This window comes from Thermobia domestica, chromosome 2, assembly GCF_964235325.1.
Source record: "Thermobia domestica chromosome 2, izTheDome1.hap1.1, whole genome shotgun sequence".
In the NCBI taxonomy this organism is placed as follows: domain Eukaryota; kingdom Metazoa; phylum Arthropoda; class Insecta; order Zygentoma; family Lepismatidae; genus Thermobia; species Thermobia domestica.
In genome coordinates this window covers 101,508,614-101,652,792 of record NC_137455.1, presented here as the reverse complement: position 1 = coordinate 101,652,792, position 144,179 = coordinate 101,508,614, and positions in this window count along the sequence as shown.

Here is a 144,179-nt window from a genome sequence, read left to right as displayed (position 1 = left end):
TCTTCAGCATATAAGAAGCTTAACTGTTCACGATATATTACTGCCTCGAACATAAATTATTCAATACATAAAACTTATACAGTATTATCAGAAAGAATTCACAGGGTTTATCATGTTTCATTTCTTTTTCAATGTTAACTTTCTTTAATGTTACCTTAGAAAATGATATAATTCTTCCCTTCAATTCATAATTTGATTTAAGGTAATACGAAAACTCTGTTAGTGAAAAATATGCGTTGAAGATAGGGGTGGACTGGGTCCTAAAAAGGATAGTGGTACAGATATTGGGTAGGCGTCATACTAATTTGTCGGAGGGGGGTATTATGTCATTTATAGATGTCTGTTGACTTAGAATCTGATATTATGTCTTAACCACGTCTACAACTTAAGGCATATTTTTTAATGATACTTCAAACAGAAGTGTTGTTTTAATTAGTTTGATGTTTGATGAAGAAGACAGCCAATAGCCACGCCTGTTGGTATTGGTCTGTTAGGGCAAACTTCGTACTACGTGAATAGCAGTAGAACGGCAGTGTGCAATGAATTGAGTAAATGGTGACAGTAGTATAAAATGGGCGAGCATTCTGATTTACAAAGAGACCAAATTGTTGATACTCACGCAAGCGGTACTAGCGTATGTCCCGACGGACAGTCTCCAAGGAGATTATGGCCTACAAAACTCACGACGAAACCACACCTGCGAAGAGGAGCAGTATTTGGAAGAAAATTCTTAGTAACAGATCCCGCGGAGCGTTAAAGCAGATTATCTGTCAGAACCATTGTGCGACTGCGGTCCAAGTGAAGGAGGAATTCAAGCTGCACCTCTCATACAGCCTTTCCGTCGCAAGTTACAAGACATGGACATACGTTGTCAGGTTGCACTGGCAAAACCGCTGATAAGGGAAAATAACATTTTAGCACGATGTCAATGGCGCCACGAACATGGAACATGGACTGGTGAAGAATGGAAACGTGTAATATGGTCTGATAAGTCATTGTGGACCTTATTTCAACCATGGGTCTTCTTTATGTTGAACACCCAAAAAAGCGTGTGATTCGCAACGTCTCCACCCAGCTATGAAACGCCATATTAATCTGGTAAGTTGCACCTTTTTCAGATATTTTCAGTGTTCAGTCATTTAGAAGTCAAAACAATATATTTTTACATAAATCGAGCTATTTTCAGCTACTTTAAGCACTGGTTATTGACAATCCGAAAATTAGTGACTTTCTCACGAGAATTTGAAAGCGTTTTATATCGGACCATTGGCGGCCCAAGATCGGTCTCCAACCATAAATTCATCTTACTATCAGGACAAAGGCATAGGGTTATTTACGCGGAGCAGTTTTTTGTGAAACGAAGATTGAGCGGTATAGATAGACTAGAATGTTTTATGTGATCAAAGTATATGAAGAATGGAAGTTGGCTTTATGCTCCAAGATTTTCTATTACTTACACCGGACTTTGACTTCACTCCTACACACTTTCCTACTTACTAGCAAGTATAAGTTAACTATTGTCTTGATGACTATATATATGCAATATATACTTGAGTTTCCATAAACAAAAATGATACCACTTATAACACTTCTTCATATGTTTTTGAAATGAAATTTTGCATTTTTGTTTACAGTTTCTTCTTTCAGCCAGGTACTTGTACCCTATGACCGCATCTAACCTAAAGTATGCAGAAAGATTTCAAATAAAATTTTAAAGAACAGCATAAGAGTGCTAGAAATTCTATGTGCCAGCTACCTTTTTTACTGATGTGGAAGAGCAACACAAACAAACAAACAAACAACTGTCATATACATGATAGTGTCAGAGTACTAGAAGCAATGCACATGGAAGTTGAATAGTCTTTTCCCTTTATTTTTGTTTTTCTGCGCATGAAAGTTTCTTCACCCATAAGCCTAATGACCAGCTGGCATTCACACTGGTTGTTTTACTGACTTCCAACCTGTATAAAGGTTTTCCTTCTTTCCCAGTGCAATACTTATGATATACCAACATGAAGAACTACTACACAGTATATTGAACCTTTTTTGCACCCTTGTACATGTATTTTTAAAAATACTCGTATTGTCAAAACAGTGAAATGACTCCGTCTTATTCCTCCCACACTGTGTGCTATATCACTTTTGTTGGCTATTAGTAAGCCGTGACAAGTTCACACCCACTAATTAAGTATCTGTTGAGCTTAAAAGAAAATTGCATGTTGTGCTAAACATAAAGGTAATTTTGCAACTCAAAGCAAACGGAAGAAGCTCTTGTGTGATATGCAAATAGAGGAGGGTTAATACTCTTCATTGTCAACATAAAGCAAATTTTCATGGTGTTACTCTTCTCTTTTCATTTTGTTGTTTTACTATAGATATGTTAATATTATGCAGTGTGTTATCCGACTCTTAACGCCCAAATAGCTCTTCTAGAGGTTGAATACCTTTCACGTTTCAACAAAAGTTTGACAGCTTTCGCTATCAAATTGTATACATTCAGCTATTTTGTACATGTGAATACGGAATTAGTTGTCTAACAACAAAAGTGTGAGTCGGAACTTTTGACTGGTCGCAAGCGGTACCTTTTCAATAGTTTCAATCTTGTGAAAATAAAAACTTGGCACTCTCTGCTCCATTTGATTTCTCAATGCTTTTGGTGTAACTAATTATATTTTACTATAATAAATTTCAAAATCTCTTTCTTTTCCACCGAAACTTGATGTGTGACCTATCAGTTAGAAACATGTTTGAGAGCATTAACCTGCTCGTTTGAAACATGTCATACTGTAACACTTGAAATACTTAGTATATTTATGAGTATATCTTAATAATTAGAAAAAAATATATTATTTAATTTCCAATTCGATTAATTCCATATGAAGAAACTTAATATGCACGTAAAGGTAACGTATGCTAATCTAAGATTTCTTCGTCCTGTAACCAAATTTATAAATAACCACATGCACAATATGGATACAATTTTGTTAACATCAAAGTGACGAAATAATTTTACCAATCTATTTTAAATTCCCGCGCTCTTCCAAGTGAATATAGTTATTTTATTTATTTGACTGCGGAGGCTGATCGAAAAGTTGCGTACATCAAAGTAAAGATATATCAAAGTAATATATATATAATATATATTTTCCGTAAGTTCTTTCTATCATATTTGAGACTACTTTGTAGAGCACCTGTATGCTGATAATATTAACCTCCGTTTCAGTGTTCCCTTTTAGGAATACACGACAAAACGTACTAGCGACAAAACGTACCACCGACAAAACGTACCACTTGCCCTGAGGGCTGCTGTGAAGGATTTTCTAAAAAAAACACTAAATAATGACAAGCGACAAAACGTACCACTTGCCTGGAGGGCTACTTGCGAAGAGTCTTCCAATAAGCCATCAAATAATGTCAGGCGACAAAACGTACCACTTGATAGGACGGTATATAAGTATATATATATATATATATATATATATATATATATATATATATATATATATATATATATATATATATATATATATATATATATATCGGCCAAAATAAGGTTAAAAGATGAACAGATTGGTGGTGAGAAAAGTACCGATGCAAGACCAAGACTAAGACTAAGACCATACCTGCAAGATTTTCGCCAGACCAAGACCAATAAGAATCTTGCATATGCAATATTTGAATATTTGCTGATTTCCAGGCTTTGGACCAGAGACGGATAGGCATTATTAAAGGGGCGCGGGCGCTTTCTCCCACAAGGGTTACCAGCATCTCAATGTCACAAATCAATTGCACAGTTTTCTTTAACAATTGATAATTAAAACCTGATATTCTTTCATCAGTATATTATTCTGAATTGTTCAAAATATTATATGAAGTTCAAGGAGAACGTATACTATATTACAAAATTAGAAGATATTTTAGTGTACTAGTTTTCGATGCTACTGTATCTATCACTTTTGCATTCGAAATATATCTCACAGTCATTCAGGAGAACAATGACACAGAATCAATGCAATTTTTTGTCAGATCACATATGACATGATTGAGTATATGAGCGTAACACCACACGTGTAACTGAGTTTCTTAGTAGTTAAGCGGTTAGCGTATGCGCTTTTGTCGTGGGAGACCTGGGTTCGATTCCCGGCGGGAGCTCATGTGCTTCGAATTTCCCGTAAATCAGTATGTCCCGTTTCATATAGCCTCGCTGCTAAAAGGGCCGTTAAACTCGAAATCAACTGAATCACACGAGTAACTGATCATAGGTGAATTGAAAAAATCCGAATATTGTCCTTGCATGTTACTTGAGCCATCGGTTGAATTTCCAATACACTTCTTAATATCAAGGTTCAACTTCTGCAGAATTTCCAGCAGTAAACCGCAGAGACACTGGCCTGTGGTAGATATGCATTTTACAATGACAACAATACTTTGTTTAACAACCATTTTAACAACATACCGTAAAACAACAGAGCACTGGCCTGAAACCACTATATCTTAAGTAGTGTCTAATAGAACAGAAAATATTGAAGCTTGAGAGACTTTTTTCGAAATATCTTCTCTGATAAGTGTGCTGATAGCATTCAAAACATAATTCACCGCGTTTAGTAAAAGTTATGCGACCACTATCCTGCTTACTTCCTCGTATATGACTCTTCTCGGTGACCTTATCTAAATTACTTTTAAGCGGAAGATCAAATTTGCTTAAGAAAGTAATAATGCCCAAAAAGTTTCCATGATCTGTAGCTGTGTCTTTCAGTTTATATGCTGCTACATTTCCTCTGTAAATGAGCCCTCTTTTACCAATGAGTTTCTACACTTTGACAACTCGATACATTACCTGTCTGTTCTTCTCAACCATATACTGCCGTTGTTTTACCTGTTCATGAGGAACTAGTTTCTTAACATTGTGTTCTCTTTTGTTAGATATGTAAGCACCCACATTGGTCTAATGTATTTTGGAAGACTCGTGTTCTCTTACTCGCTGAAAAACGTGTTTAATGTTACGTTTGTCACGTACCCAACCTTTAAGAGAAGTTTGTTCGATCTGGAGAATAATCTGTGAACACGCTGAAAAAAAAAAGCTTGAAGGGTACGTTTTGTCGCGGATTAAATATCCGAAATGTTTTAATTAGTCCAAGACAGGTTGCAATTTATATAAGTGGTACGTTTTGTCGTGGAATAAATATCAGAAATGCTTTAATTAATCCATGATAGGTTGTCATTTATGACAGGTCGTCAAAAGTGGTACGTTTTGTCGCGAAAATTCAAGTGGTACGTTTTGTCGCTGGTACGTTTTGTCGGGACACCCCCTTTTAGATCCTCCAGACCATGGAGATTGTTCTTTCGGGCACCTAGAAAGGAAACAAAATGTGATCGACAAATCCGGTGAACGCAAAAGCGACTTTTTTTTTTTTAATGATGCGATAATCGAAATACTGAAGCAAAAACTACATAGAGTGATTGGATATGTTAGATGTGACACCCATCTTTGCTGGAACCAATAAACAAGTTCAGCGACTTCAGGAAGAGAAATAAACTATGTAGTGGTGTGTTGGTATTCTACACTGTTCATTGTAGTTTTAAAAAAATGATAGAGCAGAAAACACTCCAGGAAATTTTAAAAATATGTGCAGCGTTTCTCCAGTGTGAAGGTGCCATACAACAAAAGTAAATTCCAATTCAATTTAACTCGAATTTGTCTTACAAGGAAAATATACTTATTGGAACGAAAATCTAAACAATTTATTGCAGTGAATGTGTCAAATCTAAATCGTAATGCCACGTGGAAATTCTCGCCTGCCCCACATTTTCTCTTACGCAATAACAAAGGCCGCCTCTGAATGCATATATTCGTATATTTGTTTAATCTATAATTCTTTTGAAGCTAATAATATGTTGTTTTATTCGTCGCGGAGCAGACTTTAATTCAACTCAGAGTTGTGATCTGCTGTTCAGTATTCAAAGCAATCTTTTTTTTTTTTTTTTTTTACTTACTTACTTACTTTCTGAACTATTAAACTTCACAAGAATCTTGCAGAAGATCGATTGGACGGGACCGCATGTTGAATACTTGTAACCATTGGGTTAAACATGAGACAGAAACAGTCAGAAATAGTCTCACACACGCCTATATCCATATGCATATATAGCAGTGTTGGGCAAAATCAATTGAAATCAATTGAAAGTAATTGCTCTGAAAATCAATTGCAATTGATTTCAATTGCAATTGATTTCAATTTGTAATTGACAATTAATTTCAATTGCAATTGAATTCAATCATAAAATTTGCAATTAATTTTTAGTCAATTGTTAATTGTTAATTGGTCACCAGGCAATTGAAACTTTTAATTGTTAATTGTCAATCGCAAAGAGTGCAATTGAAACATTTAATTGTTAATTGCAATTGACAATTGAAACTTGTAATTGTTAATTCTAATTGTTAATTGCAATTGAAATCAGCAATTAAAACTGAAAATAAGAAGATATGTGTATATTGTGTTGTCCACTCGTTACTGTTTTACATATTTCAAAAAAGGTACTTATAAGAAATGCTGGATAACTACCATCCCTTCGTCCCCCCTGGGAAGAAAGCCGTGAAACTAAGCATTTTTTTAATATATTATGTTTATGATTCTATCACCCTCGAAAGAACTCTATATGCCCGTCATGTATACAATAGGGATGGGCACAAGCGAGTTCGAGCGAGTTTTCTTTAAAACTCGACTCGACTCGAAGCAGACATCTTTGAGCTCGACTCGAGAACTCTGCTCGAAAAATTTCCCCCAACTCGACTCAATTCGGATCGAGTTTCCAGTCGAGTCTAGCCAAAACGAGCCAATTCGAGCTACATCCTTTGTGTAGTTACAAGTACTACTCTCTTCAAGTATCCTACATAGACAATATAATTATCCATGATACTACTACTACTACTATAACTAATTATTATTATAACACGGTGTATAAACATGGAATATAGGCGGTTTGTATCTGAATATAAAAATTAGTTGACTGTCGATCTCGTCGTCAAGAAATCTTCAGGAGGCAAGGACATCGGTCACGAGGTTCTAGGTTTGAGTTGAGGAGTAGGAAGTACTCGGGCTCGAGCCAAAAATTGTTAAAAGTTATAGGACTTCAGCCAAACATGTTCAAAACTGCTCGACTCGGATTTAGGGTTGTTAACGACTCAAGCGGCTCTCTCACAGCTCATTAACTTATGGAGCCGAACACAGAAGTGAGCCGAGCCAACAGCTCATCCAACCGAGCCGGAAGTGGGTCAAAATGGCTTCCAAGATGGGACGAAAATGACCAAGAGTTCCGCCACTATCGAATTTCGAGGTAGTTAATTTCACATCGCGTACCCTTTTGTGTGCCTGTTTCGACGTTTTGTGCGTCACTGGAAGAGGGTCAAAATGGGCTTCGAAGGTAGGACGAAAATGACACACTGCTCCGCCACTACCGAATTTCGAGATCCTTCCTTTCGCATCGACTAGTGAATTTTCGTGTCGTTTAGTGCCCCTATTTCCCCGTTTTGTGCGTCACCGGAAGTGGGTCAAAATGGGCTTCCAAGATGAGACGAAAATGACCAAGAGTTCCGCCACTGGGGGCGCGTTGGCTCAGTGGTAGAGCGTTTACCTCCGGTGCTTGGGATCCCTGGTTTGATCCCAGCTCGCGCCGTGTGGACTTTGTGGTGGACAAACACCGTGCTCGTGGGTTTTCTCGCGGTTCTCCCGTTTCCTCCCACTTTCTTCATTCCACCATTTCACTCATCTCTCATCATCACCGTATCCTTTAGCCTAACCGGCATAACCATGGGACGTAAAACTTAAAGATTTAGTTTCATTTTCAGTTCCGCCACTATCGAATTTCGAGGTCGTTAATTGCACATCGCGTACCTTTTTGTGCACCTATTTCGACGTTTTGTGCTTCACTGGAAGAGGGTCAAAATGGGCCTTGAAGGTGGGACGAAAATGACCCACTGCTCCGCCACTACCGAATTTCGAGGTCCTTCTTTTCGCATCGACTAGTGAATGTTTCGTGCCGTTTCGTGCCCTTGTTTCCACGTTTTGTGCGTCACCAGAAGTGTGTCAAAATGGGCCTCCAAAGTGTGACGAAAATGACCCACTGTTCCACCACTATCGAATTTCTAGGTCGTTTCTCTCGCATCGTTTAGTGACTATTTAAAAAAAAAAATCTGTGCCTACTTCCTCGTCTTGTGAGCCACCGGAAGTGAGTTAAATAGACCTTCAAAGTGGGAGTTAAATGACTCACTGCTGCACCACTACCGAATTTCGAGGACCTTCTTTCGCATTGACTAATGCCTGTTTTGTGCCGTTTTGTGCCCCATTTCCACGTTTTGTGCGTTACCAGATGTGTGTCAAGATTAGCCTCCAAGGCGTGACGAAAATGACCTACAGTTCCGACACCATCGAATTTCTAGATCGTTTCTTTCGCATCGCTTAGTACTAAAAAAAAAAATAATAATAATAATAATAAAATAAAAAAAATCTGCATCTATTTCTCGTCTTCTGCATCATCCGAGGTGAGTTAAACGGGCCTTTAAAGTGGGAGTTAAATGGCTCACTGTTCCGCCACTATCGAATTTCGGGGTCGTTTCTTTCTCATCGTTTAGTGCCTGTTTTGTACGTTTTGTGCGTCACCGGAAGTGGGTCAAAATGGACCTATGAATATAACGAAACAAGTTAATGCTGTTCCGCTACCAACGAATTTGGAGGACGATTCCTTCACATCGTTTAGTGTGTATTTTGTACCGTTCTGTTCGCCTACTTCCACGTTTTGAGCATCACCAGAAATGCGTCAAAATGGTCCATCAAGGTGTGAGGAAAAAGAACCATTGTTCCGTCACTATTGAATTTGGAAGTCGTTTCTTTCGCATCGAACAGCGCCGGTTTTGTACCGTTTTGTGCTCCTATTTCCACTTTAGTGCGACAAGAAAAATGGGTCAAAATGGCCTACAAGTATAGCGGAATAACTTAATGCTGTTCCGTCACCATCGAATGTCGATGTCGTTTCCTTCACATTTTTTATGCATGATTTATGTATGTTGCTTTGTGCATCAGTGGAACTGGGTAAAAATGGTCCTTGAATGTGGGATGAATATGTCTTTTTCTGCCATATTTGTAGGTTCTCTTTGACCCACTTTCGGTGGCGTACAAAACCTGAAAATATGCGAAAAAACGGTACAAAACATGCACTAAACAATGCGAAAAAAAGCGACTGAAGGATACTGGTGGGATAGTGGGTCATTTTTCTTCCCACATTGAATGCCCATTTTGACCCACTACCATTGATTCACAAAACGTGGAAATAGGCTTAGAAAACGGTAGCAAGGAAATAATTATCAATGATAATTATAATAATTACCTATATAATTGAATTAATTGTAATTTGGTCCATGACAAACACTTTACCATTTCGCACTAGCTGTTATGCCCATTTTTCGCACTGATAAGATAAAATATCAATGTAAACAAACTGAACAACGGGAGAACAATTAAGAAACATTTCTAAAATTGGATATATTTTGTGTGAATATATATCCAACAACGTACATGTGTTTTCATTGGGAAGGCCGATGGGGACTGGATTTGAACGTAAACATTATCGGGGGTGTCACTATACATCTGAGCAACCCCGATAAATATGTATTCGACACAAATATTGCTCATTTTCTACTACTTTTACATGTCCCGGTGAGCGCCCCCTCAGACCCCCTTGGTTCAAATTGTGAAAAAAATCTCCTCTGGCCCCCAGCCGATACCGCGAAAACTATGAATGTGACACTAACATCTGCTATTTTCTACTACTTTTTACATATCCCGGTAAAAGCCCCTATGATCCTCTGGTTCCAATTTTCAAAAAACAACGCATTTGGCTTGCAGCCGATGGTGGCTGCATTTAGAAGTCAGCCTGTTGAAGTATCACCATTCATCTCAGCGACAGCGAAAACTATGGATTTGACACTAATATCGGTCGTTTTCCATTATTTTTACATGTCTCGCAATTCTCCACCCCCGGGTACTCCCGGCCAGCATACAATGGTGGCTAAATTTGAAAATCATCGCTAATGAAAGTATCACCATTGATCTCAGCGACCGCGAAAACTACGGATTTGACACTAATATCAGTCATTAAGGATTATTTTTACATGTCCCTAGATCCCTTTTATAATGCCTCCGTTCCTTAGCTAATGGGAGCTAAATGTGAAAGTAAACGCGGTCTTGAATTTCAGCATTGAGCTCAGCGACCCCGAAAACTATGAATTTGACATTAATATCGGTCATTTTCGATTATTTTTACATGTCTCGGAATTCCCCCCTCTTGGTGACCTAAGGCCCGCATACAACGGTGGAAGAATTTGAAAGTCATCGCTAATGGTAGTGTCACCATTGATCTCAGCGACCGTGAAAACTATGGATTTGACATTAATATCGGTCATTTTGGATAGGGATGCGCTCGAGTCGAGTCGAGTCGAGATTTAAGTCTGTTTCGACTCGTCTCGAGAAAATGTTGTCTCGACTCGTGTCTCGACTCGAAAATATGGTGCTGTCTCGACTCGTGTCTCGCCTCGACAGTCTCTGTCTCGACTCGACTCGAATTCGAGTCGAGACGTCTCGAAATTCGAGTCGAGACAAAATATACGAGTTAAAATATACACACACATCAGCCAGACCGTTATGACTACCTACTTAATTGTTTGTATGTCCACCTTTTGGCACGAATAACAATGGCAACGCGTCTTGGCATGGTCGCAATGTTCCTCGGTGGGTCGCTGGAGAGAGTTGGCACCACATATGCACACACAGGTCATCTAATTTCCGTAAATTCCGGGGAGGGGGTGATGCACCCTCACGTTACGTTCAATCACATCCCAGATGTGATCGATTGGGTTCAGATCCGGAGAGTTTGGGGACCAGCACATCACTTGGAACTCGCTCCTGTGTTCCTCGAACCACTCCATCACACTCCTGGCCTTGTGACATGGTGCATTATTTTGTCGAAAAATTCCACTACCGATGGAAAACATGGCCGTCATGAAGGGAGTGTACGTAGTCTGCAAGCAGCGTGCGACACATCGGCCGTCATGGTGCTTTGCTCGACCTCCACTGGACACATGGATGCTCACCTGAATGTTCCCTAGATAATAATTAAGCCGCAGCCAGTTTGTCTCCGTCCCGCAGTACAGATGTCAAGGAGCTGTTCCCTTTGAACACGACGGATTCGCACCCTCACATCGTCATGATGAAGAAGATATCGGGATCATCAGACAATGCAATGCTCTGCCATTGTGCCAAGGTCTAGTGGTGATGGTCACGTGTTCATTTCAGTTATAGTTGCCGATGTCATGGTGTTAACATTCGCCATCGTTAGGAGTGTTCGGTGCACTGTGTGTTCAGACTAGTGTTGTGAAGGCCTGTGATAAAAACGGAAATTTTGGGTAAAAAACAGTTTTTTTTTACTGTTTTCCCAAGCTAAGGAAAAAACGGAAAATTTGGGTATGATCAGAATCATCATTCTTGTTAATCACATAATCATTTTAGTTAATATGTTAAATCAAACATATTTCATAGAGATATCTTCATTGTTCTATGTAAAATTCCGGAAATTTTGTAACCATTAGAAAAAATCATTTGTTCGGAAATATTGGCAAAAACAGGAAAATGTAGTTTAAAAACTATTTGTTGGCCTGATGCTAGTGATCTTACTTGCTGTAACATGTCTGCAACATATACAGTGGGAAGTGGAAAATCCGAACTAATTGGGACCACAGGTATTCGGATTTTCAAATTGTTCGGATTTTTGAAAATGGCCAAGAAAATATCTTTTAGGCTTACATATACTGTACGGTATGTTCTTCTATCGATACAGTGGTTTTTCAGTACATACAGTAATTACAATACCGCACGTAAGGCTACTTACATTTAATGTTTCTGAAGAACTTGCTTGTACTCTAAGTCACACTTTAAACTTATAGGCCTAAGAAAAAATAAAAATAAAAATACGTGACAAACAATTACATATAAATGAACTTTTGTAAAAACACTGACTTCACAACGTCGATGGACACGCTATTGTTTGTTTATCGCTAGCGTTAAGACAAAATGTAAAAACCTTCTAGGGACCGCGTTCGGATTTTTGACGTTAGGATTATCGACGTTCTAGTGTATAAAATGTTTTCGCTAACGGAAAAATACTTAGACAACAGGTTTTAATTCTACTTTACACACATATACCGCACAAGTGAGTAAATTTGAGCAGCGAGAAATATATTAAATGAAACTTCCGTTAGTTATTACAGACTAGCAAAATATCCGTTCTTCGCACGGGAAGAATACGTTTCATTTTTGGACACAAAGGGCACCAAAACTGTCACCAATGAACTTGTGGAGCCCCAAAACTATGAATTTGACATTCATATCGATAATTTTCAATTATCTTTACATGTCACCATCCTCCTTAGAGTACTAATGGGGCTGAATTTGTGGATTTAAACGGCATCTTCTGTTCATTTCAGCGAGTATGGATTCGAGGCCATTTTCGATCATGTATATATATATATATATACAGAGGCGGATCCAAGGGGGCTATGGCCTCCCCCTTCACACTCAAGTATACACTGCATAAAATGGGCTTCAATCCTGCTTTACACTGGATAAAACTGCAAACTATGGTTTAGCCCCTCCCTTGATCATATCCTGGATCCGCCACTATATATATTTATATACTGTATATAATGCTCAAAAAAATTAGGGGTTCAGCTGAAATATCACATAAGACCTTAAGATAGTGTATGAATAAGCTTGTGTTTGACTCATATTATCATACAAGAAGGAATGCTTTAAGATATACTAGAAAAATGGGGCACATACTGGTGTTGGGGCACGGAAAACCTTGTTCACATGGCTCATGACACAAGTGGGTTATGTGTGCACCTCTCGAACTGCTCACAAACAGGCAAGGCAACAACACTGATTGTTCCTTAATATGTCATATGATCACTTCGAATAGCCAACAGGGCCTCGCACCTGCGTGGCATGGATTCAATCAGATTATCGATGAGTTCTTGGGGGATGTTGTGCCACTCATCCAGAAGAGCGACTTCCAGCTCTGGAATAGTTGTTGGATTTACTGGCCTAGTAGCAATTCGTCTGCCAAGCATTATCCAGACATGCTCAATTGGAACGAGATCCGGAGAGCATGTTGGCCACTTCATCCGAGCGATACCCTCAGCATCCAGCATCTCATCCACTAACCGAGCTATGTGAGGACGAGTATTGTCATCCATAAAAAGAAACGAATCACCAATGGCACCAGCATAAGGAAGAACAAGAGTTTTCGTGATCTCATCCCTATATCTGAGAGCCGTCAAAGAGCCATTTCGGATGATGTGGAGCTCAGTACGCCCACCAATGCTGATTCCTGCCTACACCATCAGTACACCACCATGATACTGGGATGTTTCTCGCACAAACATGGGATTGTGTCGTGTTCCACACTCTCTCCAGATGAGAACACGTCGATTATCAGGCTCTACACTGAATCGAAACTCGTCAGAGAACAAAACATTGCCCCATTCATTGCGTCCCCACCCACGATGTTCCTCCGCCTACGATCTTCGATCAACACGGTGTCATGCAGTTAATGGGACACACACCATAGGCCTACGTGCGTAGAGACCACCTTCTCGAAGGCGATTGCGGACCGTTTGAGTAGATACTGTGCGTCCTGTTGTTGTTCGGAAGGCTCGCGGCAGCAGAGTTGTATTCTGACGCCAGTTTCGACGGGCTGTTAACAAGAGATAACGATCGTCTCTGGCTTTGGTTGCTAGTGGACGGCCCTGTCCTTGTCTTCTTTGAACACTTCCAGTTGTTTGAAATCGATTCCACAATCGGGAAATCACACTCTGTGCCACTCCTATGGCATGTGCCACCTCCCGCCATGACTGACGAGCTTCCAACCTTATTGAGGGCCGCGGTGGCTCAGTGGTAGGGCGTTCACCTCTGGCGCTTGGGGTCCCGGGTTCGATCCCAGCCCCTGCCAAGTGAACTTTGTGGTGTACAAACACCGTGTGCGTGGGTTTTATCGGGATTTTCCCGTTTCCTCCCACTTTCTTCATTCCACCCTCTCATCATCACCGTCTCCTTTAGGCTAACTGGCATAACCGTGGGACGCAAAACTTAAAGATTTTTCCCGGCCCGCATACAATTATAGCTTAATTTGCAAATCATCGCAAATGGAAGTGTCACCATCGATATTAGTGACCGCGAAAACTATGGATTTGACACTAATATCGGTCATTTTGGATTACTTTTACATGTCTCGGTATCTGACCCCCCCCCCCTCCGGTAACCACCGGCCCGAATAGGGTGAATTTGTAAGTTAATGTGATCAGAGTTTCACCATTGATTTCAGCGACCGCGAAAACTGAATTCGACAGTAATATCGGCCATTTTCTACCACTTTTACATGTCCCTGTAAGCGCACCCTGAGACCCCCTGGTTCGAATTTAAAAAAAAGAAAGATTCTTGATCTGGGGCCTGGGCCAGGGTACCCCTGACTAAAATTTGGTAACTCTCGGTCCACTCGTCTGGTCCCCAGGCTGCATACAGACAGACAAACACAAACAAACTATTTATTTTATTTATATTAGACTAGATAGATTCTTGCAAATTATGCCAGATTTTCATATTGTCTTTCCGAACTAATTTTAAAGACCCGCTCCTACTTATCTTTATACATATACACAGTATATCTATATTCATATCTATCTATATCTATATAACAAACGCAGGAATTACACCCTAAATAACGCTCCTGGAGGACCCCTTTCTCAAAAAAATTGCTGGGGAAACACTTGTAGAAACTTCAGTTTTCGTGCCAGACGATTACCGAGACCTGGTGAAAAAAAAAAAAAAACTCCTTTAGCGATCGAATTAAAAAAATAGTTCTCCTCAGGTTAGTATTCACTGAGAATATTGTTATAAAATTTAAATTTTATGGGTAAATCAGTAGACTTTGAATACATCCACATCGTATCCACTGAGTTGCGAAATTGTGTACCTCCAGATATGGGCGGTCGAAGAAAATTTTCTAGGGGGCATCTTCAATGTTTGCTATATTAGTCTTGCATTTAATGTGCATGGTTTGTTATATTACGTATACGTGAGCCAGGGAGGTTCATTCTTATCAAACACGGAGATTATGAAGGAGCAGATCTACTGTACAAAATATAATAAAAACATCTCTTTCGGATTTCTATCATCCCGCAATCCAACCTCGAAACGGAAACATAAGAGATAGGCTTTTTGTTTTTAAACAAGATAACGTGCCTAGCAAATGCTTTACATTGTGAAGATTGTATTAGTGTAAATTAAATGAATATAATTTTACAACTTAATATACATATCACTAAATGTTGAGCTCCCCGTTGCTATATGGTTAGCGTATGCGCCTTTCTCGAACGAGGTTTGATTCATGGTAGGAGCTCATGTGTTTCAAATCCGACGTTAAACTGTACGTTCACGTCTTGTAGAGCTTTGCTCCTGAAAACGACGCTAAACTATAATCTAATTTAATATTACTAAATATTTAAAAAAATAATGACTTACCAAGGTGACGTCAATTTGGCAGTCATCAAATCCATTTTATACTTTCACTTAATCCAGTGGATACTAATTTAACAATTACAAGACACACGCGCATATAAATACTCAGAAACAAGTACATACACACGTACACATACACAAATACGAACCCTTCAAATCTATTTACATGTGGTGGACTGCGCTGCATCAAGCATTGTTATCTTCATCATCATCTTCTCATGTATCTGCATTATTTGATTCATCCACAGATTTGTTATTTGTACGCATCATTCATTTTTGCATTTTCGGGAGGGTTCAGGGTTCTTTCTTCATTTCTGTATTGGAAAGAGAATCAGAGGAGGAAGGGGGAATTTATACTTTAAGAATGGATAATATTTTGAGAAATATATACAAAACATGCCGCTTCCGACGCAGCACTGAAGCATTTCTTTTAGCGGTCATACCCCGTCCCCTCTCAAGTTGTAAAGTGAGAAGGGACTGAAACATCCCAGACACTCAGGGTTCAGTTGACAATAACATCTTGCACAGAGTCACGTTTTGCTTATTTTTGAACATTTCTGTGAATTCAACAATACAACAGCGGAAATACTAACTGGTTTTATTACTCCAACCATCGCTTTAACTAAGGGATAATTCCCAACGGTCAGTGAGCCATCTAAATTTTCGTTCTTTTTCTGTTCTCCAGAGGAAAGAATGAGATTTTGCCAAGATGCTAAAGTCAAGATGTTATATGCTAAATGGGAGTGAATTATGCTAGATCTAGCACCAAGATGCTAGATATGGCTTCACTGGCGGGCTTCGATATCTACAGAACTTTCTGCCAAAGCATAAAAAAAAAATAGTACAATAGTTTCGATAACATATGTGTGGTTCTTCGGTAGGCTACACATCTGGTAAGAAGCTCATCCCAAAGAGTAGTTTGAACAAAAGATTCGTAGCCGGCTTGTATAGATAATTGAATTCAAATATTCAAGTATCCATTTACTGAATGCCCATATCGTGTATGATGCATTTGCATGCATTATTTAATAAGTAAATAAAGTACACACACAATTAATTATGTCAGTGATAAACGGTGTTTATTGAAAAAAACCCTCTCCAAACAATGAAGATTAATCTTAGACTGGAGAAATGGTTATCCTTCGTTTTCATTATCATTTGGCCATGAAACAAACGTCTGACAGATATACAACCCCTATATACAACTATGTGATGTTAGGATATATAACTCGTAGGGTATGATGCTTTACTTTTTCAGAAATTTCAGTACTTCTAGTGAAATGAAATCTTTAGTTTTACGTCCCACGGTTATGGCGGTTAGGCTAAAGGAGACGGTGATGATGAGAAATGAATGAAATGGTGGAATGAAGAAAGTGGAAGGAAACGGGAGAACCCCGAGAAAACCCATGAACATAGTGTTTGTCCACCACAAAGTCCACATCTGGGATCGAACCAGGGACCCCATGCACAGGAAGTGAACGCCCTACCACTGAGTCACCGCGCCCCCACAGTACTTCTTGTGTACCCCTATAAATGTAATAAACAACTAATGGCCATGTTTTTTTTAATATAAAAATATTTAATTAGAACTGGACAATTTACATAAAATTTGGAATCGACAAATGAAAACGGCACGTTTCTAGCACTTGTGGGTTCGAGATCTCATTGTTGAAAGGATTGGAGACAAACATATAAACTTTTCTGTGAGGAGAAACATATAAGCGTAAACCTAGTATTTTAATATATAGATAATAATTGGAATAGTTTTATTTTCGAGTGCTATTTTTTAATATTCGCAATATTGAAATTTTTGAACTTAAATTTTTCGCGTGTTTGAAAAAAAAAAGAGAGATATCATTACTAGTAAAATTAACCTAATACAAACATATTTATTTTTTTCAATTTTTCCGGAAAATCGAAAAAAACGTTTTTTTTTTAAAAAAAAAACAGGTTCAAAATTTCCGGAAATTTGACAACACTAGTTCAGACACACTTGTACTTTGCCCAGCATTAAACTCTGATCTTAGTTCTGACGCAGTTCGCCGCCTGTTCTGTTTTACCAGTCTGCCCAGCCTACGACGTTCGACATCTGTAATGAGGTGGGGCACACAACCCCCCGACATTTGGACGTCTTTTCCCCTTGGTTTCGCCACTTGCTGAAGACAATCACCATAGCACTCCTTGAACACCTGACAAGTCCTGCAGTTTCCGAAATTCTCGTGCCGAGTGTTTCTGATCGAGCACTTTCTTCAAAATAATATTAAAAATTATAGAAAAATTTTCGAGACATTCGAGTCGAGTCGAGATTTTTACCAGCTGTCTCGACTCGACTCGAGTCTCGACTCGAAAATTCGAGTCGAGAAATGCGTTTGTCTCGACTCGTCTCGAATTTTACAAAGTGTGTCTCGACTCGAATCTCGACTCGAATTCGAGTCGAGTCTAGTCGAGATTCGAGACATGTCTCGACTCGAGCGCATCCCTAATTTTGGATTACTTTTACGTTTCGGTATCCCTCCCCCCTTCCCGTTGACCCCCGGCCGACAGCCGAATAGGGCGAATTTGGAAGTTAATGCGATTAGAGTTTCACCATTGATCTCAGCGACCGCTAAAACTATGAAATCGACACTAATATCGGTCATTTTCTACCACTTTTACATGTCTCGGTAAACGCCCCCCTGATACCCTCTGGTTCGAATTTTGTCAAAAACGCTTTTCCTTGGTGTGGGACCTGGACCAAGGTACCCGTGACCAAAATTTGGTTACTCTCGGTCAACTTGTCTGGTCCCTAGGCCGTTCCCGGAAAACGTCCCCCTGAGACCCCCTTAGTTCGAAATTTGAAAATAAAACTCTCCGTCTTGATCTGGGGCCTAGACCAAGCTACCCGTGTCCAAATTTTGAAAAGATTCGGTCCACTCATCTGGTCCACAGGCCACACAAAGATAGACAGACAAACGCAAACAAACTCTTTATTTTATTTATATTAGAAAGGTCAGATCCGCCGTTATTGTAATAGAGCGGTGCTTGAGCGATTGATCGTAGAAATTCAAACTCTGATGAGTGATAATTTCATAGGCTTGTTTTATTACAAGTTTAAACTCTTTAGTCAGTAGAGAAGAGGGCGTGAATCATGGGTCAGAGTTGATGACAATAGGTTTTGGTGGGTCTGTGGGTCACAGTGAGTGAAAGTGGTTCATGGTGGGTCGTGGGTCAGAATGGGTCACAGTGGGTCATGGGTCACGGTGGGTGGTGAGTCAATTAATCGTGGATAAAGTTTTCATTGTCCCACGCCCTGTCTGAACTACAGTGTTGAAAATTAATCAGTGAAAATCAATTGCAATTGATCAATCAATTGAAAGTAATTGCTGTGGAAATCAATTGCAATTGAATTAATTGCCAATTGATTTCAATTGCAATTGAATGACTGAATTCAATTGCAATTACTTTCCACTGCAATTACTTTCAATCAATTGATTAATTGCAATTGATTCTCCATTATTAATGGCCAACTGCAATTAACAATTAACCATTACTTACTTCAATTGTCAATTGCAATTAACAATTAAATTTACAGATTAATTGTTAATTGTTAATTCAATTGAAATTTGCCCAACACTGATATATAGTGAATATAAGTGGACAAATGTGTTGTGATATTTTTGCTATACCTCTTATGAAATTCCGAGTTTAAGAAGGCTAAAACGTATTATTCAAATGGGATCTGGAATCATTGTACTCCTGCCAGAGTTTGGACACAAAACCATGCATACTAAAAGCAATGTGGCTAAAGATGGGTTGCCACGTTAGAAGAACTTGTAGCTGTCATTAAAAAAAAAAAAAAAAAATCTTGAAACCCTACCATATTTCACCATGTACACATAGTCTTGAAAGGGTCATAAAACATGTTTTTCCATCTTGCAAGGAGTCGAACAGTGTGCAACTTTCTGGGACGTTTTGCTTGCTACCTGCTATCGCCCTCCCGCTGACATAAAGAAAAAACAGTTTCGCCGCTTCTGAAACAACGGATTCTTTTGGACAGGGAGGGAAAGTGCACCAAAATACACGTTTTTAATGAGGAGGTTCACTGTTTGTCCACTAGAGTGTAGTGCTGGATGGGTGGTGATACCTTTCTTGCTTACAAGAAGATGTAAAATCTAAACAGTAGATAGAAAGATCGGGTAGCAAGATCTTTTTTTTTATGACAGCTACAAGATTCACGTAAAATGGAAACGTACCATAAGAGTAAGTGAAGACGGTGCTAAAGCTTGTCATTTCCAACTGCTTGCTGAGTGACGTCACAGTTTCCTGCTCCGCTTTTCAGAAAACCACGTGGAGAGGGGGATGGCACTGGTAGGGTAACCTGACGCTGATAAAAGACAGTAGTGACAGGAAAACAAGAACATTAATAGCATAGTCAATGGTCTTGCGGATACAGTAAACGTGGATCTATGACTACTGTAAATATACACTGCTAGCCCTTGTTTATTCCATTCCCTTACCTCATTCCTTCCCTACTTTCCTCATTGTGTTCTTCTTTGCTTTCTTTCGGACTCTAAAAGAGTATTCCTATGTCTTACATTGACCAGTAGGAAACGGCTTGTTTATATTGAAGGGGGGGGGGGGATCTGTCCTCCTCCCGAGTTTCAGATACATGTATATTTAATCAATAGTATACAGGGTGTTACAAATATGTGTCACTATATTTTGCGAACAAATTCCTCACTTCAAAATAAGAAGAAAAGTTCATACGGACCTGTGCTCAAAAATGGATAGTTTCGGAGTTATAGGGGTGCCAAAAACGTGAAACAAGTGAACTTCGTAAGTTCATAGCTCCACTACTATGGGGCAATTTTTAGAGAGGTAGATGAAGAGTGATCAAGCACTCTCAAACAGCCTCTCTAAAAATGATTGTGCAAGTACCAGAGGTTCTGAAAGATGAATATTTGGATAGTACACATACTAGTTTCTCAGTGATGGCTTGACCCGACTACGATCGGTCCTATAGTAGTGGAACTATGGACATTTAAAGTACATTTTTTTCACGTTTTTGGCACCGTATCACTACGAAACTAGAAACTATGCACTTCCTACCACAGTCCATATGATCTTTTATTCTTATTTTGAAGTGAGAAATCTATTCTGTAACACCCTGTAGAAATATACTTATGAAAAACCTAAAACTACTTACAGCAGGAGAGAATCTTACCCTTCCCCCTCCTCTTTATCCCCCAGCGAAATTTGAAATGACCCTACTGGTTAAATTGTATAAATTTGGTGGCTGATAGCACTTGCATCCTTGATTACAGAAACATTACTCAAATGCTAAATACGTAATTTCAAAAGAAAAAAAATCTTAATAGAATTGCGTTGTATAAAGGGAGCAAGTGAACTGCAAAATCATGCATGCTAATCAATTTGCAGCTCAGTAGAGTTATTTTTGACACATACAAAATGAAAGTACTCTTTTAATGATACAGTCATGACAGACTGATCTTCAGGAATGCCATTTAGGTAGAATGAGAAGAAAGAAGGAAGGAAAGTGCATGCGTTAAAAAAGAAGATGGAGAGGAGGAACTTGGAACGTGATGGCACAAAGATGCATCTCAGCCCTCTTCGTGCTTTACAAGAAGCTTCTGAAATACCGCCAGTTAAGACAAATGATTTACAGCCAGGATTAAAGGTCTTACATTCTATCATCCGCTGCATTGCTTTGAATTAAATTGCTTTAATATCTTCGTTTTTTTAGTATTTCTGTTGTTATATGATTAATACTACTGTACTAAGTATGCTGATGAAATGATTCTTACATGTTTGTGAGGAAAGAAAGAAGCAAAAAACAAAAAGGCGATAACAATGAAAGCACGATGACGAGAAGACATTTCTAGTGAAATAGATTTTTATGTTTGTCTTAAAAGTACTCTAGTTCGTTGACTTGGTTTCATAAGAAGGAAAGGTCAGTTCTTCTTCTTTATATGTTATACTCTTATTCTTTTTCTGTCGTGAATCGTGGCTTCACATCAACAATGTATATTCGTGCCTCGGTCCTCCTACACGACAACTTTAATCGACATCTTAGGTCATCTTGATGAGGGCAAACCTTCATCTGTCAATGTCTGTATATTTCAATGTGCGAAAACTGCTAAAGCATTTGGTACGCAGGGAGTTGAAATATTCAGTAATTTAAGTCTTTCCACAGTATGATTACTACCAATCTTTTTATGCCATTTTTTATTTTATTATTATTTATGTGTACATGCAGAAGAAAACATCTTTGGAGCAGTAGTGCTTTGTGTATAGGTTGTTGATCTGTGCCTGTATGTAAGTAAGTGCATGTGAAAATGTTTTCCAAGTCACTAGGATATTACTTTTTTGTTTGTTTGTTTTTGTTTGTGTTTCCCTTGAAACAATAATCAATTCCTTATATTTGTCAAAGACTCTTTGTCATGTTCTTTAATTGAAGTGCCCTTAACAGCTGCATAATTTTCGTTGCTGCAAAACTTAAAATTAATTGCTTATTTTCCTTCAAGTAATGCACTGAGGACCTACCACTATTTTATCTTACGCTCCGTGAATGAGAGTGTTTATGTCTTCTGCCTATTTGTCTTCCTTCCTTGCTTGCAATCTGTCATGTAAATAAGGTTAGTGACAAACAGGGCAATGTTCAACCTTGCTGAAGGTAATGTTTAAGAGGAAGGGGGGCAGACTTTCTGTACACGGCTAATGACTTTTGTGGGGTGTGTTTAGTTGCTTAGCAGGCTAACGACTTTTGTTAAGGGGTATGTGACCTGTTATGAATGTAAAAGAACTATGAACGGTAAGGTTCTTAACATTAAAAGTCACTGACTCGGAATTTTAAAAGGCTTGGCCTCATACTTCACTGTAATTGGGTACTTCGTAAGGGGCTTGTTTATCTCTTAGCTATGTAATTGTCAGATTCTGATTTCGAATCTCCGTGACGGCATCATGTTTTGGGAATTTTCTTTTTCGTATATTCCTTACTTTCTCCAACTAATCATAGACTACTAAGCTGAAGCTTCGAAATCTTTATAAAAATTATTAGGACGAAAAATTAACATATAAATTATTGTTATTGTTATTATTATTATTATTATTATTATTATTATTATTATTATTATTATTATTATTATTATTATTATTATTATTATTATTATTATTATTATTATTATTAAAAGTTTCCTACTGGGACATGGGGACTCATTCGTAGAATATTCACCTCTGGTGGGATGGATCTCTGCTTTCATAGGCACGTGAGTTTGTGGTGAATATAATCTTGCCTGTGGTTTTTCCCAAGGTTCTCCGTTTTCTCCCATATTCTCATTACACCTATTCTTTTATAATCGTGGTGGGCACGGTAACTCAGAGGTAAAGCGCTTACCCCTGGTGCGTCAGGTTCCTGGATCGATACCAGGCCAAGTAAGCTTGTAGTGGACAACATTGTGCTCATGGGCTTTCTCGGAATACTCCCACTTTCTCATTCCACAATTCTTCTATTACCATTCACTTGCTTTAACCGTCGTCTCCCTTAAGCTAACGGGCATAATCGTGGGACGTTAAACTTAAAAATGTCATTTAATTTCTATAAATGTTCGCTTTCATTAACCTCCCATTTCCTTAACCCTAAAGAATATTATCGTGTGGGACATTAAATTAAATAAGTTCCCTTTCTTGTTGAAAAAGAGGGAGAAGCGTATTTTTGAACTTTAGACAGTATAAATAAAGCTTTAGATAAATATAATATTCTTTCTCATTTAATTAACAAATAATACTTTCGGGAAACCGATATGTTCACCATATATAAACCAGTAAAGCGATACATAGATTGAACGTATGTAGGTTGTACATAACACAAAGTCCACGTAATTTTTAATTTAAAATTTTACTTTTATTCAAAAACTAGCATCAGTTACCCGCTTCGCTGGGTTAAATTAAGAAAAAATAGTAATGTGTTCCGTTAATCACTAAATTTTTACCATTACTAAAGCGCTCTCTGATATCGATCATTTTCCAAGATTTTTTTTATATTTCTTTCCATTCCCCTCCCATGTTCCGTGGCTGAATTTAGGCTTAAACGGCATCGGAAGTGTCACTGTTCATCATAGCGACTCTGAAAACCATAGATTCAGCACTAATATCGGTCATTTTCTATGATTTTCTATATCTCCTCCCTCCCCTCCCACATACTGCGGGGCACGGCATCGGAAATGTCACTGTTCATCTCAGCGACACCGAAAACTGTAGATTCGACACTGATATTGGCAATTTCGATCATTCCCCTCCTCTGCTCCAATTTGTGGGGCTGAATTTTGATTTACTCGAAACCTATAAATTCGACACTAACATTGGTCATTTTTGATCATTTTATGTATCTCTCCTCTCCCGCAAGCTACTGGGCTGAATTTGGATTTACACGACATCGGAAGTGTCACTGTTCATTTCAGCGACCCCGAAAACTATTGATTCGACACTAATAGCCTATCGGTCATTTTCGATCATTTATAAATGTCTCTCCCCTCCTCCTTCACTAAGTTGCACCGTCAAAGTGATATAACAAAAAACATCTCAGCTACGAACCTTATCTATTTTGAAAATTTGATCGAGATCGGTCGAGTGGTTCAAGAGTGTTGAAGTCACAGATAGTTACATTTATTTTCATTAATATATATATATATATATATATATATATATATATATATATATATATATATATATATATATATATATATATATATATATATATATATATATATATATATATTCCTGTCCTCTACGTTGCATCGTCAAAGTAAAATGATAAAAATCCTCCCAGGCCAGAACCTCATCTATGTTGAAAATTTGATCGGGATCGGTCGGGTGGTTCAAGACGTATTAAGTCACAAACATCACCTTCAATTTTATACTATAGACCAGCGTTTCCCAACCTTTTTCAACTAGCGGCACACTACGGGTGTTACTTGGATTCTCGCGGTACACTTATAGATATTATTATTTGTAAATATATAACACAGTGGTATTTTTCTATGATTATTGATCTTCTCACAGAGAAGTAAACTGGGTTTTCCCCGTGATAAATCATTATGCTTATTTTTCATTCTAATTTAAAAATAAAAAAAAACAATTGCAATGAATATTGAACTCAGGTTTTTAAAAATACGCTTTCTTTTTAAAAAGATCACTAAATAACGAACGAACGGTAAGGGTTCGGCTCTTGGGTCTAGCCTAGAAGGAGCTGAGCTATTGGAACGAAACTTGCAGGATTAATAGCCCATTGGACAACAACCAAACGGCGAAAAAAAGAAATTTTCAATTTGCAAATACAAAGGGGGGACGGGGGGCAAAACCCTAAAAAATTGTCCAAAAGGCACAAAACTCACAAATATTATTCAAAGTAACGTACTGAAGACAAAAATAATTTTTAAAAAATTTATACTGCTATTTGAAGGGAGCAGTGGGGGCATATTCCTCCATAAAATCCTATGGTTCGGCTCTTGGGTCTAGCCTAGAAGGAGCTGAGCTATTGGAACGAAACTTGCAGGATTAATAGCCCATTGGACAACAACCAAACGGCGAAAAAAAGAAATTTTCAATTTGCAAATACAAAGGGGGGACGGGGGGCAAAACCCTAAAAAATTGTCCAAAAGGCACAAAACTCACAAATATTATTCAAAGTAACGTACTGAAGACAAAAATAATTTTTAAAAAATTTATACTGCTATTTGAAGGGAGCAGTGGGGGCATATTCCTCCATAAAATCCTATGGTTCGGCTCTTGGGTCTAGCCTAGAAGGAGCTGAGCTATTGGAACGAAACTTGCAGGATTAATAGCCCATTGGACAACAACCAAACCGCGAAAAAAAGAAATTTTCAATTTGCAAATACAAAGGGGGACGGGGGGCAAAACCCTAAAAAATTGTCCAAAAGGCACAAAACTCATAAATATTAATAAGAGTAACGTACTGAAGACAAAAATAATTTTTAAAAAAATTTCTACTGCTATTTGAAGGGAGCAGAGGAGGCATATTCCTCCATAAAATCCTATGGTTCGGCTCTTGGGTCTAGCCTAGAAGGAGCTGAGCTATTGGAACGAAACTTGCAGAATTAATAGCCCATTGGACAACAACCAAACGGCGAAAAAAAGAAATTTTCAATTTGCAAATACAAAGGGGGAACGGGGGCAAAACCCTAAAAAATTGTCCAAAAGGCACAAAACTCATAAATATTAATCAGAGTAACGTACTGAAGACAAAAATAATTTTTAAAAAATTTATACTGCTATTTGAAGGGAGCAGAGGGGGCATATTCCTCCATAAAATCCTATGGTTCGGCTCTTGGGTCTAGCCTAGAAGGAGCTGAGCTATTGGAACGAAACTTGCAGGATTAATAGCCCATTAGACAACAACCAAACCGCGAAAAAAAGAAATTTTCAATTTGCAAATACAAAGGGGTGACGGGGAACAAAACCCTAAAAAATTGTCCAAAAGGCACAAAACTCACAAATATAATAAGAGTAACGTACTGAAGACAAAAATAATTTTTAAAAAAATTTCTAATGCTATTTCAAGGGAGCAGAGGGACATATTCCTCCATAAAATCCTATGGTTCGGCTCTTGGGTCTACCCTAGAAGGAGCTGAGCTATTGGAACGAAACTTGCAGAATTAATAGCCCATTGGACAACAACCAAACGGCGAAAAAAAGAAATTTTCAATTTGCAAATACAAAGGGGGGACGGGGGGCAAAACCCTAAAAAATTGTCCAAAAGGCACAAAACTCATAAATATTAATAAGAGTAACGTACTGAAGACAAAAATAATTTTTAAAAAAATTTCTAGTGCTATTTGAAGGGAGCAGAGGGTGCATATTCCTCCATAAAATCCTATGGTTCGGCTCTTGGGTCTAGCCTAGAAGGAGCTGAGCTATTGGAACGAAACTTGCAGGATTAATAGCCCATTGGACAACAACAAAACCGCGAAAAAAAGAAATTTTCAATTTGCAAATACGAAGGGGGGACGGGGGGCAAAACCCTAAAAAAATTGTCCAAAAGGCACAAAACTCACAAATATTAATCAGAGTAACGTACTGAAGACAAAAATAATTTTTAAAAAATTTCTACTGATATTTGAAGGGAGCAGAGGGGGCATATTCCTCCATAAAATCCTATGGTTCGGCTCTTGGGTCTAGCCTAGAAGGAGCTGAGCTATTGGAACGAAACTTGCAGGATTAATAGCCCATTGGACAACAACAAAACCGCGAAAAAAAGAAATTTTCAATTTGCAAATACAAAGGGGGGACGGGAGGCAAAACACTAAAAATTTGCCCAAAAGGCACAAAACTCACAAATATTAATCAGAGTAACGTACTGAAGACAAAAATAATTTTTAAAAAATTTCTACTGCTATTTGAAGGGAGCAGAGGGGGCATATTCCTCCATAAAATCATATGGTTTGGCTCTTGGGTCTAGCCTAGAAGGAGCTGAGCTATTGGAACGAAACTTGCAGGATTAATAGCCCATTGCACAACAACCAAACCGCGAAAAAAAGAAATTTTCAATTTGCAAATGCAAAGGGGGGACGGGGGGAACACATTAAAATTTGTCCAAAAGGCACAAAACTCATAAATATTAATCAGACTAAAGTACTGAAGGAAAAATATTTTTTAAAAAAAATTCTACCCCTATTTCAAAAAAGCAGAGGGGGCATATTCCTCCATAAAATCCTATGGTTCGGCTCTTGGGTCTAGCCTAGAAGGAGCTGAGCTATTGGAACGAAACTTGCAGGATTAATAGCCAATTGCGCAACAAAAAGCTCCTAAATATTAATCAGAGTAACGTACTGAAGACAAAAATAGTTTTTAAAAAATTTTCTACCCCTATTTGAAGGGGGCAGAGGGGGCATATTCCTCCATAAAATCCTATGCTTCGGCTCTTGGGTCTAGCCTAGAAGGAGCTGAGCTATTGGAACGAAACTTGCAGGATTAATAGCCCATTGTGCAACAAACAAACCGCAAAAAAAGAAATTTTCAATTTGCAAACACAAAGGGGGGACGGGAGGCAAAACCAAAAAAAAAATTGTCCAAAAAACAAAAAGCTCCTAAATATTAATCAGAGTAACGTACTGAAGACAAAAATAGATTTTAAAAAATTTTCTACTGCTGTTTGAAGGGAGCAGAGGGGGCATATTCCTCCATAAAATCCTATGGTTCGGCTCTTGGGTCTAGCCTATAAGGAGCTGAGCTATTGGAACGAAACTTGCAGGATTAATAGCCCATTGGGCAGCAACCAAACCGCGAAAAAATAAATTTTCAATTTGCAAATACAAAAAGGGGGCGGGGGGCAAAACCCTAAAAAATTGTCCGAAAGGCACAAAACTCATAAATGTTAATCTGAGTAACGTACTGAAGGCAAAAATAATTTTAAAAAAATTTGTACTGCTATTTGAAGGGAGCAGAGGATGCATATTCCTCCATAAAATCCTATGGTTCGGCTCTTGGGTCTAGCCTAGAAGGAGCTGAGCCATTGGAACGAAACTTGCAGGATTAATAGCCCATTGGACAACAACCAAACCGCGAAAAAAAGAAATTTTCAATTTGCAAATACAAAGGGGGGACGGGGGGCAAAACAATAAAAAATTATCCAAAAGGCACAAAACTCATAAATGTTAATTAGAGTAATGTACCGAAGACAAAAATAATTTTAAAAAAAAATCTACTGCTATTTGAAGGGAGCAGAAGGGGCATATTCCTCCATAAAATCCTATGGTTCGGCTCTTGGGTCTAGCCTAGAAGCAGCTGAGCTATTGGAATGAAACTTGCAGGATTAATAGCCCATTGGACATCAACCAAACCGCAAAAAAAGAAATTTTCAATTTGCAAATACAAAGGGGGGACGGGGGCAAAACCCTAAAAAATTGTCCAAAAGGCACAAAACTCATAAATATTATTTAGAGTAACGTACTGAAGACCAAAATATTTTTTTTTAAATTCTACCCCTATTTAAAGGGAGCAAAAGGGGCATATTCCTCCATAAAATCCTATGGTTCGGCTCTTGGGTCTAGCCTAGAAGGATCTGAGCTATTGGAACGAAACTTGCAGGATTAATAGCCCATTGGACAACAACCAAACCGCGAAAAAAAGAAATTTTCAATTTGCAAATACAAAGGAGGGACGGGTAGCAAAACCCTAAAAAAATTGTCCGAAAGGCACAAAACTCACAAATATTAATCAGAGTAACGTACTGAAGACAAAAATAATTTTTAAAAAATTTCTACTGCTATTTGAAGGGAGCAGAGGATGCATATTCCTCCATAAAATCCTATGGTTCGGCTCTTGGGTCTAGCCTAGAAGGAGCTGAGCCATTGGAACGAAACTTGCAGGATTAATAGCCCATTGGACAACAACCAAACCGCGAAAAAAAGAAATTTTCAATTTGCAAATACAAAGGGGGGACGGGGGGCAAAACAATAAAAAATTATCCAAAAGGCACAAAACTCATAAATGTTAATTAGAGTAATGTACCGAAGACAAAAATAATTTTAAAAAAAAATCTACTGCTATTTGAAGGGAGCAGAGGGGGCATATTCCTCCATAAAATCCTATGGTTCGGCTCTTGGGTCTAGCCTAGAAGCAGCTGAGCTATTGGAATGAAACTTGCAGGATTATTAGCCCATTGGACATCAACCAAACCGCAAAAAAAGAAATTTTCAATTTGCAAATACAAAGGGGGGACGGGGGCAAAACCCTAAAAAATTGTCCAAAAGGCACAAAACTCATAAATATTATTTAGAGTAACGTACTGAAGACCAAAATATTTTTTTTTAAATTCTACCCCTATTTAAAGGGAGCAAAAGGGGCATATTCCTCCATAAAATCCTATGGTTCGGCTCTTGGGTCTAGCCTAGAAGGATCTGAGCTACTGGAACGAAACTTGCAGGATTAATAGCCCATTGGACAACAACCAAACCGCGAAAAAAAGAAATTTTCAATTTGCAAATACAAAGGAGGGACGGGTAGCAAAACCCTAAAAAAATTGTCCGAAAGGCACAAAACTCACAAATATTAATCAGAGTAACGTACTGAAGACAAAAATAATTTTTAAAAAATTTCTACTGCTATTTGAAGGGAGCAGAGGGGGCATATTCCTCCATAAAATCCTATGGTTCGGCTCTTGGGTCTAGCCTAAAAGGAGCTGAGCTATTGGAACGAAACTTGCAGGATTAATAGCCCATTCGACAACAACCAAACCGCGAAAAAAAAATTTTCAATTTGCAATTACAAAGGGGGGACGGGGGGCAAAAGCCTAAAAAATTGTCCAAAAGGCACAAAACTCACAAATATTAATCAGAGTAACGTACTGAAGACAAAAATAATTTTTAAAAAATTTCTACTGCTATTTGAAGGGAGCAGAGGGGGCATATTCCTCCATAAAATCCTATGGTTCGGCTCTTGGGTCTAGCCTAGAAGGAGCTGAGCTATTGGAACGAAACTTGCAGGATTAATAGCCCATTGGACAACAACCAAACCGCGAAAAAAAGAAATTTTCAATTTGCAAATACAAAGGGGAGACGGGGGGCAAAACCCTAAAGATTTGTCCAAAAGGCACAAAACTCACAAATATTAATCAGAGTAACGTACTGAAGACAAAAATAATTTTTAAAAAATTTCTACTGCTATTTGAAGGGAGCAGAGGGGGCATATTCCTCCATAAAATCATATGGTTTGGCTCTTGGGTCTAGCCTAGAAGGAGCTGAGCTATTGGAACGAAACTTGCAGGATTAATAGCCCATTGCACAGCAACCAAACCGCAAAAAAAAGAAATTTTCAATTTGCAAATGCAAAGGGGGGACTGGGGGCAACACATTTAAATTTGTCCAAAAGGCACAAAACTCATAAATATTAATTAGAGTAACGTACTGAAGACAAAAATAATTTTTTAAAAAAAATCTACTGCTATTTGAAGGGAGCAGAGGGGGCATATTCCTCCATAAAATCCTATGGTTCGGCTCTTGGGTCTAGCCTAGAAGGAGCTGAGCTATTGGAACGAAACTTGCAGGATTAATAGCCCATTGCGCAACAAAAAGCTCCTAAATATTAATCAGAGTAACGTACTGAAGACAAAAATAGTTTTTAAAAAATTTTCTACCCCTATTTGAAGGGGGCAGAGGGGGCATATAACTCCATAAAATCCTATGCTTCGGCTCTTGGGTCTAGCCTAGAAGGAGCTGAGCTATTGGAACGAAACTTGCAGGATTAATAGCCCATTGTGCAACAAACAAACCGCAAAAAAAGAAATTTTCAATTTGCAAACACAAAGGGGGGACGAGAGGCAAAACCAAAAAAAAAAAATTGTCCAAAAACCAAAAAGCTCCTAAATATTAATCAGAGTAACGTACTGAAGACAAAAATAGTTTTTAAAAAATTTTCTACTGCTATTTGAAGGGAGCAGAGGGGGCATATTCCTCCATAAAATCCTATGGTTCGGCTCTTGGGTCTAGCCTATAAGGAGCTGAGCTATTGGAACGAAACTTGCAGGATTAATAGCCCATTGGGCAGCAACCAAACCGCGAAAAAATAAATTTTAAATTTGCAAATACAAAAAGGGGACGGGGGGCAAAACCCTAAAAAATTGTCCAAGAGGCACAAAACTCATAAATGTTAATCTGAGTAACGTACTGAAGGCAAAAATAATTTTAAAAAAATTTGTACTGCTATTTGAAGGGAGCAGAGGATGCATATTCCTCCATAAAATCCTATGGTTCGGCTCTTGGGTCTAGCCTAGAAGGAGCTGAGCCATTGGAACGAAAGTTGCAGGATTAATATCCCATTGGACAACAACCAAACCGCGAAAAAAAGAAATTTTCAATTTGCAAATACAAAGGGGGGACGGGGGGCAAAACAATAAAAAATTGTCCAAAAGGCACAAAACTCATAAATATTAATTAGAGTAACGTACTGAAGACAAAAATAATTTTTTTTTAAATTCTACCCCTATTTAAAGGGAGCAAAGGGGGCATATTCCTCCATAAAATCCTATGGTTCGGCTCTTGGGTCTAGCCTAGAAGGAGCTGAGCTATTGGAACGAAACTTGCAGGATTAATAGCCCATTGGACAACAACCAAACCGCGAAAAAAAGAAATTTTCAATTTGCAAATACAAAGGAGGGACGGGTAGCAAAACCCTAAAAAAATTGTCCGAAAGGCACAAAACTCACAAATATTAATCAGAGTAACGTACTGAAGACAAAAATAATTTTTAAAAAATTTCTACTGCTATTTGAAGGGAGCAGAGGGGGCATATTCCTCCATAAAATCCTATGGTTCGGCTCTTGGGTCTAGCCTAGAAGGAGCTGAGCTATTGGAACGAAACTTGCAGGATTAATAGCCCATTGGACAACAACCAAACCGCGAAAAAAAGAAATTTTCAATTTGCAAATACAAAGGGGGACGGGGGGCAAAACCCTAAAAAATTGTCCAAAAGGCACAAAACTCATAAATATTAATAAGAGTAACGTACTGAAGACAAAAATAATTTTTAAAAAAATTTCTACTGCTATTTGAAGGGAGCAGAGGAGGCATATTCCTCCATAAAATCCTATGGTTCGGCTCTTGGGTCTAGCCTAGAAGGAGCTGAGCTATTGGAACGAAACTTGCAGAATTAATAGCCCATTGGACAACAACCAAACGGCGAAAAAAAGAAATTTTCAATTTGCAAATACAAAGGGGGAACGGGGGCAAAACCCTAAAAAATTGTCCAAAAGGCACAAAACTCATAAATATTAATCAGAGTAACGTACTGAAGACAAAAATAATTTTTAAAAAATTTATACTGCTATTTGAAGGGAGCAGAGGGGGCATATTCCTCCATAAAATCCTATGGTTCGGCTCTTGGGTCTAGCCTAGAAGGAGCTGAGCTATTGGAACGAAACTTGCAGGATTAATAGCCCATTAGACAACAACCAAACCGCGAAAAAAAGAAATTTTCAATTTGCAAATACAAAGGGGTGACGGGGAACAAAACCCTAAAAAATTGTCCAAAAGGCACAAAACTCACAAATATAATAAGAGTAACGTACTGAAGACAAAAATAATTTTTAAAAAAATTTCTAATGCTATTTCAAGGGAGCAGAGGGACATATTCCTCCATAAAATCCTATGGTTCGGCTCTTGGGTCTACCCTAGAAGGAGCTGAGCTATTGGAACGAAACTTGCAGAATTAATAGCCCATTGGACAACAACCAAACGGCGAAAAAAAGAAATTTTCAATTTGCAAATACAAAGGGGGGACGGGGGGCAAAACCCTAAAAAATTGTCCAAAAGGCACAAAACTCATAAATATTAATAAGAGTAACGTACTGAAGACAAAAATAATTTTTAAAAAAATTTCTAGTGCTATTTGAAGGGAGCAGAGGGTGCATATTCCTCCATAAAATCCTATGGTTCGGCTCTTGGGTCTAGCCTAGAAGGAGCTGAGCTATTGGAACGAAACTTGCAGGATTAATAGCCCATTGGACAACAACAAAACCGCGAAAAAAAGAAATTTTCAATTTGCAAATACGAAGGGGGGACGGGGGGCAAAACCCTAAAAAAATTGTCCAAAAGGCACAAAACTCACAAATATTAATCAGAGTAACGTACTGAAGACAAAAATAATTTTTAAAAAATTTCTACTGATATTTGAAGGGAGCAGAGGGGGCATATTCCTCCATAAAATCCTATGGTTCGGCTCTTGGGTCTAGCCTAGAAGGAGCTGAGCTATTGGAACGAAACTTGCAGGATTAATAGCCCATTGGACAACAACAAAACCGCGAAAAAAAGAAATTTTCAATTTGCAAATACAAAGGGGGGACGGGAGGCAAAACACTAAAAATTTGCCCAAAAGGCACAAAACTCACAAATATTAATCAGAGTAACGTACTGAAGACAAAAATAATTTTTAAAAAATTTCTACTGCTATTTGAAGGGAGCAGAGGGGGCATATTCCTCCATAAAATCATATGGTTTGGCTCTTGGGTCTAGCCTAGAAGGAGCTGAGCTATTGGAACGAAACTTGCAGGATTAATAGCCCATTGCACAACAACCAAACCGCGAAAAAAAGAAATTTTCAATTTGCAAATGCAAAGGGGGGACGGGGGGAACACATTAAAATTTGTCCAAAAGGCACAAAACTCATAAATATTAATCAGACTAAAGTACTGAAGGAAAAATATTTTTTAAAAAAAATTCTACCCCTATTTCAAAAAAGCAGAGGGGGCATATTCCTCCATAAAATCCTATGGTTCGGCTCTTGGGTCTAGCCTAGAAGGAGCTGAGCTATTGGAACGAAACTTGCAGGATTAATAGCCAATTGCGCAACAAAAAGCTCCTAAATATTAATCAGAGTAACGTACTGAAGACAAAAATAGTTTTTAAAAAATTTTCTACCCCTATTTGAAGGGGGCAGAGGGGGCATATTCCTCCATAAAATCCTATGCTTCGGCTCTTGGGTCTAGCCTAGAAGGAGCTGAGCTATTGGAACGAAACTTGCAGGATTAATAGCCCATTGTGCAACAAACAAACCGCAAAAAAAGAAATTTTCAATTTGCAAACACAAAGGGGGGACGGGAGGCAAAACCAAAAAAAAAATTGTCCAAAAAACAAAAAGCTCCTAAATATTAATCAGAGTAACGTACTGAAGACAAAAATAGATTTTAAAAAATTTTCTACTGCTGTTTGAAGGGAGCAGAGGGGGCATATTCCTCCATAAAATCCTATGGTTCGGCTCTTGGGTCTAGCCTATAAGGAGCTGAGCTATTGGAACGAAACTTGCAGGATTAATAGCCCATTGGGCAGCAACCAAACCGCGAAAAAATAAATTTTCAATTTGCAAATACAAAAAGGGGGCGGGGGGCAAAACCCTAAAAAATTGTCCGAAAGGCACAAAACTCATAAATGTTAATCTGAGTAACGTACTGAAGGCAAAAATAATTTTAAAAAAATTTGTACTGCTATTTGAAGGGAGCAGAGGATGCATATTCCTCCATAAAATCCTATGGTTCGGCTCTTGGGTCTAGCCTAGAAGGAGCTGAGCCATTGGAACGAAACTTGCAGGATTAATAGCCCATTGGACAACAACCAAACCGCGAAAAAAAGAAATTTTCAATTTGCAAATACAAAGGGGGGACGGGGGGCAAAACAATAAAAAATTATCCAAAAGGCACAAAACTCATAAATGTTAATTAGAGTAATGTACCGAAGACAAAAATAATTTTAAAAAAAAATCTACTGCTATTTGAAGGGAGCAGAAGGGGCATATTCCTCCATAAAATCCTATGGTTCGGCTCTTGGGTCTAGCCTAGAAGCAGCTGAGCTATTGGAATGAAACTTGCAGGATTAATAGCCCATTGGACATCAACCAAACCGCAAAAAAAGAAATTTTCAATTTGCAAATACAAAGGGGGGACGGGGGCAAAACCCTAAAAAATTGTCCAAAAGGCACAAAACTCATAAATATTATTTAGAGTAACGTACTGAAGACCAAAATATTTTTTTTTAAATTCTACCCCTATTTAAAGGGAGCAAAAGGGGCATATTCCTCCATAAAATCCTATGGTTCGGCTCTTGGGTCTAGCCTAGAAGGATCTGAGCTATTGGAACGAAACTTGCAGGATTAATAGCCCATTGGACAACAACCAAACCGCGAAAAAAAGAAATTTTCAATTTGCAAATACAAAGGAGGGACGGGTAGCAAAACCCTAAAAAAATTGTCCGAAAGGCACAAAACTCACAAATATTAATCAGAGTAACGTACTGAAGACAAAAATAATTTTTAAAAAATTTCTACTGCTATTTGAAGGGAGCAGAGGATGCATATTCCTCCATAAAATCCTATGGTTCGGCTCTTGGGTCTAGCCTAGAAGGAGCTGAGCCATTGGAACGAAACTTGCAGGATTAATAGCCCATTGGACAACAACCAAACCGCGAAAAAAAGAAATTTTCAATTTGCAAATACAAAGGGGGGACGGGGGGCAAAACAATAAAAAATTATCCAAAAGGCACAAAACTCATAAATGTTAATTAGAGTAATGTACCGAAGACAAAAATAATTTTAAAAAAAAATCTACTGCTATTTGAAGGGAGCAGAGGGGGCATATTCCTCCATAAAATCCTATGGTTCGGCTCTTGGGTCTAGCCTAGAAGCAGCTGAGCTATTGGAATGAAACTTGCAGGATTATTAGCCCATTGGACATCAACCAAACCGCAAAAAAAGAAATTTTCAATTTGCAAATACAAAGGGGGGACGGGGGCAAAACCCTAAAAAATTGTCCAAAAGGCACAAAACTCATAAATATTATTTAGAGTAACGTACTGAAGACCAAAATATTTTTTTTTAAATTCTACCCCTATTTAAAGGGAGCAAAAGGGGCATATTCCTCCATAAAATCCTATGGTTCGGCTCTTGGGTCTAGCCTAGAAGGATCTGAGCTACTGGAACGAAACTTGCAGGATTAATAGCCCATTGGACAACAACCAAACCGCGAAAAAAAGAAATTTTCAATTTGCAAATACAAAGGAGGGACGGGTAGCAAAACCCTAAAAAAATTGTCCGAAAGGCACAAAACTCACAAATATTAATCAGAGTAACGTACTGAAGACAAAAATAATTTTTAAAAAATTTCTACTGCTATTTGAAGGGAGCAGAGGGGGCATATTCCTCCATAAAATCCTATGGTTCGGCTCTTGGGTCTAGCCTAAAAGGAGCTGAGCTATTGGAACGAAACTTGCAGGATTAATAGCCCATTCGACAACAACCAAACCGCGAAAAAAAAATTTTCAATTTGCAATTACAAAGGGGGGACGGGGGGCAAAAGCCTAAAAAATTGTCCAAAAGGCACAAAACTCACAAATATTAATCAGAGTAACGTACTGAAGACAAAAATAATTTTTAAAAAATTTCTACTGCTATTTGAAGGGAGCAGAGGGGGCATATTCCTCCATAAAATCCTATGGTTCGGCTCTTGGGTCTAGCCTAGAAGGAGCTGAGCTATTGGAACGAAACTTGCAGGATTAATAGCCCATTGGACAACAACCAAACCGCGAAAAAAAGAAATTTTCAATTTGCAAATACAAAGGGGAGACGGGGGGCAAAACCCTAAAGATTTGTCCAAAAGGCACAAAACTCACAAATATTAATCAGAGTAACGTACTGAAGACAAAAATATTTTTTTTTTAAATTCTACCTTTATCTGAATGGAGCAAAGGGGGCATATTCCTCCATAAAATCCTATGGTTCGGCTCTTGGGTCTAGCCTAGAAGGAGCTGAGCTATTGGAACGAAACTTGCAGGATTAATGGCCCATTGGACAACAACCAAACCGCGAAAAAAAGAAATTTTCAATTTGCAAATACAAAGGAGGGACGGGGGGCAAAACCCTAAAAATTTCTCCAAAAGGCACAAAGCTCACAAATATTAATCAGAGTATCGTACTGAAGACAAAAATAATTTTTAAAAAATTTCTACTGCTATTTGAAGGGAGCAGAGGGGGCATATTCCTCCATAAAATCATATGGTTTGGCTCTTGGGTCTAGCCTAGAAGGAGGTGAGCTATTGGAACGAAACTTGCAGGATTAATAGCCCATTGCACAGCAACCAAACCGCGAAAAAAAGAAATTTTCAATTTGCAAATGCAAAGGGGGGACGGGGAGCAACACATTAAAATTTGTCCAAAAGGCACAAAACTCATAAATATTAATCAGACTAAAGTACTGAAGGAAAAATATTTTTTTTAAAAAAATTCTACCCCTATTTGAAGGGGGCAAAGGGGGCATATTCCTCCATAAAATCCTATGGTTCGGCTCTTGGGTCTAGCCTAGAAGGAGCTGAGCTATTGGAACGAAACTTGCAGGATTAATAGCCCATTGCGCAACAAAAAGCTCCTAAATATTAATCAGAGTAAAGTACTGAAGACAAAAATAGTTTTTAAAAAATTTTCTACCCCTATTTGAAGGGGGCAGAGGGGGCATATTCCTCCATAAAATCCTATGCTTCGGCTCTTGGGTCTAGCCTAGAAGGAGCTGAGCTATTGGAACGAAACTTGCAGGATTAATAGCCCATTGTGCAACAAACAAACCGCAAAAAAAGAAATTTTCAATTTGCAAACACAAAGAGGGGACGGGAGGCAAAACCAAAAAAAAATTGTCCAAAAAACAAAAAGCTCCTAAATATTAATCAGAGTAACGTACTGAAGACAAAAATAGTTTTTAAAAAATTTTCTACTGCTATTTGAAAGGAGCAGAGGGGGCATATTCCTCCATAAAATCCTATGGTTCGGCTCTTGGGTCTAGCCTATAAGGAGCCGAGCTATTGGATCGAAACTTGCAGGTTTAATAGCCCATTGGGCAGCAACCAAACCGCGAAAAAATAAATTTTCAATTTGCAAATACAAAAAGGGGACGGGGGGCAAAACCCTAAAAAATTGTCCATAAGGCACAAAACTCATAAATGTTAATCTGAGTAACGTACTGAAGGCAAAAATAATTTTAAAAAAATTTGTACTGCTATTTGAAGGGAGCAGAGGATGCATATTCCTCCATAAAATCCTATGGTTCGGCTCTTGGGTCTAGCCTAGAAGGAGCTTAGCCATTGGAACGAAACTTGCAGGATTAATAGCCCATTGGACAACAACCAAACCGCGAACAAAAAATTTTCAATTTGCAATTACAAAGGGGGGACGGGGGGCAAAACCCTAAAAAATTGTCCAAAAGGCACAATACTCATAAATATTAATCAGAGTAACGTACTGAAGACAAAAATAATTTTTAAAAAATTTCTACTGCTATTTGAAGGGAGCAGAGGGGGCATATTCCTCCATAAAATCCTATGGTTCGGCTCTTGGGTCTAGCCTAGAAGGAGCTGAGCTATTGGAACGAAACTTGCAGGATTAATAGCCCATTGGACAACAACCAAACCGCGAAAAAAAGAAATTTTCAATTTGCAAATACAAAGGGGTGACGGGGGGCAAAACCCTAAAGATTTGTCCAAAAGGCACAAAACTCACAAATATTAATCAGAGTAACGTACTGAAGACAAAAATAATTTTTAAAAAATTTCTACTGCTATTTGAAGGGAGCAGAGGGGGCATATTCCTCCATAAAATCATATGGTTTGGCTCTTGGGTCTAGCCTAGAAGGAGCTGAGCTATTGGAACGAAACTTGCAGGATTAATAGCCCATTGCACAGCAACCAAACCGCAAAAAAAAGAAATTTTCAATTTGCAAATGCAAAGGGGGGACTGGGGGCAACACATTAAAATTTGTTCAAAAGGCACAAAACTCATAAATATTAATTAGAGTAACGTACTGAAGACAAAAATAATTTTTAAAAAAAAATCTACTGCTATTTGAAGGGAGCAGAGGGGGCATATTCCTCCATAAAATCCTATGGTTCGGCTCTTGGGTCTAGCCTAGAAGGAGCTGAGCTATTGGAACGAAACTTGCAGGATTAATAGCCCATTGCGCAACAAAAAGCTCCTAAATATTAATCAGAGTAACGTACTGAAGACAAAAATAGTTTTTAAAAAATTTTCTACCCCTATTTGAAGGGGGCAGAGGGGGCATATAACTCCATAAAATCCTATGCTTCGGCTCTTGGGTCTAGCCTAGAAGGAGCTGAGCTATTGGAACGAAACTTGCAGGATTAATAGCCCATTGTGCAACAAACAAACCGCAAAAAAAGAAATTTTCAATTTGCAAACACAAAGGGGGGACGGGAGGCAAAACCAAAAAAAAATTGTCCAAAAACCAAAAAGCTCCTAAATATTAATCAGAGTAACGTACTGAAGACAAAAATAGTTTTTAAAAAATTTTCTACTGCTATTTGAAGGGAGCAGAGGGGGCATATTCCTCCATAAAATCCTATGGTTCGGCTCTTGGGTCTAGCCTATAAGGAGCTGAGCTATTGGAACGAAACTTGCAGGATTAATAGCCCATTGGGCAGCAACCAAACCGCGAAAAAATAAATTTTAAATTTGCAAATACAAAAAGGGGACGGGGGGCAAAACCCTAAAAAATTGTCCAAAAGGCACAAAACTCATAAATGTTAATCTGAGTAACGTACTGAAGGCAAAAATAATTTTAAAAAAATTTGTACTGCTATTTGAAGGGAGCAGAGGATGCATATTCCTCCATAAAATCCTATGGTTCGGCTCTTGGGTCTAGCCTAGAAGGAGCTGAGCCATTGGAACGAAAGTTGCAGGATTAATAGCCCATTGGACAACAACCAAACCGCGAAAAAAAGAAATTTTCAATTTGCAAATACAAAGGGGGGACGGGGGGCAAAACAATAAAAAATTGTCCAAAAGGCACAAAACTCATAAATATTAATTAGAGTAACGTACTGAAGACAAAAATAATTTTTTAAAAAAAATCTACTGCTATTTGAAGAGAGCAGAGGGGGCATATTCCTCCATAAAATCCTATGGTTCGGCTCTTGGGTCTAGCCTAGAAGCAGCTGAGCTATTGGAATGAAACTTGCAGGATTAATAGCCCATTGGACATCAACCAAACCGCAAAAAAAGAAATTTTCAATTTGCAAATACAAAGGGGGGACGGGGGGCAAAACCATAAAAAATTGTCCAAAAGGCACAAAACTCATAAATATTAATTAGAGTAACGTACTGAAGACAAAATATTTTTTTTTAAATTCTACCCCTATCTGAATGGAGCAAAGGGGGCATATTCCTCCATAAAATCCTATGGTTCGGCTCTTGGGTCTAGCCTAGAAGGAGCTGAGCTATTGGAACGAAACTTGCAGGATTAATGGCCCATTGGGCAACAACCAAACCGAGAAAAAAAAAATTTCAATTTGCAAATACAAAGGGGGGACGGGGGGCAAAACCCTAAAAATTTCTCCAAAAGGCACAAAACTCACAAATATTAATCAGAGTAACGTACTGAAGACAAAAATAATTTTTAAAAAATTTCTACTGCTATTTGAAGGGAGCAGAGGGGGCATATTCCTCCATAAAATCATATGGTTTGGCTCTTGGGTCTAGCCTAGAAGGAGCTGAGCTATTGTAACGAAACTTGCAGGATTAATAGCCCATTGCACAACAACCAAACCGCGAAAAAAAGAAATTTTCAATTTGCAAATGCAAAGGGGGGACGGGGGGCAACACATTAAAATTTGTCCAAAAGGCACAAAACTCATAAATATTAATCCGACTAAAGTACTGAAGGAAAAATATTTTTTAAAAAAATTCTACCCCTATTTGAAGGGGGCAAAGGGGGCATATTCCTCCATAAAATCCTATGGTTCGGCTCTTGGGTCTAGCCTAGAAGGAGCTGAGCTATTGGAACGAAACTTGCAGGATTAATAGCCCATTGCGCAACAAAAAGCTCCTAAATATTAATCAGAGTAACGTACTGAAGACAAAAATAGTTTTTAAAAAATTTTCTACCCCTATTTGAAGGGGGCAGAGGGGGCATATTCCTCCATAAAATCCTATGCTTCGGCTCTTGGGTCTAGCCTAGAAGGAGCTGAGCTATTGGAACGAAACTTGCAGGATTAATAGCCCATTGTGCAACAAACAAACCGCAAAAAAAGAAATTTTCAATTTGCAAACACAAAGAGGGGACGGGAGGCAAAACCAAAAAAAAATTGTCCAAAAAACAAAAAGCTCCTAAATATTAATCAGAGTAACGTACTGAAGACAAAAATAGTTTTTAAAAAATTTTCTACTGCTATTTGAAGGGAGCAGAGGGGGCATATTCCTCCATAAAATCCTATGGTTCGGCGTCTTGGGTCTAGCCTATAAGGAGCCGAGCTATTGGATCGAAACTTGCAGGATTAATAGCCCATTGGGCAGCAACCAAACCGCGAAAAAATAAATTTTCAATTTGCAAATACAAAAAGGGGACGGGGAGCAAAACCCTAAAAAATTGTCCATAAGGCACAAAACTCATAAATGTTAATCTGAGTAACGTACTGAAGGCAAAAATAATTTTAAAAAAATTTGTACTGCTATTTGAAGGGAGCAGAGGATGCATATTCCTCCATAAAATCCTATGGTTCGGCTCTTGGGTCTAGCCTAGAAGGAGCTGAGCCATTGGAACGAAAGTTGCAGGATTAATAGCCCATTGGACAACAACCAAACCGCGAAAAAAAGAAATTTTCAATTTGCAAATACAAAGGGGGGACGGGGGGCAAAACAATAAAAAATTGTCCAAAAGGCACAAAACTCATAAATATTAATTAGAGTAACGTACTGAAGACAAAAATAATTTTTTAAAAAAAATCTACTGCTATTTGAAGAGAGCAGAGGGGGCATATTCCTCCATAAAATCCTATGGTTTGGCTCTTGGGTCTAGCCTAGAAGGAGCTGAGCTATTGGAACGAAACTTGCAGGATTAATAGCCCATTGCACAGCAACCAAACCGCAAAAAAAAGAAATTTTCAATTTGCAAATGCAAAGGGGGGACTGGGGGCAACACATTAAAATTTGTTCAAAAGGCACAAAACTCATAAATATTAATTAGAGTAACGTACTGAAGACAAAAATAATTTTTTAAAAAAAATCTACTGCTATTTGAAGGGAGCAGAGGGGGCATATTCCTCCATAAAATCCTATGGTTCGGCTCTTGGGTCTAGCCTAGAAGGAGCTGAGCTATTGGAACGAAACTTGCAGGATTAATAGCCCATTGCGCAACAAAAAGCTCCTAAATATTAATCAGAGTAACGTACTGAAGACAAAAATAGTTTTTAAAAAATTTTCTACCCCTATTTGAAGGGGGCAGAGGGGGCATATAACTCCATAAAATCCTATGCTTCGGCTCTTGGGTCTAGCCTAGAAGGAGCTGAGCTATTGGAACGAAACTTGCAGGATTAATAGCCCATTGTGCAACAAACAAACCGCAAAAAAAGAAATTTTCAATTTGCAAACACAAAGAGGGGACGGGAGGCAAAACCAAAAAAAAATTGTCCAAAAAACAAAAAGCTCCTAAATATTAATCAGAGTAACGTACTGAAGACAAAAATAGTTTTTAAAAAATTTTCTACTGCTATTTGAAGGGAGCAGAGGGGGCATATTCCTCCATAAAATCCTATGGTTCGGCTCTTGGGTCTAGCCTATAAGGAGCTGAGCTATTGGAACGAAACTTGCAGGATTAATAGCCCATTGGGCAGCAACCAAACCGCGAAAAAATAAATTTTAAATTTGCAAATACAAAAAGGGGACGGGGGGCAAAACCCTAAAAAATTGTCCAAAAGGCACAAAACTCATAAATGTTAATCTGAGTAACGTACTGAAGGCAAAAATAATTTTAAAAAAATTTGTACTGCTATTTGAAGGGAGCAGAGGATGCATATTCCTCCATAAAATCCTATGGTTCGGCTCTTGGGTCTAGCCTAGAAGGAGCTGAGCCATTGGAACGAAAGTTGCAGGATTAATAGCCCATTGGACAACAACCAAACCGCGAAAAAAAGAAATTTTCAATTTGCAAATACAAAGGGGGGACGGGGGGCAAAACAATAAAAAATTGTCCAAAAGGCACAAAACTCATAAATATTAATTAGAGTAACGTACTGAAGACAAAAATAATTTTTTAAAAAAAATCTACTGCTATTTGAAGAGAGCAGAGGGGGCATATTCCTCCATAAAATCCTATGGTTCGGCTCTTGGGTCTAGCCTAGAAGCAGCTGAGCTATTGGAATGAAACTTGCAGGATTAATAGCCCATTGGACATCAACCAAACCGCAAAAAAAGAAATTTTCAATTTGCAAATACAAAGGGGGGACGGGGGGCAAAACCATAAAAAATTGTCCAAAAGGCACAAAACTCATAAATATTAATTAGAGTAACGTACTGAAGACAAAATATTTTTTTTTAAATTCTACCCCTATCTGAATGGAGCAAAGGGGGCATATTCCTCCATAAAATCCTATGGTTCGGCTCTTGGGTCTAGCCTAGAAGGAGCTGAGCTATTGGAACGAAACTTGCAGGATTAATGGCCCATTGGGCAACAACCAAACCGAGAAAAAAAAATTTCAATTTGCAAATACAAAGGGGGGACGGGGGGCAAAACCCTAAAAATTTCTCCAAAAGGCACAAAACTCACAAATATTAATCAGAGTAACGTACTGAAGACAAAAATAATTTTTAAAAAATTTCTACTGCTATTTGAAGGGAGCAGAGGGGGCATATTCCTCCATAAAATCATATGGTTTGGCTCTTGGGTCTAGCCTAGAAGGAGCTGAGCTATTGGAACGAAACTTGCAGGATTAATAGCCCATTGCACAACAACCAAACCGCGAAAAAAAGAAATTTTCAATTTGCAAATGCAAAGGGGGGACGGGGGGCAACACATTAAAATTTGTCCAAAAGGCACAAAACTCATAAATATTAATCCGACTAAAGTACTGAAGGAAAAATATTTTTTAAAAAAATTCTACCCCTATTTGAAGGGGGCAAAGGGGGCATATTCCTCCATAAAATCCTATGGTTCGGCTCTTGGGTCTAGCCTAGAAGGAGCTGAGCTATTGGAACGAAACTTGCAGGATTAATAGCCCATTGCGCAACAAAAAGCTCCTAAATATTAATCAGAGTAACGTACTGAAGACAAAAATAGTTTTTAAAAAATTTTCTACCCCTATTTGAAGGGGGCAGAGGGGGCATATTCCTCCATAAAATCCTATGCTTCGGCTCTTGGGTCTAGCCTAGAAGGAGCTGAGCTATTGGAACGAAACTTGCAGGATTAATAGCCCATTGTGCAACAAACAAACCGCAAAAAAAGAAATTTTCAATTTGCAAACACAAAGAGGGGACGGGAGGCAAAACCAAAAAAAAATTGTCCAAAAAACAAAAAGCTCCTAAATATTAATCAGAGTAACGTACTGAAGACAAAAATAGTTTTTAAAAAATTTTCTACTGCTATTTGAAGGGAGCAGAGGGGGCATATTCCTCCATAAAATCCTATGGTTCGGCTCTTGGGTCTAGCCTAGAAGGTGCTGGGCGTTTGGAACAAAACTGGCAGGATTAATAGCCCATTCGGGAGCAACCAAACCGCGAAAAAATTAAATTTTCCATTTGGAAATACAAAGGGGAAACTGGAGGAAAAACCCCATCAATTTATCCAAATGGATCAAAACTCAAAAATATTAATCACAGTTACGTATTGAAGACAGAAATAATTTTTAAAATTCTTCTACTGCTTTTTGGATGGAGCAGAGGGGGCATATTCCTCCCCAAAATCCTATTGTTTTTTTCTTAGATCTAGCCGAGAAGAATTTCAGCAATTGTTACGGAACTTGCAATATTCATAGCTCATGAAACAAACAATAAAACCGCAAAAAAATCAAATTTTTTATGTGCACATTATAAATGGGGACGGGGTACAAGACCCCAAAAATTAGTCAAAATGGAACAGGTCTTCAAAATTTTAATCCGAGTAATGCCCTGAGATCAGAAATAATTTTAAAAAATTTCTACTGCTATTTGGAGATAGCGGATGGGGCATATTCCTCCATGAAATCTTTGGTTTGGCTCTTGGGTCTACGCCAGAAGTAGTTGAGCGATTGGAACGAAACTTGCCGAATTCATAGCTGGTCAGACCGCAATAAAACCGCGAGGAAACAAATATTTTTATTAGCGCATACAAAGTAGGAACCGGGTAAAGACCGTAAAAAAATAGTCGAAATTTGACAAAACTTATAAATATTAATCCGAGTAACGTTCTGAGAACAGAAACAATGTTTGAAAATTTTCTGTTGGTGTTTGCAGGAAAGAGAGGCTTCATATTCTCCATAAAATCCTATGGTTCGACTTTTGAGTCTAGCCTAGAAGGAGTGGAGAGATTGGAGCGATACTTGTAGGATTAATAACTCCATTGCCCGTGAGCAGAGATATATAAACCAGATTAAAGAATTTCTGTTTGCACATTCGAAGGAGTGATGAGGTTGCCTTTATATAAATTTGTGAATGGGCTAAAATTTCCAATAATTAATGAGGTTCTGAGGACCAAAATATTTTTTTTCTATTTCTGTTTGTTTTGTGCAGATGTGGCATAATCGTTCATATAAATTTATTATTCGGCTCATGGGTTAGGCTAGAATGACTGTGATGACAATAAATACACTCAAAATATCAATGTCTTTGTGCTTACGATTGAAAAGAGAAGAATGACATTTTCTGTTAGGTGGCCCATAGACCCCCTACACTAGCGTATTTTTCAGCCGTTACCATAAAATTTCATACAGTAGGCTTGTTAGCATCTGGCAATACGTTTGTATGTGGGACCTGTCGTAAGGTTACGTACCGAATTATTATACGCTGGAAAAGTCTGGTTGCTTTTAATTTCGGGGGTTGATAGGGTCCCTAAAAACGGCTCAGATGAAAGAGTTTTCTAATGGCAGACACTGTTGAAGAACTTCGCAGGCAGAATGTGTGTTAATTCACAATTCGTAAACACAGTAACAAATCACAATCTTTGATGGAAAAAATAGCTAAACGACATAAAATTATTTCGGTCCATCTACCAGCCAATCTCACTTGGACGCAAAGTAAGAAATAAAATCTCGGACAATTTTCCGTTATATATATATATATATATATATATATATATATATATATATATATATATATATATATGTGTGTGTGTGTGTGAGTGTGTGTGGTGTGTGTGTGTGTGTGTGTGTGGTTCAATTCGACTACTATAGCTTTGAAATTAATTTGTAATTTGATTGTTTTCAGTTTCGTATCTCAAGAATAACATATATGTTTGTTTCATTTTTTTTACTTTACTTTATTTTCGCCTTAATTCTTTATAACTATGCTTCATACAGAGAAATATACCTTATCCATTAAATACAAGAACTGCGAACATAAAAACCATACAATTTGACGAAACCTTTACACTGAGAAAAATGAAAATTTAAAATAAAACAAATTTATTTTTTGAATCAGGAAACCTAAATCGTTCCGACCTAGATTCATTTAGATCATTGGTTCATAATTTGTGAACCAAATGTAGTAAAAATAAATAAATTTAAAGCAATGAATGGATTTGGCTCAAAACGTATTTAATGGGTTAACAGTTTAAATTTAATTTGTTAAAAATCTAAACCAACATTGGGTAGTTCTCAATTGATTTTAATATGCAATTGGATTTGTACCAACATGTGGTCAAATTTAAGCAAACCAGTCGTTCTAAATAGTTTAATTTTGTTCGAAATCTTTCAACCCAAACTTTGTCGAATTTGAGAATAGAGGGTTGTGAATAGCCAATGTTTGGATGAAATTTGACTACTATTTGTTCGAAATTAAATAAATTAAGGTATATGTTGTGAAGATATGTGTATTTGGACACATAATGAATCGTTTTATTTCGGACTTTGGGACATTTCATCTCAAAATTCAATGCAGTAAAAAGCATAATCGTTTATTTAAAGTTAAATCACTTTCCGTTTTTTTTCTAAGTTCATTAATTTTTCTTACAAGGTAGTTTTCTTGCTGTTTGTTAATTTCTTCGACACATGTAATTTCTTAATCAATAAAAACGACAGATTGTTCCCCTGTCCACATTCCTATCATCACCTCACCTTTGGTTAATGTATGAGCACGCACTTTTCATCGAAACTGAAGAAATAGTCAACGACCCAGGATATTAACCCGGAGAGGACATGGAACAAAAACCATTGAGAGACTTTTGGAAAAGGTAGTCCGGATCGTATGAGAGATGAGTCAACATGTAGGAGCACGAACCACAATTGCGACTTTACAAGAAGTTTACCTTGCTCTAACTTAGAGAGCACTTCGCCTTAGTTAGCGTTGTAGTTATAAGTTGCGATGGATAATCCGTTAAAGAGCAATTTTGACTTTGATTAGATTTACTGTATTCGCAACGTTAGTTTTCCTGCCCGGGTTTCGCCATCCCTTAACTCACAACTACTTGGACGACCAGCTGGCCAGAGAGAAGGATGGACAGACATCAATCCACTGGGAGAATCATCGAGAAGGAAACACTGAGATTCACTAGTAAGTGCAAGTAGATTAACCACTCCTAACACTTACTCCCTTCCACACCCTTTTCAACCCCATTGACATCACAATCTGTTTCTTTTGTATATGTTTGATTTTATTTATATACAACCCAGGTCAGATCCTGTACTTTACGCTCTATCAAGTTCTATGTTTACAAAAATCTTGGCGCAACTTGTCAGTTCTGACATTCCCAATTACACTATCCATTAGCTCGTTATCTGAGTTTTCAGACTGACAAGGGGCGACTGCACAATATTATTGTAAAGCTTCGTGATATTATGCCAAATATCACAACTACAGCAAATTCACGAAACACCTTCAATCATTTGTAACAACCCTATGTTTGATTATTTGCATTTTCTTATGTTCCCATGTAACATATACTTGCAAATATAGTTTGACATAAAAATTTAATATTTAGTGTAATAACTACAACAATTTTATGAAAGCGTCAAAAACTACCTTACTTCCCGCGGTCAGTTGCTGTTGTGCAAGAGTATAGATCTATTTGCTTGTAATCGATAGTACTAGTGTCGGCGATTGGGTATGAATACTAAAGAAGGGGGAACAAAACACTACTAACAGTAAGAGAACATATGATTAGATAATGGTGAGTAACTAATGATTAACACTAATTCGGAAAAGGTAAGCTAACTTACTCTTGTGGATGGGATTTTTTCGGAGAATTTTATGAAATACGACGCAGGCTATTCTATTCATATTTCATGAATAAATATATCATTAAGAATCCTATAATGTACCGTATATAATTTGTCCTAAAAAGTTCAACAAGAGGTGGATTATTCTTGGGGTGAGTTTATTTCATTTTTCGGACAATCTTTGAAAATTGCTTAAGTATTGTGTTCATATTTCATAAATAAATATTTCGTTATCTGTCTTATAAGATGGTGTAAGTAATATTTCCTAACGAAGTCTACAATTGACAGTGTACTCTATGAGTTTCATTCAGTTTTCCAATAATGTCTATTAACATCTCATAAATAAGCGTTCCAGTGATAACTACATCATGCCTTGAGTCAATTTGCTAAACTGAAGCGAAAGTGTATAGTGCAGTGATCCGAACCATTAGTGCGGTGCGATTTTTGTATTTTATAGATCTTGATGCAAGTTGATGAGGTAGCTGGGTGCGAACAAAATTGTTCCCAATTGAGCCCAACACATCATAAGGTCACCTACGAGCTTAACTGTACGTTCCTTACAAACTATGATTCTAATGTCACCTATTGTCGATACCGAGCTGTCAAACATGTGACACATTCAAAATACAATAACAATATCAGGTTGTCTAAAAATTATTGAGCTTTTCATGATCAATATTAAGAAGATAGTTATTGTAATTTGAAATTAACGCTATGAAATCATATATAATCTATTTTCTTTGATTACCTTCTATCATTTTCCAGCAACACCATAATCAACTTGGTATAGATCTTTTGTTGTATCTGGTTAAGCAATTGTGACACGTGGTTTTTACAGGCCTCTTTTGAAACTAAGTTAACACTACTTAAAACTATTCAATGAGTTTGGCAGAGACCGAAACAAATGATAATCTGACGGTGCCAAGTAAGGTGAATACATTAAAACTTCCCAGCAAGTTCTCGTAATAAGACGGGTCATTAAAGATGGTACACGGTCAGCGTGGTACACGGTATCCTTTCTGTTGACCAATTCCGGCTGTTTCTAATAAACTGCTAGGTACAATCGCGCTGATTTTCGACAATACAAGTCCCAGCCTATGTTCACGATGCCCTTGAAATCCCATCAAACTCACAGCATAGGCTTCGCCACGGACTGTATAGTTTTCACTCGAATTGGCAACGCCCATTTTCACACATTCTTATCTAAGGTTATCCGCTTCAGGAATAGCTTGATTCCGTAGAGGTTCGCTGAGTAAGGCAGATCATGAAGCTTCCAGTAGTCAAGCTTAATTTTGTAGCCAACTTACACCAAATGGTTTAACACTGTTTCATTATGGATGTTAGATAATTAGCGATGTCATGACTCCTTACATGCTGGTCTTGCTAGATTCTTGCCGGAATATCATCCATTTTTTCTGCGATTGGTCACTCACTTCGAGGAGCATATTTCTTCACTACCTTGCGCAATATTAATGCCTTTATCGAAATACAACTGTAGAATAGCGCAGTTTTGTGAAAATTCCACTCAAAGACGCAATTATTTTATCTGATCATAATAATTCTATTACATTTTGCAATAACTCAGTATTCATCCAGTAGGATCAACTATCAGAGATAACCCGCTACGACTCATATACCCTGAGTTTTGGAACACTAACGCTGTCTCGTGAGGCAAAGATTCATATTGCGGAAGAATATTTTGGGTTTGGTTTTAGTATCTAAACAGACCGTTTCCCTTAAAAAGTTATGAGCTCCCTTTGAATAGTAACTTGTTTGCTAACATCTACAACTAATAAATAATTACAGATTTTATTGTACTGACATTCACTTGGGTACGTCATCAAAGACTGACTGGCAAGAAAGCATGTTCTAAAGTAAGCATTTAACGTAATGATATTTTTACATTTTATTCCTTCTTATTTTTCACCTCAACCATAGATTAGTGGGCAACATGGAAATTTTAAAACTTTTCTCTGTTTTATACTTTGATAATGTCTCTTCGTCGCAACTGCATCTAAGTTTTTTTTTTTCTCAGATCGCGCCTTTCAGTTTCGGCACCTGAAAGTTTAACCGAAACAGAGCTGTCATCATTGCAATCTTCTTTGCTTTATTATTTTTTCATCATTCATTTGTTTTCTATTTGGACAAGGGTGGACAGAGACGAGGGATAGGAAAAATGAACGAAACCGCAACACTTAGAAACAGCAAAAGATAAATTTACACAAAATCAACAAAAGAAAAAAAAAGAGAGATTCTTTTTATATAAACTCCTAACTACCTAATATTAGTTCATCTTCTAATTTTCCTATTCTATTCTATTCTCGACTCAAGTTTAGCTTACTCTAGTCTTCAATTGTTTCATTCTCGTTCCTTTTATCATATTTAGCCTTTCTCGTATGTTTAACATCATCTTCATTGCTCTAGGTTTCACCTGTATGATAGGCTTTCCACCTAGTTTTTATGATCATCTTCCTCATTGAGTCAAGTTTCTCCTGTATGATTAGCTTTCCACCTATATAATATCCTTTCCACCTATTTTTGTATTATCATTATCTTCAATAGATTTAGATTTCACCTGTGATGGCCTTCCACCTGTATGATAGGCTTTCCACCTATATAACCTTACCACCTATTTTTTGTATTATCATCTTCATTGGATTTAGGTTTCACCTGTATTATAGGCTTTCCACCTATTTTATTTTGTTCTTTTTATTTTTTGACATTTTTTAAAATTTAGGTTTCCTCCTGTGTGATTTTTTTCTAAACAAATTTTTACTACATTCTTCTAATAGAGGATGATAATATTTGCACCACTGAACTCAGCATCATTATTGCACACTTACATTTAAATATTGCACGCTTAAATAGGCACTACACACTCCTGTGTGTGAAAATACAACTTTTCCGTAATAAAAGGAACATATCACTATCACCCCACTGCACACTACAACACCCATTCACTTTTCTGCGATCGCGCAAACTTTGATTTTATTATTGATCCTAAGCGGAGTTAGTCATTTCAGTTTTCCACAATTGACTTCTATAGTTCTGATCCTCAGTGCAACGGTTTGAGGTCCAGGACCCACTCGGAGCACTTAGTGCAGGCCCTGGTCAGTTGTGTCCTGCCGCCGTGAGCGCTGGGACCGGTGTTGACACCTACACGAACAAGGTTCGAGATGGACACTGTATGACATTTACCGAGTAATTGGCTTTTGTTGTGCATAGTATCTTTAGTGTATGTTATGTATATATGCTATTTTTGCTTTGTTTTGAAGTTCACGCTATTTCCCACCACCTATTTCCGTGCACACCCGCTCAACACATCCGGAGTTCCAATCCGGCTGGATGCCGGGGATGCGTCGAGCACTCATTCACACTATTCTTCCGGGGCACGCGGAAATCCAGCGTTTCTGGAGCAAAAACTCCAGTCCTGGAAGATACTCATTTGCACTCCGACACATTCATTTTCATTCCTTACTGTTGTTTTCTTTTACATTTTGTTTTTTCCTGTATCACATTTCCAAAACGTCTTTGTCTTATTCTTGTTGCCTTTTATATAATTGTTTTCTTAGATCGGAATATTCCTTTGCTATTCTTCTTAATATTTTGTAGTCCTCTTTCTTAGCTAAGATTTCCCCACTTTCTTTTGTTCTGATGACATCTCTTCCCTGTAATTGATCTTCCAAGAGGGGACACCCTAGAATATGGTGTTCTGGCGTGCCTAGTTCTTGACATTGGCATCTGGGATGTTCTTTCAAACCCATTCTGTACAAGTATTGTTCATATGGCCCGTGTCATGAGAGATAATGTATTAGTCCTAGATTGGGGTCAAAGTGCTGCCATTTGAGACGAATATCAATTTTTGGTATTATATTATACAACCTACGTGAGACATTGGTTTCTTGCCAATTTTTGTTCCAAATTTTTATTAGTTCGTTTTCTATATCTTCGACCGCTTTACTTTGAATACTTAGTAATTCTTGTACTTTCCCCATGTTTGATTTTTTTAATCAATAAATTGCAGCTCTTTTCCTGATAATTAAACGTATTAGTTTGACTCCTAACAAGACATTTAACGTAATAAGCGGTGTCGTACTGAATGCTCCACTTAATCTGATTAATAAATTCTTTTGAGGTTTATCGACATTTTGTTTTAAGGTATTATTTTCCAACAATCTGTGGGCCCACACGCTTGCAGCATATGCCATTGTTGCACTTAATAAAGTTTCTTGATATAATTTAATTATTTTCCTTGGTAGTTTGTACGTGGTATTTGCTATCGATATTAACTTGTTTGCAACTTTATGACCCCTATCTACTATATATCTTATATGTGGGCCAAAATTTAGTTTTTCGTCAATTTGTATACATAAGTATATGGATTCTGCTTCCCTTTTTTACCGTATTAGTTCCTAATTTGATTGTTGGATTCCTACGCAGTTGTGTACCGAACAACATATACTTTGTTTTCTTCGCAGATAACCTTAACTTACTTTTGTTACTCCAATTTTGTAAGATATTAATGACTAATTCTGCTTTAATTTCTAATTCTCTTCGTGAATTAGCTTAGATGATATCGTCAGCAAAAGCGACTACTCGGTCTATTTCTTCTTTACTATTTAGAATTTCCAAACCGGGCTGCAATTCTATGTCCCACAACAACGGTCCCAAGATCGATCCTTGGGGGCATCCTTTCTCTGTCTTAACTACAGTATTCCCTTTTTCACCCTTAATTAATATTTCTCTATCTGTAAAGTAATTCTTAATAATGTTTTATAAGTACTCCGGTACATTTATTTTGATGAGATTTTGAATTAATGAAGGAATCGAAAGATTGTCGAACGCGCCTTCGATATCCACAAATAATGCCAACGCGTATTTATTTACTGAAAAGCTTCTTCTAATTTGTTCTACAAAGGTGTTGAGAGCATCTTCTGTCGATTTGCCGGGCCTAAAGCCAAATTGAAGTTTATCATTTTCAATGTTCCTATAGTGCGTCCAATAAGAGAACGTCTCTGACAGCTCGCAGTGACATTGCCACTACTCGCGTGTCAAGGTTTTTTTTCGGTGAAACTGCAGTGGCAATTTAATTAATGGTATAAGACAGAGTGATCGTGGTTGGTAACACTGGTATCAAGGTAGGGGCTGCAATGTCCCACCGCATGTGGTAAGAAACGTCAGAGACCATCTCTTGTTAGCCGTGCTATAACATTATTAATTCTATTAGCTATGACTTTTTCAAAAATTTTCGCAATGTTTCTGAGTAGACAGATAGGACGGTACGAACTTACATCGGTTGGGTCTTTATCTTGTCCTTTTAACAATATTATTAATTTAGCTTCTTTCCAAATGGTTGGGAATTCCTGTTTTCTGAGTAAAAAATTAAACAGTCTTGTAAAATAGGGAATCCAAATACTTTTCTTATTTTTATAAATTTTATTTTTTATGCCTGTTTTTAGTATTCTTATATTTTTTTCTACTTCGGTATTTGTTATCCCCTGAATATTGTGTTAGACTTCTACGGGTTGAATGCTCTCAAATTCTCTTCTTATTTTGCGTTGATTGTCATTTTCATTATCTTGTAAGTCCCTTGGAAAAAATTGCTAGATGGTTTCTGTATGGTTTCTTCCCAAGTTTGGGTCTAAGAACCGTCATTATTTTCTATAGTTGATAATGTCGTTGGGTTTATTTTTTGCATTATTAGTTTATATGGAAGGCCCCATGGATCCAGTTCTATGTTTTTTCTTAGAAATCTCTCCCAGCTTCTTTTCTTAGATTCAAGCAATTCTTCAGTATATTCTTGTTTCGCAGTTCTATATATGATTAATCTTCTCTATTTGATTATTGGTGATAAAGCTGATTGATAACTTTTTCTTTTGGCTTTTAGAATTTTCTTTAGGCTCTCTAATTTAGGAGTCCAGAATTCGCTGTGTTCAGGTTTTGGATTACATTTTGGTGTCGATTCCTGTAAAGCTAGCTTAGTTTCCTTTTCAATTTGTAACGCAAGTCCATTCACATTTTCTGAATCTTCTATCTGAGGTAAGATGAGCTTTCTCTCGAATAATTCCCAGTCTGTTTTCTGAATGTTTGTTGTTTCATTATGGGCTTCTATTTCGCCTATTTTCAAATCAAAAGATATTACTTCATGGTCACTTAAAGTTATTCTGTCGTGGACTGTCCAATTACTTATCTTATTTTCTAAGTCCAGAGTACATAACGTAACATCTATGAATGATTCCAATCTGGGGCCCACAAATGTTGGTTTATTTCCCCTGTTTAGTAGTAATAATCCATTTTGCTGTATAAAATCTTCAACGGCCTCACCTCTTATATCTCGGATAGGTGAACCCCAGGCTGTGGATTTAGCGTTTACATCTGCCAATAAAATAAACTTTTTCTTAGGATGTTTCCAGATTAAGTCTTGTAGTTTTTGTAAAAATACTTAAGTTTCTATGCTATATTGAAAATAAGAATTTATGAGCCAGAAGCTAACATGTCCATATGAAATTTCTATATAAACGTTCCAAACGTCACAGTGTTGTGATATTTTTAGGATTTCGAGTTCTCTACTCATGATAGCAATGACATCCTTTGGCTCCTCTCCTCCATAAATAATTCTTGCATTCGCTGGGAAAGCTGCCAATTTGTTCTTTATTAAGTAAGGTTCTTGAATTACTAGTATATTATTTATTTCTGCATATCTTCTTAGTTCCATCGTTGCAATTTTTGATCTATGGGCGTTATTCTATGCATCTAAGTATTCTATCGTTGGTCTTCCTCTTCCTGGTTTTCCTTCTACCTTTCCCTCTATCAACACAATGATCCAATCGGAGTGCGAATAAGATGGCCAAGCATGCTGTTTCTTCTTTTTTTATTATCTTAATAATCTGTCGTCCTTCATTAGCTTCCTTTAGTACGTCTTCGTTCCTTTTCTTTTCGGTCCATCATATGCGCAGCATTCTTCGCATTTCAAATGCTTTCAGCTTGGACATTTCAGTTTTTCTCAATGTTCACGTCTCTGAACTGTAAAGTGCCACGCTCCATACCTGTGTCTTAATAAATCCTTTACGAACGTCCAGCGATACATTTTTTTGTTAGTAGTCCTCGTTTCCTATTGAATGTTTGTTTATCCTGCGCTATTCTAGAAATTACGTCTTTTTCACTTCTTCCGTCCGAGGATATTAGACTTCCTAAATAGGGAAACGTCTTAGAGTCTTCGATTTTCTCACTATCTAGCCATACGTTTGCCTCTTCCTGTCCTGCTCTTGTGATCTTTATCACTTTGGTTTTCTTCTTATTTATCTTCATTTTGCATGTTTTTCCTCTTGGTCGTTTAAGTTTGAAAGTGCTTCCTGCAAGTCATTTTCGTTCTCACCTATCAATGCTGTGTCATCAGCAAACCTTATTGTGCTGAAAACCTGACCATTTACTTTTAGCCTTTCTCGTTTTTTATCAAAGAATTCTTTTATAGCCTCTTCTATTATAGACATTGAACAGGAGAGGTGAAAGTCCACATCCTTGCCCTACTCCTTTACTTATTCTTGCTTGTTTTTGATCTCTTCCTATAACAGCTGGTTCCCTTGTCTGGTTCCTACAAAGATGGTATATTGTTCTTCTGTCTCTGTAATCCACTTTCAGATTCTTTAACTCTCTGAACATGATATTCCAATCTACATTGTCAAAAGCTTTCTCTGTATCTACAAATGCTATCACAATTGGATTGTTTATTCTGATGTGTTATTCCATGATCAACCGTAGACTCAGTATTGCTTCCCTTGTTCCCCTTTTCCTCCTGAATCCAAACTGGTCATGCGATAGCCGTTCTTCGATTTTCACTTCTATTCATTGTGCGATAATTTTACACAGTATTTTTGAGGCATGGGAAAGCAAACCTAACGTTCTGTGTTCTTCGCATTTCCTTGCGCCTTTTCGCTTCGGGATAAGTACCAATATGCTTTTCTTGAACTCTCTTGGTATTTTCCCGAGATGTACGTTTCATTAATAAGATTAAATAGTTTCTTCTTTGTTGCTATTCCGAGATTCTTAATTAGTTCCGTTGGTATTTGATCTATTCCTGGGCTTTACCATGTTCCATTTTCGCCAAAGCATTGTCAAATTCGCACTTTAAAATTGATGGTCTTAATTCATTTTCATTGACGTCTTCTTCCTTCTCTATCTCTTCTTCGTTCACTCTCTCTCTTTTGTAGATTTCTTCAATGTATTCCTTCCATCTTCTTGTTATCTGCTTCTCTTCTATTAGCATTGTCCCGTCCTTGTCTGTGTGTTTCTTTTCTCAACGAACTGTTTTCTAACCTTTGTATATGCCGTTTCTGTATTGCCTTTAACTATATTTTCTTCAATTTCTTGGCACAAGTTGATCCAGTTTTCTCTGGCCTTCTTTACTTCTCTGTTGATGTGATCTCTGCACCTTCTGTATTCCTCTTCTTTGTTATCTTGAACTGTCTTCTTTGCTCCATCATTTCCAATATCTCAGCTGTTATCCAGGGTTTATATTGGGTTCTTGTTTCTCTGCCTATGTGCTCGTCGGCAGCTTTTGTAATCCCTGCTTTCATGACTTCTCATTTCGAGTCGATGTCATCACCTGCTAAAGCTACCTTTTGCATATTCCCTTTTCGTGTTTTTATCACTTCTTAGCTTGATTGTGTTTAATCTTTTGTTTGGTGCTACCACTCTTTTCCTCTTTAGTCGGAGTTAGCTCTTCATCAAAACTAAATTACGATCTGAACATTTTATTTAAAGAACTATAATTTAAATACGTTGAACCTCTGTAATTATTAATTTTGTACATTTAAAGAAAAAGTTTCTTAGGAATTTTATACAAGGTGATTCAGGAGAAAATGTTTATAACCATACAAGTTGATAGAGAATTTGATTCTGAGGAAATGCTCCTATAGATATTCGAATTTTACTTAGTTTAAATTCGAAAACTTTAAACTATTTATAGAACATTGTGTAAGGATGTAGTTCATATCATGTGTCAAGAATAATGTAGTGCAAAATAAAATGGTGTACATTACATTGGAGTAGTTTCTATGACAGGAATAGATGTAAACTTCCCCTTTAATACATTCAATTTTCCCTATTTATTATTTCCTGATATTGGAAGGCTGGCAATACTGGGGCCGACGCGGACAATGACCCTTTTGATCTGTCTCCTTTAGCTCAAAAGACAAAATCGTGGGTACTTGAATTATTGTAGAAGTAAATAAATACTCGTTTTGGGGACGATAATACTATGAAAGTTTTTTTTTTTCTGACTCGGAAACATTAAGTAATCCACATTAGTAAAGGTCTGCTTATCTTCTGAATGCCAAAGGAGAGAAATATCTCATGAATACACAAAACTGGAAATACGGTATGAAATACTTTCTACTACACCTACGAAAGAACAAGCAAGTAAATTCCAAATAATCTTAAGGGACTGTAAATTAAAGGACAGCTTAATAATCTCAATAATCACACACAAACAAAGAGTTAGTTATACATCATAAGTTAGCAAAATTAATATACCCAAATTATAATTTGAAGGAAGAAAAAGGAATCTCTCCAGAAATATACAAAAAAAATCTTGTGAACTAACTAAATATAATATTAGAATAAATATGAAGAACTACAGACCAAAATAGCTATACAAAATATTTATGTATATAATTAATACTATAATGCAATAAAAAAAACTTTTAGAACAAATTAAAATAAACAAACCATAAGATATGAATTAGCCTGTGTAAATCAGTAACACACAAAATAGCAATAGCGAAAATAAATAAATATTGAACAATTAAAAGATAATAGTAAATTATGTATGATGATGATAATGAAAACAACAAAAATATTTAATTATAATAAGCGGAAGAGAAAAGCTATTAACATAGGCTATACTATACATTACATACATTCGTGACAATCACATTGAAGTATATTCGAAGACATAGGATTCTTCCCTACACCAGGATAGGCTCTACCAATGTCACGCAGTAATCTGGAAAACTTCCCTTCAAGAGTATCTATTCTATTCAGAATGTTTTGCCTGTACATCCATTCCCCTATGTACGATTCCACAACGGCAATTTGGTTGCAAGTACGAAGGATGGTCTTCAGCTCTCTCCAAACTCGTTCTATATTTTGAGTATGGGCCCGGAATGGTTGGACCCCTTGCCTTGGGAAAGGACCATTCCAACTATTGTCCAAGCAAGCATCATTGAATCGTCCAGCTGGAACCCATAGTGGATCTTCATCTCTAGGTGGATCAACAAAATTTGTAGTGTGGTTCACTGTGAGATGCCCTCCAAATGCAGCGCCACAATTATTATATGCTGGCCATTGATCCGATACAATTAAAGTGTCATTATCTATATAATTCTGCATTATTGGCATTAGGGTTTCAGCTGACCTATCGGGAACGAGGACTCCAAAGACGAACTTTGAAGTTCTACTTATTCCACCAAACAGCCAAAAATGCTGCCACATTTGTCTCCTTCCCACGTTATTCTTCCTCTTGAAAAGGTGTGTCTCATCAACTTCAACAACATCATCTCCACCTCCGATTGGTAAAAAATCGTGCCAAGCAATCTTTTGTGTGACATCCCTAAAATATGATGACCAGGCTACCGCTGTTTCCCTTCCAATGTCACACTCTTCCTGAATATTACACAAGGGTCTTTTTACCATCCATAAATAGGCAAATTTTACTAGAACATCACACCCTAATTCTTTATTGATGCGTACGTTCTGTAGAAAAGTGTTCTTGGTTGGTTCCACTTTTAAGGCGCAGTTCGTACAAGAAAATCTCCATCCAATACCTCGAAACCTTTGCCTCACAATTCCAAGATCGTTGCCACAGCGTGGACACAGCACAGGGTCGACATTCAGTCTTTCCTCAGAAGGAACGATGCCATACAATTGAAATAAACGAAGCCCTTGGGAGTTAGCTACAGCAGCCTGATTCTCATTAAATCTTGTCCCAAGATATGCACCTAAATTAAACGAATTCAGCCTTCCAGGCTGCATTATATCCATAGGATCCATTTGCTTACGAATTTATCGAGCCCAATTGTCTGACTTCTTACTCTTTCAAGAGTTAATACTAAATTAACAACAATACAGTTACAGCTTGCCAGAAAGAAAAAATAACAAAGGTGAAAATACTGGGTAAATCTCGGCGTTAGAGACACAAACGCAGTAAGTGATACCGCGCCTTCAATTATTAAAACAATAACTAACAAGAAACTTGCAATTGTTGAAACAATGTATTATTTAAACTCTTTATGAACTAAGTCTCCCTAAATCTTAGTCTTTCATGAACAACAATAATACTTTCTAAACAATATTATATCTTCTGTTGTTTCCTTATCTGCCGTAAGTACATAACCATAGACACAAATGTTCGATTAATGCAGGGTTGTCCAACTGCTTATATTTTAGTCAGGCTCAATTCTATATTTAAAATGTGATTATTCTTAATCAGTTTAGAGTACTGGTAATGTTATTTTCTGTTATTGTCAATGCCAGTTTCGACTAGGAGATATGTTAAAAATATTGAGTTTAGTAATACATTAATAATGGTGATCTTAGGTTTTCTATTGCGTTTCGTTCAATTCTTTCTCTAACAATGTCACTTTTCACATAAACATGTCCCCTCCTTCATGTTCACATTCTAAATGCAAGATTTCCATATTACGTTCCCACATTATTTGTCCATTTCACAAGAATTATTTAGTCTTCCTTCTTTATATAAAATGAATAATATATTTTCACTTTTAATTCTCCTGCTCTACTTAAAAAAATTGTGGTCCTGTGAGAAACATAATATCTTTTATCTTTAGGTAACTCAAAAAATGTGTGCATTACGAGCTCACCCCTACCTCCCGTACACGCAATGACGACGCTAATTTCAAATTCTTAACAGAAGGGGCCACGGAAGGCCAATGATATTTTGGGGGTTATGTACTTTTTGCACACCGAAAAAAATACTATATTAGACTGCTTACTGTTTGACTTACATTAGAATACAACATCTCTTGAGGTAGCGTTTGCCCCTTGTCCCCTTTTGCATCGTCCTACGTATGCATAATAAAATTATAATCCGTACTTCGAACAACCGTGTGTGCATTTTCTTCACGTGATGGCAGGAGACCCAGGTTCGATTCCCGGTGGGTGCTAGTTTGAGTAGGATCTCATATTAAGCTGTAGATCCAACAAATAAGTTTCATATAGCTTCGCTGCTGAAAAAGCTCTTAAATCAAACGAACATGTGATCTGGGTTGATTTCAGAAAAATCTATAGTATACTCAGGTGTGACATCATACACTCAACAAGTGGAGCATGGAATGTACGCACCTTACCATTCCAAAAGAAATTAAAATAATTTCAGCTACTACTGGGTCACTATCTAAACAAACCTACGACAAACCACAAATGTAATCTACGTACTATTTAAAAAAAAAACAAATCAACTGGAATTCAAAAAAGTGCTAAAAATTAATATTAACGTGTTAAATTCTTATGGCACAATAACTTCTCATTTCATATTTTTCAGCAGAGGTCCAACTTTACATTTGTCTAGGGGCCCAAATATTAATGCTTGCCCTACCAGGGAAAGTTCCAAGTTACGGTGTAGGAAGTACGTATAAATTAACCCTCCGTTACACACATAGATTGCTGCAGTTCAAAATTTTAAGAAAACTGAAATCATTCCCATTTCAATGAAATACATAATTCCTGTCATCACCCTCGAGAAGTCATTGAGTAACTATTTTACTCTTAAGTTTGTTTAGTTCATGTATCGTGTCGTCTATGTACTTAGAAACAAGATTTCATATCCATTCTTATTTATCTTTTGCTATCTTGCGAAATGAACACTCAATTGTTCACTTCCGTACTTCTCGCATGGATTTCTAAAATAAATAAATTCTACTTTTAGTCGTAGTGTATGATAATAAACACAAATAAAAATTTAAAAAAACACTCTCCCCACTAGACTAGTAGTTATCACGTGCGGCTTTGGTACATAGGATCTCGGGTTTAATTTCCGGCGATAGAATTTTGAAATTTGAACGCATTACGTTGGTCCGGGTTCCACCCTAAACTCTAGATCCACATCTCATATAGCCTAAGTGTTGAAGGGGATGCTAAACTCCAAATCAACTATTTATAGAAAGTGAAAACGAAACTATAACAAGATCAAAACTTACAAAGTTTTCGAGTTTCCTCTTCACACATATACACACTTATAAAAATCATACGTATATGCACACATAAGTTTCTTACAAACATTTTTTGCTTTAAAATTTGTTCGTTACATTAATTTTCTGACTCCTTCTTCATTACAAAAAAGAGGTTTTATTTCTTGAATTTTATTCGCAGTTTTCTACATATATGTATCATATAAATTCAGTTTAAATATGGATAAATGACAATTATTCTAAGACGGACGGAAAAGAAAAAAAAGCAACTTAAGAAAAAAGTTTGCAAATGTTGTTGTATTAGAGATTCTTTTACCTTTGCTCCAATATCTCACAATAAATTCCATACACATTCGGGTCATTCCAGTTTGTTACTAATTCCATTATCATTCACCTTGCGTTGAGCGACTTACGTTGATCCACAGTGTGAGAAAATTTTAATTATCTCCCAGAAATTATTGAGAGATTTTGATGTAACTCGGCCTGTGTAGACATTAAATCTTTCATGTATCATTAAGTGAAAATTATTCACGTATGATATTTACTTTCTCTATACCTAATGCTAGTTGTCAGTGAAGTGCAACAAAGGAAGACAGAAACTTGTAGCTTGATTAACTTTGTGAATTTTAAGGATTGTAGCGCCCGGAAAATTCATGATGAATTAATCTTATCTACGGTAATGATCCTCTGAGACTGTCATGAGAGGAGCAAGAATTTCAGAACAGGCCATAGGTCCCTTACAAATGAACCAAGGACTCGATGTCAATCAACAACCGGCACAGCCGCTGCATTGAGGAAAATGGAAGAGCTGATCCTGGACGATCAACTAATGACCATCCATCCATAACACTATACAGCACAATGGACTCAGTTATGGTAGTGTATTGAAAATAATTAATGGAAAATTACACATGTCCAACGTAACAGCACATTGGGTAAAGCGATAACATACTCCGCAGTGACATATCGAGTCATTCCTTGAAAATTTTGGAGCAAGATGAAGAAAACTTTTTGCTCATGTGGTAACATTGAACGAATAGACGATAAGAGACCTATGTATATTATCCTGAAACTAAAGAGCAAGGAGTGGAAACATTCCTCCTCATCTCACAAAAAAAAGTACAAAAGTAAGCAAGTAAGGTCATCTTCTGTTACTCTGAAAAAAAAAAACAAGCTCCCCTCCCGCAAAAAGAGAAGCAAAAGAAGGTACAAATAATTTTTAGTTTTAGGACTTCAAGGAGTTAAATTATGCAAAATTTTATCAAATTCTGATAATTTCTAAACAATATACATAATAAATCTACTCGTAAGAGTAATAGAAAATGTCATTCTTCTTTCTTCAATCATAAAAATAAAGACATTGATATTTTGAGTTTATTTCTACCCATCGCAGTTATTATAGGCAAAAACCAAAAGACAAATAATAAATTTATATGAACTATTATACCACATTTGCACAAAACAAACAAGGATTAAAAGAATTATTTCATTTGATTTTCAGCCCTCATTAAATTTTGAAGTTTTATACCATTAACAAATATTTTTAAAGATAAGCCTCGTCCCAATCTCAAATGTGCAAAAAGAAAATGAAAGTCCAGTTTTATTATTCAACTACTCACAGGTCAAAAACTTAAAATTAAACAAGCTTTATTCATTCGCGCAAATCCTTCTAGGGTAAAAGAAAGAACGAACAACAGGATTTTATAAAAGGATATACACCCTCTGCTCCTCCAAAATACAAGAAAAGAAATTTCAAAAAAAAAAAAAAAAAAAAAAAAACATTTCTCTCTTCAGTACGTCACTCTGACTAATATTTATGAGTTTTATGCAATTTAAAATTTTTGGGGGGTTTTGCCCCACATTCCCTCTTTGAATTTGCAAATGGAAAATTTAATTTCTTCGCGGTTTCATTGCTGTCTGATGGGATATGAATCCTGCAAGTTTCGTTCCAATCGCCCCACACCTTCTAGCCTAGAAACAAGAGCCAAACCATACGATTTTTTGGAAGAATATGATCCCTTTTCTCACTCCAAATAGCAGTAGAAAAAATTTAAAAAATTACTTATGTCTTCACCACGACACTCTGATTAATATTTATGAGTTTAGTGCCATTTGTAAATTTTTTTGGGTTTTGCCCCCCGTCAACCCTTTGTACTTAAAATGCAAAATTTAATTTTTTCACTGTTTATTCCAGTCTGATGGGGTATGAATCCTGCAGGTTTCGTTTCAATCGCTCAACACCTTCTAGGCTAGAATCAAGAGAAGAACCATAGGATTTTATGCAGGAATATGCCCTCTCTGCTCCCTTCAAATAGCAGTAGAAAATTTTTCATTTTTTTTTTTTTGTCTTCAGTACGTTACTCTTATTAATATTTATGAGTTTTGTGCCTTTTGGACAATTTTTTAGGGTTTTGCCCCCGTCCCCCCTTTGTATTTGCAAATTGAAAATTTCTTTTTTTCGCGGTTTGGTTGTTGTCCAATGGGCTATTAATCCTGCAAGTTTCGTTCCAATAGCTCAGCTCCTTCTAGGCTAGACCCAAGAGCCGAACCATAGGATTTTATGCAGGAATATGCCCCCTCTGCTCCCTTCAAATAGCAGTAGAAAAATTTTTAAAAACTATTTTTGTCTTCAGTACGTTACTCTGATTAATATTTAGGAGCTTTTTGTTTTTTTATACAATTTTTTTTGGTTTTGCCTCCCGTCCCCCCTTTGTGTTTGCAAATTGAAAATTTCTTTTTTTGCGGTTTGTTTGTTGCACAATGGGCTATTAATCCTGCAAGTTTCGTTCCAATAGCTCAGCTCCTTCTAGGCTAGACCCAAGAGCCGAAGCATAGGATTTTATGGAGTTATATGCCCCCTCTGCCCCCTTCAAATAGGGGTAGAAAATTTTTTAAAAACTATTTTTGTCTTCAGTACGTTACTCTGATTAATATTTAGGAGCTTTCTGTTGCGCAATGGGCTATTAATCCTGCAAGTTTCGTTCCAATAGCTCAGCTCCTTCTAGGCTAGACCCAAGAGCCGAACCATAGGATTTTATGGAGGAATATGCCCCCTCTGTTCCCTTCAAATAGCAGTAATTTTTTTTTAATTATTTTTGTCTTCAGTACGTTACTCTGATTAATATTTTGAGTTTTGTGCCTTTTGGACATTTTTTTAGGGTTTTGCCCCCCGTCCCCCCTTTGTATTTGCAAATTGAAAATTTCTTTTTTCGCGGTTTGGTTGCTGCCCAATGGGCTATTAATCCTGCAAGTTTCGTTCCAATAGCTCAGCTCCTTCTAGGCTAGACCCAAGAGCCGAACCATAGGATTTTATGCAGGAATATGCCCCCTCTGCTCCCTTCAAATAGGGGTAGAATTTTTTAAAAAAATTATTTTTGTCTTCAGTACGTTTCTCTAATTAATATTTATGAGTTTTGTGCCTTTTGGACAATTTTTTATGGTTTTGCCCCCCGTCCCCCCTTTGTATTTGCAAATTGAAAATTTCTTTTTTTGCGGTTTGGTTGATGTCCAATGGGCTATTAATCCTGCAAGTTTCATTCCAATAGCTCAGCTGCTTCTAGGCTAGACCCAAGAGCCGAACCATAGGATTTTATGGAGGAATATGCCCCCTCTGCTCCCTTCAAATAGCAGTAGAATTTTTTTAAAAAATTATTTTTGTCTTCAGTACGTTACTCTAATTAATATTTATGAGTTTTGTGCCTTTTGGACAATTTTTTATTGTTTTGCCCCCCGTCCCCCCTTTGTATTTGCAAATTGAAAATTTCTTTTTTTTGCGGTTTGGTTGTTGTCCAATGGGCTATTAATCCTGCAAGTTTCGTTCCAATGGCTAAGCTCCTTCTAGGCTAGACCCAAGAGCCGAATCATAGGATTTTATGGAGGAATATGCATCCTCTGCTCCCTTCAAATAGCAGTACAAATTTTTTTAAAATTATTTTTGCCTTCAGTACGTTACTCAGATTAACATTTATGAGTTTTGTGCCTTATGGACAATTTTTTAGGGTTTTGCCCCCCGTCCCCTTTTTGTATTTGCAAATTGAAAATTTATTTTTTCGCGGTTTGGTTGCTGCCCAATGGGCTATTAATCCTGCAAGTTTCGATCCAATAGCTCAGCTCCTTATAGGCTAGACCCAAGAGCCGAACCATAGGATTTTATGGAGGAATATGCCCCCTCTGCTCCCTTCAAATAGCAGTAGAAAATTTTTTAAAAACTATTTTTGTCTTCAGTACGTTACTCTGATTAATATTTAGGAGCTTTTTGTTTTTTGGACAATTTTTTTTTGGTTTTGCCTCCCGTCCCCTCTTTGTGTTTGCAAATTGAAAATTTCTTTTTTTGCGGTTTGTTTGTTGCACAATGGGCTATTAATCCTGCAAGTTTCGTTCCAATAGCTCAGCTCCTTCTAGGCTAGACCCAAGAGCCGAAGCATAGGATTTTATGGAGGAATATGCCCCCTCTGCCCCCTTCAAATAGGGGTAGAAAATTTCTTAAAAACTATTTTTGTCTTCAGTACGTTACTCTGATTAATATTTAGGAGCTTTTTGTTGCGCAATGGGCTATTAATCCTGCAAGTTTCGTTCCAATAGCTCAGCTCCTTCTAGGCTAGACCCAAGAGCCGAACCATAGGATTTTATCGAGGAATATGCCCCCTCTGCCCCCTTCAAATAGGGGTAGAATTTTTTTAAAAAAATATTTTTCCTTCAGTACTTTAGTCTGATTAATATTTATGAGTTTTGTGCCTTTTGGACAAATTTTAATGTGTTGCCCCCCGTCCCCCCTTTGCATTTGCAAATTGAAAATTTCTTTTTTTCGCGGTTTGGTTGTTGTGCAATGGGCTATTAATCCTGCAAGTTTCGTTCCAATAGCTCAGCTCCTTCTAGGCTAGACCCAAGAGCCAAACCATATGATTTTATGGAGGAATATGCCCCCTCTGCTCCCTTCAAATAGCAGTAGAAATTTTTTAAAAATTATTTTTGTCTTCAGTACGTTACTCTGATTAATATTTGTGAGTTTTGTGCCTTTTGGGCAAATTTTTAGGGTTTTGCCCCCCGTCCCCCCTTTGTATTTGCAAATTGAAAATTTCTTTTTTTCGCGGTTTGGTTGTTGTCCAATGGGCTATTAATCCTGCAAGTTTCGTTCCAATAGCTCAGCTCCTTCTAGGCTAGACCCAAGAGCCGAACCATAGGATTTTATGGAGGAATATGCCCCCTCTGCTCCCTTCAAATAGCAGTAGAAATTTTTAAAAAATTATTTTTGTCTTCAGTACGTTACTCTGATTAATATTTGTGAGTTTTGTGCCTTTTGGACAATTTTTTTAGGGTTTTGCCCCCCGTCCCCCCTTCGTATTTGCAAATTGAAAATTTCTTTTTTTCGCGGTTTTGTTGTTGTCCAATGGGCTATTAATCCTGCAAGTTTCGTTCCAATAGCTCAGCTCCTTCTAGGCTAGACCCAAGAGCCGAACCATAGGATTTTATGGAGGAATATGCCCCCTCTGCTCCCTTCAAATAGCAGTAGAAATTTTTTAAAAATTATTTTTGTCTTCAGTACGTTACTCTGATTAATATTTGTGAGTTTTGTGCCTTTTGGACAATTTTTTTAGGGTTTTGCCCCCCGTCCCCCCTTTGTATTTGCAAATTGAAAATTTCTTTTTTTCGCGGTTTTGTTGTTGTCCAATGGGCTATTAATCCTGCAAGTTTCGTTCCAATAGCTCAGCTCCTTCTAGGCTAGACCCAAGAGCCGAACCCTTACCGAACGAACAAACAAATCAGTTTTACTTTTAAACACACAAATGTAGGTAATTTGGCGAAAGGATTGAACGATATTTTAAATTTTCAAGTTACGAAATAGTCTGCAACAATAAGGAAGCAATAATGGTCATAACAATGATAGCGTCGTCAGCAATTCAAAACCTGATATGTGCATTTTTATAAATTTTTCAGGAGAAACGAAAAACAGTGTCCTGGTTAGATTTTTCGCTTTATAAAAGTGATGTAAGTAATATTTGATGCTGCACGTAGCATGACACCTTCTCAAGTAATAATAAATTACAGAGACTAAAAGAGTCTAAAAGCTGCACCAGATAGTACTACTATTTCGAAATGGCCGAAAATGTCACATAGCAGGTATTGAATTGCCGACGACGAAATACTTTTTTCAATATTGGAAATGTACAGAACAGTAACCCGTTATGAAACTTAAAATTGTAGATTCATAGTAGAGGTTCGTAGAAATGTAAAATACAAATATACATTTTTTCCCTACGTTTGGCAATTTGATTGCTATAAAATTAATAATTTTGTTTCGATTCCTCGCGGCACACCAACGGCCCATTCACGGCACACCAATGTGCCGCGGCACACCGGTTGGGAAACGCTGCTATAGACAGATTAAATAAAAGCTTGGAGCAGTGTAAATCGTGTGTGAAATGAGAGCATGTGATTCATTTATTCCCCCCTCCAAAAAAAATCTGATATTTTGTGTTTTAAAAAATAACTGAATTGGGTTCATCCGAATAAATGTAATTAACAGGTGTATACTGATATAAGTGACAAATGATTTAGTTGAAATTAATCTTTGATCAACTTCAGTTTTCCTGATTAGAAACAATTTTAACAAGATAGGAATTTAAGGTATATACATTCTCGTATATAGATTTTAACGAAACTAATAAATCATATACGCTATATCCATATATGATATCTGTAAACTTTAAATTGCAATGTTGGACATTTTGGATTTGTTGATAGCTAGTAGCGAATTTTACAAGGAACAAGCAGTATTTTTTAGTAGAACTTAGGTAATACAGACTATAGCCGAGATAACTTTTCCGAGAATAAGTATAAAGTTACAAGTTTTTCAAGAATTTAGAGTTCCATCTTCTTACTTCCTGGTTATCATAAGGATCTTACGTTTTAGTTCATATTTTTCCGTGGGGCTACGGTGCTTCAGTACTCAATAGTAGGCCCACACCTCTGGCGTTTGGTGTCTAGATGAATCCCGGCTCCCGGCAAATGGGCTATGTGGTGTTCAAACACCGTGTGATTAAGTTGTATTGGTGTTCTCCCGTTTCTTCCAGCTTTCGTTATTCGAGCATTATCATCCCTCTCTTCATTATTTCCATTAGCTTCGATGCATAATTGAGGGACGTTAAACTCCAAAGATATATCCCCATATATATATATATATATATATATATATATATATATATATATATACAGGGTAACCGCCTGACTATGTTACAAAATGTAAGGGATGATTCCTGACACGGAAACAAGAAAAAAAGTTCAAATAAACTTTTGTCCAACGTACATAATTTCGGAGCTACAAGGTGCCGAAAGCGTGGGAAAATGACATTCAAAGCTCTATAGCTCGACTATGATGAATGATAGACCTAATGCGGCATGGTCACGTCAAAGACACCGAAGCTGTTGTGTTCAAAAATGCTTAGGTCGAGATCGTGCAATTCGTGCACAAGGGATTCCCCAAAGGAGCGTTGGGATTCCCGGATAATCTGTCAAGAAAGATGGTTCGAAAAGGATATGGATGAATAGCTGTCCCAACTGCTAGCAATAATGCGTCTGTGCTAAGTCGATATCTTGCACAAGCACAAAATGGCGAACAGTTTTGTGTGGTTGCATAACGCGCACTAAATAAGAGTGGAAACATGAAAGAAAAATGTGAATAATTTGCTACAAATGGTAAATACATGATATTACGCTGTCCTATCATTGAACAGACGCTTTTAATAAAAGGTAATAGTCATGAAACGTACTAAAATGTTGTAAAAGGATCACACTATTAATTGTCTTTCTTCCATGTATTGTTGTCATTCAAAACAAATAAACAAAACTCAGCGAAACAACCATAATGCAAAAGAGATTGTTTCCTAAAAACAAAAGTCAAAAGAATGGGAATAATGTCTTCAATCAAGATTTTACAGCAGGATTGAATGCAACCAAGAACATCATCAATTACCTGTAAACGAGACAAATCTCCCAATTATCCTACAATAGGTGATGGACATGGCGTCCCTCTACTTCAACACAGGCGTTACAGCGTCGCAGTAAGTTCTGACGCATCCGCTGTAACAACACAGGATCTGTTCTTATAGTATCACAGACAGCGAGTATTCCTGCTAATAGTTCTTCTGTGTTGTCTATAGGCGTTTCATAGACAAGTGTTTTGACATGACCCCACAAGAAAAAATCAAGTGGAGTCAAATATGGGGAACGTGCAGGTCAATTACAAGGACCGCCTCTTCCAATCCATCTGTCACGAAACGTTTGATTCAAATACTCTCGAGCAGTAGCTGAAAAGTGGGCTGGGGCACCATCATGTTGAAACCACATCCGTTGACGAACACCGAGAGGGACATCCTCTAATAACTCTGGAAGTATGTCTCGCAGGAATCTCGTATACACTGGTGCAGTTAATCGTGGTGGTAGTAAATATGGACCTATTATCTGATCACTGATAATACCCGCCCACATATTTATGGCGAATCGGTCTTGGTGGCCCCTTTCCACAATTGCATTAGGATTATCGTCTGCCCATACATGACTATTGTGACTATTAAATATCCCGTCTTTCGTAAAACAAGCTTCGTCGGTGAAAAGCACGTAGGAAGCAAACTGCGGATCAATTACAGCATGTTGGAGAGACCACTCAGAAAACCGAACGCGAGGTTGAAAGTCAGTTGGACGTAAGGCCTGAACCCTCTGCGGATGATAGGGGGATGATAACTGTTGCTCGTGTACTACTTTCCAAACAGTATCTTGTGCTACTCCCCTTTCACGTGCTACTTTCCGGGTACTTACTGTTGGGTCTTGGGCGAAACGATCAAGCACTTGTTCTTCAAAGTCCGGAATCCTTGTGGTTCTTCGTCTTCTTTGGTCGTAGTATTGAAGTTGTAAATTCCCCGTGTCTCGTAAGCGTTGAAAAAGTCTGGCAAAAATAGTATGGGCTGGGTGTATTCTTTGTGGATACTTCAGTCGATATAACCTATCAGCTTCTCGACTGTTGCCATTTGTTTGACCGTATACAAATATCATGTCCGCAAGTTCTGCTATCGAATACTCCATTTGATCTCACATTCGAACAAGCAAAGCACAAACTGCACTAAGGAACTCGTACGCTACGAACAAACCACATGAAGAATGACCTTCCACCTTCCACAACGCCTTCTAGTAGGGCTGTCTTATACTTTCCTTACCTTCGATTGTATTCTACGACAGAAGGAAGAACAAATGCTTGTGATTGAACCTGCAAACTGTGGCGTACTTCAGGTGATAACACCGTCTGTGAAAACAAAATATCTTCTAAACGATAAGAATATGACGACATGTTAAGCATTCTAGACAAAATCTCGGAATCAGTCCTGCAAAACAGCGGAAGCAGCGACTAAAACAAACGTCCTGATAAATTGTTTTTCCTTGTTCTTTTTCAATGTTTTGGTAACGCACATTACGGCTAATGATAAGAAACGGACATTTTACTGTTGTTTTCTGGCAGTGGTCAAATTACCGTGGGATGGCGGAAAAATCCCCCTCTCGTAAAAAGTATCCTCGGCTCGTATCATTAAATAAAATAAGATTTCTGCCTGGAAGAAACAGACATATCCCCCGGTTTTCCCCTTAGTTTTACGTGTTTTCAACGATAAAACTACATGGAAGAAAACAATGTTAGTGTGATGTTTGTACAACAAATTTAGTACGTTTCATGATTATTCCCTTTATTAAACGCGTCTATACGTACAATGAACAGGACAGTGTACTGTCATGTATTTACCGTTTGTACCAATTTATTCCAATTTTCCTTTCATATCTTTTTCCACTATTATTTAGTGCGCGTTATGCAACGACACATGGCACGTATAAAACTGCTTTGGTAACCGCCATTTTGTGCCTGTGCGAGATATCGACTTAGTACAGACGAATTAATGCTAGCAGTTAGGACAGCTATTCATCCGTATACTTTTCGACCCATCTTTCTTGACAGATTATCCAGGAATCTCTACGCTAATTTGGGGAATCCCTTGTGCACGAATTGCACGATCTCGACCTAAGCATTTTTGAATACAGCAGCTTCGGTGTCTTTGACGTGACCATGCCGCATTAGCTCTATCATTCACCATAGTCAAGCTATAGAGCTTTGAATGTCATTTTCCCACGCTTTCGGTACCTTGTAGCTCCGAAGTATGTACGTTGGACAAAAGTTTATTTGATTTTTTTTTTCTTGTTTCCGTGTCAGGAGTCATCCCTTACATTTTGTAACATAGTCACGCAGTCACCCTGTATATATATATTCAGGGGCGGATCCAGGATATGATCAAGGGAGGAGCTGAACCATATTTTGCCGTTTTATCCAGTGTAAATCAGGCTTGAAGCCCATTTTATCCAGTGTATATCTTAGCGTCAAGGGGGGGGGGCTATAGCCCCTATAGCCCTCCCCTTGCATCCGCCACTGTATATATATATATATATATATATATATATATATATATATATATATATATATATATATATATATATATATATATATATATATATATATATATATATATATATGTAAAACTTTCAACTAAACTACTTAATTCATCTTCCTCCCTTAATAATACACAGTATCCCATAACTTTTTTCCCTGATTACAAATATTCATAAGGCATAAAATATGATACATAGACGAATACTTTTTATCTTATTTTCATGTAACATATTCAAGATTTGTGTGCACAATTAACAAATTTCTACGTGTGATCCTTTCGTTACCTGAAGTATATCCCGGCGATATTCCAATTCCACCCATATGTTGCTCAACACTATGTGAGGGATGGATGTTATTACTTCAGTAATTCTGCATCGTAATGCTGCGATTTCACTTACTGCTGTTTCGTAAACCTGGTCTTTGACATAAACCCCCCCCCAAAAAAAAAGAAATCTCCAGTAGTATTATGTCCGGTGATCACGGTGGCCAGTTTATGGGACTATCGCGCCCGATCTACCTTCCCGGAAATGTTGTATCCAAATAAGCTCGTACATCTAACCCCTAATGTGGTGGCGCACCATCTTGTTGGAAAATTAAATCCAGAATGTCTTGAATTTGTAGCACAACAAATAACTGCAGCAATCAGCATAAGTATTGGTTGTGATCGTCTTTTCACTGAAGAAAAAAAAGTCCCATTATTTTGTTGTGATTAAGACCGCGCCACACGTTCAGCTTAAGGCTGTCTCTGATGTTATCAACACACAATGGGGATTCTCGGACCCCAGATCCTAGCATTGTGTCGGTTGACAATACCGTTCAGATGAAATGTGGCCTCGTCTGAGAAAAGGACACGTTCCAGATAGTCAACATCGTTCTTAATCTCAGACAGTATGGCAACAGAAAAATCATAACGAACACTGTATTCCGTTGTTTGTAAGGACTGAACTATCTGAACTTTGTACGTACGGAAAATAAGATTAGTGCTCTCAAACGGGTCGGGTTACGGGTCAGGTCAACTCGGGTCGGGTTGGGTCGGGTCAGTCGGGTCAGCTCGGGTCGGGTTGTCGGGTCAGACTATTCGTGTCGGGTCAGTCGGGTCAGCTCGGGTCGGGTTGTCGGGTCAGTTCACTTTGGTCAACTGAGTTTAGGTTGAGCTTAAACTCGGCTGGAGTCGAAAACTGCTGTTTTTCACTAGATGCCTAATTAAAGATAACAATTTTCAATTGATTTTATAGAAACCATAAATCTATTTTGAACACTTGCAGCTAGTGCTTTTATGGTAAATGCTTATTTTTGTACTTGTGTGTACTTTAATTTTTAAATGTGGAAGATTGATTTTACCAATCGACTGTAATATTAATATCTACGCCAATATGGAGTCTGGATTTAGAACAAAACTAGAAGTTGTTTAAGTAAGGCCAAAAGAAAGATTGGATATGAACGACCAAGCCCAAGCAGGGCTGCGGTGGCTCAGTGGTAGAGAATTCATCTCTGGTGCATGGTGTCCATGGTTCGATCTCAGCTTGTGCTAAGTAGGCTTTGTGGTGGAGAAACGCCGTGTAGTGGGTTTTCTCGGGGTTCTCCTGTTTCCTCCAACTTTCTTCATTCCACCATTTCATTCATTTCTCATGGTCACCATATCCCTTAGCCTCGGTGCGGAACCGAGGTACCTTAAACTGAATATTTCATTTTATTTCACCAAGCCCAAGGACATCGATACAAGAACAAGATAAAGATTTTATATGCAAGACGAATTGCATAGTAATCTTGCTCTTGACCTTGTTTTGGTTATCACCAAGTAGCGATGAGCGTATTTTCTTGCTTTCCGTATAGTATGAAAGACCATAATCAAAATCACACTTGGTCTTCATTTGTCATTCTTGGCTCTTGTATAGCATGAAAGACCACCAAGACTAGGAAATGCAGGACCAAGACTTGACTGCAAGACAAAGAATAAGACGCAGTATTGATGACCAAGACCCAGGGAGCGAATTGTTTGAATTTCATTTGTTGAGCTGAAAGTGATGAAATAAAATTAGTACTTTATAATTAAATATCATAATGTATTTTTAAATTTTAAATTACAAAATTCATATTATGTATCTTCTTACGTGCAACTATATACACTGTAAAATACGTTTTAATTACCGAGAAAGAAAAATCAAAGTCTCACGGGTCCCGGAATCATAAGAACCTATTTTGGAATGAAAGTTGAAGGGTTGGAAAAAAATCACAGGTGTTCTCCTGTTTCCTCAACCCTTATCATTGTAGTTAAATGATTTCCTTTTGTCTCCGCTAAGAGACTCTTGCTACTGCCTTCCGAGAAGACTCCCTGCCGTCCGAGCAGGTGAGAACACTGACCTTGAAGAAAAATTTCGTCACATAGAACTAAAGCAAGAAAAAAATACATTTCTCCCACGTCGGACATTGGTATCAGTTATAAAATGAAATAAGCAAACCTCAAAAGTGCCAAATATTCATTAAGATGCATATACAAATCCGCCGCTTGATCTAGCTAGTGGTTAACGTGTAAGACTTCGGTACACGTGGTCCGGGTTTAATTCCCAATGGGAGTGCATTTTGGCGTTCACCCAGTGTCGTGACCATAGTGCTCTCAAACGGATCGGGTCAGCTCGGGTCGGTCTTCAACCCGACCCGACCTGTTGAGAGCACTAAATAAGATGTTTATTCGGTGCAGTGATGTTTTATGAGTCTGCAACTCACGTGAGACTCTGCGGATTGACTTCTTTGGACTTCTGAAGAAGCCGTCCCTCACTGTCTGAATTGTCTGCGCACTAAGTATGCGCCTGTTCTAGGGAGATAACTGACGCTGCCTGTTTCCATAAACTTAGCATGCCACATGGGCCCTAACAAAAAAAAAGTAACAGTATGTACACAAAAACTTTAATATCTAACATGCAATTCAAGATAAGAAGTATTTGTCTATGTGTCACGTTTTATGCCTTATGAATATTTGTAATCAGGGCAAGAGTTCTTGGATACCTGGTATATACAGAGTAAGGCAAAAGTCCAGCACCACCTTTGTATTTTTGAATCGGCTTGAGAAAGGATTACGAAACTTTGGATGTGGGTAACTGGGGTGGGGCGCACCAGATGGTGGTATTTGGCATCATGGCGACCGTCTTCAAATCCGACATTTTGAATTCAGGTCCAATATTTCTAAGGGGGCATGCGACACGTGATTTTAGGCTAGAATTTTGCCAGAAATACGAATCTGAAGTTATTTTCGCTAACTGTAATCAGAAATGAAATGTTGTGAAGTAAATATTGTATGTGGAATCCTGCCAGATGTGTTCTATGTGTTCCCGGTTGTGTGCTAAACATGAGGCAAAATGTTTTTTTTTTTTTTCAGCCCTAATAGACACGTAATTATACTCCCGATGTCACAGAGTCATGAGCATGCAGCATCTTGTTTGGAAAAGGCAGGAAAGCCACTTTCTGGGCTCAGCAGTGATGGGAACACCTGTTCCTGCAGCATGTTAGGATATCTATCCCCATTTATGTTTCCATGAATGAAGAACGGCTCAATGATACGAGTGTTCCATGTCCTACACCATAATATCATCTTTCCCGCACCAATTACCCTAGAGGCGTCTGTCCATGCTGGGTTTGTGTCTGGTCAATAACGATTATTCTCTTCATTGACCTTACCTTTTCACATGGAACATAGTCTCATCACTAGACAACATACTAAGAGGAAACATACGATCCTCGTTACATTTCGATTAAGTTCATTCTGGAAATTAAATTCTCCTATCTGGGTCATCAGGTATTGCTGCAGTTGGAGTTTGTATGGATGTCACTTGTTTGTGTGCAACACACGGAGTAGCGATCTCTGACTTACAACGGAAACTGCAGCTGAACGTCTGGTACTGCGTTTCGGGCTCTTTGCCTAGGATGCTACAACTGCTGTTGCGGTTGCCTCCTCCGTTGCAGCCCTCGGGCGTCTACTCCATTGTTTGTCCTGTACAGATCCAGAAACTGTAAATTTCTGCAAAATACACGACACTATCGTATGTGCAATGTTTTCCCTCTCTGAATGCCTGGCATTGAAGTCATCAGCGATGGGTCTGGTACTGTGATCCCCACTGATGAGAACAATTTCAACCTTGTCTTGGCGGGTGAGTGCCATGCTACATTACCTGAAAAGACAAATCAAAACCCATTACATGATGCAATATGCAATGTTTAACTCACAAAATTTCATTACTGATTAAAGTTAGCTGAAAAATAACTTTAGATTTGTATTTCTAGTGAAATTCAAACCTAAAATCATGTGTCACATGCCTCCTTCCGATTTGAAATATTGGACCTTAATTCAAAATGGCGAATATCAAGATGGCCACCATTATGCCAAATTGTACCATCTGGTGTGCCCTCACCCCAATTGCAACCCACCCAAAGTTTCATTATCTTTCCTCAAGCCGTTTCAAAAATACATACTTGGAGCTGGACATTTGCCTCACCGTGTACTTGGCTCAGTTGCCATAATACACATTGAAATTGACATATTTAACAGATACATATATATATACAGATACAGATACATATATATGTGTGCGTGTGTGTGTGTTTGTTAAATGTGTTCATTTCAATGTCTACCATGCTGTCTATATCTGTTATACCGGTATGTTGATTTCAGTGTATATCATGTCAAATTGAACAAACTATATGCGAGTGATTAAGAGAATTGACAAAATGAGAGTATGGAAAGGAAGAAAGAAATACGGATGGGCACGATATTGTTCACCCAAATTAACGTGTTTTGGGATGGAACCAGAGACCTCTAGTTCCTGAGTTAAGTGATTTATCAATTTTCAGTTGAATAGAAAACTCTTGGTCTTATTTTCTATTTCTGACACTTTTCACATCTACTAAATTCGACAGAATTATTAGAAATGTCTATGCTCTTCAAAGAGATTTAAATTCTCAGTGGGTTTCGCCTCTCCATCATTAGCATAAATCCTCAGACCGCTCGACTACACCACACTGACTGTACCACTGAATAAGTATGCCCTCAGAGTCTTTAATATTTTATGTGCGTTGTCTGTCACATAAACACAAAACAAAGCACCCTACACTAGTAATTACCAAGACATTCTTGGTAAAACTCCAGAACAATATGATTCGTTATGAATCTGATTTCTCAGCAACACCCTATCTATAGGACATTTATCATTCTCGTTAAACAGTACTTTGCAGTTACTGTACTAAGAAGAGCACTTAATTTGTAACAGTAAACTGTTTTCTTATTTTCGTATTTTGATGAATGTGAAAAAGTTATGGGTGGACAGTTGGAGAGCTGAAAAAAAAAAATAAATAAAGCTATCATCTCATTTTGAAATAATCATTTCCCAGATCTAGATAATTCCATTGAATACCATTCCTTGAAATAATCCGAATTTCTTCTTAACATAGTCTTACGCAACTTATGAAACGAAAATTAAAGCCACGATTTCTTTATGAACATAAATAATGTCTATTTCCTACTACATATACACATCAAAGACGTCACGAATTATGATTTTATTTTGCCATTTGTTTAAAAAAATGAAAAATGAAGGACAAATCTTATTATGCATTCAAACTTGATAAAAGGAATGGGAGGAAGAGAATTCCTAGAAATGCTTCTATAAAAAGTTGATAAATTATCTCATTATCAAATTTTAATTGGTACATGATATAACGCCTCTTTCAACTCAAAGGGCAAAGTCGTATGACATAAAATTCAAAAATACAGTTGGTATGTACCTAATGCAAGATAACACTACAAAAAGTTTTCCTCACTAAAATTGTACCTGATTTTTGTTTCTTTGAAGTTAAATGGTAAGTCTAAAGTTCCAATTTCGTGTCTTCCTCCTTAAGGAATTCCGAAATATGAATATCTTATTGTCACAGTTGCAACACACACCCTTTTTTCTTTCAACTTCTTTTTCTTCCCTTCTAGGACAAACATCAAAACACACTGAAACCAGTATTAAATTATTTTAAATGAGAATTCTGAATATCTGACTTCGTTCGTGTCTGTAACCTTAAGAGATTCAGAACTATTGGTATCTTATTATAATAATAGAAAATCTGATTTCCCCTTCTTCCACGTCGACTTTTTTAAGTGATCCTCTACGTCACAAATTTTATGTACTGTCCAAATTTCACGTTTCTAGCTTAAGTAGTTTGGCCTTAGCGTTGAATAGCCAGTCTGTCAGGATTTCTTGTATATATATAGACTTCTTTTAAGTATAAGGGATAATGAAGTGCAGTATTTTTGCCATGACATTGTCCGTATTTTAAACATATTTTGAGGAATCCGGTAAGGTAAGGTAAGGTAAGGAATTCTTACTATTTCAACATAAAATAAATTATCAGATTATTCATACGCAACATTTTATATCCTCAGGAATTGGGAACATTGGAAACAATATTATAAACATTCTTAATCCATCTTAAAATTTACAATGTAGGTTATTTGTTGGACAACTATATTGATGTCAGTTTTATTAAAAATAACACTGGTCAACAAGATTTGTGTCACAAGGAATATGAATAGTATGCTAAGCTAAGTCGAGCGGGCTAAATTCGAAAATAAAATGAGCTTTTGTCTGTCGTGCTCATTTTTCTTCTGACATACTACCTCCTCCTTATTGAAATCTTTGAACACCGATTTAAACGTTGCATATTGTTTATTCTGCCATGGCTGAATTTAGGTAACTTGTAGATTAATTGATTAAAATAAAGTTGAGAGAAAGTGAGATAGAATCGAGAAATTTGCAAGGAATTCCGATGCCTGCCTCTGAGGTAGAGGTCTGCACGGGCCGGAATTTTTAGCCCGAGCCCGGGCCCGGGCCCGGCCAGTGAATTTACAATGTGAGGTCCGACCCGAGTCCGAAATATGTTTTAGCATTTAGGCCCGAGCCCGGCCCGAGCTCGGGTAATAATCAAATGAGCCCGAATTACAGAAACTTAATAATTAATACAAAATTGTATTTTTGCTTACAGCAATTAGAGGTTTAATTTTGTGGTTGTGCTTTAAAAGTTCTCCAGAAGGAACGGTGCAATATATATCGTTTATGGTATATTTACAAAGTCAGGCCCGAAAAGCCCGAGAAATATGGTTGTATATTTAAAAATTCACGGTCCAATCCCAACCCGGCCCGAAGTGAAATGTTTTTCAGGCCTGAGCCCGGCCCGAGCCCGTGCAGACCTCTACCCTGAGGTCAAGGAACATACTCCAGGAAGTAAGTGACGTTTGGCTACACTGCCGATTAGTCATATTCAATCACATAGAATTGCGTTGTAATTCTTGCCGCCTCTGTCGCAGCATTGTGAGTTCTGATAGCGTGGGAAGTGGTTGCATGTTGTTCTAAGTTAATGAAATTTGAGTGTTGTAGTCATTCAGAAGAAGAAAATGCCTCGTACCTGTGCCAATAGTCCAAATTCTTTTTGTTATATCTGTGGAGAGATAACTCTTAAGTCGCAAAAATTACAATTGACCCCGCTCGTAAAGATGTACTACGAACTTTGTTTTGAGTATAAAGTTGGAGACCAAGACAAGAAATGGGCCCCCCACATATGCTGCTTGACATGACAGGCTGCCTGACAGGTTGCGCAAAAGATTCATGTCATTCGCTGTTCTCATGATTTGGCCGGAACCAACGGATCACACAACAGACTGTAATTTTTGTCTAACAAAAATAGCTGGAATCACGTCGACAACAAAGAAGAGTGTACAATATCCGAATCTGCTATCTGCTATGAGACCTGCACAGTGAGGAATTGCCAGTACCAGTGGCTCCAGAAAATGTTATTGTAAGTGACTATGAATCTGGTAACGAGCATGAAGAAGGTTCTGAAGATGGGGATCCACTCATGATGCCGACCCAACATTTGAATTGCTCTGTGAATCAAATTACCTCACACATTTTGACACAAGGTGATCTCAATGATCTTGTTCGCGATTTAAGCAGCAATATGAGATTTTAGCTTCGCGATTGACAGAATGGACTCTTCTTTCTCCCAATGCAAAAGTGAGTGTTTTTCGTAACCGCCATGCTGTTTCTTCTGAATATTTCCGAAGAAAGGTGACTTTTTTTTTTTTTTTTTTTTGTAACAATATCGAATCCGTTATGGAGACTCTTGGCCATGCATGCAGTGTAAATGAGTGGCGTCTGTTCATAGATTCTAGTAAACTGAGTCTCAAAGTAGCTCTTCTTCACAACGGGAACAAATTTCTTTCTGTTCGGATTACTCACGCAATTAACCTTAAGGAGACTTAAAAGACTTTTAGACTGCTTCTCACTCTTATCTAGTATATGATAAATACAAATGGAATATCTGTGGAGATCCAAAGATAATTGCTGTTCTGCTTGCCACACACATTGCTACACAAAGTTCTTTTGCTTTCTATGCAAGAGGGTTAGCAGGGCCAGAAAAAATCACTATTGTGAAAAAAAAATGGCCTGCTCGCAATGAACTGCTGCCTGGACATGAAAATGTGGCGAACACTCCTCTTGTTGATTCTAAAAAGTGTATTTACCTCCATTGCACATTAATTTGGAACTTATCAAAAACTTGGTGAAAAGTATGGACCAAACATCACGTGCATTCATGTACTTGCGACAGAAATTCCCAAAGATCAGTGATGCTAAAATAATGGAAGAATATTTGTAGGACCGCAAATTTGGGAGTTAATAAATTATGAGAATTTTGTTGATTTTTTCCGTGACGTTGAGAAAATGGCATGGCTGTCCTTTGCAAGTGTGTCAAGAACTTTTTTGGGCAACCCTAAGGCAGAGAATTATGGCGATATTGTGAATGAGCTAGTGAGATTATATCACCGTATGGGATGTAACATGTCACTTAAATTGAATTTCTGAACGACCATTTGGACTTCTTCCCGGATAACCTTGGTGCCATTAGTGACGAACATGGTGAACGCTTTCACCAGGATATTTCTCAAATGGAAAAGTTATCAAGGGAAATGGAGTGCAGCAATGTTGTCTGACTATTGCTGAACCTTACGACGGGACTTTTCCTGAGGCAAATTTCGTAAGGAAATCAGGTAGAAAACAGTTTTAGGTAAGTTCTTTAATTTTTACTTACTTCTATGCTGCTCATTCCTTTAATTCTTTTGTGTACTAATACCGATTTTTTTTAAAACTTTATGGAAAACTATTGTTGCGAAACCATGTCTTATGGCAAATACATATAATACGTAATCTGCCATAGGCATGCATAAAAACCACTTTCACATGAAAACTGAGACCGATGAAGAAATTCCGCAATTTGATCTGGATTCAGGGCGAAATTATCTTCCAGAAATAGTTTGTTTTGTTCTTGTGACAGAAACTTTATTTATTTTTATTTTATTTTATTTATTTATTTTTGTATACCGTTGAGGGAAGAAAGTTTATCTAATGTAGTAATTCTTCCTCATAGCTTTTTTAGTTTTCTTCCCCTAGCTTGTGCCGATAAATCAGGGGTGCTCACAAGGGAGAACTATGACGCAAACTGCGTCATTGAAATATTTGGGGGGGGGGTAAAAATCTATATAAATATGTTTGAGGGGGCGTAAAAATTAATCGAAAAGATTTTTTTTCATGGAAGAACACCTACGGATAGACAATAGAGGGGGGTGCGTCATGGACATGAGGGGGGTGGGCACCACTGGATAAATTATTTTTTTTAATGAAATGACTTCCCTCTAAACACCCCACTGGTGCTTTCAAAAATATGTTTATTTCCAAAGTGGGATTATTGTGTCTCCAATTTTGGGGATAAAGGGATACATAGATTCATCCAGTACAGGACAGTAGCGCTTAAAATTAAATTGGACCGAATACTAAAGTTGTTCCCTCATATCAAATTAAATTTCGAATTCCTTAAAAAAAAAAAAAAAAAAAAGTTTTATATGATGTCACACTGTACATGATTTATAAACTGCTTCAGAACAGCAAGACATTGCAAACATTTTTTTTATAGTGTAACAAAATAAACATTGACGTTTTTTATACATTATTTGACTATCCACTATATACCATAATATTCATTACATTTTTCCACAACGCAATTGTATTGAAGGTCGCCATAACTTCAGCATTAATATTAGCTATTCTTGATTATTAATCTTTCTTAGAATGTTATTTTATCATGACAACAAAGTGATGACAGATCCTTTTTGAATGTTGGACAACTTTTGCTTGATAAATTGTTACACAACAAGGAAGAAAATTTTTCTTTAATGCATTTTTCTTTTCAAGAAATTTATCTTTTGGCGTGTTAAAATACATAACCTTCATACAAGTAGCAATTTCTCTTCGGTTTACGACAAGCGTTGAAAATAGGTGTTTTCTTTTGCGTGATAAATGTATCTTACGCTCGGAGAAAGAACTGGTTTTCGAAATGCAAACAATTTGCGATAATGTGGTCATTTTGCGAACAGTTCAATGTTTACATCTAGACTTTAATGAACCATTAGTAGCTACAAATTCTCCTTAGAATTAGTGACAAATTCGTAAATTATTACATAAAATGTGGGAAAATGTTCCAGTGTAGGTTAGTGGTTGTTATACTTTGGCATATGATGATTTTGAAAAATTGGTTATGATGCTTGACCGCGGTGATTGAATCCAGAACTCGTGATTATGAATCTATATAATAACCATTAGTCGATCCGATACCATTTTCCAGCATTTTCTGCAATAATTCTATTTTGTCATTAATATAGACAGGGACGTTCGCAGTTTAGGTCCAGGGGTCCGGATACCCCCGTCCCCAAAATACTGACTTTTCTGTAAATTTAGTCTAGTTTTATGGGTGATTTTATAAATTTTAATATAACTTGTCCTCATGTTGAATTTAGATCCTCCGAAAAGTTTTGGTCTCCTTCCGAAATAAATTCGTGCCTACGTGCCTGATAGTGTTGCCACGAGACGAGACATTTCTCGTGTCCCGTCTCGTCTCGTCTCGTAAACGAGACGAGACACGAGACGAGACAGAACCCTTTTAGACGAGACACGAGACGAGACGGGACGTCTCGTGAAATGTCTCGTCTCGTCTCGAAAATCAAAACGCTGGCGGGAATGGCCAAGATTGAAATTGCCAGTGGTCATATAGATTGCAAAAGGAAAATCCCCTTTGTGAGAAAACATGTTGAAAAGCCTTCATAGAAAAGTGTCCTCTGTCTATTGAATGAAACAATCGTGATACGTGAGCTTCCAGGAATATCATCCTTAATCTCTTGTCCCAAATTCTCCTTGCTGTAAACTGAGGATTTCTCATTTTTTTTACATTTCTGGCTGGAATGATGACAAACAAAACAAAGACAGGGAATATTTTTACAAGGTCAAGAAACCGAACTACCGCCACCAGCTATTCAATTTGAAAACTGGGTAAGGTCTATACTCATCACAGGCTGTAGTTGAAAGTTCTGGCTGAGGTGGCAAAGAGAAACAGAAACACTTGTCTTTATTCTCTGGTGGTGCGGCGGTATTCTTTTTGCTAAATGAACTGAAAACGGCAATTGAAGTACATCTTGCAACTAAAATTTTGTCCTCTCTCTCTCTCTCTCTCTCTCTCTCTCCCTCCCTCCCTCACACACACACATAAAAATACACTTTTACCGTTTTACCAATCGCCCGCTTACAGCAGTCATGTTGAAAAATTCACATCTTCGTTTGGAAGCCGGCGAAGGACAAAGAAAGCAAACATATTGTCGACGAACCCTTGAAATTGTTTGCTTTCAGCAAATTTATGGTACCCCTATAGTATCAATAACCCTGGAGCTGAAGAGGTTTTACAGGGGGGGCTTCCTTTTGTTACGTGGAAATGTTTGATCTGACCAGAGTGCGAAATTGCCCTCTGCTTCCATGTTGGGAGGAGGGGAATACTTCACTTTCCTAGTGAAAAATATTCATTAGGACCTGAATTATCTTCAAAAATGTTTTCTTACAGGCAGGCGCATTAAGCCTTTCGAACTTAATAAATGTAAAGAACATTTGGTATGATATTCATGGAACTCCGTTGAAAGCAGAAAATATTATGAGAATGATCAAAATTCGAACATTGAAGAACATAATTAACAGAAAAGAAATAGGATACCCAAACCATATTTTTAACCCTGTATTTAAAATGTATATCCTATATTTTTACTAATTCCGTACTCCCATGAAAGTAACCTGGCCAGGATATTCTCTCCAAATTTTTCAGACTGAAATCCGTTTATTCCGTACGATTTCGCCCCCTGACACAATACGGAAAAACAAATGCTGTTAAAATCCATACACATGATCCTTCCGGGACTCAACCCGTGGCCTTCAAGCTGATGGTCTATCGCCGCAGACTGCTCGGTTTGGTATGAAGATGTACGTTGTATGATTACGAATAGATCACGACAATATAAGAAACTTTAATCCAAAATGTCCACCCAAAAATCATTTTTTTAGACCACAAGCTGATCTGGGTATACTGTCATGAGTTTGTTACACAAACGGGGCAACCACCATATAGGAGCACACACCTCGCGGGTATGGGAAGAGATTTGTACCATGGAGGTGTAGACTGGCCCCAAGCATTCTTTCCTCCGATGTGTCAAATAGAGCTTACTGTTCAGTAACCTATAAAATTTCAATCAAATACTTTCCATTACTCAATAAAATTATTTGTTTCCAAGCCTTTTTTTTTAAATATATATATATATATATATATATATATATATATATATATATATATATATATATATATATATATATATATATATATATATATATATATATATATATAATAATTGCAACAAACCTAAACATGCTAAAATGGAAAGTAGTTTTTGGATTGGTATGGGTTAACACTGTGAAACCTAAAGGCTGGAATATATGAAATCAAAGTGTACACACACATCTATCTATCTATCTATCTATCTATCTATCTATCTATATATATATATATATATATATATATATATATATATATATATATATACCGACACTATAAAGCAAGTGGGCTGATAGTATACGGTAGTGTTGGGGATGGTGACACCTTTACATCGGACTTTGCTTGTCGTGAAAACATCATTTGACATTAGTGTCTTCATCATCCACGTACCTATGAGCAATTTACTATATATTCGTGTATTGAAACTGGTGAAACAAATTTCAATGTTTCAAAATGTTAAAAAAAAAAAAAAAAAGGCCAGGGTCGAGAAGCCTCAGACAACTAACAGCAGAGATATATTATCTTGTAAACTATTTGCCCTTACCTTGTCAGCTTATTTGAATTTATTTTTTAGACCTTCAGGCAACTTTGGCCCACTCCGAATAGATGATGATGGGGAAATTAGTGGAATGAAGAAAGTGATAGGATACAAGACAACTTCGAGAAAACACACACACACACACTCCATGTTTGTCCACCACAAAGCTCACATGGCACTAACCGAGATCGAACCGACTACCACACACACCAGATGTAAATGCTTCACGGTGTAGCTACCGTGACCAGAGATGGAGTGGGTCAATGGGTCAAGTGGGTCAAATTTTCTGAGTGGATCAGTAGATCGTGGGTCAACAGCATGTGACCAACCACCCACCGTGACCCATTGCGACCCACCACCCACCATGACCCACTGTGACCCACTACCCACCGTGACCCACTGCGACCCACCACCCACCGTGACCCACTGCGACCTACCGACTCAGTATGATCTACCGACCCTCTCTGCTCACTGCATTGTAGAGAGTATCTTCTGAAGACTGGTAAATTTGTCTCCGTTTTACTTTCAAGACCTTCATTTCCCTTTCTTTTCCACTTGTTTCTATCTACTTACCTGAGGTGAGTATATCTAACCAAGTGAAAAAAGAACTTCGGGCACTTTTGGATATTAATATTTTAATAGTAATAATAGCAATAGGACTTACACTACAACTTGGCTTTCGAGACCTGTGGGCTTTTAGAGCTAACTACTGGAAAAAAATCACTTTTGAATCACTGTAATATATAAATTATTTATAAAAAATTGAATGTAACCATGTGTGCCTGATCATCACGGTCAAATTGCAAAGTCAAATGAAATTACTTTTGGTATGTAGTCAGGCCTTAATCCAAATTAGGATGTTATATTGCTTTTATTATAATGCATAATATCCTAAGGAGGTAGTGAGGATCCGAGTTTTTGCGAAACAAAATGAGTATCTTGCAAGCCGTTAAACTTACGGAGCTGAAATTCAGTGTATTAACTCTTTATTGAAAATAAACAGAATGTGTCCTAGCATTTTTTAAAATGCTCCTTTATGTGGGGAGGGGGGCGCACTTTCTATACATGGAAAATTGGTAGTGAATTGGTTTGTAAAAAGGATCGAAAACGATCGATGTTATTTCAGAAAAAAAAATCAGAAACAAAAAATACAGTGCTTGTCTTCATATATAAATTGCTTTCTGCTATAATAATTGCTGAAGCTTATGTTTATTATATGGAGCGCTCACAGCACAGGGTAATCAACCCATAAAGTTGTGAGAAAAATAGGCATAAAATTTGTACTGTAAGCTTAATTACACGGAAATTTGAAATTTGGATTGTACGCATAATTGTATGGAAAATTTTACACTTTTTTCCTTTACGTTGGTCTACTTACTTTGATTTGGAACTTCGAAATTTCATCCTTTTTCCACTGAAAAGTATTGATAATTCAACAAGGAAATAATTATACTATGATAATTTAACTGAAACTCATCGTAATTTGGCACATGGCAAACAGCAGTGTGGTAATTGAAGTTGAAGAAGGAGGGAAATTCCCATTCACCTCTGAATACTTTCCAGAAACCTCGTTCCCTTTTGCTTTCTAGACGGGGGAGGGAACTTGGTAATGGCATCAAACCTTCATGTGTAATTACAAAAATTAAATTTATAAACAAATAAGAAATCATCAGTTTATCAGGCTTTAATTGATAATTTATTCACAAGATTCCCCATCAAAGGCGTGGTATATGAAGTTTCTGTTCTACATGGGTCGACATTGCCAACTGACATGGTCGATATGGAAAAGATGTTGTATGGTGATAGAGACATGATACTTCTTGCTGAGTATTTCAAAACTGACCGAGAAAAATCGTTATCAGACTTAAGTCTAACAAGTAGATTGTCGATGAGAAGTTGCAGAAATCTGGTAGAAGTATTATCAATTTCCACGACAGAGTGCGAACGGGGATTTCCCCTTATGAATTTACAGATGACTGATATTAGAAATAGATTAAGTGCTCAAACATGGTCTAACTTGTTGCTCATCAATGTTAATGGCCCACCGCTAGACAAGCTCAAAGTAGACGAGCTAGTTATTTCTTACCTGAAGGATGAACATCATTCCACTGCGGATGATTTACCGCCAAAAAGTTACCAACAGGAAATAAATCCGATTTCAGATTTGTTATAAGGTGGAAAATTACGAGTTACGGAAAATGTATACTTGTATTACTAATGGCTTATTTGTGTTATTCAACTTTGTATCTACTTTTTAGTAACTCTCTTCTTTGGTTTAGGTAAACTACGTTTGAATAAATATTCATAATAATTGTAATTATGCATATTTGTAACTTAAATTTAACGTGGTGTTTTAGTGATTACACAAATTACAATTATGAGCATACTTTATGGAGATGCTCTCACATAGGGTACCCGAGCACCTTTATACCCTATGAACAACTGATTTTTCAAGTCTTTTGTGAGAAAAACACTGTGAACTGAGAAACCATAACCTCTTCCATATTGTACAGGGGTATTTTCCTGCGAATAGAAGTTTCTTTTGGAATGCGTTCAGAAATTAACACTTGCAAGAATACTCTCTTAGTACAAGTATATTTTAGGCACACACTAATTTCCCCCCACCTCAAACTGTTTCCTCACTGACAAACACTTTACCATTTTATATCGTAAAGGTCAGATCCACTGTTATTGTAACAGAGTGGTGCTTGAGCGATTGACTAGAAATTCAAACTCCGATTAGTGACAATTTCACAGTCCTGTTTTATTACAAGTGTAAACTCTTTAGTCAGTTCAGAAGAGGCTGTGGATCGTGTTCAGACTTCATGACGATGGATTTTGGTGAGTAAAACTAGGTCAAAGTGGATGAGAGTGGTTCATGGTGGATTGTGGGTCACGGTGGGTGGTGGGTCAGAGTGGGTCACCGTGGGTGGTGGGTCTTGGTGGGTGGTGGGTCAGTGGGTCGTGGGTCACGGTGGGTGGTGGGTCAAGTTTTCATTGACCCACGCCAACTCTGACCGTGACATTTCTTGTCTTGTTTGTTCTGGGTAATAACTTAGTTGTATCTTGATTAGCATGGTGCAGCCTGGTACATTTTACTTTCGTTCCCATGGTATGCTGCTATATTTTTTACGAGACAAACGAGACGAGACGAGACGGGACGGGACAGAATCTCTCGAGACGAGACACGAGACGGGACGAGCACGTTTTTTCGAGACGGGACACGAGACGAGACATGCTTTGCACGAGACGAGGCGAGACAGCCTGAAGTCTCGTCTCGTCTCGTCTCGTAGCAACACTAGTGCCTGATTCTGGATTCTTTTTCAATTATTGAAAACGAAGCGCATAAATGATCGTTCTTTTGATATGAGTGTGATGTGACTAACGATGGAGTTTGTACTTGGTGGAGCCTACTTTGACAGCACTGAAACTTCAACGTTATGTGATAGAGTACCTTATTTCTGGGTCTGTGAGGTCGTTCGTGTAATTTTAATTATATGTGATACCAAACTTTTTTATATAGGGTTCTTATCCAGAAATACTCAGGGCTATGGCAGAGTTTGAATTCCAATTTGCCTCTTGCAACGGATACATGGTATAAGTATTTTCAAATGCAAGAATTCATTAACTAATATTTCATTCTACTAATGCATTTGAAGAAAGTTCAACAGCTACATTTTTTTTGTAATTTCACACCTGAACATGAAGATTAATAGGACCAAATGACATTAAGGATGATTCACAAATGTCTTTGCGTAGGAGTCTTGAACATATGAAGTGATGTGTATCTTGCATATTATTTTTTTTAACGTTTACTTTCAGACTCCTTACACAATGTTGTTTCAATGCATACCAATTGTAAAAGAAAAGACACTAATATTGGAATGTATAAAAGAAAAGAGACACTGCACATATCTCCTATCACAATAACTACTTTTATTATTGCTAATTGCTGCAAGGCGTAAAATGACAAAGCAAATAGCGCTTCAATAGTTTTATTTCCACAAGTTATTCCATTTTTGTCTTAATTTTGCTTAAATAGTGCTAAGGAAATTAAAAGTACCAGAAGTGAGACCTTTTCCGCATGAATAATGATATGAAATTATTTTTCAGGCTTTTTTTAAAATCCACAAATCTAAAAGTGTAGGTTACCTGTATAAACAGAGAAAGGTTGTATAATTTTTACATTAAGACATTTCTTATTAATCCATTCCGTTTGTTATACGTGCATAGGTGCACAGATTTGTGAATTGCAAATAAGATCCTGATAATACGTTGCAAATTAGTAGACAGTATGTAATGAACTTTGCAAAAATAAAAAAAAATAGAAACCTTAAGACATATTAATCGTAAATAAATGTATGTTTGTACCTCGCAGGCGTTGAAGCCATCAACCTTCCGGTCATGTATTGAAAGAAAATACGTAACAGATATTTAAAAAGGAAAGCTGTCCGGTGAACAACTATTATAAAGGAAAAATTACTGTGAATGAAATAAAGAAGAGCAGTTTGTACCTGAGTAACTTTCAAAAGAGCTCCATTTTTCATGCTGTTAACAACTCATAAACATGTTTGTTCCGAGTTGAATTCAAATTTAGCACGTTGGCAATTTGTTTTCAAACATAGTTTGGTTGGTGATTGACCGACCCATCTTAACACTTTTTCGATTACCTTTTTTTTTTTTTTTGTGTGTGTGTGTGTGTGTGTTAGCTGCAGTTGCTGCTGATGTAGGTGTTATTTAGGTACTTAAAAAAAATCTTAAAAGCGTCCTGTGTTCCTTTCAATTCGGACGCCGTACATACGAACAAGTTTATTGCACCCACATTACATGGTACTTGAGTCTATCACACGTTTTGACCTCCGTACAGTGCCTTTACAAATCGTGTACGGAAGGAAAACTGTTTTTTTTTTTGGGGGGGGGGGGTTGATATCTCTTTACAAGTAAGAATTTTGTTGGCGTCAAGAACCTTTCTGAAATTTGTAACATCTGGAGTTCACTCATACCACATTTTACGGCTGTCAAATTATTATATCCTTAGCACTCGACAATCTGCTTTTAAAAATCGCATTCCCTTCTTTTTTATGAGCTGAACATCAGGGTAATAAAAAAATGTTAATGAAATATTGTGATCTGAAGCTGGAGAGGTGAATATAAAAAGGCAAAAATTAATTTTCTTTACACACCAAGTACCTATGAAGAACAACTATTCAATTTTATCTTCGACATTGTTAACTACGAAAATAACGATGAAAGGTGATCATCCTTTGAGAAGAATTATGCTCTCCAAAAGCAAAATCTTTCCAGGAAAACAACTTATGAGGTGTAACTGATGAAATAAAATGATTTCTTTTTCTTTAAGTACGATACAACCTAATCCTAAATATCGCTTCGCTTCATAAGTTTTCTATTAATATCTATGACAGGAACGTTAACAAATTGTAACTCTAATAGCTATTCTAATTACGCTATGTAATAGATATACAAATTACATCTAAAACAGACGCTTACATATCTATCTACAGGATATTTCAAAATAACACCGACAATGTTTGGGAGGTGATGTCTGACACCAAGATAGACAAAAAGTATAGACCAACCTGGGTGAACAAATGCTTCCTTTCGGAGTTATAGGCAGCCGCAAACATGAAAAAATTAAGTTTAAAGGTCCATAGCTCCAAAACTATGGAACCTACCGTACTCGGGTCAAGACTTCACTTAGTAACTAGTATGTGCGCTATCCAAATATTCATGTTTCAGAATCCTGCGGTACTTCCGCAACAATTTTTATAGAGGTGGTTAGTGAACATTTCAAATTATATGTTCGTAGCCAAACCCCTTCTATAAAAATTGCTGAGTGAGTAGAATTCTGAAACATGGATTTTTAGAAAGGGCACATATTAGTTCCTCAGCGAAGTCTTGACGCGACGACGGTAGGATTCATAGTTTAGGAGCTACGGACCATTAAAGTTCATTTTTTCATGTTTTCGGCAGCCTATAACTGCGAAAGGAAGCATTTGTACATCCAGGCTGGTCTATACTTTTTGTCTCATCTTGGTGTCGGACATCACCTCCCAAACATTGTCGGTGTTGTTTTGAAACATACTGTATGTCTAATTTTAAATACGAGAAAGATTAAAATAAAAACCAAGCCATATCCGCTTATAAAGGCCGTATGCCAGTCTTTTGTTCACTTGATCTCGGATTCAATTCATGGTAGGACTTAGGGCAACGTTGAAATTTGAACACATTATGATAGTTCGGATTCCACTACAAATTATAGATCCACTTCTTGTACAGCCTTAGTGCTGAAAAGAAACGCTACTTCAATAAACAAACAAACATCAAACAGAAATCTCAAAAAAAGCGATAAAATTTCGAGAAGTTGCCCAATTGATATAAGTTGACAGAAGCTATGCTTCTGTTAGAAAAATAACCAGCAGGTGCCAGTATCATAAAGACATACTAAACAAGGGAGCAGTAGGGTAAAGGCATCGAATATGGACTACTTTTGGTTTCTTCTTTATTTCTCAGAAATGCGTATTCTAGAATAAAAATGTTATACATCATAATACTTGCGATACCTTTGCAAGACAAAATACAAATATGAAAGTTTCTTCCACATTATTGATTTTTTACATTATAAAATTGAAAGAAACTCAATTTCCCATATTAGGCACACCCCGCTCCTAATGTGGAACACTACCTGTTCTTAAAATGGAATACTAGAACAGAATATGCGCGTCTGCCTACAATGCGACATTTGGACAATTCGAGCATGGACAATGCATTCGAATAATTTATTTGTTTATTTAAGGAATAAATGTATTTATTAGTTCAAGGAAAGGAGCAGAGGAAGTGTTCGAGCCTCCAACTTGAAGATCACATCGGCTCTTAACTTAAGTCGATGAATTGGAAAGGACTCAGCCCCTAGTCTCAGGAACAGTACCATCCTGTATGCCTGATGGTACTGAGGAAAACCAGGGAAAACTTCACTCAGCATGGACGGTCTGAGCAGGGATCATGCCTATGCTCGAATTATTCAAAATTATCCATTAGAAATTTTGGCTTATACATCATATTTAGTAGGTCTATAAGACAAGTAAACAAAAATTACATAACATTCTTAAGATAATTATACCATAAAACAGCAGAACTTACCTGAATTTTACGTAGTGCAAAGATAATTATCGAACTTCACTGGACTTATTCATTACTAGGCCTATGTTTATAAATTGCTGTAATAGGCTGTAATATCTACTTATTTTAACTTTTGGAGTAGCTATAATAGCTTTTACCGTGGATTAAGCATGTTTAGAGTCTACTATATACAACTAATAATAAAAATAATAAAACGAAGAATAATAAAAATATTCCAAGAAGCAAACCACATGCTACAAATAAAGTTTAGAAAAATACCCTATATAAAAGGCAAAGTTCAAACATACTGGATTAGTTTGCCTTTAGGCGTCCAAATTTTGATTCCAGTTTTACTTTGCAAAACAATAACCACAAACAAACTTTTCTCCGCCTTTCATGGACACATTTCGTGGGACCATCTTTTACAAACTGGGCATTTTAACCAATCACCCTCCCCTGCAAATATGATAATGATAAATGATAAAGCAAAAATGGTTATACCGTTGGAGTTATGGTAAAATTTGCTATTAATAAGGTGTCAATGTTATGCGTTTTGTTTAAAACTTCTGTCTGATTCAAAATGGCGGATTTGAACATGGCCGCCATCAAGGCAACTTTTAACATATACCTAATATTTATCCACCTGCTTTTTATTTAATTATTATCATTAACACAAAATTTACAAGGTGGGGTAAAGGACTAATACATATGATGCAACAATATTTAATTTCCCTGTAACTTTTTACCAATTGCGCGTAAATCAAAATTAACGTCATCATTGTTCTTCTGATTAAATTTGCGCCTTAAATCATGTATCACATGACCTTATTCCTATTTTAAAATCTTAACCTTAATTCAAAATGGCGGATTTCAAGATTGCCGCCGTCAGGTATACCCTTACTATATGACTTCCCCCTAGTCCTAATATGTACTCATATGTTTGTTATTCACCTTTTGTCGTTACAAGAGGTCTTACAGAGCTTTTACCTCCAACTGTATGAAGACTATTCTGTACTTCCATGTGATGTTCTGGTAGCTGTATCTCCTAAACCCCTGGAGCTTCGCACCTACAACTTCACTAAAATACTGACCACATTTAGTACTACTTTCTCATATGTGTCTCAATCAGCAACTCGATTCACCCAAACGTAAGGTTTACTTGTGAGCGATCACAATTTACCACAATGTCCATATTCCTCATCATCGTTATCGTCAGTAGTATCACTTAAACTATCACTATCTTTGTGCACTCGCTGACCCTTCGGATTAACTTTCTAACTTGTAGTCGCGTGATGTCCTTTTCTTTGGTTGTTTCAATTGGATTTTTTTGGCCGGACCTTGGAAAGCTAAACGTTTTTTAACTACCTGCAATGATGAGGTAAAGGCCCTTTGTGATGAAGTAGAAGCAGCTTCTAAATCGTTTTTGTGTGGAGTGCTCGTAACTACTTTCGCCTCACCTGGCTTGCGACCACGTAGCCGACTCACTACGTCAATCGGTACTGTCGTGCTGTTCTCTTCACTTTGCACTGTAGACGATACGGCAGTGTAGTTGTTACATTTGAACCAACAAAGTTTAATTGAATCGGTTCACGCGTTTAGGAGTTAAAGCGAGATACATACACAAACAGGCAACACAAATGCCAAACGTCTCGACTAGGAGACGTTCGCTGACGCTTGGTCTAAGATAATATGTCAGGTCTCATATAACTTACAATTCAGTTATTTTTCTTCGCTTCTAGTTCACATACATATTAACCTTTTTAGGAATATTCCATATTAGGATCCTACTAGTATTCCATATGAGGAAAATCGCCATTTTGAATAGTTTTCTTTCTACACACGCTTACGTGATTCTCTATATACTGAATCTTATGCCCTTATGGTACACTATATATGTAATCTAAATACCATAAATTCAACAATAATACATGCCTCTTTGTGTATATTCAGGAGCCTGGAAATATACACCAGAAAAACTCTAGTTCTTCAAAAAAAAAAAAATATTCTGCAACAAAATAAAATGTTATGTTATCGTTCGGCAGCAAACCACTCCTGTGCAGACTGAGGGCGTCACTGTATACAAGTTTACGTAAAGTTTTCTCGGTGGCAGCACATAGTTTGGTATTTCATATTAGGAACGTATTCTATATATTGCGCACACACCCTATCAGTTCAAAGATGGGCACCTGATCATCGGCCCTACTACGTCGAAAAATGAAGTTCTTTGTATTTCTCAATTTCCACTGTAAAATAATTAAGGTTTTTAGTTGAATCAATCTCAAATAAAAACATTAATTTATGTATATTCATTTACTACTTTCCTCAGCGTATCTCCCCGAGATTATGAAATCCACATGTAATTTTTTTCATGAATTTGTTATTTTCTATTTGTTCTAATGGTTTGCGTTTATTTTGTGCTCTCAACACATTATTTCTCAGGCATATCCTATTAAAACAAACTGTACCGTCAAATAACATACAGCTGTTGAATTTATACGAATTCTTTACAAAATGTAAGCCGATTGAAGATTTAAAACAAAGTGTTAAAAAAATATTATATAGGCCTATATATATTGTTAATTCTTATTGACATATTTATCATGGCAACAATACGATAAAAAAATTTTAGTCATGTGGCAGCGTTAATCAACAGCTACAAAATTAAAAAAGAGTAAAAAAAACATGGATTTTATACTTTTATTTATATTATTATGCATTATATTTTTGGAATATAATATCTTGTTTGATATTTGGCTTGACTGGCTGTATATTATTTGTAATAGTACTAACTTTTACAACAAACGACGCAAATTAGTGCATTACCCCTACGATAAATGTCCCATATGTTGGGGGACAGAACTAGTTCTCGAACTACGAACAGATTGTGGTCATGCTTTCTGTGGAAATTGTGTTATGATGTGCTACCATCATGGGAATAACACACAGTACCCTTTTGACTGTCCCATATGCAGGAACCCAATCAGTTTTATGTATCTAAATTTGACTGAAGAAGAGTCTACAGCAAATAGCTCATCTAAAATTGGTGCCGAGAGAGACTTACTGCAAGGACAGGTCGATAGCTACAATAAAAAATTTGGAGAGGAGTTTGTACAAGAATCACAATATATTAAGGATAGTGTACTGCAGTTACTATTGCCGTTTCTTGAACTTGTGTTATATGTGATTGACTTTTACGTAGAATTTTCGGCAATGTACTATGAAGCAAATGTCGCTTCTCCAGCTGGAGCTTCTTGCAAAATATTTACAGTTATTTATTATGTGTTGATATTCGCTTTGATTGGAATTCAAATATATCTCCAAACTAGTGGGGCCACAACAGCAACTAAGGATCCTCAAACAGTCAATATTTCTGGGACACAAGTGCAAATGGAAAATAAAACAAGAGTGCAGTTCCTCATAAATCGCATTGCTATCAACAATAATGGGACATGTAAAATGATATTTTGTCTTTCTCGAATAATATTTACTCCAGAAGAAGATTTTCTTACGATATTAGATCAACTTCATAGTAATACTAGATCTGAGAACAAGGAGAAATGCATTAAATGAATAATAAATTGTCCTTACCTGAATAGTGATACTAACAACACAGTTAAAATTCATGGTATCCAATTAAAACTTAGTACAAGTTCAAAAAAAAAAAAAAAAACTAAATTCTTCACTGATTTATAATGAATAATTTAAGTTAACTATGTACCAAAATAAGCAACCAAAAATAATTTAGTTTCTAATTTGCTGTTGTTCTCAAATTCAGGGCTATAATGGGGAATGTACTAAAAGTTAAAGGAACTGGACAAAATAAATCTTCATTGTAGCATTTAGGACCGTAGAAATGAAAATCTTTTCATGCTTAAGAGAATTGATTAAAAACAATACATTAAAATGAAGTTTTGAAGGAATAGGATCAGAGTTTGCATTTCATGGTTCAACATTCAAAATTATGAGGAGAGGCACCAATTCACCGTGTCCCAATAGCTATAGCATCACTGAAACTCTATTACGTTTGGGTTTTTTCATATGTTATGTATAAATGAGAAAGTTTTTCAGAAAAAAAGAGAAAGATTTTTCCATCTTGAAGATTTCAGTGTTTTCCACTTTTTTGAATTAGTTCATTCCTTTGAGCTAGTTCTTTCCTTTGAGTTAGTTCCTTTGAATTAGTTCCTTCAGACTAAGAACGAAACCCATTCCATTTTTGAATTCGCCGCATATGGTAAGTGGGGGCATGTTTGAAATGGGGGCTGGCCATCGACACGTTAGCGTAAAAGAGAGTAACTTCATTCACTTATGTTGTGGGTCCAGGTAAATGACAACGTTGCATTTTCATTTAACATTGGGCGCATAAAGAGTGTACAGTCTAAACTCTCGTCAGATTTAGAAAATTCCTTCACTTTAGATTGAAAACATCATATTTGGAAACGGTTTGCCCTCTTACATTTTGTGATAACTCTTATAATTACAGAGTTGCCCTTGGAATTTTACGCATTTATAAGCATTTCAAAGAAGTTTCTCCCTAAATATGCATAAACATACGCGTACAATGATATATACATCAAATTTTATGTAGAATCCAAATCTACTCTCAGGAGTTACGTATCTTCCCAACAATTGATGCTATTCAACAAAATGTGTGGGAAAGGAAACACAAATGAGTCATGCTAAATGTTGATTTAATGGATGACTCGATGTTGCTTTCAGTGAGGTCCGCGCTCAATAAGGTAATCCACGTTTCAAGCGTGCAGCATGGTTTCTGCTTCCTTACTTGTTGTATATAGTAGGTGCCCTGAGTTACGTAATTGTGTTGTTCTAGTAGTGTTATTTTTACTGACAAATTTGAAAGTGATAGTTTTACCCATAAATATTGATTTACCGTTTATATATTATTGATATCGGACATCGACATGGGTAAAACATGTGACATTACACCACAGAAAGCCACTAGAATTAAAACATTAAGTGAGTGTGGCAAAACTAATGCTGAAATAGCCCGGATTATACAACTGCATAAAAGTACAGTGGGTAGGCAACTGGTCAAGATTCGGGAAGCAGGGTGCATAAAAAGTGGAAGAATTGGCAAATGTGGCCGAAAAAAGAAATCCTCGCTTAGACAGAACAGTGCGGTGGGACGGTTGTGGCTTGCAGACCGGATTTTGTCATCAGCAAATATTGTTAGAAGTTTTAGGGAAACATCTGGTGTCGACGTTTCTCCATGAACAGTGACAAACAGGTTAAAATCAATTGGTTTGCGTTCACATAAAGCTGTGAGAAAGCCATATCTTACACCTTAACAATGTAAAAGGTCCGTAGAGTGGGTTAAAACTCACAAGGATTGGACAAGTGATCAGTGGCGCAAAGTCCTGTTTAGTGATGAGACAAAAATAACCATTTATGGCAATAATTCACGCGCCAGAGTTTATAGCATGACTGGTAAAGCACTTAATTCTGCGTGTACTGTAAAACCTTCCAGATACTCTACTAGTGTAATAATTTGGGGATGTTTTTCTTTTAGTGGAATTGGTAAAATTCACCTCTGTGATGGTAGTGTTAATGCACAAACTTATAAACATATTCTTGAAACGACAATGATATCTGCGGGTAGAGATTTATTCAACGGTGGTTCCTTTATTTTTCAAGACAATACTTCTCCCTGTCATCGTGCGAGAGTTATAAAAGATTATATGCTGTCCTTACGTCATGTTACCCAACTTCCTTGGCCTGGTAATTCGCCTGACTTAAATCCAATTGAAAATTTATGGAGTGTTTTGAAGGATAAGATTCGTGCAAGACATCTTATAACGAGAGCTGAGTTAATTCAAGCAATAAACGATGTTTGGCAACACTGCATTTCAATAGAGACACTACAAACCTTAGTAAACTCCAAACCAAAACGATGCAAATACGTTATTACAAAGCGTGGACATCCAATCAAGTATTAGCTTGAGCCCAAATCAATTGGGTACGCTTCACTTAACTTCACTTACTTTCACTTCACTTAACAATTAGCGTCATATTTTGTTGAATATCACCAATTGTTGTAAAGATATGTAACTTCTGTGAGTAGATTTGGATTCTGTATAAAATTTCATTTAATTTGATGTACATAACATTGTACGTTTGTGCATATTTAGGTAAAAACTTCTTTGAAATCCTTATAAATACTTAAAATTTCAAAGAGTTGCTATTAAATTTCCACAACTATATATATATGGAAAGAGAGAGAGAGAACCGGTTGTTAAAAAATTAGAATAGCACCACTGCTTCTCATTGTACGTTAAGTTAAGCTTCCGTTACATCAGATACCGTGTGAACGTAGTCTAATAAATTTTAGATGCATATATATGTCAAATGCAACATATATGTAACACTATCGAATAGGTTGATTTAGAAAATTTACTTAGTTTCAAAGTAGTCGCATAAGTAGAAAGATTTAGGTTATTAAGTGGATAGATTTAAAATGATATTTTATGCGTTGTGTTTATCTCTTTGTTTAATTGCTTTGTTTCCTTTGCGGGTATCCACTGGCGATGGAGAGGAGTTCTGCGAAAACCATCATGTCATTGGATCCACATAGGTAACTAAGTAGCAAGTAGGTATTTCTTATTTGTCCCTTGCATTTAATTCCTTATTTTCACTATTACACTGATCAACAGTGAAAATGCTTCAGAGATTAAAGTAACAAATTCTTACTAATTTTAGGGTGCTTTCTGAAGATTGGTTCGGTTTCAAAGAAATGCGTTATCACCGGCTGTACTCCGGTGGGCAGATTAAGGGTTCGTGGCAACAGGAGCTGTCTGTATATTTCAGTGAACTTCCATTGTTTGACGGTTAGTTTAATTGCTATCCTCAGGGACGTACGCAGGGGGTGGGTACTGCAGGTCTTGATTCCCCAAAATTCCAACTTTTTTGTAAATTTAGTCTAATTTCAGGTGCAGTTTTACAAATTTTAATATAATTTAGCCTCGAATTGTATTTGGATCCCCGAAAAGTTTAGGACCCCTCTCGAAATAAGTTCCTGCGTACGCCTCTGACTATCCTTATTGCTCACACTTCTTCACTGACAAAGAAACATTAACCATATCACGGTTTAGTTTGTATTGAAGAGTTTGTCAGAGAAAACGTTATGTAAAGTTCTTTTGTAGTTACAATTTGCCATCCCGGACGTGGTCGTGTTGAGATTTTGGGTGAGTGTATCCTGTTATTATTATTATTATTATTATTATTATTATTATTATTATTATTATTATTATTATTATTATTATTATTATTATTATTACTATTATTATTATAGTTCTATGACTGTACTGAGCAGACATATGTTGCGTAAATGTGTTTACAGTGCAGAGCAAATTGTTGTTTTTAACGAAGTGAAACTAAAAGTGGAATTTCACGCCTGTCATAAAGAAAGCCTATCACTTAGCTATACTTTGGCTGTAAAGTGGGGAGATATGGATAAGAAGTAGGCATCACATATTTCTTGTAATACTTGTTCTACAAACTTGCAAAACTGACTACATGGAAAAAGGCCATTCATGCCATTTGCAGTTTCAATGATATGGAGAGAGCCGACAGATCATACTTCAAACTGTTATTTTTACATAGTTCCTCAAATTAATGATCCATCCCCCGCCCCCCAGAAAAGAAAAAAGTGGACTACTGCTTATCCAAATATTCCTTAAGATGTTCGTCACTGTGCCACATTCTGAAAAACTAAAGGTTCCACAATCTCCCATATCTTACTCCAGTGTTTCATCCCATGAAGAGCAAAACGCGGACATAGTTGACCCAGGTTGTCAAATTCTGCAGCAGATTCATCGTCTTCCACCGATCCTGACTTCACAAAATCAACATACCATTAACTTACGTATCATTCGTCATATGATACTTAACCCGAATTAAAATACCTGGCGTTGTCAAAAAATGGCGCAGAAGTACTGACATCCAGACTCAAGCAGTGGGGAGCTTATTCTGAAGATCTAAAAGTGTCCGTGTTTTGAACACGTTAGAATCCTCTGTAACAGCATTTCAGTGGAAAGTGATATAGTATGTTGTAAAAATGTAACTTGTGTTATAGTAAACTTAACATGGAATATAATCCCAATGAATGGTGGCTATTCATAGACGCATCAAAACTTTCTTTCAGATATTCTGCGTAAACTTCCAGAAGTTGCTGAAACTAAAATCACGTAGGGAATCCTTACTGGCCTTCATATTTGCAAACTTCTCAATGATCCTGAATTTGATGCAGTGTTAGAAGATAAGGAGAGGATTGCATGGGATTCTTTCCGAAAAGGGGTAACGAATATTTTGGGAAACGAGCGGTCTCAGAACTATAAGGAAGTAGTGGAGCATCTAATATCTTCTATCAAGCACCAATGAGGTGTAATATGACACTAAAAATGCATATGTTGCATTCCCGAATAGATTTCTTCCCAGAAAATTGCGGAGCAGTCATTGACGAACATGAGGAACACTTCTACCAAGTTATATCTGGGTCAATCTATACGAAGTTGTTCAGAGGTGGTTGCTCGGCCATCTCCGAAAATTCTAAAAATTTCAACAACAAAAAATGAAATCTTTAAGTTTTACGTCCCACGTTTATGCCGGTTAGGCTAAAGGAGACGGTGGAGAAATGAATGAAATGGTGGAATGAAGAAAGTGGGAGGAAACGGGAGAACCCCGAGAAACCCCACGATCACGGTGTTTGTCCACCACAAAGTCCACACGGCGCGAGTTGGGATCGAACCAGGGACCCCAGGTATCGGAGGTGAACTCTCTACCACTGAGCCACCGCGTCTAAAAATTTGAGTGTGATAAGCCTTGTGTATGAAAAGGTCAATAACATAATTCACGTTGTCATATGTAAAAGTGTTCCTGAATGACGGCCATCTTTGTTGTCGGTGGAGTGCCAATTTTTACATTTGCAAGCGTTTACGAAAACTACAGTTGCTCAGGACATACGTATCAGACGAACACGAAAAAATAAAAACTAATGTTTAGAAGAGAGACTGAGGTACACGGAGAATATAAACTTTTGCGTCTAAATAAATATGCAGCGTTGCAAACCAATACATGAAATCACCAGAAAAACAAGAAAACATTACACTTTTAAACGAGCTGTATTTTGGAATGGCATAAAGTGGGGAGTTCATAAATTTTATGTTGAATACTATTGCATGTAAAGATTGTGTAGAAATATCCACAGCTGTGATAATACTGGCACCGTAGATTTATGAGGGTCAGAAAGTTGAAATCTGTGATTTTGATGCCATGTTTGAGGCGTAATATCTCAGGAGAGCAAAGTGCTAAAAATTGCTGCTTATGCCACAAAGTAATTCTGTATGTGAATAAACTATTGCAAAAAAATCATGACTGATATTACATGGAGAAAAAAGTGAGGACATGGTATAAACACGAAAAAAACACCTGCGTGAAGATGGTCGTAGCCCGGAAAAATTTAAATGTTTGAATATGTTTCATGCTAAATCTCAAAAAACTACGCATGGTGCAGCAATTTGGCCCGCTTTTGTTTGTGTTCAGTTGTGCAAAATTTTGCGAGTGGCGTTTGTTCCATCTTACTAGCTCCATGATCATTGCCACGTCTATATGGTAAGGGGGTTAGCTCCCCTTGCACCCACGAAACCCATCGGCGAGCTGTACCGCGGTATTAAGGTACTTAATGTATCAGCAGAGTAATATTGAAATCCAATGCAAGTTACGGAAGTTAGTATGTTCACAAGGTTGCGTTATATAGTATAGACTAGCCTTTGGCTACCTGAGAACTCCGCCCCCAGATCCCCGTATTTGCTTGATCTACGGCTTCGAACCTCTAAAACCTACAATTCTAGCAAATTTCAAGACTCTTTTCGTATTTCAACTATCTAAGAAATAAGATTTTGTATCACAAGAAAACAACCATTTAAAAAACATAGGAATTACTTCATCCGCACAATAGATACCTTAAAAAATAAAAATACTCACTTTTGGCAATTTTCCTATGGGTTAGTCCCGGAAGTCTACAATCATGCCAAATTTCATCATTCTAATCCTGCCGGAAATGCCTAAACATTTTGGGGTGTAGAAGACGTCCCATATAAACATTGGAAAGACTTTTCAGTTCCCCATAAAACCTCTGTACTTTTAAAAATCTTTATTTTTGGTCATTTACTTAACTAATGCTAACGGAAACACAAGCATACCGAATTTAAAGTTTTTATTCCAATTGCAAGTGCCTAAAATATGAGATATAAGTCCAAAAAAGGGCCCATTTAAATAGCATGGAGAATTTCTTTAGACCCCTCCAAAATTAAAAATATTAACTTTTGGCAATTTTCCTGTGGGTTAGAACTTGGAAGCTACAAGCATGCTAAATTTCGCCTTTCCACGTCAACCAGAAGTACCCTTTTATTTTATGTCAGTTCATGTAGTTTTATATTTAGTTAGGATTAGGATAGATGTAACGCAACTTTGTGAACATATTAACTTCCGTAACTCGGATTGCATTTCAATATCACATTGTTGATACATTAAATACCTTAATACGGCGGTCCAGTTCACCGATGGGTGTCGTGGGGGCAAGGGGGAGCTAACCCCCTTACCATATAGACGTGGCAATGACCATGGAGCTAGAAAGATGGAACAAACGCCACTCGCAAAATTTTGCACAACTGAACACAAACAAAAGCGGGCCAAATTGCTGCACCATGCGTAGTTTTTTTAGATTTAGCATGAAACATATTCAAACATTTAAATTTTTCCGGGCTACGACCATCTTCACGCAGGTGTTTTTTTCGTGTTTATACCATGTCCTCACTTTTTTCTCCATGTAATATCAGTCATGATTTTTTTTGCAATAGTTTATTCACATACAGAATTACTTTGTGGCATAAGCAGCAATTTTTAGCACTTTGCTCTCCTGAGATATTACGCCTCAAACATGGCATCAAAATCACAAACTTCAACTTTCTGACCCTCATAAATCTACGGTGCCAGTATTATCACAGCTGTGGATATTTCTACACAATCTTTACATGCAATAGTATTTAACACAAAACTTATGAACCCCCCACTTTATGCCATTCCAGAATACAGCCCGTTTAAAAGTGTAATTTTCTAGTTTTTCTGGTGATTTCATGTATTGGTTTGCAACCCTGCATATTTATTTAGACGCAAAAGTTTATATTCTCCGTGTACCTCAGTCTCTCTTCTAAACATTAGTTTTTATTTTTTCGTGTTCTTCTGATACGTATGTCCTGAGCAACTGCAGTTTTCGTAAACGCTTGCAAATGCAAAAATTGGCATTCCACCGACAACAAAGATGGCCGCCATTCAGGAACACTCTTACATATAACAATGTGAATTATGTTATTGACCATCTCATGCACACGGTTCGACACACTCAAATTTTTAGAATTTTCGGAGATGGTCGAGCAATTACACAATTTTCACAATTTTTGGACCACTTCAGATGGATTGACCCATCTATGATGGAGAAACGATATCAGAGCCACTGGAATAAGTCTGCGCTTGCCGATTGTTGTTGAACAATTACTAGAAATGTTCCAGAACCACAATACAAGAGACAGGCAAAGAGGCACCATTTGTAATATCTATGTAAGTTGTTTTATCACTTTCATTTTATATACTGTAGTTTTAATTTCTTATTGGCGCTTTTATATTCTTTGGAACAGGTGCTGTACCAAGCACACATAATTATCATACCCTATAACCTGTGTGTCAAGTGATTTTTTGTCTCATCTGTAGAGGTTCTAATGTTTACCAAAACGAATTTTCCTCTCTTCTCGTATGAACATCACTTTATACACTTTTATTTTATATCTCACTTTTCCCTATGTAAAATTTGGTATTGTCAAGCATGATTGAGAAATACTTTCCCTCATAATTATTGTAGATATTGCAATGAAACTTGGCACACACATTACCTATAAACCAGAGTAGTTTCAAAGTATTGTGTATTTTGGTATCTGTAGCTGGGGCCGTGCCAGAGGGCACTACATTAAAAAAAAAAAAGGATTTTTGGACGGAAAATTACCAATTTTGCCCCAACTTTCCCTTTTCTCGTACAACACACACATTCTCATGGTACCATTTGAAAGCCTGTTTGACACTGAAGAGAATGGCGTTTAAGTCAGGATACTAAAATAAATAGTATTCTTTGAATTCTTTGTATTTTATATCTCACTTTTCCCTATCCCTTTCCGGATCCGGGGTTTTTGGGCTATTTTTTAGACTTTCAGTCAAGCAGCTACTGCATCGTCACTATTTATCCTAGGATCATGGTTCATACATCATTCTCTTCAGAATAGAGCTGGCTTTCAAATGGTACCCCTTGCATGCCCATACCATATACCAGGAGAGGGAAAAGTGATGTCAAAGGGAAAATTTCGAGGGAATTTTTTTTCACAATTTGAGCCCCTCTGGAACGGCCCTGTGTAAACGTAGAGATCTCAAAAAATTCTGATAAATAGTACTTGGTATACTGAATACGTGTGCCAAATTTCAAGTATCTATCTTGAATACTAAGGGCGGGAGAAATTTTATCAAGAATTCCCACCATGCCCCAAATTACCGTAAAACACCATGATCTCAGGTAAAAAATTTTCTGAGACATCCCTAATTACCCTAGGGTCATGTTTCGCCCATCGTTCTCTTCAGAATAGAACTGCCTTTCAGGCGGTATGACTCACGTATCTCCATCATGTATCTAAGGCGGGAAAATCGCGAAGAAAGGGATTTTTTGGTAAAAATATTCTTTTTTCAACTTTTTGCCCCTCTGGATCCCCCCCTGTTTTAACGCAGAAATCTGGAAAAAAATCTGGTAAATACTACTCGGTGGACTGAATGTTTGTGCAAAATTTTAATCTTCTACGTGCAAAAATAAGCCCGCCAAAAATAATGAACATAGACCGGCCCCGCAATATTAAAAGAAAATATATATTTTAGAATTATGACGTCATCATCTCCTATGTCTCGACGCAGGAAGGTGTGAAACCATACGTAAGGTCTTCTACAATGCCTCTGGACTTGAAAAACAAACAAAAAAAAACGGACGAAAAAGCTCAAATAGGAGAGTTATAACGCAATGTACCATGAAACACCCGTATGGTACAAATTGTACCATAAGTACCCCAAAGGGCTATATATGAAATTTGAAATTGTCAAGCAGAACTGAGAAATATTTTTTCCCTCACAACTATCGTAGATATTAAAATAAAACTTTGTACATGTATTGCGTATAAACTACAGTAGTTTTAAAGGTATATTATATTTGGGTACCTTTAGCTGGGGCCGTACCAGGGGTGCTAAATTTAAAGAAGGGATTTTTGGACGGGAAGTTCCCAATTTTACCTTAAATTTCCCTCCTCTTATACATAATGTACACATGAGCATAATATAATTTGCAAGCTTGGTTTATTCTGAAGCGAAAGACATATGAACCACGATACTCGGATGAACAGAATTGAAGCAATAGCTAAGGGAACGGCCAAATAGGAAATTTAAAAATCTAAAAGTGCCAACACTGTATAACACATATTCCTCTCGATTACACTTGAACCAATAATTTTTCTTCTCACTTTCGTGTTTAGCATTCTCATTTGCATAAGGAAATGTACTTTTCTTTTCCGAAGCATGAAAAAGAGTTCAAATTTGTTGTTGAGTTGATTTTGAGTTTAACGGTCCGTTCAGCAGAGAGGTTATATGAGACGTGGACCTACTGATTAACGTGGAATCCGAACCACATGAGCTCTCGCCGAGTTAAAATCTGTTGTTCAGTGTTATTAACTTAAACATAATTATTTCATAAAATATTATACATCATTTCATTCTTTTCATTTCATATTGTCATTTTATATTATTAATAATTTGCTTTCTTACTTTTGCTTATACTGTACCACGTTTCACTTCCTGAGGGCGACCGTCTACTATGTATATTAACACTCTTTAGAAAGGTACCAACTTTATAAACATTTATATATTAACCCAAATCTTCTAAAAATGGTAGCGTTTTTAGTGTTTAATGTTCTCTCTACGCTCGTTACGTATGATTGGAACAATTTCCAATTACTTTATGTTTAAATACTTATACAGTATAACCTTTAATCATGACCAAGATAATCAGGATATTATTAGACTTTCAAATCATGCTATGCGTAAGTGTCGGAAGTATTATAGAATGGCTTTGTCCGCTCGTCCGTCCCTTTACTGACAGGTATCATAGCAAAAAACGGTGAGAGATTCAGCTATTACAACCGATTCAACGTCCAAACAATAGGTGTCATTTCTTCCTTTAACTCTATTCAAATCGGAAATGGTCCAAATTAGTCATTCCCACTTTCAACGTTAATCGTCATAGAACCAAAACGGTAACATGTAACGACAAGTGATTTTCTACAAACGATCCAGCGTTTCAAAGTAACATACTACCATGAATATCCCGAACACTTTACAAAAACCGAAAGTGTACAAATTTAATATTACTTCTGGTGTCAATACTCATTTCCGGAGCAAAAACGGTAAGAGATATTGAGATGCAGTTTCTTGGAATCGAATTATTGCACGAAGAATAGTTTTCATCTTCTTCACTAACTCTTAATTCAAACCGAAAGTGGTTCAAATTAACCATTTTCAAATTTCAACACTTATTGCCATAGAACAAAAATGGTAAAAGATAGCGGTAAGTGGTTTAGTGCAATCGATTCAGTGTCTCAAGACAGCATATCGTCACAACCCACAACATTCTATCAAAACTGGAAGTAGTTGATATCAAAACTGGAAGTAGTGGTTTCAATAATGATTTTCATAGAGCAAAACCAATAAGAGATACCGAAATGCAGTTTTTTGCAATTGCTTCAGCATCTCAAAAATAGGTTCCACTTTCTCCGTTAACCCTTATTCAAACCCATAGTGATTTAAATTAATCATTCCCGGTTCTAACATTTATCACCATAAAACAAAATGGTAATATAAGCGACAAATGGCTTTCTGCAATCGATTTAGGGTGTTAATCGAACATACCATCACAATCCCTGTGCCAAAACCGGAACTGGTTAAATTTATTAGTACTTTCGGTTTCAAAACTGATTTCCGTAGAACAAAAACGGTAAGAGATATCGAGATGCAGTTTTTTTCAATCGATTCAGCTTCCCAAGAGTAGGTTCTATTTTCTCTCTTAACACTCTATCCGATCCGGAATTGATTCAAATTAACAATTTTCAGTTTCAACCTTTATCGCTACAGAACAGAAACAGTAAGACATAGTGAGTAATAGTATTTGGATTTTGATTCAGAGTCCGAGGAACAAGTTCTGTCTTTGGTCTTGTTAATCTATTGCAGCCAGTAGTTATAGATGTACTACTTCAATTTGAATATTGAATTCCTATAATTTGGAAGTCTACCTTAGTTTCACACTGTGAAACAAAACTGATTTGTATAATATAAGTCATACTTTCCAAATTGATTGTGGCGGAAATGCAGAAGAAAGAAGGGAAATTCACTTTCCTCAGCTGGTTTTAACGTTGCCTCACGCTGCTAATGTAATTCAAACACTAGATGCTCTTGTGATGTGGTATTCCTTGCATTGAAAATTGTTTATTTTGGTAAAATAGAAGTAATTATGAAGTTGGATTTTTTAATGATTATTTACAAATTTCAGCTAATTATTTTGGTAATACCATATAAACCAATTAGAAAACTTTTATTTTGTAATTTTTAATTTAACAATTTTATTTTCTGCAGACAAGAAAATAATATGGTGTAGCAAATCTACTTTTCTCGCCTTCATATCAAAAAGAAAAGAGTCTTAATAATACTTAGCAATATAATTACATTGAGAAAGACGATGCATTGGATCCTACTGCTAATTGATAATATTATGCCAAAATGTATGTACGTAGGCCTAAATTCTTCGTTAGCTATTTTAATTTGCAACTTCAATATCTCTTAAGAATTAAGAATTCTTTTACGATTCACTGTTACCCCCCAATGGTCTGCTGGATCATTAATTACCCTTGATTACAAGATTAAAATGGTACAGCTGGTATGTTTGAACTATATTGTGATAATCGGGGTTAATTAGATTGTGCAGAAACAAGGTTACAATCAAAAGGAAAAGGAAATACCGTAATTGTAATAAAACAAGAAGAGAAGTGGAAAGTACTAAAGAGATAGTAATGTGGGAAGATTGTGGGATCTTTGTTAATTGATGGTTAATTGTAGAACTACAATTCCACACAATATATATACTTTCATTTCTTTCTTTAGCATCGTTTAACGAGACAAGTGCCAATAATAGTCCATAGCACCAATCTACAATCTACAATTAACCCTGACTATCCCAACAAAGCAGAAAAAAATTAGTAATACAAAACAGTACAAAAGCAAATATGTTCAGAAATAATTATTAGCTATCATCATTTTAATCATCATCGTCGTCGTCGTCGCCTAAATAAACTTCGTTCAGAGGCAGGTCACCTGGCGCAGTTGAAAAGCTTCCAATCACTGTATCCTTAGTTATACTCTTGGACATAACAGTTAACAGTGTGTGTGTGTGTGTGTGTGTGTGTGTGTGTGTGTGTGTGTGTGTTTACTTTCTCGTGTATCTTTTACCCTGATCATGGCTTCTATCACCTCCCACAGAATACAATTTCTTCTAAATTATACTCCAACAAGTTTCTTTGCTTCTTTTTAATTATCTCCCATATTATTTCCTCTTTACTAGTCCTAACACATCTTCATAAATTTTCAGTTCGACCCTTACTTTGAAAGCCAGTACTCTTTTTTCATGGCTTTTGTGTAATCTACATGTTTCTGCCATATAAAGTAGAATACTACTCCATGGGAAAACGTTAGTATTTTTCTTAGGTCTTTATTCAAAAATCTTCAAAATACTTTTCCATTCCTAATTAAGATCATACCTATTCTTGCTTTTAGTTCATCCTCATATTCCATGTATTCGGTAAAAATGTCACGTAAAGACCGAAAACTAATAACCTGTTGTACTTTCTAGTCTCCTACTTTTGTAGCTGATACAGACCTCACTTCTATATTGTTCATTGATTTTGCCTTATTAACGTTCATTTTTATCCCGGTGTGCTGCCCACAGTTGAAGCTGCCCATGCATTACCGGGGGGTACAAGATGAGCAGCCAAAAACTACCCCCCAATAAATCATATTGACATCCGCTTTTTTTCTTTCCTTCTTGTGGAACCAGATATATTATCAAAAGGATACCGTCTTTTAAGTTGGTTTCAGGGTTGCCAGTAATATAAAGGTACGAGTAAGGGACAGGGTGATCATTCAGCGAGTTCAAGTAGTGCTTATACACAAAGATTACCCCCCAATAAATTATTTTGACAAACACATGTAGTAGCTCTTTCTTCTAAAAGGAGATGATTTTCACCAACAGGTGCCGTCTATGAATACCAGTTTTAAAGAAAACCGAAGATTGACAATAAAGCAGGAGGAAAGGATAAGGAAGTTTAGTTCTCCCTACCTGCTCACGCGGTCATCGGGTCTTTAGTTGGCGTCAAAAGACATAAACAAAGCTCTTTATTCGATTCACAGCCACACCCCTAAGTTCTTCGACCTTTTTAGCCAACGTAAGTTACGAGGAGCAAAAGCCAACGAAGTCAGCTCAAATAATTGTCATATTTCTTACCTGCTGCAATACTTACAGATTCATTGAAGCTATTATGTCTATTCCTTCTTGCGTTTCATGTTAATTTTGTCTGATTTTAAAGTAGGAAATTTTCCATAATATTATTGTAAATATATATTTGTTTTGTAGTTTTCTTTGTTTTGTTTCATTTTCAAGGCGTGTTATTTTTTAAAACATTTCTTTTACCGAGAGTTACTATTTTTTTTAAAAAATCTGACTTTAAAAAGTCAGTTATTATACAAGAATATTTATTATTTATTACTTTATTTATCGTACTGTTTATTAATTTTTCTTTGTTTCTCTGCCTGCATTGTGTTTTAAATAAATATTTTAGTAATGCTTATAAGAAAAAGAGACAAATGATTGGATAATGAACCAATTAGTTAAAATAGATACACATATTTTCCCAAGTTGTAGTTCATAAAATTACCTGTATGCTTATTCGAAGTGACTGCAAATTGCAAGGAATAACCAATGGAAATCATAACACTGTTTCACTTTGAAATAAGTATAATAGGCTATCTGATTCTCATTTTATTGGGTTGGATTAGATATCTGAGTTTAGTGTCCCGTTCAGCAGCAAGGCTGTATGAGACGTGGATCTACAGCTTATGGTGGGATCTGGACCACATGAATTCCCGCTGAGAATCGAACCTGGGCCTCCCACCCCAAAGGTGCGTATGCTATACACACGAGGGAGTTATTTCTAGTCTGGTATACACTAACGCACATACATATTATATATATATATATATATATATATATATATATATATATATATATATATATATATATATAGAGAGAGAGAGAGAGAGAGAGAGAGAGAGAGTGTGTATGTTATGTATCCACACAATTAAAATAATACACAACTAGATAGATAGGTATGCAGAGAAGATATATCCTGGCGATACAAGTAGTTGATGGAGAAATCATAACAAATTCCTTCAAATTGGAAGCATTTCATATGTCAATGGAATGAAAAAAAAATCACTGATAGTGATCCGTCTTTGAAAAAGACGAAATTCGCTGGGTTAAGCTATGACTCTTAAGCTCCTATTCTACAACTGCTTCAACTTCAAAAATGTTATTATTCCCATTGTTTACCTTCATTTTCAACGAATTTAAATAGTTGGTTACTGAATTCTCTATGTCTGTGTGTCTGATATCTGCATTTTTTTTTTTTTTTTTTTTTTTCAATTTTGAGTCGTGCATTCCGTAGAGCATCAAAAACTACCTGAAAGAAGTGATGACATTTTTGCGTCACTCTTACCGTTTACAAGATATTGGAAGAAGTTCCGATTTCGGTAGATTTAAGGAGCCATATCTCGGGAACCTTAAGTGATAGTGAGATGATATTGCTGTTGATCAATACCTAAGAGAATGGTGAACATTTTGGTACCAAATAATAACCGATGGCCACTTGTTATATCTGCATTTTCAGTATATATACGGTGATAAAAATGTGACAGCTCTATATAGCTAATTCAATAGATCCTCTAATACGCAGGTTCCAAATATGTAAGTGTATTATCTATCGAATTTAAACAAATAAACTAATTATTAAATTTCATATAAATTTCGGGAAAAATAATTCGTTCTAAGTTAGTTCTGGCAATACTCTTCGAGCATTCTCAACTGGTTTATGTTCCTGCGCAAACAGCAACTTGCATGTCTCTTCGCTACTCTCATTTTCATATCTTCATTCTCGCCATCGTGGTTAATCTAATTGAGTAAAAAAATATGATTAACTAAGCAAATTCATCACCATCGCAATGCCGAACACGTATTTCAAACTTGGACCGTTTCCGATTTTGAAAACGCTCCTCCGTACACTATAAGATATTATTACACCCTACCTTGTATATCACATCGTTATTAAAAAATCATATACAATACATTTTTTAAGTAATAACTTAAAACTTGCAATCACTCTTATTGAAACGTTCGAATTGCAAGCGGAGCGAGTAAAAAATTTTTTTTAATCTATTTTTTTGCAAACTGATAAACATATTGATTTAATAGGACACCAATAAGTTTTTGGAATGACTCGTCATTTACTCATTTCCAGCGCTTTTTCTTTCTTGCTTGTTCGTCGCCCCTTACTATCAGCGCCCGGTGCGACCGCTCTTCTTGCCCCCCTCTTTAGCTACGGCTCTGACAATGTACGAACTGCTTTATATATATATATATATATATATATATATATATATAAAGTTTTCAAAATAGCAGGATATTGAAGAATTTATTTCGTGTTTTCATAATTACCAACAAATTTCAGTGAAAATATATATCCTATATCCTAGCACAGTGGTGAGCAAATTTTTGTGAGTCCAAAGAGAAAACTTTAGGTGGGTATATAGGGCCTATATAAAGAATTTCTTGTAATAGTAAAACAATGTTATTAAACTCTGAAAGATTATGAACTAGATGGTGAATACATGAACATCCGAACCAAATAGAATATACTCACATTATTAATATTTATTTATAATAATTAAGGGTAAAAGTGAGGGGGAACGCGGGGAGATACCGTCCTCCGACCTTGAAAAAATATGTACGGCGTCCCTCCAGTTCCTAAAAATTACAATGGGCAAAGATAGGCAAGGGGACGGCGCGACCTCATGCCGCTACCTACCATACCCCTACCTTTTCAGATCCGCTTTTACCCGTAATAACAATTAATACGATTATCAATAACACGCATGCTAAGATAATTTTATAATTAATGTCACGTATTTATGTATTGTTATAACGTATTAAATAATCTTAGTGACTATAGTGAGTGCCTCATCATTACAAAACACTCATCCTCTGAAACACTCATCGTAGGTTTGACAACAGCACGCTGATCACTAATTGGTTGCCAAAAGTTAGTTTTGCTGGCTCACTGTATGGTAACTAACTACAGTGAATATAAGTGTTGTCTACTGTAGGGATATGTATCTTTCTTTAACTTAGAAATATTTAGACATTTCTGGTAACCGTAGGGACATATGGACGGAATTTTATAAATTGGTGCGGAAGATAGGGATTTAAATAAAAACTTTGTGAGTGAAAATAAAATGCAATTAATCCTAATATTGGTAATAGTAATTGTTCAAGGTCACAGTGTTTCATACTAGAGATGGAGTGCGTCATTGGGTCGTGGGTCAACAGCATGTGACCTACTGAGACCCACCACCCATCATGACCCACTGCAACCCACCACTCACCATGGCTCGACTCTCTGCATTATAGACAGCATCTTCTGAATACTGGTGAATTTGTCTACGTTTCACTTGCATGGCTTTCATTTCCTTTCCTTTTTCATTTGTTTCTGTTTACTTACTTGAGATGAGTATATTTAAGTGAAAAAAGAACTTCAGGCATTTTTGGATATTGATATTTGTAATCGTAATAAAAGCAATAGGACTTATACTACTACTTGGCTTTTGAGAAACAGCGTGTAAGCTTTTAGAGGAGCTAAATACTGGAAATAAAAATTTTTGAATTACTGTAATATATAAATTATTATAATAAAAATTTCAATGTAATTATGTGTGCTTAACCATCACGGCCAAATTGAAAAGTCAAATGAAATTACTTTTGGCTTAGGTCTTAATCCAAACTGGGATGGTATCACATAGCTTTTATTATAAAACATATCCTAAGGGGGTAGTGGGGATCCGATTTTTTGTGCAAAAAAAAAATGAGTATCTGCTACGGATGGGCACGGGAGAGTTTTCTTTGAAACTCGACTCGACTCGAAACAGACATTTTTCAGCTCGACTCGTAACAGACATTTTTCAGCTCGACTCGAAAATTTCGTGCAACTCGATTCGAATTTGGGCCGTTTCGAGTCGAGTCGAGTCAAAATGAGCCAATTCGAGCTAAACCCTGTGTGTAGTTCCAAGTACTCTTTTCAAGTATCCTACAGAGACAAAATAATTATCAATTATGCTACTCCTACTACTACTTCTTATATTATTATTATTATTATTATTATTATTATTATTATTATTATTATTATTATTATTATCAGAACAATACCGTGTATAACCATGAAAGGTAGGCGGTTTGTATCTGAATAATGAAAACTAGTTGACTGTAGTTCTCGGTCTTCGAAAAGTCTTCAGGAGGCAAAAACATCGGTCACGAGGTTCTGGGTTTGAGTTCCGGAGGAATAAGTATTCGGACTCGAGCGAAAAGTTGTTAAAAGTTATAGGGCGCCGGCCAAACATGTTCAATACTGCTCGGCCTGGGTTTATGGTTGTCAACAGCTCGAACGGCTCGGCTCACAGCTCATTCATATCGAGCCGAACCGAGAAGTGACCTGAGCCAGCAGCTCACCTAAATGAGCAGGCTCGAACCGATGGCTCACCCAAGCCGAACCAAACCGAGCTGATTGATCACCCAACCGAGCCAGTTCGAGCCATCGCACAGTGCGTCGAGCATATGGGAGTAATGGACAAAAATAAAACAAATCATACTGAAGCTTTTATCACATGTTTATTGTGTCACAAGGCGTTCTTTGCTCACTTAGACGGAAGCAAAGTTGTTCTTGAAGTTATCGAACTTGACAACTGCACTTATATAGAAAATAATATCCTGTTCAGGGATGTAGAAAAACTATGTTTGACATTTAAGGCCTTATGCAGAGTAGTTCTGGCGCGTGATTGTCATACTAAAGAGTTCGACTAACATGTTTCCTGCAGTAGTCAGGCCTTTAGTATGATGCTAAACATACGTCAAAACGACTCTGCATAAGGCCCTTACTGTTTACGGCACTCGTAAACACGAACCTATACGACTCAAAATTACATAACACTAAAATATAATGTAAAGCAGTGCATGAAATGACTAAAACAGTTCTAGAGTTGCTTTTTAGATCAGTCAGTACCATCACTGTCTAAGTTATCAAATTCCATAGCGACAGAATTATGAAGCTGGACAGCATCAGCAGCATCAGTTTTGAAATAACTTTCCAGATCCGTATCTGTCCTCCTTTTCTTTGCGTGAATCTGTATCTTGGAGTAGACAATAGGGTCAGACAGAATAAGCATATGCTTCATCAGGTCTAAATAAGTATTGAAGAGAGAAGTTTTCCGTATAAGATGTAGCCTACTGTGACAGAAGACGTTTGGAGGGCTTCTAAAGCTTCTTCCGCATAACCGACAATCCTTTGGACTACTCGTCATTTATTGGTGTATTTAATTTCGCTGCTGCTTCTTTGGCAGCAAAGGCAAGCTCAACTGCCGATTTAGTCGCTACAAGAGGATCTAAGCGCCTTTTCTTTGTTTTTACTGAACACTCTGTGGACTGTTTACTGGTTCTGCCGGGAGTAGAGCAAGCTACATCGGTCTTCACGTTGCTGTGATACCGAGCAATTATCACTGTTGAGACATAGTCCGGAAGTGTACATGCACGATCAAACCACTCTTTATTTTTAGTTAGAAAAACCGACCAAACTCTGTGCGACATTCTCCATCTCTTTTTGCTCAAGGTCATATTAATAACTTACTAAATTTCTCTAAACTGTTGTACACATCTTCTGTGGCGTCTTCAAGTTTATAACGACTACATATAGCATAGTTTCCGCTTTCTTCCGACTAACACTGGTGGTTGTTATCCATCTTTCAAAAATGTCCTTATTTTTCATGGCGTCTTCTTTCGCAATTTCGCTAATTACAGTCACAATTGCGGACACTTGCACACACACAATTGCTGAATCCAAAGGACATCATTAAAAGAAGATATTTCTGCAGAGATCTCAAGACATGTTTAGGCTTTTTTGAGATATTCCAAATATACCAGTAAAAACTGATTACCAATCGTTCGTCGTAAAGGAAAGAACGTATCTGTGCTATAACTGCCCACTAGTGACAAAAAGTCTCACCTTTCGCTTTGGTCTGAAACACCAGTGCGATCGCTTTGGAGATAATGACTCAGGTCGGTATAATATAGTAGTTGTGCATACGAATTATTATCTGTAAGATTGTCATCTCGACTCGGGTCGGTCTAATTAGGTAACTTTGCGCACGCCCTCTGTGGGCTGACGGGTTGTCATCAGTTTGTGGCTAGGGATTTCTGTCTTGTGAATCATTTGTGCTTCATTCCGTACTATTTGCAAGTCCGAAGAAAATTGTTTCTTTTCTCATTTTTGTCCATTGGTCGACGCACTGTGCATCGACTCATTTGACCTGGGTCGAACCAAGCCGATGGACTCGTTTCAACGGAGCTAGATAGAGCCGAGTCGGTGGCTCATCCCAACCTAGCTGGCTCGAACCATCGGCTCAGTCGATGGCTTGTCCCTACCGAGCCGATGGCTAATCACAATCGAGCCGGAACGAGCAGCTCGCTCAGTTGAACCGAGCCGAGTCGGTTGACGTTACTACCCGGATTGAGCTTCTATTTGGGCTCAAACATTAGACCGTGCAGGTCTCAGCCTTGATGGTAAGAACTACATACTTATATTGGTGGTCATGACATTTGAGGCAGTCTCGTTATTAAAATCTATTGCCTCCTTATCAAGATGAGACGAGACGCACTAAAAGTTTCCCACAAGCTGCACTAAAAGTACGAGACGAGGTGCGTCCCTGTCGTGAACAACATTAAAAGTATTCCGCATTACTGTTTACATTCCTCATGGCTTTCGTTTTCCAGGCTAATCTGGCGATGATTTCAAAACGAGTTAAAACGAGCTGAACGAGCAAGCCATTTATCAAACTCGACTCGACTCGAAACTCGACCTCAAAACAGTGACTCGACTCAAGAAAATTGAATTTGACTCGACTCGAAACTCAAGTCGAGTTGAGTTATAGCTCGACTCGTGCCCATCCTTAAGTATCTCGCAAGTCCTTAAACTTACGGAGCTGAAATTCAGTGTGTTAACTCTTTATTGAAAATGAACAGAACGTGTCCTAGCATTTTTAAAAATTCTCCTTTATGGGGGGGGTCTTTCTGTTGTTGTTGTTGATTTTAGTTTAGCGTCCCTTTCAGCAGCGAGGCTATATGAGACGTGGACCTACTGATTAACGTGGAATCCGAACCACATGAGCTCCCGCCGGGAATCGAACAGGGTCTTTCTGTATATGGAAAAAGGATAGTGGGTTGGTTTGTAAAAATAATCGAAAACGATCGATATTAGTTGAGAACAAATTCAGAAACAATTATTAATTAATTGAGAACGCTTCATATATCCATTGCTTCTTATTATTGTTGAATCTTATGTTTATTATATGGAGCGCTTAGACCACAGGGGGCAATCAACCCATAAAGTTATGAGAAAAATAGACACAAAATTTGTACTGTAAGCTTGATTACACGGAAATTTTAAGTTTGGACTGTGCGCATAACTATATGGAAAATTTTACACTTTTTTCCCCTTTACGTTAGTGTATTTTCCTTGATTTCAGACTCAAATTTCATCCTTTTTCCATTGAAAAGTATCAATAATTCAACAAGGAAATGTTAATTTAATACAATGATAATTTAATTGAAATTTAATTTAGACCATGACAAACACTACCATTTTATATCAAAAAGGTCAAACCCACCGATATTCTAACAGAGTGGTGCTTGAGCGATTGATCATAGAAATACAAACTCCGATTAGTCAGAATTTCACAGCCTGGTTTTATTACAAGTGTAAACACTTTAGAGGCCATGGATCATGTGTCAGACTTGATAACGATGGGTTTTGGTGGGTCAGAGTGGGTCACAGTGAGTGAGTGGTTTATGATTGGTGGTGCGTCGGAGTGTGTCATAGTGGGTGATGGGTCAGAGTGAGTCATGGTGGGTCGTGGGTCACGATGGGTGGTGGGTCAAGATTTCATTGACCGACGGCATCTCTGCCCATTAGTACCTCTGGGGTGGTGGGAAGGAATTGACATGTGAAATTAATCAAAAACGATCAATATTAGTGTAGAATCCCTGATACTGTTAAAAAATGAAAAGAAATCTTTCAGTTTTACGTCACGGTTATGCCGGGTAGGCTAAAGGAGACGGTGATAATAAGAAATTAATACAATGATGGAATGAATAAAGTGGGAGGAAACGGAATAACCCCAAGAAATCCCACGAACATGGTGTTTTCCACCCCAAAGCCCATTTAGTGAGAGCTGTTATCGAACCAGGGACCTCTCGCACCAGAGGTGAACAATCTACCACTGAGCCTTCGTGCCCTGATAGCGTTAAACTCCAAACTCAGTCCCCACAGGTATGAGGTTGACAAGATTGAAAAATGAAATGTCTGAAATGATTGAGATTAGTGTCGAATCTATAGTTTGTAATCGTCAAGCTATTAGATTACAATAGCAATGGCATTTAAACAGAAGTTTAGGCATAAACGGCATGTCAGCTGCATTTGAGAATTAACAAGGGCAGCACTGAAGGCGTTGGTCGCACAACTATAAATATTATGATGTACGTGTATGAATTTATATTCCAGCGAACTTCTGGAGCTATTTTAACGAAACTTTCATATGAATTTCAATATTAAAAGAAATAATTAAAAAAGATAAAACTGTGGAAGGAAGTAAGATACTTCAATGGATGGGAGTTTGGTGGAATGGCATGTAAAAATAATGCACAAAGACTGATATTAGTATGCTATCCATAGTTTTCTGGGTCGCTGAAATGAATAGTGACGCTCCCAAGGACGTTTAAGCCCAAGTTCATCCCATCAGCAGAGAATTACAGAGGGAGGGGGTGAAAAATAAAATATTAAAAAATACTTAATTTTTGTCTAATTCGTAATTTTCGAGGTCATTAAAACGTCTGATACGTTTTTAATGCCTTTTGAAAGGTAGGTAGTATTCACAAGCAGGGTGTTTTATTCATATCAATTTGATTAAAGGAGTATTTTGTGAGGTTAGGGTTTTTCAATATTTATGTCAAAAGTAGAGTATTTTCTGCATATTTTTATTAAACTTTCATTGAAATAAATATTCTAAGGGGAAGGATATTCGAATACTTCTCGTAAACCTACATATATTATATAACGTGCGCGCGTTAGCAAAATCTGTTGAGTGTATAAAACTATTAGCCGTCTTTCGGAGTGAAGATTAAAGAAAATTATCTCAACAATTATAATAGAACTCAGAAAACGACATACGTAAAATAAAACTTTCCAATTGAAAATTAACTCTTGATAATACGGAACCAAGGAAAAGTCGAATTTCCAATCTTTTATTGCAAAAAGAAATGTAACTCCACCTTCGAAATTGAAACAATGACGCACCGTGGGTAAAGTTATGGGCATTTCTTTTATCTAAAACTGTCCATGTAGAAACTATACAGTTGCATGATCGACCTACAGTGACAACAGAGTGGTACGTTACTTATTACCTTCCGAGTGTCTTTGAAGCTTGGAGATCTACTCACAGAAAGTCTTCACTGTCTCGCTTTCTTTGTCTCGCCTTCACTGTCACGACAATGGACGGTCATACATAGCAGCGAAAAATTTAGAATTTCTACAGAAAATGGGTGTCCATATTTTACCGTACCCGGCTATCTCCAGATTTAGCTCCGTGTGATTTGGCAGTGCCCAAAACACAAGAAAAAGCTTCTAGAAAGCAGTTTTTAAACAAGTGAAGAGGCTATCGCAGAGTATAGTTATAGTAATGAGATTTCTGATATTCCACAAAACTAATGTTTAAAAATATTTGACTCGTGGTTTTCAAGAATGCAAAAACTGTATAGATACTTATGGGGACTTTTTTTTAAAAAAATGTAAAAGTTATATTATTATTATTATTATCGAAGATTTGAGAAGTCGCAGAAGGGGTGAACCAAAAACTACTTATGGTAAACGAGCAAAAAGGGTGAGGAATGGGGGTGATTGAAGTATGCGAGATTTATGAATGGGACCCCAAGTAACAAACTTGGGAAGCACTGCATTAGACAAACAAAGTACAATTCTATTAATACACAACTTCGGCAGTAAGTTAAATAAATATCAGATGCAAATGTCCTAAGATGAAGCATAACTGTAATCTAGCCCCTGCTTCAGTAAAACGCTAACTGAGGCCCTAGAAGTAATAAAAATGTAAATTACGGTTTTAAATTCTAGGAGGGGCCCAAATTTCATATTTCAAATTTTAATAGGGGTTATTGCTTCATTTTTTTTTCTAGGAGCCCAAATATTAATGCTTGTCCTCCCAGAAGAAGTTTAAAATTATGGGTTTGACATGATGTTTTCATTATTTCTCCTTGTTCTGTTTCTGGTGCAGTTAATGAGTTTTGCAACTCGACCACTCATATACTGATACACGGTTTTTCACTATTGTCTTTAATGCTTCAACGATACGGGAGTTGGAAAGTTAAGAAAGTTCGAAAAGTAACAACTGCGTCTGGTCTAAGGTAAAATGAAAACTTGCATGTTTTGCAGTTGTCCTTGTATACTAAGGAGCTTGACTTGAAGTGAAAGTAAATGATAATTAAATAATTAACAGAATGAAAACAGTAGAAGAGAATTCAGAGGGAAGGAAATATGCTCTCTTTCATCACAAATTAACATGATTTGGATCTCGAACTAAAGGCGACTTGTATGAACACTATTTTTTTTTTAAATTCTTGTTGAACATCATAAGTAAAACGGGTATTGCGCAAGTCCATGTATAGCAAGCATGTGGAATCCAAATCATACTAGAATGTTATCAGATTCTTTGTGTAAATCTTGTTTTAAAATGTTGGAATCGCCTAACGCTTGTATCGTACAAACAATTTGTAGGTCATTGCTCTTGTTTCTTTAATTAACTATTGATTAGTATGCACAGTTTTATCCATAATACTGTATCTGTAAATTTTTGGCACGCCAAATTTTCAAATACGGACAATGAAATACCTAGTAGTTTTGTTAAAGGACCATAAATAGAGAAGGCCTCACCGGGATAAGTTACAAGCTGTCATGCAATAGAATAGAATAATAGAATAGAATAACTCCATCTTCGGGAGTTTTGTTGTTGAAAATGTCTTTTTAATATTTTTGTGCTAATTTCCATTTGTTGTCTGCACTCTATAATATAGACAACAAGTGAATTAATACGAAAAAAAAAAACATTTAAGGAAAAATATTATTGACATTCTTCCTTTATAGGAACGACGGAACAAAAAATGTTAGTTATTTTAATATGGAGTCTACTACCTTCATTAATGTTCAAGAGAGATTTAGCACCGTAGGGAAGTCACGACGCTTGTCAAGTATTCTGGCTTGTATCTGTCAAGCGTTCGCCTCCCTCACAGAACAGCCCTTCAAATGCTTGCCCTTGTGAACAATGTAATGACACTTTTAATGTAACTTAAAAAAAAAAAAAAACTTGTTTTCTATAGTTACATACGTCTTGCGGGCGAGAGAAGAGGAAATTGCGTCCAGCCCCTCAACTCTGTGCTAACACGTATTACATTACGCGTGAAAAGGAGTGGTTTGTGCTACTTCCAAAAAAGGAATAACTAACTTTGTTTCAAGGGCGAAAATACTCCGCAGATTTTCGAAGCAATAATGTTTTCTTTACAACGCTCATATATACATTATTTTGAAGAGAAAAAATAAAATAATTCCTTTATTAATTTTATAATTTCGGAAAGTTACGTTTTGATGTATGTTTAGGCCTAATTTTGTTTACTTTTTGTAAGCATGCAGAAAACGAATTAATATTTTTGAACTACATTTTAAATTTGTTTACCTCTAAAATGATACTGTAAAAACAAACATACGAAGCCACAGACAAACATGTATTAAACGTTTTAATTGAAATAAATAAATAAATAATACCAACAAAACAGAATAGTCAATTGTCAATTCATATAGGGTATGTTCAAGGCTTGGAACTCTAATGGAAGCTCAGTAACTTCCGTTCCCGAATAGAATTGCGGAACTTCACGTCAATTGATGATACCTCGTGGATATGATCTGCAAATGTGACTGCGGCATAAGATAAAAGGGTTCAATTCCCGATTGGATCACATGTGATTCAGATTCTGCCCACCTACTTTAAGGTGCTTTTTATCATCTAGCTTTTATTAAAGGGTACATCCTAAGGAAGATGGTGGGTTTAAAACATATGTAAAAAATAAAGTTGGTAATTATCACTACACTTTTATAGATGGGTTTGGAACCGGGTTGATTACCGGTAGATCGTTCACCTGTTCTGCACCGGGTCTCTGGTTCGATCCCAGCTGGTATCAATTGAGTCTTATGATAAATAAACACCATGTGAATGGATGTTCTCGGAGTTCTCCCGTTTGCTCCCACTTTCTTCATTGAATCATTTTATTCATTCTCATCATCACCGTCTTTTTATGCCTAAAGGCATTTCACCTGGTTACAAACATTACGAATGTTGTAACATAGAAGCGTTTGTAGAAGTCTTGCTGGAAATAAATGTAATTTATAGATTCTTATTCTTATTCTTATTCTTATTCTTATTATTATTATTATTATTATTATTATTATTATTATTATTATTATTATTATTATTATTATTATTATTATTATTATTATTATGGAAGATTCAATAATTCAATGCAGTATCTGAAATCGCAAAAAGGGTCAGATCAATGAGCGGCAGGAAAGAGGAGAAACGTGAAGTATATAGGATTCACGAAGGGGTAGCCGTCAAACATAGTTTGGGAAATGCTGTCTTGAAAAAAATTGTATGATTGAAGTAAGAGTAATCAAAGATTCTCCAAAGTTAATTGAAATGATAACATAGTACTAATGAAATGTCAGTTACATTTGACGTGATAATCGAAAAATTCAAATTTATATTGGCCATGGGATTTTGAGAAGCTGAAAAATAATACTACATCTTGAATGAATTTCAAACAGCGACAGGAAGAGAGACAAGCAAACACCATAAATAATCATTACATAAAAATCTAAAATAATTAATATATGCAATTAAAAAAAAGATGTATTGATTGGAGCTTAATATTCTTTTCAACACAGAGGCTATACGTTACGCGACATACTATTTAAAATGGAATCCAAATTGCTTTTGAAGTCTGTATCTCAGGCAAGCCCTACTGGGAACAAGGGCGCCGATTTCTCTGTAACTTTGGGGGGCCCATTCATAAAAAAGTGCATATAACAATACATATAACAAGAGAAAATACATATAAAATACATATTCATAAAAATACAGGGGTCACATGAGCTTTGGGTTCCCCCCACCCTCCCAGGATCGGCGCCCTTGACTGGGAACCAAATCCAGCATCACTTCTATTATTCAGTTCTTGTACAGTATATTTGAGTGTCTTCATTAACGAGTATGTAGGTAAAGAAGAGAATATGCCGAAAAGGCTTCGACAACAGATGAACAGGAGAGACAGAATACACGTTATTGAAGGAGAGTACAGAAAATCCAGAAATTCAGAGCAGAGCAAAGCAAGGAAAAGAATAAGAAATATAATGTGAAAAAATGCACGAAAATGAAACAAATTGGCATAAGAGCAATACACTAAAATCGTACATTCCAGTACAATATTGCTTAATGGAAATAAAAGGCAACAGTCGAATATTCTCAAGGATGATCAGGTGTTTTATGAGGGAATCAATGCGGTGCAAGGAATGCATATGAACTTTGTATAGGATGAAGACGAGGAATTGTTTGAAAAAGACACACAGAGGAATACGATTTAGCATTTCAATTACAAATTATGAATTTGAGGAATATTATAAATATCCCAGGGATAAACTTAGTCAACATGTAAAATTTGTCCGATTGGGCATGCCTTAGGTACCATTGCAAGTGTGAACGTTTATCACTATTTCTCTATTCAGAAAAGAATAAAAATATATTCATTTTGGGAAATATTTTCTTCTGATTAATTACAACATTGTTTCGAGGATTATTCCTCAATTATATGATCGATCATAATCATTTCTCTTCCGATCGTGGCTATTATCATTGTACTGTACTGTATATCATTATTGTAGTGTAAAATACTGTATAAGAGTCTGAATACTTCGTTTCACCACTTTTCTGCTTAATAGATTTTCATCATATGTTATGCTTATTTTGTGTTTTCGCCTAACATTCTAAGAACGAATGCTTATATTGTTTCATGGTATATTGACCGCACATAGTTGTAGATTGGTATGCACCGCACTTAAAATAGCCTAATGGCCCATTTTCCTATATTTCTCTCCCGCTCTCTCCACACTACTTCAAATAGTAGCCGGCTATGGATCTGGTACCGTGGAAAAGAGTATTATGGTTTCTTTCAGATGAACACGATATTTTGTGGATGTGGTATTTATAAATTCGTATTCTTCAAGCTGCGTCTTGTAGGAAAGGCAACCTTTCTTTTCTTCCAGTTCCTCTCTTATCAATATGAGTCAGCTTTATTTCACGAAGCACTTGTTCTTTGAAACATTGTTCCTCAATGAAAAAGTGTCCCACGCGGCGTAAGGCGCAAGGCAAAGTGGTAATATCAAAATAGGGATGGTATCGAGACGAGACGAGACGAGACTTTATACAGTCTCGGTCTCGTCTCGGTTGATAAATAATGGTCTCGGTCTCGGTCTCGTCTCGAGTAAAAAACCACCGTCTCGGTCTCGGTCTCGTCTCGGTCAACAGATGCTTGTCTCGATCTCGGTCTCGGTCTCGAGTACCAAGTCTCGGTCTCGTCTCGAAAGTCTCGAAAGTCTCGAAATAAATAGTGTGAAATTAAAATAGTGAAAGTATTATTCTCGTATAGTCTATCGTTTCCGCTTCTTTTTTCCTTTCACTTTGACTTAGAATTATGGTATGGTGTACCTCTTCATAGCTAATTTGCTAGTGCTAATGCTTTCCATGTGTGTATTCCAGGTTCAATGATCAGTGGGTATATCACCCTAAAACCCTAATAGTAACCCATATTTCACTTTCAGCAATAGACTTTGTCTCATATAGCCTCAGAACTGCCTATACAATTAAACTCTATTAAATTAACTCCAGTACTATACAGTAGTTTTATTTCCTTCCTTTGAATCATAATTGTTCAATACCTCCTAACGGATAACACAACACATAGCAGCATGAATGTATTTAATCGTACCGAAATTGAAATTTTACAATTTCTCATTTATTATTTAATACATTCTGCTTTGACTGTCATTTTAAAAACAGAATATAACGTTCATTATCTTAACAAATAGGGTAAGTTATTACTACAATATACGTATTTTGTTTCAAATTGATGAAATGCTTTATTACCGTTTCACATCTCCGTGTTTAATTGACACTTTATAACAGTGCTTAAAGTGAGCCGGTATGAGCCGGTTATGCATCCGAAAGTTCGAGAATCGGCCGGTATGGCATACCGGTAAAAATCACTGATTTAAATGGTAATTTATTTGCAGAAAAGAAAAGATTTTACACATAGAAATGAGTGCGACGTTAGCATCCAGTCAACAAATATGTTTGTACTATCAAATACTTCGTTCTGTTGATTCGAAAGAAGTAACAGTTCCCTATCACCCTATTCAATGGCAGAATTTGTGCTCTTGATTTTTTCAACATTTGGACGAGCAATCCACCCCCCTCAAAAATTTTAACTACCGTACCACCCGCTTAAAATGTTTAACCTGGATCCTCCGCCGTCATTGACAGGACTCTCCTTTAAATTCTTCAAAAGGATTATTTTCACATTGTCTGGACTTCTGTGTTTACAATTACCAGGTTGTCCCAAAAGCTCTGCACCATACATGAAGGAGAAAGAAACACGAATATCAGAAACAAAGACAAACTTTTATTCAGAAAAATACAGGCCATCATGTTCGATTACCTTCACCCATGTTTAGGATAACAGTTCAATCTGATGGCGATACCAGTTGGAAGGTTTAGAATTGAAAAACTCGCGACAGGCAGCATGCGCTTCATAATATGAATTGAATAGCCGACCACACAAGAAATGAGAGAGAGAAAAGCGAAACAAATAACAATCTGAGGGTGCAACATCTGGACTATAGACAGGATGAGGTAACAGCTCAAACACGTCAAGTTCAGCCAGGGTGTTGGTCACATTTCACCCACTGTTTACATGTGTGTGGGTTTTTCAAAAACACCCACTTATCTCCTGTCACAATTCTCCACCAGAAACAAAGATCACGCGCATTTTTAAAAACAAATTCTAGCAAGTTGCCACTCCAAGCTGGGCCTGCTCCTCTGTCAGCTTATGAGGACTTTTTCGGGGCAGTTTATTGACGTAATGCAAGGCATGCAATCGACGGTTTCCTGTCGATTTGGATGTCCAAACTACTCTTGCTAACACACAAGTACTCGATTGGGATTCAGCACTCACAGCATCTTGCAGAGGGCCGTTAATATCCATCGGAGATCTACCCTTACGGGGCTTGTCCGCGAGGCTTAAATCACCCGAAGTAAATTTTGTGAACCAACGGGAAGCTGTCGGTCGATCCAGTATTCCTTGCTCTGTTCTGCTGTCAGTGTTATAAACGACAAAGAACGCCGTACAAAAAAAACACTTCATTTCCTTGTCTCTCCTATTTGGGTGATTTTTGGATATGTTGTAGATGAGAACCCCCTGTCAATTGTTTATATAAGGCCAACTCCCTATGTCCAATCCTGTGACCTTCAGATGACACCAAAAGTCATACCGTACAAGAAGTATTGCGTTTCCTCGTCTGTCCGATTTGGGTTATTTTTGGATATGTTTTAGCTGAGGACCCCGGCAAAAGTCACATCGTTACGTGGACTATCCTGACTTGCCGTTGCCCAGTATAACACACAACTATTTTTTGTATGCCAATTTTGAAGCAATTATACCAACACCCGTTGTGTGACCTTTGGTGATCTCTGGAGGGCACAGAGTTGGTCATAGGGAGTTGACCCTATATAAACAATTTCCCGGGTGGTCCTCAGCTACAACATATCGAAAAAACACGCAAATCGGATAGACGAGGAAATGCAATGCTTTTTGTACGGTGTGCTTTCCTTCGCTACAGCTTTTGCAGTTAGTCCTTTTTTTCATAAAAATCGTAGCACAGCTCGAGTTGAAATTTAGTCATGTTGCCCATTTGGCTTTACAGGAACACTCGCTACACACGCAGTACTTGCCTTCACTTGATCCCACGAACCTGTCCTCTATGGATGCCCACAGTTTTCACTGGTGGCGCCACCTATCCTTTCAAAGTTTTACCTCATGCAGGTCAGTGTGCTGATGGTGCAGGACTTCAGGGACAGTCTGGTTAGAGGTCTGCAAGGGCTCGGGCCTACAAAAAATCACTTTGGGCTCGGGCCATGAATTTTTAAATATACAACCATATTTCTCGGGCCTAACTTTGTAAATATACTGTACAACGACATATATTGCATCATTCTTTCTGGAGAACTTTAAAGCACAACTGGAAAATTAAATCTGTAATTGCTGTAAATAAAAATACAATTTTGCGTTAATTATTAAGTTTTCGTAATTCGGGCTCATTTGATTATCACACAAGCTCTGGCCTAAATGCTAAAACATATTTCTGACTCGGGTCGGGCCTCACATTGTAAAATCACAGGCCGGGCCGGACCCGGGCTCAAAATTCAGGCCCGTGCAGGCCTCTAAGTCTGGCATAAGAAAATTAGTGTTGACCACGAGACAAAACGAGACCAGAAGAAGCTTTTGAAAATGGAAATGAAATTGGAAAAAAATATTAAATACTAGTGGATTACAATACAATACAATACAATGGAAAACAATATTTATTGAATACTAGGCAGATGGTAATGGGGAATAAAACATTTACATATTAGTCCTCACTCACTCACTCACTCACTCATTCTCTTTCTATAGATTTTCACGTCAAAAATGGTGCAAAAATGTCAGGACCAGGACTAGAGATACGTTTTAGGGTTCTGTCAAAATTACTGCTCTAAGTAGTCATATTTGTTCCATACCGTCACCTCATCTGATGTCACTTTAAGCACTGCTTTATAACACGAACGTCCTGAACTTTGTGGTGGGAGCTACTACACTCATCTTTGCTATGTGAGGTCTCGAGTTGGAACACAAAACAAGTTAGATTCGAAGTCAGATGTTTCGCATAGTTCGTGTCTCATTTTAAGTGCATTATGTTTCTTATACAAGTTCATAAGGTCGTAATGCATACGTAAGCACATATCCAGTGCCGTAACATAGATTAATCTTATTCCTGAGCTCTCAACGGTGCATGTTATCTTTATTCGAGAAAACTAAGCGTGCGTTCATTACGTTGAAATTTTATATTGATTGAAAATTACTTGCGAAACTTGAACATACATATTAGATAAGTATATAGGTAATTAGAGTTATCTGTATCTATTTTTTCTCACTCGCCAAACCAAGTGATTCTTAACTTTCAAGTTTTCTTTTGTATTAATTTTCGTAGTTTTGCTGCAATATGATGGATTGAATAGTCATATTTTTTTCGCTCTGCGACTTTCATTAAATTTTGGATCCATTTTTACCCTACCTTACCTAGTAAAAGTCACTTTTTGGTTGAAATTGAATTAACAATACTTTTTTAATAGACTATGTTCTTTCTAGTAGTGTAATAATGTAAGTCTGAAAGCATCTTACTACTTTGTAACTACTTAGTAAGTTTCAAAAACAGTACTATAGGTCTTAGTTGAGAAACCGGTTTTTCGCTTCTCTAAAATTACGAAATTATGACTTGGTCCAGATATAATAAAATCACCACCATAATAATAATAATAATAAACCAATATCAATACATTGCTGGATGAAGGTCTTTCCAAGTCTTCTCCAACAACTATCTAACTTGGGCAATTCTTTTCCAGGTTTCTTTCGGAGTACAGACACGTTACTTTTTAATCTTCGGATCTGGCAACACTGACTGAATGATTTAAATCAACACAATGTGAGGACCCCATTTGGTCCATTTGGTTTAGCATGCTTGATTTCGGTTCGCGTGGTCCCAAGTTCGATTTCCGGTAGGGGTAAAGTTGAAAGACCGAAGTGGTTCGGATTCCACTATAATCATTCGCTCCACGTCTTCTTTAGCTGCCCTGGCATAACTGTGGGACGTTAAATTAAAACAAAACGAAACAAGAATGAACAATGTGTATTACTAACTGTAAGTCCTTGAATAATTGCATATAGCTATATGGCATGGATCGAGTTTGAGGTGGTCGGTGGTCAAACTAAAACAAGTGAATTATAATTAGGGTGTAATTAGAACCTTTAATTAAGCACGGTCTTAATATAAAGTGTACACCAGGCCTAAGGCTTAGGGGGAACAACTAGTGTTACTGAAAATGTATCAGTTACATTTAATTTCAGTTACAATTTGCATTTACATGTATTGCTGGAACGAAGACTTGAACATTAACATTATAAGTAGCCCAAATACTATGAAAAACGTCGTCTCTTGAAAGCATTCTTGCACCATAAAACAAATTACGAGTAATTCTAAAATATTTTGCAGTTTATCTACGTTATTTGCGCATATTTATAATAATATTTAACAATATATTTAAGTGGGCAACACTGCTTAAAATAATGTAACTGCGACTTGTTGTAATTAAAACCACCAAAAAACTATTAATGTTATAGAAGCAAAGGAAAGCAATAATCATTATACAAATTTAATACAAATACGTTATTTTAAGCAGTATAACAATCACTACCAATGTGTTTGGCATCTCTAAAACGATTTGAATAACAATTGCTGTAAATGGCGTTATAAGCATTTAAGTCTTTTGGAAGCATCTGCATGATGAGACGTGATATGTCAGCGCGTTTTCGAAGTAAAGTCTGTAGAAACATTTACATTTTCCGTTTCTTGTAACTTTGTTCCTTCATTCATTCGAAATATATTATTCCATGATCATAGTATTTGACGCTAAGATACAGTTGATGCGCATTGCACCGGCCATGCCATTTGAGTTATTAGAGATCTCCAAAATGTTGATATTAGCGATACTAAGTTGTCCTTTGTTACACTAAATAATGTATGGGCTATTGTGGTTTTGTTAAATAACTAAATTAAAAATATGTAATACTTTACGTAGCGCAATTTGAGAAAATACAACTTTATTTTGCTTTAGCAACATTGCTTGTTTATTTAGTATTGCAGAGTATTTAGAAGAATTTCCGAACTTGGTTCAAAATTTCAGCATTTTTAATATATATATATATATCGATCGCAGATCCTATGGGAGGGCTATAGGGACTACAGCTCCCCTTAACGCTCAGGTATACATTGGATAAAATGAGCTTCAATCCTACTTTCTTTACACTGGATAAAGCGGCAAACCATGGTTTAGGCCCTCCCTTGATCATATACGTACTGGGTTCACGGCTGTATATATATATATATATATATATATATATATATTAATCTTTCCACGGAGATATCTCGAAAACGGTTGAACATAAATGAACCGAACAAAAACTCAAATAGGAAATGCCATGGGGCACACCGAATGGTGTTGTCGCGGCACCGGCGCCCTTCATGGGTTCCCAGGGCCAAACTTTAAAATTTTAAATGGAAACATGGGGCGAGTAATACCTCGTTACATACATCTTTAAAAAGTAAAAAGCGTTGTGGCAAAAGATTTTTCACATCGGTCACCGTATTCAAAATGGCCGCCAAGACATGGTGCCTGTATCAGATAAAACGTGCAGTACCACTAGACTTCTAATATGAAAATAGTTGGAGATAAATGAACAGAATAAAACTCGTATAGGAAAAAGCACAGAGGGTATTTATCATTTCACGGCTGGAGTATAATGCAACGGAGAAAAAAGATTATTAAAGTGTAATTGACATGATGCAAAGGAGGAAATGATAGAAAATTATCTTTCCGATCTCTGTCCGTAAGTAGGTGAAGCGGGAATGAATGGTAAAATCTCAAATGAGAACCTCACTTTTATTTGCAATAGATATGGTTTGTCTGAAAAACTTATGTGTACAAATGACTGGTACTGTAATGAATAAAAATAAAGTGAAATAAGGTGAATAAAAATAAGGTGAAATTCTAGTTTAACAACATTTTGCCCACCCCTGATAATTTAACGCAATGCGTGTAAGATTTTTTGGACATATCTGCATAAGTGTGTACCGTTTCGTTACAAAGGATCACAACTGAAATTACCGTTGGAATTTATTCGGAATGTAACTGTGGACATCTCTGTGAAACTCATATTTTATCACATGCAAGAAGACATAGAAGGAAAAGAAGCGAACCAATATCATACAGACAACTGTTGAACAAAACCAACGTTTGTAAAGATTGTTCTAAAATTGCATTGTTCGACAAATTTGTTTCGTATTTCAGTTTATTCATTTTTGCATCAAACCATTGCCTGCAATCAAAATGGAAGATACCATTTAACAAGAATTTTACATACTTTATCCCATTACAGAGACATTTATCTCTTATAAAAACACATTTCAAATAACTTTGTTTCGTAGATACAATTTGCAAAAACTAAGGCTCTCATTTGCAATTTCACCGATCCTTCCCGCTTCACGCACTTACGGAGTGAGGTTAGGATAACTTTCTAAAAGTTAGATTTCTTCTAATCAGCTTTTCGACTGTTGCAACATTCCCGAACTATAGAATGATATATACCCCTGTGATTTCCTATTCGAATATTTGTTCTGGTGTTTTCATATTAGTGATCCTGGACGTTTTATCTGATGCAGGTACCATGTCTTGGTGGTCATTTTGAAAACATTGAACAATCTTTTGCAACAGCTCTCTTTAGTTTTTAAAGATATATCGAACGAGGTATCACTCACCCCATGTTTCCATTTACAATTTTGAAGTTGCACCCTGGGCCCCCATGAAGGATGGCCCTGGAAAATTCCGCGACAATATCAATTGATGTGCCACATGACATTTTCTTTTTGAGTTTTTGTTCGGTTTATTTATGAAATGAAATGAATTCTTTGAGTTTTAAATTATGCCGGTTATGCCGGTTAGGCTAAAGGAGACGGTACGGTTCATTTATGTTCAATCGTTTTCATATTAATGGTACTGCACGTTTCACTGTAGCTGATAGAGGTAACATGTCTTGGCGGCCATTTTGAATACAGTGCGATATATGGGGGGCACCGCGACCATATATATATATATATATATATATATAGAGAGAGAGAGAGAGAGAGAGAGAGAGAGAAAGAGAGAGAGAGAGAGAGAGACAGAGAGAGAGAGAGACAGAGAGAGAGAGAGAAAGAGAGAGAGAGCGAGAGAGAGAGAGAGAGAGACAGAGAGAGAGAGAAAGAGAGAGAGAGCGAGAGAGAGAGAGAGAGGGAGAGAGAGAGAGAGAATTCTATTTGCATCAGCAGTGTATTTTGTTTCGGGAGAGGCTTGAGGAACAACTAAAAAACATTTGCGTTGTACGTGCAATGCAAAAAATTATCACAAATTTATTTCGGGAGGGGTTTGAGCCCGATAACCAACCCCTAAATACGCCACTGTACATCAGTCAACCGTTCTCATATTATCTAACACAGCAACGAAAGAAATTTTGAGTGAAGGCAATTTTAGTATCTATCAATATCAATATTCGAGACGAGACCGAGACTTTCGAGACTGACCTAAGTCTCGTCTCGGTCTCGCCTCGATTTATAGAGGTCTGTCTCGGTCTCGGTCTCGTCTCGGTATTTCAAAGTCCGTCTCGGTCTCGGTCTCGTCTCGGTATATAAAAGTCCGTCTCGGTCTCGGTCTCGTCTCGATAATTCGAGACGAGACCGAGACTAGTCTCGGTCTCGGTACCATCCCTATATCAAAATCATTGCCTGCTCGATCCACCTATGGGAGCGGATCGGATGTAGGAGGCGGTGGTCAAGATATATTACTTTAGGAATATACGTAGCTTATGCTTGTCAGATACAAAGGATGTATAGTACTACTAGGTGAGTTGTCTACTTGCGTTTCTCACGAGGTCTTGTTCTAGCGGATTAGGAACAAGAATACCGAAGATCCTCATGGGACCAAGTCACATGCTGTGTAGTGTAAAAATGATCAACCAGGTACTCATCTGTTGTATGAACATCTGTGAAATAAGCAGTATGTTCGTCTCGGAGAAATAAAGGCGCTTTTCTTTATTCTCAAGACAACAAACTATAATGTCAATCACGTCTGGACATACTGAAACTGGCATAAAAACAAGTTCTCTGTTTTAATATAAAATGTTATCAGACTTCCTATCAAATAACACACAGCATTTCCAATCAAAATCAAGTATAGTACAAGATATAAGCTTCAAATAACATACAACATGAATCAAAGTAAATAACCTTGTGTCTTAAGAGGGCAGAAAGTTCATTGTCACAGAAAAATAATGGCAATGGTGACTTATGCTTTCAGGTTCATATAATTTCAGGCACATATCTCAACATAGGAAATATTTATTTTTTCATGATGTCTTACTCAATTTTAATCTTAAAGTAAACATCTTCTTTCGACAAATCAAGCAAGTAATTTAATAAATTACTAGGAGAATGTCCGTTCTTCGCACGGAAAAAAATAGGTTTATGAAAAAATATTTGATATATGTGCAAATTTTCTTCATTTAAAACACTTCTTAATAGAATTTTGATTTCCCTGGAATTACGTAAAACTTCACGCAACAGCTCCTAAATAACTTTTCGCAACGTTAAGGCTGGATCAGACCGTTTTTAGCAGCAAAAAATGGCGGATTCACCAAAATCTACGTAAATCATTAGGCAAAATTTTTAGGCGATACGCATAATCCCAAAATCTATTTTTTTAAAAATGTATTTTATCAAAGTTGAGACTGAGGTGAATCAATTTCTTGCACCGGAAATCAAAAGATTTTCACAGTGTCAACGAAAATTGTTACTAAATCTCATATTCATCGAAATTAATTTTCCGTAAAGCACCTTTAAATGTCTTTTCTCAGTTCCCAAACTTGACCAAGTCGATCTCTCGCACAATATACTAATATTCTGCATGCCAAAATATAGTTAGTTTCAAAAGAAGTTAGGGAGAGGAAGGTGGCTCAGTGGTATAGATACGCTTACCTCTGGTATGTGAAGTCTCTGGTTCGATCCCCGGCCACATAAATTTATGGTGGACAACATTGTGTCCGTGATTTTTATCAGGATACTCCCACTTCCTCTCAATTCTCATTCCACCAATTCTTCCATCATCATTCACTTGCCTTAATCGTCGTCTCCCTTAGCCTAAAGAGAGGAATCGTGGGACGTTAAACTGAAAAGTTTCACTTCATTTCACTCAAAAGAAATTAGCAAATTACTAATAATGCGAAATCTTTTGATTCTAACTCGTGTCCTTGGAGTTATTACTCAAATTCTGTCTTCCGTGCTCGTGGGTTTTCTCGGGGTTCTCCCGTTTCCTCCCACTTTCTTCATTCCACTATTTCACTCATCTCTCATCATCACCGTCTCCTTTAGCCTAACCGGCATAACCGTGGGACGTAAAACTTAAAGATTTCATTTTCAAATTCTGTCTTAAAGTATACAGTTTATTATATATTCACAAAATTTCAACTTTCTAGTGCGAGAAAACCTCTAACCCCATTTCCACCTTCTTACATGATTCATTTTTTTAAAAAGTTTTACCCATAAATTTATACACTAATATCTATATTTAAAAAATTATGATTATGTACACCTATTTCGGAGATCTGGGGAATGAGAAGGAAGAGATACAGACCGTTTCCTCAGACCGAAGATCTCATTTCGTAAAACCGTGTCTAATTCAGAAGGTAGAAATGAAAAGTTTTCAAGATCAGGCACCTAATGTTTTAGGAAATCCAGAATGAAAAAAAATTACATCATGTTTTTTTTTTTCTTATTTGTTTTTCTTAGTGGTACCATTTCAAAAATCCCGTGTCATCTAGAGCCTGAGTGAATCAAGAATATTTATGAAAAAGTTCAAAGACCAACAGAAAGGCAATAAGTTTAAGTCTCAGTCTCCCCTTGAAGCTCAAATTTCGCAAAATCACTTGGTGTGAATTGAAAATGCTTAAGCAAATTGTTCAAGGTTTTATACTTAATAGGGTTAAAGATCTGGAGAACGGAAAGAAGAAAGCCCTTTTTCCCATCTTTTTAGAAAGTCACAATTAAAAAAAAAAATCTGCAGTAGGGAAAGAAAAATATTTACTGAAAATGTAATAGTTCTACTCTCAAAATTGTATTGAACGACAAGAAAACAATCTTCCCTCCCTTACATAGGAAGTTGCATTTCGACGAAAATACCCGTATAGTCTACAGCCCAGGGTGCGATGAAAACAAAAGATTTTAAGGTTGTACGGTGAGTAGTTTCGGAGATTTGTCGAGGGCAAAGATCATTGAAGCTCTCCCCCTCGTTCTTAGCTTTAGGAATTACATAAAAAAAAAAAAAAAAAAAAAAACTGTCTTATCTACAATATAGACTAGAAAGAGAACATTCATAAATAATTTCAAAGTTCGTCTAATAACAGAGAGATTTGTTTATGAATGACTCAGTGAATGAGCCATTGAATTTATACATATTACCTTAAATATCCGTTCTTCGCACGGGGAGAATGCGTTTCATGTTGGACATAAAAAGCGTCAAAACTGTCCCCAATCAACTTAGGGACCGCAAAAAATATGAATTTAACACTAATATCGGTCATTTTCAATTATTTTTGTATGGTACCATCTTCTCTTAGAAGTACTAATAGGGACTGAAACGGCATCGAAGTGTCACTGTTGATCTCACCGACCCCAAAAACTATGGATTCGGCACTAATATCGCTCATTTTCGCTCATTTTTATACATTTCCCCCTCCCCAAATTGCACCATCAAAATGAAATTATGAAAATCATCCCAGACCTCATTTATGTTGAAAATTTGATCGAGATCAGTCTTATTGTTGAAGAGTTAATAAGTCACAACATTGTCATTTTCATTTTTATTTATACAATATAGAAAGATAGATTTGAAAGTAAAGAAATATGTTAAGTGAATAAATAAGGAAGAGTAGTTCCCTTGGCGTTGTACCCAGGAGCGTACCAAGGGCCAGGCAACCCGGGCAACTACCCGAGGCGCCACAGTCAGGGGGTGCCAAAACGAGTCTCAAAAAGCAAATTGTATAACGTGTTCTCTACTGTTTTTTTTTTTTTTTTTTTTTGTTTGTTTGTTTATATTGTTGTAAACCAGCGTCAATTAGATAATCTTTTTCCATTCCACCATGGAAGAAGGGAGTTTCATATTAGTAGGGGACTGTATCGACAAATGGAGACATGGCATGTACAAGAGAAAGTGGAGGGGGATTTAATATTGTTTATAGCAGCCCATTTTCTTTGTAAACTTTTCCCAGGCAATGAATGTTATTGGAGTTTATATGTGCTACTCATTTAAAGTGGTGTCACAGGGATTTTTTACCCCTGGAAAAATTTACCCCCTGGAAATCTTTACCCCCTTGTCGGTTTCTGGTAATTTCAAAGGAAAAGTCAGAAATTACATTAAAAATTCATATTATTGAATGTGATCTCTCAGTGTATGCACTCACTTTGGGCAAGATGGATTTCAATCCGAAGATTTGGTAGGGGGGTAACAATTTCCTAGGGAATTATTACCCCGCAATCGGTTACTGGTTACTTCAAAGGTAAATGTAAATGTTACATTATAACTTGATACCACTCTGTAGTATCTCTTAACAGACACTGTCACTTTGGGCAAGATCGCTTTAAATCCGAAGATTTGGTAGGGGGATAAAAATTTCCTAGGAAATTATTACATCCCTGTCGGTTATTGGTTACTTCAAAGACAAACTCGAATGTTACATTATCAATTGATACCACTCCGTAGTATCTCTTAACAGACACAGTCACTTTGCGCAAGATGGCTTTAAATCTGAAGATTTGGTAGAAGGGTAAAAATTTCCTAGGAAATTTTTACCCCCTGTCAGTTATTGGTTACTTCAAAGACAAACTCAAATGTTACAGTATAAATTGATACCACTCCGTAGTATCTCTTAAGAGACACAGTCACTTTGGACAAGATGGCTTTAAATCCGAAGATTTGGTAGGGGGGTAAAAATTTCCTAGGAAATTTTTACCCCCCAGTCGGTTATTGATTACTTCAAAGACAAACTCAAATGTTACATTATCAATTGATATCACTCCATAGTATCTCTTAAGAGACACTGTCACTTTGAGCAAGATGGCTTTAAATTCGAAGATTTGGTAGGGGGTAACAATTTCCTAGGAAATTATTAGATCCCTGTCGGTTATTGATTACTTCAAAGACAAACTCAAATGTTACATTATCAATTGATATCACTCCATAGTATCTCTTAACAGACACAGTCACTTTGGGCAAGATGGCTTTAAATCCGAAGATGTGGTATGGGGGTAATAATTTCATAGGAAATTATACCATCATATCGAGTTTTGGTTACTTCAAGGATATCCAATGTTACATTATAAATTATTACCATTCTGTGTTGTTTGTTAGCGGAGGCACTCAGTTTGGTCAGTATGATTTTATGTCCGAAAATTTGATAGTGGGTAATATTTTCCTAAGATATTTATACCGCCTGTCGGTTCTTGGTTACTCCACAGACAACATCAATTGTTATACTGTATTGTATATTGATGCTACTCCGTGTTATTTCGTAACAGACGCAATCACTCTGGGCAAGATTGCTTTATGTCCGAAAATTTGGCTTCATAACCCAAAATTTGATAGTTGGTAATGTTTTCCTAGGAAATAAATGCTTTTCTAGTTTTGCACGTGATTTGCTGTCTGACGAGGGTGTCTTAAGAAAAAAATGAAATGAAATGTTTTGTTTTACGTCGCACGGTTATGCCAGTTAGGTTAAATTAGACGGTGATTATGAGAAATGAATGAAATGGTGGGATGAAGATGGGAGGAAACGAGAGAATCCCGAGAAGACCCACGAGCACGGCGTTTGTCTACCAGAAATTCCACACGACGCGAGCTGGGATCGAACCAGTGACACCAAGCACCGGAGGAGAACGCTCTACCACTGAGCCACCGCGCCCCCTACGTGTCTTAAGATGGTTGCAGTGTCAAAGTGTTATTTTTTATTAATTGTTTTCTTATTATATCAATGAAATTTGTATAGGATGCTCTTCAAGAGGAACAATTCAAATCTTATATTTTAGCGGCCTAGTATAAAAGGAGGAAGAAACTTTCCTCCAAAACACTGCACTGTTAAAAAATATTTCATAGTTCCGTTCCTGAAAGCAGCTCTTGACTTGTTTCACTAGTAGTGGAGATTTAAGGATTCAGTAGCGTCGAAAGGAATGTATTGATTTTGAAACTCGATTTGACTCTTTTGAGGGGGCGCGGTGGCTCAGTGGTAGAGCGTTCACCTCCGGTGCTTGGGATCCCTGGTTCGATCCCAGCTCGCGCCGTGTGGACTTTGTGGTGGACAAACACCTTCCTCGTGGGTTTTCTCGGGGTTCTCCCGTTTCCTCCCACTTTCTTCATTCCACCATTTTCATTCATTTCTCATTATCACCGTCTCCTTTAGCCTAACCGGCATAACCGTGGGACGTAAAACTCAAAGATTTCATTTCATTTTTTGACTCTTTTGACAGTGTGGAACACGTGGGAAGAAAAATATATTGAGAATAAACAATCTTTTGAAACAAAAGTATGTAAATCTAATTTTAAAGTATGTTATTTGCAACTGAGAAAGCAGAATTTGATTCCAAAATATTACATAGTTTGTAGTGTAAAATATTAGATATTAGTTGCCTTATAATCTTGATAACTGTTATTACACAGTTTATAACATAAATGATTGAAAACATAAAACACATCTTTCAACTAAAAACAACGTTATTGCAATTTATTCCTCTCTCTCTCCTTATATACACATGGTAGACAAATTATCATGATCATCCGCTACAACGGGTTTAGACAGAAATTCACAACAGTGTTGCCAACCAAATACAAGTTTATATTTTTTCAAATGGCACTACGTCAGTTTATTACATATTTCAAACCAACATGTCAAATGTAAACTTAAAATACCACTTTTATTAATCAATGTTCCAAGCTAAAGATATTATGGTATCACAAACATCCGAAGTTTGGAAGCCTCTAACGCAGACACAGCACAACAGAGATGCACAGGATAGTGTACATCGAAAGAAATTTATTGCTGAATACCATGGTCATGGTATGACGTTTTTCGAATGAATAGAAACGAAGTTACAGGGGTTGAAAATTTTGAATTTTTTGAAAGTCTTTATTTTTTTAAAAAAATCTTAGGTAAATATTATATCTAGTTACATGTATGGTTTGCTATGAACGTACAAATTATTTTACCGTTCACAGCACTTCGATATCTAAAACCGCACCGGAGATATAATAAACATTGATAAAGTTGTCAACACTGTTCAAAATGGCGTAGCTAGCTAGCGCGAGCTAGCCACCAGAACAACGTACAAAGCTTCTAAAAAGGAGATTCTCAAGTCCTACCAGTTGGAAACTTAAAGCTTAGTCAGTACATACGATGTGAGACGTAAGATTAAAAAAAAAAAAAAAAAAAAAAAAAAAAAAAAACAGATTTTTGGAATTTCGAAGTGGAAGCGAAGGATACGGGTGTAAATTATCTTATAAAAACGTGTAAATTTTCGGACTCTATTAAACTCCGCTCATTTAATTTGGTATTTCAACATCTCATTAAAAATAAAAATAAGTTTAGCTTTCTTTATATATTCTCTCCCATTGAACTTTCCGAAAATAAAACCATCCTTTATCGTCCCCCAAGTGAGTGCGTATGTTGAGACATAAAACGATATAACATCAATTTATAATGTACAAATTTGACCTTATTCTTGAAATATCACAGAACCAATACAAGAGTATAAATTCCCTAGGAAAACATCACTCCCTATAAAATTTCTGATATAAAAACATCTTACCGACAGTCAGTGCGTCTGTTAAGAGACACCAGGGTATAAAACCAATTTATAAAGTAACCTTATATTTTGTCTTTGATATAACCAAGAACGGATAAGGGGATATAAATTCCCTATGAAAATATTACCCCCTCAAAAATTTTCGGATACAAAGCAATCTTGGTCAAAGTGAGTCCGTCTGTTTAGACATAACACGAAATAATACACATTTATAATGTAACATTTCAATTCGTCTTGATGTAGTCAAAAACTGACAGAGGGTATAAATGTCTCAGGAAATTATTACCCTCCTATCAAATCTTCAGATATTAACTCATCCTGACCAAAGTGAGTCCCTTCGTTAACAGATAACATGGAATGATAGCAATTTATAATCTAACATTTGAGTTTGTCTTTGAAGTAATCAATAACCGACAGGGGGGTAATAATTTCCTAGGAAATTTTTACCCCCTACCAAATCTTCGGATTTAAAGCGATCTTGCCCAAAGTGACTCTGTATCTTAAGAGATACTATGGAGTGATATCAATTGATAATGTAACATTTGAGTTTGTCTTTGAAGTAATCAATAACCGACAGGGGGGTAATAATTTCCTAGGAAATTTTTACCCCCTACCAAATCTTCGGATTTAAAGCGATCTTGCCCAAAGTGACTCTGTATCTTAAGAGATACTATGGAGTGATATCAATTGATAATGTAACATTTGAGTTTGTCTTTGAAGTAATCAATAACCGACAGAGGGTAATAATTTCCTAGGAAATTTTTACCCCCCTACCAAATCTTCGGATTTAAAGCGATCTTGCGCAAAGTGACTGTGTCTGTTAAGAGATGCTACGGAGTGGTATAAATTTGTAATGCAACATTTGAATTTGTCTTTGAAGTAATCAATAACCTACAGGGGGTAAAAATTCGCTAGGAAATTGTTACCCCCCTACCAAATCTTCGGATTGAAATCCATCTTGCCCAAAGTGAGTGCATACACTGAGAGATCACAATCAATAATATGAATTTTTAATGTAATTTCTGACTTTTCCTTTGAAATTACCAGAAACCGACAAGGGGGTAAAGATTTCCAGGGGGTAAAAGTTTCCAGGGGTAAAAAATTCCTGTGACAGTGGTAGTGGAGGGTTAACAGGCACAACTTATTTTTGTTTTCTTAGATACGATGCCGCCGCACCTAACTGTCGGCCTTTGTTGAAAGTAGTGTCTAGGAAATGTTATTGTATCGCTATGCACAGTTCTTGTAAAATCATTGATTTCGACCCAACAACATGACCTATTTGGGTTTTTATACAGGATCAAAAAGGAAGACTAGGATACCCTGATGAAGAAATTTGCTGACCTAGAGCATTGTGATATTGAGGGTTTCCAACTTCAACAGGAACTATTGGTTTTACTCCTCCTACTACCAGGTGAAAATGAAAAAAAAAAAAAAAAAAAAAACTTGAAGCAAGGTCGCCGATCCTGGAGAACGTGGGGGCCCGGGCCTTCCAATGCTTATGTGGCCCCCCGTGTATTTTTTGAATATTTTTTATGGTTATATTTTTTATGAATATACAATATTTTGCATAATTTGAATTTAATTTGTCTTAAAATCCTTATATATGCCTTCTTAGACCCTTATTTGCAACCAAACACATCTTAATGCCCCCCACCCTCCCAAAGTTACAAAGAAAATGTCAGCCTTGCTTTGAAGTATTAAAATATTTAAGGAGTAACCAGCAGGCCCGTATCCATAGGGGTTTGGGGGGCCGCCCCCTCTTGTCAGCGTGACTTCAAGCGAAAGGAGATTCTCAAAATTAAAATTAATTAAAAATTATTTGAGACCTACCATGTGCCAGGAGCGCCTCGTGGGGATCGCCATGATGCCGATTGAGTTCGACATTCTTCAAGACATTGACACAGATGTCATTGTTAGGTATTTTGCAGACAAAAAAAAAAAAAAAAAAACTTGGAAAATTATATTTTAATTGTTGTGAGTGCTGAAAACAAATATATTTAAAGTTGTTTAATTTGTTGTTAATTTTCAGTAATAGTAAAGTTTAACTTTTTATTTAGTTTCTAAATTTTGTTACACTATTAATTATCACGCCTGAGGCTAAATGTTGCAAAATTAGAAAACTAATTTGAATGAATTATTCAAGATTTTAAGGTACTGTTTTTATGGAAGAAAAAGGCATGGACGCTCTTTCCCATAAAGTTCCATAAATTGACATTGATATGATCTACTTACTTATCAAAGTCAGAGGATTTCTAATACTTAATAAAACCTGTTATTAAGCTTTAGTCTTGTAAGAGTGTTCAGCTTTTGTACAAATTCATGAGATATGTTTTATGAATGCTATGGACTTCAACTAGTAGGACCTACTTAAAAAGGGTAGTTTATATTGCTGTGCGTAAAAGACATTCAACATATGTGAAGTGTCTTTATTGGTATTTCACGTTATTAGAATAGATTGTTACATAGTGGGATTTATGGTAGTGGGTGGTATTGAATACTACTACTGATGTTATTGATAACAAAACAATTGATTATATAGCACTAATCATGTCAGCATTAGTAGTATTCAATAAATGGTGTTCGATATTGTTTTTATTGTTAGATATCGATACATAAATAATAATAATAATAATAATAATAATAATAATAATAATAATAATAATAATAATAATAATAATAATAATAATATAAACACAATATATCTGATACCATATTCATTTTTTAAGTACTAAATATATCTACATATGTCATGTATTTGAATATTAATTTTTCTCTTTGAACAATGGGTTTAAAATATTAAAATCACTCGAATAAAATGTAAAATATATGTTAGAACTTGGAGAAAGTGACAGAAAGTCACTTTGCCCGGGTGAAAATTTTGCCTTGGTCCGCGCCTAGTTGTACCTGTCTATTCCCAGGCCAACTGATATGCTTCTTTCTGCCTAAACTTGGGCTTCAATGTCATCATGACTAACACCAATCAGCTTGCAAATTCGATACTAATATCGGTGATTTTGGATGTGCTGTTTTTCTCTACGTCCCCCTGGATGATAATGGGTAGAGAATATAACTTGAACGGCTTCGGGAGTGTTATTATTCGTCTAAATGACACCGAAAACTATGAATTAGACACTAATATCCGGCTTCCCGGGAATTATTAATCTCCCTTTATGCATAAATTTCGAATCCTCTATAATGTCTTCAGTGGCGAAATAAAAAAGAAAGTGCTTCATATAGAATTAGATCTAGTAACCTACCAAATTTGATAGCTCTAGGTCACGTCTTTCTCTGCGGAAAGAAGATGAGAGACAAACAGACACACATAAACGATATTTTATTGTATTAGTATAGATAGACAGAGAAAAGTAATTCATGTAGGTAGTAAAAAATCAAATAATAATAATAATAATAATAATAATAAAGTACCCTATGTAAGAATCAGTATTTAAATATTTTTATTAAATATTCCACGGACTAGCGGTACAAACGGTACACTCAAAACTATTTTAAAATTGAATGATACATGCATAATCACTGAAGTACGGTACCAAGTCCTAGAGTTGACTAGAAGAGTAAATTTATTGTCATGAATTAGGTGTGTAATGTTGGTTATAAAACTATAATGTAATCCTTATTATTATTATTAGTAGTAGTAGTAGTTTAGCGTCCCATGATTATGCACTGAGGTTAAGGAAGACGTTGATGATTACAGCCCGGATTTATATGCGAAATGCATGTTTATAGTGACATGCAAGAACGTATGGAAAATGTTTTCTTCCTTCCGACGGACTTGCAAGAATTCGTTTGAGATGCATGTAATGGTGCATATAAGTGCATATTTTGAGTGAATTTCGATGTGTATGCATATTTTGTAAACTTTGCAGGATACTGCATATTCCTGAATTTTATTGCTGCATACTAGCATATTTGAGAATATATCACATGAAAGTAGGCTACATTTAAAGTGAACTGACTCCGTTTGTAAACGCAGAGAAGAACAAAATGTTGTACAGAATAATAGCAGAAAGTGTTGCGTAACTGAAACAACCAAATGCTAATATTTAGCAGTAGACGCGCTAGTATTAAATGTAAATAAATTATTGTGAAAGCTCCATCGCGCTTACGTATTTTTCGCGAAGTTGCGACAAATGTTCCAGTACCTTCTCATCCAGTGAAGAGCTCGTGGCTCCAAGCTGTGCAGTATTATACAGATATCTTAAAAATCAATGAAGACAGCCGTAGACTCACTAAGTCCCGATGATGCAGCCGC